This window comes from Solanum lycopersicum, chromosome 12, assembly GCF_036512215.1.
Source record: "Solanum lycopersicum chromosome 12, SLM_r2.1".
NCBI classification, from domain to species: domain Eukaryota; kingdom Viridiplantae; phylum Streptophyta; class Magnoliopsida; order Solanales; family Solanaceae; genus Solanum; species Solanum lycopersicum.
The window spans coordinates 3036553-3177283 of record NC_090811.1 but is presented as its reverse complement, the minus strand read 5'-3'; the positions used below and the strand labels follow the sequence as shown (position 1 = coordinate 3177283).

General features: G+C 33.6%; 15 protein-coding genes and 3 pseudogenes across 16 annotated transcripts; 6 read left to right on the top strand and 12 right to left on the bottom strand.

The window, feature by feature from the left end:
* Nucleotides 1-4181: 4181 nt before the first annotated feature.
* Nucleotides 4182-6815, top strand: LOC101258133 (ethylene-responsive transcription factor WIN1-like). The gene is made up of 3 exons (XM_004251671.5): nucleotides 4182-4390; nucleotides 4927-5206; nucleotides 6137-6815. Exons 1-3 carry the CDS (start codon nucleotides 4311-4313, stop codon nucleotides 6437-6439), a joined length of 663 nt encoding a protein of 220 aa, XP_004251719.1. The 5' UTR covers nucleotides 4182-4310; the 3' UTR covers nucleotides 6440-6815.
* Nucleotides 6816-18421: 11606 nt separating this feature from the next.
* On the top strand, nucleotides 18422-21605 carry LOC101257836 (SPX domain-containing protein 1). Its single transcript, XM_004251670.5, has 3 exons — nucleotides 18422-18837; nucleotides 20407-20533; nucleotides 20964-21605. The coding sequence occupies exons 1-3, from the start codon at nucleotides 18523-18525 to the stop codon at nucleotides 21398-21400; spliced, it is 879 nt and encodes a 292-aa protein (XP_004251718.1). The 5' UTR covers nucleotides 18422-18522; the 3' UTR covers nucleotides 21401-21605.
* A 4862-nt stretch (nucleotides 21606-26467) lies between these two features.
* HO1 (heme oxygenase 1) lies at nucleotides 26468-29986 on the top strand. Its single transcript, NM_001321088.1, has 4 exons — nucleotides 26468-27191; nucleotides 28318-28541; nucleotides 29410-29517; nucleotides 29646-29986. The coding sequence occupies exons 1-4, from the start codon at nucleotides 26780-26782 to the stop codon at nucleotides 29736-29738; spliced, it is 837 nt and encodes a 278-aa protein (NP_001308017.1). The 5' UTR covers nucleotides 26468-26779; the 3' UTR covers nucleotides 29739-29986.
* Nucleotides 29987-30427: 441 nt separating this feature from the next.
* Nucleotides 30428-33151, bottom strand: LOC101244461 (putative late blight resistance protein homolog R1A-3). Its single transcript, XM_069292615.1, has 2 exons — nucleotides 32028-33151; nucleotides 30428-31910 (listed from the first exon to the last, which is right to left on the bottom strand). The coding sequence occupies exons 1-2, from the start codon at nucleotides 33149-33151 to the stop codon at nucleotides 30428-30430; spliced, it is 2607 nt and encodes an 868-aa protein (XP_069148716.1).
* A 2918-nt stretch (nucleotides 33152-36069) lies between these two features.
* On the bottom strand, nucleotides 36070-40061 carry LOC101244161 (putative late blight resistance protein homolog R1B-16). Of its 2 annotated transcripts, XM_019211305.3 has the most exons (3): nucleotides 39892-40061; nucleotides 36607-39331; nucleotides 36070-36229 (listed from the first exon to the last, which is right to left on the bottom strand). In XM_019211305.3, the coding sequence occupies exons 2-3, from the start codon at nucleotides 39317-39319 to the stop codon at nucleotides 36189-36191; spliced, it is 2754 nt and encodes a 917-aa protein (XP_019066850.1). In that variant the 5' UTR covers nucleotides 39320-39331; nucleotides 39892-40061; the 3' UTR covers nucleotides 36070-36188. The 2 variants fall into 2 exon arrangements, with proteins under 2 accessions (XP_019066850.1, XP_019066849.1); XM_019211304.3 differs by lacking the exon at nucleotides 39892-40061 and having other exon boundaries at nucleotides 36607-39462.
* Nucleotides 40062-41166: 1105 nt separating this feature from the next.
* Nucleotides 41167-44338, bottom strand: LOC101257241 (protein BUNDLE SHEATH DEFECTIVE 2, chloroplastic). Its single transcript, XM_004251668.5, has 5 exons — nucleotides 44121-44338; nucleotides 42841-42941; nucleotides 42340-42403; nucleotides 41524-41620; nucleotides 41167-41410 (listed from the first exon to the last, which is right to left on the bottom strand). Exons 1-5 carry the CDS (start codon nucleotides 44176-44178, stop codon nucleotides 41332-41334), a joined length of 399 nt encoding a protein of 132 aa, XP_004251716.1. The 5' UTR covers nucleotides 44179-44338; the 3' UTR covers nucleotides 41167-41331.
* Nucleotides 44339-48676: 4338 nt separating this feature from the next.
* LOC101256947 (uncharacterized) lies at nucleotides 48677-51124 on the bottom strand. The gene is made up of 2 exons (XM_004251667.4): nucleotides 50283-51124; nucleotides 48677-49470 (listed from the first exon to the last, which is right to left on the bottom strand). Exons 1-2 carry the CDS (start codon nucleotides 50880-50882, stop codon nucleotides 49108-49110), a joined length of 963 nt encoding a protein of 320 aa, XP_004251715.1. The 5' UTR covers nucleotides 50883-51124; the 3' UTR covers nucleotides 48677-49107.
* Nucleotides 51125-52906: 1782 nt separating this feature from the next.
* On the top strand, nucleotides 52907-57961 carry LOC101243865 (polygalacturonase QRT2). Its single transcript, XM_004252024.5, has 11 exons — nucleotides 52907-52934; nucleotides 53203-53249; nucleotides 53549-53686; nucleotides 54792-54929; nucleotides 55125-55295; nucleotides 55436-55462; nucleotides 55900-56107; nucleotides 56201-56282; nucleotides 56726-56834; nucleotides 57023-57139; nucleotides 57475-57961. The coding sequence occupies exons 2-11, from the start codon at nucleotides 53220-53222 to the stop codon at nucleotides 57703-57705; spliced, it is 1251 nt and encodes a 416-aa protein (XP_004252072.1). The 5' UTR covers nucleotides 52907-52934; nucleotides 53203-53219; the 3' UTR covers nucleotides 57706-57961.
* Nucleotides 57962-58711: 750 nt separating this feature from the next.
* On the bottom strand, nucleotides 58712-61760 carry LOC101268844 (putative late blight resistance protein homolog R1A-10; annotated as a pseudogene).
* A 2615-nt stretch (nucleotides 61761-64375) lies between these two features.
* Nucleotides 64376-68474, bottom strand: LOC101256654 (pyruvate dehydrogenase E1 component subunit alpha-3, chloroplastic). Its single transcript, XM_004251666.5, has 3 exons — nucleotides 67515-68474; nucleotides 65632-66412; nucleotides 64376-64895 (listed from the first exon to the last, which is right to left on the bottom strand). Exons 1-3 carry the CDS (start codon nucleotides 67776-67778, stop codon nucleotides 64618-64620), a joined length of 1323 nt encoding a protein of 440 aa, XP_004251714.1. The 5' UTR covers nucleotides 67779-68474; the 3' UTR covers nucleotides 64376-64617.
* Nucleotides 68475-69285: 811 nt separating this feature from the next.
* On the bottom strand, nucleotides 69286-73504 carry LOC101256355 (pyruvate dehydrogenase E1 component subunit alpha-3, chloroplastic). Its single transcript, XM_004251665.5, has 3 exons — nucleotides 72973-73504; nucleotides 70557-71337; nucleotides 69286-69806 (listed from the first exon to the last, which is right to left on the bottom strand). Exons 1-3 carry the CDS (start codon nucleotides 73234-73236, stop codon nucleotides 69529-69531), a joined length of 1323 nt encoding a protein of 440 aa, XP_004251713.1. The 5' UTR covers nucleotides 73237-73504; the 3' UTR covers nucleotides 69286-69528.
* A 988-nt stretch (nucleotides 73505-74492) lies between these two features.
* On the top strand, nucleotides 74493-81563 carry LOC101255767 (zinc finger CCCH domain-containing protein 16). The gene is made up of 10 exons (XM_004251663.5): nucleotides 74493-74625; nucleotides 75872-76076; nucleotides 77678-77766; nucleotides 77856-77951; nucleotides 78957-79050; nucleotides 79365-79693; nucleotides 80141-80256; nucleotides 80333-80537; nucleotides 80704-80776; nucleotides 81188-81563. Exons 1-10 carry the CDS (start codon nucleotides 74582-74584, stop codon nucleotides 81224-81226), a joined length of 1290 nt encoding a protein of 429 aa, XP_004251711.1. The 5' UTR covers nucleotides 74493-74581; the 3' UTR covers nucleotides 81227-81563.
* On the bottom strand, nucleotides 81534-83709 carry LOC101256066 (uncharacterized). Its single transcript, XM_004251664.5, has 2 exons — nucleotides 83458-83709; nucleotides 81534-81879 (listed from the first exon to the last, which is right to left on the bottom strand). Exons 1-2 carry the CDS (start codon nucleotides 83617-83619, stop codon nucleotides 81739-81741), a joined length of 303 nt encoding a protein of 100 aa, XP_004251712.1. The 5' UTR covers nucleotides 83620-83709; the 3' UTR covers nucleotides 81534-81738.
* Nucleotides 83710-95706: 11997 nt separating this feature from the next.
* LOC138340687 (uncharacterized) lies at nucleotides 95707-97296 on the bottom strand. The gene has a single exon (XM_069292613.1). The coding sequence runs from the start codon at nucleotides 97294-97296 to the stop codon at nucleotides 95707-95709; it is 1590 nt and encodes a 529-aa protein (XP_069148714.1).
* A 12798-nt stretch (nucleotides 97297-110094) lies between these two features.
* LOC101268260 (serine/threonine-protein kinase STY13-like) lies at nucleotides 110095-121222 on the bottom strand (annotated as a pseudogene).
* Nucleotides 110894-111289, bottom strand: LOC101268554 (serine/threonine-protein kinase STY13-like). Its single transcript, XM_019211357.1, has one exon. It carries the CDS (start codon nucleotides 111287-111289, stop codon nucleotides 110894-110896), a length of 396 nt encoding a protein of 131 aa, XP_019066902.1.
* A 136-nt stretch (nucleotides 121223-121358) lies between the features above and the next one.
* On the top strand, nucleotides 121359-132160 carry LOC112940420 (uncharacterized; annotated as a pseudogene).
* A 90-nt stretch (nucleotides 132161-132250) lies between these two features.
* LOC101255467 (serine/threonine-protein kinase STY13-like) lies at nucleotides 132251-137706 on the bottom strand. The gene is made up of 3 exons (XM_004251662.5): nucleotides 137541-137706; nucleotides 135504-136466; nucleotides 132251-132877 (listed from the first exon to the last, which is right to left on the bottom strand). Exons 2-3 carry the CDS (start codon nucleotides 136370-136372, stop codon nucleotides 132541-132543), a joined length of 1206 nt encoding a protein of 401 aa, XP_004251710.1. The 5' UTR covers nucleotides 136373-136466; nucleotides 137541-137706; the 3' UTR covers nucleotides 132251-132540.
* Between the last annotated feature and the right edge of the window lie 3025 nt (nucleotides 137707-140731).

Genomic DNA, 140731 nt, shown 5'->3' with positions numbered 1-140731 from the left:
GAAAAAAAAAATCGAACCGAAATATCGAATGTCCATCCTTAATAACTAAGAAGCTAAAAGTACTAATATCGCTTTATTCTTATATAATTTAATGAGACGATTTTGATCCTCGTAATTTTAGTTTAAAGATGTTACACCTTCATTATGCATTCTAAATTCTTCTATGTATGAATTTTCACTAAGTTAATGAATTCTTAAGCGTTAATCATTCAATTATCAATATAATTACCTTTAAAAATTACTTTGTATTATTACATATTTGAGGATAATATAATTCTAAAAATAATTTAAATATCGTATACTTCTTACCTATAGCCAGGGGAGCCAAAAATCATACATTTTAGTAAATTAAAGGTTAAATATGCTTAATAATATATCATGAAGATCAAATTAGAATTTATCCATAATTGAGGGACTAGAAGTGTAATTATCCCTTCCATTAATATGTGAAGTGACAAAGGACCCGTTTGGATGGGCTTAATAAAAACAGCTTTAAAAAAACATTTTTGAAAGTGCTGAAACTTATTTTTAAAATAAGCTATTATGCGTTTGGATAAAAGTGCTGAAGTTAAAAAAAGTTGTTGATGTGTTTGGCAAATAAGTGCTGATAAACAGCTTTTTAAATCAATATGTCTGAAATACCCAGTTGTTAACATAATAATAGTTAATTAATTTATATTTTACAACCATAAATAATTATATTTTGCTATCATTCACATATTTCTTTCTCATCACAAATTATTTATAAGAGGAATATAAACTTATTATAGCTTTTAAAGATATATAATTTGAATAGATTAAAGAACGATTTAAGATTTTATTTTAGTTTCATCTATAGGTAATAATAATTGTCTATCATTCACATATTTCTTTATTATCACAAATTATTTATAAGAGGAATATAAATTTTATTTAAGTTATATGTGCAACTTATTTTACATTTTAATAATATATAATTTGAATAGATCACTTGAAAGATTTAAGATTTATTTTATTTTCATTCATTAATAATAGTAATTGTCTATCATCCACACGTGAAAAGGGAAAAATAGAAAAAAGAGATGTTAGGGTTATGTGGGTAATTTGGAGATTATATAAAAATATTAAGGGCAAAAAGGTAAAAATGTGGTTAACTTAAAACAACTTATAAGCTGGGAAAAAAAAAGCACCCTACCCCAACTTTTAATTTTTGGCTTAAAATAAGTTTTTTTTAACTTAAAATAAGTTGTTTTGAGTATTGCCAAACAGCTAAATAAGTCAAAAACCAGCTTTTAAGTTAGTTTGACCAGCTTTTAAGTTGAGCCAAACAGGCTCAAAGCCTAATGAATTTTTCTAAAGATGCATTTTAACTTGATTGAAATGTTTCAACTAATTTACTACCTAAAACAAAAAAACTTGCTATTATATATAGAGAGAGAGTTAGACTTTGTATATTACCAAATTTCATTGCACTATAAGACTTACTGAAATGTATATATATTTTGAGGTTCGATAATTTTAAAATAACATTGAAAAGTTTTATTTTGAAATAAAATAATTTCTACTAAAAACAATATTATACTTTAAATTTGAATTTAAAATATTATATATTTGAGCTCAAGATATAATATCGTTACTTTCCGTTTAAAAATGATATTACTTACTGTTCTATCACAACTTGTAATATTTAATTAATGTAATATCACTTTTTTTTTTTATTTATCACATGAATGTACTCCTCTAAATGAAGTTAAAAATATAGTCTATGTTATGAGTACGAAGCTTTATAGTTGATAATAAATGTTGTACCAAAAGTCTTAAATTTTTGATAAATCAATATTGTCTTTTTCTTTTGGTACAAATTCTAAGATTATTAATTATTATCTGAACTATTATACTCATTTTATTTACCTTTTTATAGATAGTTAATAATATTCAAATGTACTTATTTCCAAATCAACTTTTTTTATTTTTTGTACTTTTTATTTTCTTTTTTATCGATTGTGCTTTATTTTATGTGATATATTTTCTCTTTTTTAATTTGTTGCAAAAAGACAGAAACGTTTTATATTTATAAATAATTTAATTTTAATTTTTCGCTTTGATTCTATACATTCATAAAGTCTTGGTCATATAGATTGCATCATATATTTAAAATTTTATGTTAACAAAAGTTTTTTTTAATGTGTGACTTATTAAAAAGATTCACGTATTACTGAAACGAATCGAGTACTCTTCCCGTCCCAAAATAAATATACTTTTTTTCTTTTTAAGAGTTAATTTTGATCAATAATCAAAGCTTAAAATTAATAGGTTTAAAAATCAAAATTTAGTCATTCAAAAATTATATGAGATATATTATATAAGTTGTAATTCTACTCACGATCGACAATATAATTTAACAAGTACATTTAAAACTATCGATAATCGATAATCTTTCATATAATTTAAATTTCATCAAAATAAAGACGATAGATAATTTGAAACAAAAGAATCTAATTATAAAGCATAAATTATTAATAAACAAACGCATAAAAGTCATGGGTAGTTGGATTATTTGTTATCTTGAGCCTCATTTTCTAACCATTAATTGCTAGTCAAAAAGCAAAAGCTATTAAACTAGAAATATTGTAATTATTTTGAGAGTATGTCAAAACCTAGTCAAAAGGCTATTACCAAGAGAGTGTTATCTTTTGTTACTTTTATTATTGTAAATCATAAAAAATAATTACTTTAATTAAGTGATTATCCATCATTGTTAGCATTTATTTTCATAGTCACCAAATTTTCAAAATTGAACTGTATTTTTGAACTAATATATAAGTACATTTACTTTTACTAAAAAAAGAAAATAAAGACTTGTTTGTTCTTGGCTAAAAGTATGAAACTTATTTGCCTTTCGAAGTTAAGAAGTCATTTTCGATAGAAAATATCGTTATGAAATCGAAGAGAGAATAAATAATAACGTACTCACCGCTATAAACAGGAATTGATGATGCATAAATTATGTAACTAAATAAAAATATTCGTTGTTAATTTTATTTAGTAATGAATTATCATGACATTTTGCAAGTATCAATAGATTTTGTCAAAATTTTATATATTCATAAAATATCTGTATACGAATTTTTTGATAATAAACTCAATCAGTATTGTATTCCGTTTGATTTAAATTTATTATAAGAATTCATAAACTTCAAAATGTTAAGTTAAATTGTCTCTTATTATACATCAATAGTTTTTGAAACTAGTAATTGCTAGTCAAAGAAAAAAAATAACTTTTAGCGCTATTAAATATTGATATTAATATAGAGTAATAAAGTCTTTATCGGTATTAGTTAAGTGCCATCAAAACCAATATCGCTAAAGACTTTAGAAACATACAAAGAGTGACAATTGCCGCTAAAAATACATTTTTGATGTAGTGTAGTCAAAGAACAAAACATTGTACTAGAAGTATATGCAACTTAACCCTAAAAATATGTGTTTTTGGTTACTTTTAATTTGTAAAAATTAACTATATAATTGATGATGATCATATTATTACTTACTAAAAGTATATGCAATTTAATTCCCTAAAAATATTTGTTCTTTATACAAATTTTTATTGTTACTTCATGTTTGACGATAGTTATATGACTCTAAAACAATGCAAAGCTAGTATACATGGGCGGATCTACCTAGCTTTCGATCGACCCTACGTTACGTAAATTTAACAGCTTTTATTAAAATTCTATATTTTATTATTAAAAATAGACTAACATTTTTAAAAATTTCTTTGTTATTAATCTATCGCTAAATCTACTCATATTCAGCATAACCTTTTGATCAATCATAAAAGAATTAAAATTTTCAAAAGTTTTGTTATTATTTATCAGTCGCTAAATTATTCGTATTCAGCATAACCTTTTGATCAATCCTAAAAAGAACTAAAATTTTCATAAGTTTTGTTATCATTTATCAGTCGCTAAATTACTCGTATTAGTTCCGCTAACACATAAATGTATTTAAATATAAATTTATCTATTATTATATATTAACTTAATATAAAAAACAATAAATTTCATCTTTATATTTGTTACAATATTTTTTAGGTGATGTTGTTAATTGCTCTAGCTAGTACAAAATTAGTTCACCGACATATAAGTGTATGGTTTAAAAACAATTGGCTATATATAATTTATGTGGACATTTGTAGTTTTGCACAAAGTCATATCATATCATATTAATTCATTTAGCAACTTTTTTTTAATTATTATTTATTTATATCTCTTCTTCTTCTTTACTTCACCAAAAATTCTTCAATTATAATTATCTTTTTATTAAAAAAAATGGTACATTCAAAGAAGTTTAGAGGTGTGAGGCAACGCCATTGGGGTTCTTGGGTTTCTGAAATTAGACACCCTTTGTTGTAAGTTATTTCTTTCGCAAATAATTTTTTTTTTTAATTAACGAATCAGAATGATAAAAGAATCGTATCTAAATATATCGTGATAGAATAAAGATTGCTTTGCCACTTATATGAATATACATTTTTCATATAAATATATAACATTTCTCTTTCTCAATTTCATTGCTTTTATCTTAACTTTAACTTATCAATGTTACATTGTTGCTATCAGAAATCAATCAATTTTCGTTAGAAATAACTTCGTTGATTGCTTTATTTTTTCGATAGATGATTGATCATTTCTATAATATATTCACTCATAACAGTTACTTGAATATACAAAAGTCATTTTCTGACGTAAAAGTTTAGTTTTGTAGAATCGTAATAACTTTGTCAGAAATTTGACCTTTCAATCATTTGTGTTTTTTTTTATCTAGTTACTTTAACATTATAAAAAATAAATTTCCTTACTTTATTGTTATTATAGTGAATAAATATCAATTTTTATTTTATTTTTTTCCTTTTCTAATTATAATATAAATATATATGTGTTATAGGAAAAGAAGGGTATGGTTAGGGACATTTGATACAGCAGAAGAAGCAGCAAGAGCATATGATGAAGCAGCAATATTAATGAGTGGAAGAAATGCAAAAACTAATTTTCCAATAACACAAGATTTGGATAATAATAATAATAATAATAATAATAATAATAATAATAATAATAATAATAAAAATGTAAAGGGTAAAGATCAAGAATCATCATCATCATCATCATTTTCATCACCAAAAGCTTTATCTGAAATACTTCATGCCAAGTTGAGGAAATGTAGCAAGGTGAGCACCCTTACACCTCCATCTCCGCGTCCTCATTTTGTATTTCCTTTTTTTCATGTTTTAAAAATACGCTTTTCTGATAGGTTTTCATTAAAAATAGACTTGTCAGATTTGAAAATATACTTTAGTTACGTTGGAAATCTTAGCTTTTGAGAGGGATTCTAATAAAAAAGTATATCTTCGAAATGTGCTTGTCGAAAGTTATTCCAACGTCCATTTTCTATCTGAAATTTCAAATTTTAGAGGTATTTTCGTAGAAATCACGTCTATCGAAAAAAACATGAGTTACTAATAGTAATTAGTCTATTTTCTATTATGCTATTTTTCTTTTGGATAATGCACAAGTATCCCCTCAACCTATGTTTAAAATCTCAGAAACACACTTATACTATTTTTCTTTCGGATAATGACATTACCCAACGCTGATTGACTTTTTTTTTCAAATTAGTATCACGTAGGTCGAAAAGGAGTAGAAAATTACTTATAAAATAAGTTCAGGAGGGTAATAAGACCTTAACATAGTATAACTGTGTCTCTAAGATTTCAAGCATAGGTTGAGGAGATATTTGTGCATTTTTTCTTTTTTTTTAGCATATTCTAAAAAATAATAACCTTTCTATTTTTGGAAATAATTTAATTTTTTTTATTCTAGCTTTAATAACATGACTTTGTAATTAACATAACAAGTTAAAAAATCTTTACTAAATATCATATATTATCCCTTTATTTTAAATGATGTGTCACTTTATGTACTTAATATTGTCACTATTAAAAAATCACTAAACGAATTTAACTTGTCGATAACATTTTCAATAAAATTTTATATGGAAAATCACTGACTAATCCATATACTTCAAACATATTATATATTATTTTTCATATAAAATATATTTCTAGTGCAATTAATTTATTTATTTTTTATATATGTAGGTACCATCACCATCTCTCACTTGTTTAAGATTGGATATTGAAAATTCACACATAGGAGTTTGGCAAAAACGTGCTGGCCCTTCTTCTGATTCAAAATGGGTAATGACAGTTGAACTTCAAAAGAAAAATAATCCCAAAAATATTAATGTTCATGAAGGAGAATTAAATAATAATAATAATAATAATAATAATGATAATAATAATAATTCCAAGAATAGTTGTGGTGAAATAACTATTAGAAGTGAAATGGATGAAGAAGAAAGAATTGCATTGCAAATGATTGAAGAATTGCTTCAAAGATGAGATAAAAATAACAAAATTTGTGATGGTAATTTCTATTGCTAAATAACAAAAATCTGTCGATGCTGATCCAATTTAACGATGACTTATCTAACGGTGGATTAATTTCGCAGCTCATTTCGATTTTTATAATAGATAATTTACATTGTATAATGTTTGCTTAATTTATCATGTAATGTGTGATTAATTTTATGTTATTAGTTTGATTTCTAATAATAATTTGGGCTAGAAAAGTGCCTATGTAAGTAGTATTTTTATTTATAGAAAAAAAAAGTTACTAAAGACAAAGTAAATTAACAATATTGTCATCTTTTTTTCTTTTCTTTTTTTTTTTTAAAAAAAGAAGTTTGATAAATAAAAATATATTGATTGTATATGATTTACCTTGTATTATTTTTTGTATTTTATATGATATACAAATATATTGATTGTATATGATTTACCTTGTATTGTTTTTTGTATTTTATATGATTGTATTGCTCTTCATTTCAATCAAATATTTTCCCTCTTGATTTTAAAAAAATAATTCAACATAAAAAATACTACATGTTAATTTTTGTTATAAAAAGTTATTTACAATTTGTAAAGGTTACTATATTAGAATTAATATATATTTACGTATCATTAATTGGGAATGCAAAAAATTCTATTGAAAAATAAAGAATTTTTAATAATGTGCCTGTCAGAATGACAAAATGAACCTCTAGGAACAAAATGAAACAGAATAGAACATAGATTTTTTTTTCAATCTTTTTATTTAATACTTTTTCCGTCCATAATTATTTAACAAATATACTAAAAATAGATATTCGAGATTAATTATCAATTTAAACAATTAAGAAATAATTACTCATGTTTTTTCAATTCTGCCCTTAATAATTACTCTGTTTTGTTCAATTGAAAAGTTATGTAGACTTTCGATATTTTTGCTATAATAGAGTTATGTTAGTCAACTTATATTTCGAATTAAATTTTCCTTGCAGAGTGCATGACCTTACCTGATAAATAATTGTGGACGGAGGGAGTATTTGATGGATAAAGATCCGGTCAAATATAATTAGATCAAGCAATGTGATTCATGTCATGTGTACTATATAGTAATTTATGGTTGAAATCTATTTAAAATATATACTCATCTTAATAATAAAAATAACAAAGTCGTCAATTATTTTTTCCCTCCGGTGCCTTTCACTATTGCTACGGTATTTTTAATTTAAAATTATCAAATAAAACAATTATGTGTATCCTACCTAATATTTTCAAGAAAAAAATAAGACTGACGGGAATATGCAAACTTTTCGACTTTTTTACCTGCCAAGCCTCGTACTTGTATTGGATTTATTAAATTACACTAATTTTAACGAGCCCGACATTTTTAAAGAATCTTATTTAATATATTTTTATAGTTATTTGAAAACCTTCAAATAAGTTTTTTTTTTTTAAAAAAAATGTATTATTATGTTTTTAGTTGAATTTTTATTTAGAACTCAATAGTGTTTTTAAGTTTGATCTATTTTTGGAGAATGCTTCATTGTTTGGAGAAAACATGTGTAAAATTACTCTCGAAGAAGTTTGGCGAATAACAAGTCAGGAAGTTCGCTTATTTTCGTTAATCTTAAATTTTTTTCTTGAAAAAATATTAGCTTGGGTAATTGCTTTATTTGATAGTTTAAAAAAATAAAAATGTTGATAACTTTGTTGTTTTTATTATTATAATGAGTATATAATTTAAATGAATCTCAGTCATCAATTATTTTATACTACACGTGATATGAACCTATAAGACTATTGAATATTACTTGACTTAATTATATTTGATCGAATCTTTACGGATAGTTATAATAATGTTTCAACAAATTTGAATTTATTTAATTACTTAAGGTTTATTTAAAAGGAAAGATTGGTAGGCTAATCTCATTAATGTATATGTGACATTTATATAATTACTATTAAATCAATAATTAAATATTGATGGTACCTTCATGGGTTGTCAAAATCTGTCAAAACAATTTGTGTAATTAATTATCAATTAATTTGTATTTAGGTATGTCATCCTATCTTTCCCCCCACGATTTTATTTAAGAATTATAAAATTCGATCATGCCCTAAATTTTAAATAAATTTACATCAGAAAGTCGATCCTATGTATAGATTAAATCATTTTCTAATCAATGTAACCCCGTACTCGTAAAGCTCAAACTCGATCCTGTTGATTAGATGTTAATAAGTACTTCTCATTGCTCGACTATCATTATTAGTGAAGTGACTTAGGGTTGCTAGCTAGAACAAGAAATTTTGAAAAATTAAAAAGATGAACTAACGCGCTAGGTATGTTTATCTAATTATATTTTTTCAGGTAACTAACTTGTTTTTATTAATCACCTATTACTATTTATTTAATTCAATCTACAATAAAACAAAAGTCTAAATCAATTCTATAAACATAATTAATATAATTGTCTATGTTTATGTGCAATATAATTACTAAATTCTAACTACTATAGTTGAAAATGAACTAGGTAGGTCTAATATTTTATTTTTATGTTTTGCATTTGCTCTTAATTATCAAAGACCAAATGATGCATTAATTTTTATCTTTTTAACAAAAAGAAAAAGACCTTAGTTTATGTTGTGAAATATCACCTATCATTATTCATTACTAATTCATGCATGAGCATTTATATATGTAGCATATGCTAGGAATTGTGAAAAGGGTCTGATATATTCTTAATTTTGTCATTTAGAGTTAATATATTCTTTGTTATGAAAGTGAGTTATATATACCCTTACTTATAAACAAATGGCTCACATATAACCCTTTTCCTCTAACGGAAATGGAAAAAAAATTAACTTTAATCTAATTTTTTTTCTCTAAAAGATATAATCTCATATGAGTAAATTTAATCCTCGTCAAAATTTTTATTTTTATTTCAATGACTAATTTAGAATTATTATTTTGATTATCAAATTTATTTATGTTTCACTAATATTCTTGTAAAACTTATTGTAGATGACAAAACTTTTTCCTTCGAATACCAAAATCAAATTACAATATAGACAAAAAAATATTTTAATTTTTTTTTAAACTAAGGAATGAAAGGAAAAAAATAAGAAAAAGAAACTCAAATATAACAAAAGAAGTCAAAAAAATAATTTATGTATGAAAAATATTTAAATATACCTTGAACTTTGATAGAATAATCATATATACCCCTATATAATTTTTTAAAAAAAATTAAAAGTAAAAAAATATAAATTTAAAAGTAATTCTTTAACTTTCGTTAAACGAATGATATATGTGAGCTCATTTTGTAACGGCAGAGGCATATGTGAGCCGTTTGTATAACGGTAAGGGCATATATTGACCACTTTCATAACGAGGAATATATCAGCTCGAAATGATAAATTTGAGGGGTATATCAGACATTTTTCCCTTTTTTGTTTGAGTTAAGATTCTGTCTGAGATAATTCTATATCTTCATATGATAAAGGTAAAGTTGCGTACATTTCATCATCTTCAAATGAAATTACACGGGATATATAATATTGTTATTTTTGTTAAAAATAATATGCACATATACATACAACAAATAGAAAGACAAATATGAAAAGTGTGTATCCATTTGGACCACGAATTAAATAAAGCTTCACTAAAGTCGCTATAATAATTTTAGATTAAATCTACGACTTACGAAAACGAATTGTGACAATAGATCGATACTATTTAAATTTTAATAAAGTCATGAATCTGACATGTATGGTACATAACATTATATTTTGGTTTAAATATTCAGGACCATTTACAGGGAGAATAGGACCAATTTATTTTATGAGTAATTAAGATATAATTAAAGAATTAATTTTGTGGACACCAATATTAGTTTTTCCATTTACAATATGGTTCCTCTATTTATTTCTGCACTAATTAGGTAAACCTAGCTAGCTCCTTTCAATGTAATAACAACAAAAGTAATGCGGAAGACTTAAACTCATTAATAAAAATCAATAATCAACTTCTATAACTCAAAAACTTATCATTATCCCCAGAATCTGGAAGTCATCACCACAAGAACATCTAAAATCAAATGACTAAACTAAGAGTATTCTAAAAGCTAAGAATACATAAGAAGCTAGTCCGTGCCGGAGGTTCAAGGCATCAAGACGTGACGGAGGAGATCCAGTCCAAGCTAGAAGTGTTAGCTCACCCTGAAGATCCGGTGTGACGAAGACTGGCTTGAATTACTCTTGAGTCGAAGATGACGGCACATTTGCTGCATTCCACAATTAAACAAGAAGAAAACAATAAAAGTAGGGGTCAGTACAAACACGGGTACTGAGTAGATATCATCGGCCAACTCAAAATAGGGAACAATATATATCAAGTATTATCATAAATCAACTATAAAACTCAACATGTAACAACAACAAGTACTATAATCATCAATAAGTACCATCAAATCCACACATGAGGACTCAGGCCCCAATACCATACTCATTTGGGAATCATGTTCGTTAGATTGAGTATATTAACATCTTTCAAGATTCATTATCTTTCCTCCTCTTGTGTCGGTTCGTGACACTCCGATCCCCTAATTCTATGTGTCGGAACGTGACACTCCGATCCCCTACATGTATCGGAACGTGACACTCCGATCCCCTACATGTGTCGGAACGTGACACTCTGATCCCCTACATGTGTCGGAACGTGACACTCCGATCCACTAAATCTATGTGTCGGAACGTGACACTCCGATCCACTAAATCTATGTGTCGGAACGTGACACTCCGATCCACTAATATCATTCTGTAAATCATCAAGCCTTCTCTATACCAAGGTATCCTCAATCCCATTACTTTAATTCATCAAGCCTTCTTCTATACCAAGGCATCATCATTAATAATGTATATTAAAGTTTCTTTTCAAGATTTGGGATTCAATATTTTTGATCATGCTTATCTTATCACAATCACATAATCATATTCATGCAAACATACAATTAAGCATATAGTAGGGTTTACAATACTACCAATACATATCATTCTCTATTAAGAGTTTACTATGAAAGCATGAAAACCATAACCTACCTCCACCGAAGATTAGAAATCAAGCAAGCAAGTTCCCAAAGCTTTGTTCTTCTTCTCGTTTCTCCTCTTTCCCGTTCGTTTCTCCCTCTCCTTCTGTTCTTTTCTTCTTTTTCTTATTCAACCCTCTTTCTTTTACCCTAATTAGTATATAATTAAGAATAAAAGGTGGCAATAATACCCCGCTAATTAACTTAGGGTTACCTCTTTTAACCCTCAAGAATTTGAGTTATTAATGTAAACCCACGAAGTCTATAATTAAGGAAAGAATAGTCCAAAAACGTCCCTTAAAACTTCACCAGAAATCCGACTCTGCCTGGGATTTGCGCAACCAGTGACGGGTCGTCGTGCCTGCGACGGTCCGTCCTGCAGGTCGTCGCAGAGTTCAGAGACCCAAATTTCCACCAAGGGTCTGTGACGGTCCGTCACACCTGTGACGGTCCGTTCTGCCATTCCGTCACAAAGTTCAGAGAGTTGATTTTCAGTACCCAATTTCAGATTTTCTAAGTATTTTGGGACGAGACCCCCTCGACGGTCCGTCGTGCCCATGACGTTCCGTCGTGCCCATGACGTTCCGTCGTGGGGTCCGTCGCTTCTGCCAGTTTTTCCAGAATTGAAGTCTGTTGCTCAAAACGACTAAACGGATCGTTACAGTGTTCTAGCCATGTTTCGTATACATATTGGAGTATGATTAAATTTAAATTTATGTTGAAAAAATTTCACAATAAATGTAAATCATTCACTATGAAAAGGAAAGTACAAGGATTTTATTAATAATATATATTTTAGGTTCATATATTTAATCCATATCAACCCTTACATTTTGAGTACTCATATGGTTCGTTTGACTTTACTTATAAATAGTTTATAGTACGCGAAACACTATATGTAAAAGTTTTCAGAGACAGTTTCAAAATTTTAATTTGATGATTATTTTCATCTTAAAAGCTTTTTACATTAACGCTTTTGAAATTTTGCACTTGCATATGTATATTAGGTTCGATTGAACCCACAACTAAAGAGTCGCATCCAACATTTGAAGTTCCTATAAGCCACACTACACTCGACTCGTACATATTTATAGAGCTAACACATGTAAGTTCGTCGAACATCACCTAATGGAGCGTAAAATAGATCGGGCGTGATCATGAGTGAATGGGCCGATATTAGCCCAAAAATGGAATTTGATAGTACAAGCCCATTATTTTTCATAATATGCAAAAAAGGCCCAATTTACAAAAATCCAGCCCAATACATGTTGAAACTGGGGGCCCAAATATTGTTGGAGACCCAATTGAAGTTTGAGGGTTTGCCTATTAAATTTTAACATTTTTTTTGTTTCTAGACCATTATTAGTTACAAATAAATGAAAATGTTTAATTTTTATTATCAGTAAGAACATGAAAATTTTAATGATCATGTATAACTATAATTAAAATTCAATTTATATATGTTGAATAGAATGTAATTTAATTGGTTATAGTGAGTTATGATTTATCCCCAAAGTTATCGTATCAAATTTGATATAGTTATCATTGTGTAACATATAATTTACGGGTTCACGTCATAGAAGAAATCACTAATGCTTGTATTACGATAGCTAGGTTGTCTATATCACACTTCTTAAAATGTAGAAGTCATTCTTCGATATTTAAAGGGCTAAAAGTGTTAATATTCCTTCGTTATTATATACTTTAATCAGGTGAATTTGGCCCTTGTGATTTTTTATCAAACATGTTACACGTTTATTATGCATTTTCATGGTCCCTTTCTTACTACTGAACGACAATCAATTTTATTAGAAACTCACAACTTAAGCACATATATATTAATTTAATTTTCTAGTACAAATACAAGATCTATGGAAAAGCTATTAAATTCGTTCGAACCTACGAACCCTCACCTAATTCTTCCTCCCAAAGTTATCGTTTCAAATTTGATATAATTGTACATATAATTTACAGTTCAAGTCATAGAAGAAATCACTAATGCTTGTGTTGCGGTAGCTAGGTTATCTATATCACACTTCTTAAGACGTTGAGGTCATTCTTCGATACTTAAAGGGCTAAAAGTGTTAATATTCCGTCATTCTTATATACTTTAATCAGGTGATCGATTTTGGTCCTTGTGATTTTTTATTAAATATATTACACCTTTATTATGCATTTTCATGGTCCCTTACTACTGAATTGTCAATCAATTTTGTTAGAAACTCACAAGTTAAACACACACATATATATATATTTATTTAACTTTTAGTACAAATACAAAATCTACGAAAAAACTACTGAATTCATCCGAACCCATGAACCCTCATTTCTTCCTCTAGTCTACGTCATACTCCTTATATATCCTCGTTAGAAGGATCACACCCTAAGAAATGTGATATAGATTGTAGATGATGTAATAAATATTATTAACTATTTCTACGACTCGAACTTGTAATCTGTATATTAAATATAATATGAAATTTGTTGTCTTTTTCAATAAACTCTTGACTTTTTTCTTGAGAAAAGACTGGATAAACTGTTGGAAAATCATCAGTTAGTAGTTGATAGGTCGTTATTGCAATTTGCAACCAAAAAGATAAGTGAAAGAAAAAAAAACACATAAATGTTAGACTATAAGTTGATAACATAGAATAATAATAAAACAATATGGTCCATTCTTCCTTTTTCTTATGGCCTAGTATCCAAAAATAGGGATAATTACATATTTTGATCCCTAAAATTATAACTTTAACATTTAATATTAGTCCTTGAGATATTTCAATAAATATATAATCTTATACTATTAAATAAAATGTACATTTTAGTCCCTTAATTATATATTAACTACGGTCATCTAAAATTATTTTGCACTTTTTACTGTGTTTCGTTTCTATGACAGTTAAAAGCTTACCCTCATTTGGATATTGAGTTGATTAACCTGAGAAGAGATATTCTTTTAAAAAAAAATTTAATAATTTATGAGTTCAATTCATCATATATTTACTAGAAAATGAACATTTCTTGTCAAATGAACAAATATCATGAGAATCAAAATTTAAATTTATATATATTATAAGGACTAAAATTGCAAAATTTTCCTCCAATAATAATAAATAAAACCAAAGGACACTATCTCAAAGAATATGTAAAATTTTAAAGTGGCTTATTTCTTCTTCTTTTTTTCTCTAGTGGGGATAAAGCTCTTTTTTTTTTTAATTAAACAAAAAAGAAATATAAACAAAGGAATTAATTAAGATTATATCAAAGAATATGCTTTGTGGCTTTTTTATTTTTCATCACTATTTAATTCTCATCCTATTAAATTTATGCACGTTATATTTTAAAGAAAGTTCCTTGAGGATCTTTAGAGAACATGCCATATGGATAAAGCATAAATTTCATTAATCTAATTCTAACTTGTTCTTTTATCAATAGATATGGTGTTACAAGAGTCAGTCGTATAATCATATAAATATTATGATGTGATTGAAAAACTTCAAAAACATTTAATTTATTTTTTAATTTTTTGTTAATTCGATTTACAATCACATAAATTAAAAAAGAAAAAGTATTATATTTTTGAAAGTCATGATAATTTATTTTTTGAGAAGATTTTAAGTTAGTCTGAGCATAATCATTTAACTAATTAAATATCATTACTAAAATTTACAAGATCATTGCCCTTTTAACACATCAATATGTTTGTCTATACCTAATTACCCCCCCCCCCCCCCCCGCGTAAACCCACCCCCCCAAACACCTTTTTTCTTTTTTTAATTTTTAATTTTTTGTTGTCTTAACATCATACTCCATTAATACAACAATCCAAGTTTTTGTATATTTAGTTCTATGAAATGTATCTCTCTAGAGACAGCTCAATATATATTTTTATTTATGATCTAGTGATATCTTTAATTCATATTCATAATCGCTTTTTTTTTTTCATGGGGTGTTTCATGTCTGATTTTAATTTTTGAGCTCGATTAATTCAATTTCATATTAAAAAATCTCACTTTAAAAGTAAAAATTTCATACATAGAACTCGATCACTAATGTGACCATGGATCATAATCACATCCATAAGAGTCAAACAAAGGATCTTTTGCCTTTTGAAATTTTTAGTATCTCAACCATGAGTCAATATATACTAAAAAACTATATATCATTTGATAATTGAATTTGAATATAGATATATCTCTAACATACAACAATAAAATATTTAATTGACAATACAAAGAAAAATCATACATAATAATCCATTCAATATTAAGAAAATAAGCCATCAATCTCTATGAAGAGAAAATTCTCTAATTATTCGATTAGAATATCAATAATTTTTTTCTATTGATAATTAATTATTCTAACAAGATAAAATTATTGATTATTATGAATGACATACCTTGAACTCCACTAAAAATATATTCGTAATAATAATTTATTTTCATATTATTATATCATAAATATTTTTAGTACAACTAGAATTAAACCAAAAAAAGAATATAGCCTTTGAAAAAAGGGAAGAATATTATAATAGTACCAAAACAATAGCTTATGCTTCTTTTTATTAAACATATACTCTAATTAGATACGAATCCTATCTTTTCTTGGGAATTGCCAAAATGTCAAAGGCAATAACTAATTAAAAAACTAATCACGATTATTATTTTAATCGTAAAAGCTAAGTTTAAATATTAAATATAAATAAATATTTGTTAGAGAGTGTTTTTTTAATATATTATATTTATTATTGATGTTTGAATTTAAATTTGTCAGAGCAATAATATACTGATATCGAATGGATGGAGGAAGAAAAATACTTGAAAAAAAATATTATTACGTAGAATTCTAATTTTACCATTTATAAAATAGAAAAGTTAGTCTATTGTTGAATTTTTTATTTGTCCTTTTTGTGGAATTTTTTTAATTTTATTTTTTAATAAAAGCTATACGCATATTCCTCAAGCTTTGGAATTATACCATTCTTCTTAATTACAACATAAATTTGTGGAGGATATTTAATCGGCTCGGCTTCAGCAGCTGCTTTTAATTTGAGCCATGTTTTTTTTTTTGAGTAATTATTTAAATAAAAAATTTATAAATTAAAAAGGGAAAACGACCTTAGTAGTAGTCGATAACAACTCAGAGATAATCACACTTCAAACATTAGTTTTTATACGAAAAAGTTTAAAATTATATAAACCTCATGTGAGTGCTTTATTAAATTGATATGAGATTTATAATATCTTACAGTAATACTTAAATAAATCATCACATTCTGTATTTATCATCCTTAACACCTTTGTGCTAGATTATATATCTCTAGTTTCGAGCCGTCATTTAAAACACGGCAAATATGACATTTTGAACAAATGAAACATTACTTGTCTGGGACTTTTTATCAAGAATTATTTTATGTAAAGGCGTAATACGTAAACATGATTTTTAATTTGATAGCAGCTGACAACTATGATATTTAAATTGGAGTTTGTACAAATAGATAATTAATTAAACTTGTATAAAATCAAACATATAGACATATTCGTTCTACATATACTACAAGAAAATTCTACTTGACGTCCTACATATATTACACCATGTAGAATACATGTGTTTACTTATTCAATTTTATACTACTTTACATATCTATTTGGCATACTCAAAATTGAAGATATAATTATCGATCTGCTAAAATCAAGTTAAAGATCATATTTATATATTATATCTTACTTAAAAACAATAATATATATATTTTATTATTATCTTTTAATATCTTTGTTAAATTGAAATAGATAGGACTATATATATATATATAACAAAATATGATAAGCTATATAGCTCACCAGCTTCAGTTACTATTTTGCCACGTCACGGTTACTCAAATCAAAAGGGCCCCACCAGCCTACTTGTTGAAACATAAAGGAATAAAGCATAAACCCTAAGATATCCTCTTATAGATATTTATTAAAAAAAAAAGGCACAATAAAAAGAATATTCCCAACTATACCCCCCCCACCCACCTCACCACTTTTTTTTAAAAAAAATTTATTCGATATTTACTTATATTAAAATTTAATTAATTTGAATTTATATATTTCAAGATTTGTTCTTCAAAGAATACGCTTTTATACTAAAGATTAGAATTCACTATTTTTAGCTAAGAATAAAAGAATTCAACTGTTCTATCACGATCCATATTAATCTTACTCTTATCGACCACTTTCACACATAATATTCTCTCTCCAATTTCCTTACTCCACAAATTTCACCTTTATATTTAAAAGGCAAAAAATATTCTATTTTTATAATAATAGATATATCAAGAGCTATATTTGATTCTTTTTATTGCTCAATGATATATTTATAAATAAAATATAACATTGGCCTTAGAAGTTACCAAAAAATATATATTAAAAAATGCTAATAGCAAACGGCTTATTTAGATAATTATTACGTATCATTTGTAATAAATATAATTAGATAATCTTGCGTCATAAAATAAGATTTTTCCAAATAAAAAAAATATAATTCGATGATATCGAATCGATTATATATATAATAATAAAAAATAAAAAATGTACCTAAAACATCAAGTTTCAAACATTCTATCCATATTATCACTAACTATTTATCAAAAATATATTTTAATTTATCAATCATTTTATTTTCTGATCACAAATAATGAGTAATAGTTTAAGTATGAAAATTGAGATATATAAATATGTTTTTGACTATCAATTTGATATGAAAGAAATTTTTTGTTTTAATAATAATAAATTTAGTATATGAAAGACTTATTCGCATCGAGTATTTATAATAAAATTAAAATAAATAGTAAAAAAAGAGCACAAGAAGAGAATATTCCCAATTATACCCCCACAGCTCACTCTTCATATTCTCTCACTTTTTCTTCACTCCACACACTTAATTTGTTTCCATTATATCAACCATTCAATTCCTTCATTTTTTTCTCTCATTTCTTAACATTTTCTGTGTGTGAATTTCTTCGTCGGAGTTATGAAGTTCGGAAAAAGTTTGAGCAATCAAATCGAAGAAACGTTACCGGAATGGAGAGACAAGTTTTTGTCATACAAGGATTTGAAGAAAAAGTTGAAGTTGATTGAACCGAAGAGATCGGTGAGTTCCGGTGATGGAGACGATGTTAGGGCTTCTAAGAGGATGAAAATGGCTGACGGAGGTTTTGATAAGGCGCCGGAGAAGGAACCGATGACTGATGCGGAAGTTGAGTTTGTGAATTTGTTGGAAGATGAGCTTGAGAAATTCAATTCGTTCTTCGTTGAGAAAGAAGAAGAGTATATCATTCGATTAAAGGTAAAAAAAATTACATTCTGATGCTTTTTTTTGGTAGGATTTTAGAAAAATATTAGGAAAATAGAGTCTCGTCGTGAACCTTGTTTAAATTCGAATTTTTTTGGTGATAATTGCATGAACATTCCTAAAAATATCTTTTTTTTTTGGTAATTTTGCTTGAAGTAGAGGATGATATTTGAAAAAATAAATTAAATGATGTATTTGCCTTTAAATTCTGGACTTGTCTCTGTCTGGAAGCTTCTGGAAGCTGATTTTGCTCTGATTAATGCATTGTTGTTTTGATTTTGGTGATATACAGATCATTTGTGAAACTTGTGGATATGTATTTACTTATGTTTAGTTGTTTAACCAACTTTATGCTCGCTTTTGATCATAGATTTTGATGTTATGAATTTTGAAACTTGAAGTTGTGTTTGGGCATTCTTTTTAGGTGCGAGTTAGCTTCCAGTTTTTGGAACTGAAATGTTTCAACGACTAAATCTAGCTAAGAGATAACTATAATATTGATTTCTAGTGTATCACCCTCCAGGAAGAGAATAAAGTAATGGAATAATTTGCTTTATTAGAACCAAACACAGTGATGTAGTAAAGCATATGATGCTAATTGTGTAATTAAAGAACAAACATATAGAAAAAGAATACCACAAATTAATTCAACTTGTGGATAGAGGCAGAGCAGTTGAAAGATGCTGGCGCTGTTGGATTGATGTAGAAGTATGCTTAGTGCTTACAAAGTAGGATCCAAAATCTGATCACGAGTTTCTAGGATGGCCTTAAGTTACAACAACAACATACCCAGTAGATCCCACTAGGATGACATCAAGTTGATGTGCAATAATAAATGGGTTCACAGTCAAGTGTAATAATCTTTGTAGATATGTACGGGAACCTCTAGATTATGCTTTAGACCTGCCATGGCATGCTTATCTGTTTGTATCGATGACTTTTAGACTTTTTTATACTCACATTAATGAAAATATAACTATTCTCTCAGGGATGAGAACTGGGGCAGGACAGGGCGGGCCGGGGCAAAGAAAGCTCTTAACCGGGGTGGGTTGAGTTTGTTGTAGGGCAAGACTTCACCCGCCCCACCCTATTGCCAATCCTGTATTCTCTTGGTGAAGAGGTCCCCTGTTCTTGCCGAATTGAATTATGTGTGTATGCTTTATACAAGCTTCAACTGTTCTGTTAGGTATTTGCTAGTTATTTGTAGGTTTGGCTTTCAAGTATGAATTTTTAACAAGAGGGCTAAATAGAAGTTTTTATCTGCATCCATGATTTGAATGTGGAGATGTCATAGTGCATAATAAGTACAATCTTATTCTATGGTTTCATTTTGTGACCCAAAGATCCTATAATTTGGTTAGAAGCAAAAGCTTGATGCCATAGTTGTGGTGGGATACACAGAAATCATTGGTACAAGATGTAGTTCACACCAATTATTGGTTATGCATCTAGTTGTTTCCAAGAAGAAGAAAACAATTGCTACTTCTCGATAAATAAAAAATGATTATGCTGTCTTGTTAAATTTTGATACTGTATTTGACATGTTTCGATAATTGGTAACAGGAGTTGCAAGACAGAGTGGCAAAGGCGAAAGATCGTAATGATGAGATTATAAAGATTCGCAGGGAGATAGTAGACTTCCACGGGGAGATGGTTTTGCTGGAAAATTACAGTGCCCTCAACTATACTGGTAAATCCAATGTCTTTCTTTGGGTATATGAAATTAATTGTGCCTCAGAATTTTAAGGATACCTTTGAGAAGTCTTTGTAAATGTGCAAGAGTTGATACTCAGGCTTGTGCTATACATTTGCGTCGACACTCATTGTCTGCTTGGTGAGCACTGAGATTTCGGTGTCTGTAGAGCTAGAAATGGTGCAGGAACAACTTGAGATAGAAGATAAGTCACCTGTATTATCTCATGAGCAGCTGCGGATGTAGCTCGTAGGCAATGGGTTCATCCGAAGTATATATGTGAAAACCAATTAAACTCTCAACAAATATTAGATCTGCACCCATAATTTTAGAAGTACCACGACTTCAGTGCTAACCCATCAAGTTTAAATCCCGGATCCGCTTCCGGTGATGAGCCATTCTGATCTATTACTGTTTTTGCTTATAGGGCTCGTGAAGATACTCAAGAAATATGACAAAAGGACTGGTGCTCTTCTGCGCTTGCCCTTCATTCAGAGGGTCTTGCAGCAGCCTTTCTTCACCACTGATTTGCTATACAAGCTTGTAAAGGAATGTGAGAGTTTGATCGACCGTCTATTCCCCATCATTGACACCTCGTGTATTGCCTCGGAAGCTGACGGAAATGAAACTTCAACTAGCTGCACCAACAAAAACGAGGGTCTACTTAGAGCCCCAAAGGAGCTGACAGAGATAGAGTATATCGAAAGCTTATACATGAAGAGCACCATATCTGCTTTACGTGCTTTAAAAGAGATTCGGAGCAAGAGCTCAACGGTTAGTGCTTTCTCATTGCCTCCATTGCAAATCAGTGGACCAGAAGATACTTGGAATAAAATTCCAATCTTAGAACAAGCAGCCAAGTAGTCTTAACTATATCGGCACAGTTGTTTGATGCCCCCTTGAATGTGTTCTCTTTTTATACACCAACTAGTATTTTTTTTTTCATTTTTCAGGGTCTGATAATTCACATGTTTTGCATGTATTAGATACTAACACACATGTAAAATACACAAATTTTAATCTCAAAAGTGTGTGATGAACTCCCGTCGTTCATCTCTTTAACTGGTTATTCTGCTAGTATGTGTCTTGAGAAGGTAAAGAGATTTGTCTTCGATCGAGCTCAACTTCTATATACTGACAATTTTCAGTTGTAAGATTACCTAAAGCTCTATATCCTATATAGGTAATCGACTGTAAAGTCGATTCATAACCTGAAAAATAGCAACTGTCTGGAAAGATGAAGATTTATGAAGACTATAGTGAAAAATGCAGAAAAAAAACTGCTATAAAGGGACCAAATTAGACTAGAGACTGGAATTCCATTAATACTAACATTTAAGATCAACACTTTGCTACCGTTGGAGGAAGGCAACAACATAATACCTAACATAGTTCTCTCACAAGTCGAGTTTGGGAGGGTGCAATGTGTACAAGCCTTATCCTACTTACGTGGGGTGGGGTAGAGATATTTCTGATGGATTTTTATTTTTAAAAAATCGTTTTTCGAAACGAATTTGAAAAAAATGGTAGAATGAAAAGTTGTGATGAATATTGAACAAAGAAAGTATTGACAATAATAATCTTTTCTTTCGTTGCGTCTAAATTTTATATTACCGACATGGTAACGAACTAGTTACAAGTAAGTTACAAGAGCAAGAATCACATTGTTGTTTAGAGCTAATTTAATCATATGAATAAATAAACTCCTTCATTATCTTCTTGAATTTGTCAATAAAATAGAGGATTTGATATTTATGGGTTTTGACAACAATCTCAAGTCTATATACAATAACTGGATTTACAATCAAATATTACATGAATTTTTTTCGTTAAATGTATAGATTTGAGCAAAGGATAGATAACTCTCGTATCTATCATTGAATATAATAATCTTTCAGACGCTCTTCAACGTATGTTTTCTTCACTAGATAAAATTAGGGGTGAGTTCTATCCACGTCTCACTAAAATACCATCGAATGGTGTTGACTCTCTTATCCACTATTGAATATAATAATCTTTTAGATGATTCTCAACGTATGTTTTCTTCACTTGATAAAATTCGGGTGAGTTCTACTATGTCTCAGTAATACATCGATTCGACTCGATTATTTCAGTGAGATTAACTAGTATCTACTGCATTTTCATTTTCTAAACGGAAAAGAGTCTAAAATACCCTTAAAGTATTGGAAATGGTATAAAATTACCCTTCATCCACCTATTGAATCCAAAATACCCTTCCCACCCACCTATTGGGTCCAAAATACCCTTGTCATCCACCTTTTGATTCAAAATTGACCACTTATTTAACGGTTTTTTATTTAAACTATTTAAATATTTTTTAAATACATGGCGTTCAACTATTTGCTATAATTTAACTTATTAGTATAATTTATAAATTAATCTACTACTCATTCATTACTAATTATTAAACCCTCCAAATTAATAAATCACTCACATTATTAATGCAACAATAGAAAAGCTTCTGGCAATTGAGTTTTTAAAAAATTTGAGACGAAAATATCTATAGAAGTAAATTATCATACATTCAAGTGTCTAAATAAAAATTACCGATAAACTTAAAAGTCTGACTATGTTCATCTTAATTATTCTTACGTGCAATTATGTGATGTTACTTCATAGGTAACTTTTTTTCAAAATAATATATTAAAAGGTTTAAAACAAATCATAAATATTTATAAAATTATATTTTAAAAAAGTGCATGAATTAATTCGGAATGTATTACTTCTTTACCTTTAATCATAAATTTCTAATTCAATCTTGAAAGAGAATCAAATTGAATGTTTCCTCCTAAATAAGCGGCTCAACATAAATTTAATTGGGGCTTCGATTCAGACTCAAATAATTTTGGATGTAATTTTCATTAATCTATAATTTCATCGTGTTTTAGTAATTTTTATGACGATTTTTATATTATAGTTAGATAATTAATTGGGTGGGGTTTAGTTAGTAATGGGTGGGTAGCGGGTTGGTTTATAAATAATACAAATAAATTAAATTATAACACATTAGTTGAACATCAAGTATTTTAAAAATATTTGAATAGTATAAATTTAAAATCGTTAAATAAGTGGTCAATTTTGAACTCAAAGGTGGATGACAAGGGTATTTTGGAGCCAATAGGTGGATGAAAAAGACATTTTAGAGCCAATAGGTGGATGAAGGGTAATTTTGTACCATTTTCAATACTTTAAGGGTATTTTAGACCCTTTTCCGTTTTCTAAAACATATTTATTTTTTCTAGTGCTACATCCAATTTCTTCTACATATTGCTTTGATCTTTTTAGTTTTTCGACGTCCTCCAAATACTATTATTGGATTTAAATTAAGAAGATAAATAAAGATTATAAGTTCCAAAAAAATTATTACTAATATATGAAGGCACTTAATATGACCTTTTTTTTAAAAAAAGTATTAACATAAATATCCATGGACAAAGGATATTAGTTACCTTTATTTATTTATTTATTAAATTAAATTATTTATGTCGATTTTTTTTTTAAATATATAGACCAAATGAAATTAATGTTCAATTGACATTGATTTTATTTATTTCGACTTTTCTCGATTTGATTTTCTTAATTGTATTGATCTTTTTTGCTAAATAGTATTTTATAATATTAATATATTCGCACTATATTAATACGATAAATTAATTTAATAAAGTATTTTAAATATCGAATCATTAAATCGAAAAAAAAGTGTCACGCTAAAATAATTATTTTTTAATTCTTCCCATGCATGTACCTTGTTCTTATCCTCGTCATTATTGGTGCTATACATTATTATTCTTCTTTATAGAATTTCTTTATAAAAAAAATCGATCATTAATTCTACTTGTAATATTATATTCATCGATTTATTCGAGATTTAATAAATAGAAATTATTGATCACATGCACAAATTTATTGAAGTTATACTAACCACCACTGGAACCTTTAAAATATATAGTTACATGGCAATAAGCAATATAAAATATATATTAAAAATCGAATCAGATTAGAATTTTTTGTATTAAAAAAATTGATTATCATATCAAAATTAAAAATTTAAAATTGAATATTAAACACTTCTTCAATCATAATGAATTAATTATCATAGATATAATATATAATCACGATTTTAACTTGGCGTTAACTAATATTTATGACCTTTAATTTTGGGTGTGCATATGTAGACACTTAAACTTGTATAAAATTGAGCAAATGAACACATTCGTCTTACCTGACAATTTTATATCCTACATGACATTCTACGTGTAGTATGTCATGTAGGACACCTGTGTCTACTTATTCAGTTTTATAATAATTTAAGTGATTATTTGTACACATCTAAAGTTGAAAGGCATAATTATTCGTTAATACTAAGTCAAGAGTCATATTTATTTATTATGTCTTTATTATATATATGAGTAGGATTAATAAATAACTTGAATGTCTCCGTTAACTATATATGTCAATAAATTCATAAGTCAGAGTTTAAAAGTGAACGTTATTTTAACTTCTTTTATCTGATTTGTCTAAAAACTAACATGTAATATTTGACAAATTATGAACCTATTAACCCTTTTTTTTCTTTGATACTTAATTACTAAATCGAAGTTTGATTAAACTTACTCGAGTTTCATTTACTAAACCAATTAATATTATGCAAGTTTGTGTTAAACATTTAATTACGTATATCGAATATCAAATACTCAAAATACTCCTACAAGCAAGCATTTATAAGAAAATATTGAAGTATTTATTTCATGAAATAATAAAACTTGAATATGAGATATTATAAATTTTTTTCGAAAAGATGAACAGAGTGACAAATTCTATATTCATCAAACAATATATATATATATATATATATCAACTTGGAATATTAAAGGTTGGATTAACGTTAAGTATAAGAAGAAAAAAAAAATACATATAAAATTTCAGTTGACTTTTTGTAAAAATTACTCATAGATTTACTTTATATTCCTTATTTTTATGTTAATAATAATAAAACAATTACATATTATCGTAGTATTTGAGTTTGTCCAAGTGTTAAAAATAATAATAATAACAAAAAAAAATATTTGTTTTTTCGTAAAATTTGATCACAAACTCTCTAAACTTCACTTTTTTCCCCATTCAAAAGAATAAACACTTCCCCTTCATCGGACGGTGTTTATGCAGACATTGTGTCATTTGAAATATCGAAATTTTTTAAAAAATTATAAAATATATTATCAATTACTTTTTAACAAATATAATAACAATGGTATATCAATGTAATTTTATAAACAAAACTTAAAAAAAAAAGATATATGTTTATATATAATTTTCGATATATACTTTTTCTTTAACAAATAACCAAAATATCTTTTATTCTTTTTTGGTTCCTAAGAAAACTTATTCATGGCACTAGGAATTCCATGTCAACCATTTTGCACATCACAATAATTATATATATTATATATATATATATTTTTTTTATATATATATAAAAAAATTATTAATAGCGCCACACAAAATACAATTAAGAAAACGTAAAGGACTTAAACGACGTCGTACTCATTCAATTCCTTTACTGTTACGAAATCATTTCTCGATTAACAAATAAATAATTACTTCGTTCATCTTTACTTATTCATATTTGATTTAATATAATTTTTTAAACATAAATTAATAATATCATTTCTATGGTAAAAATATAAATTATAATTGATATATTATAGTTTTTAATATAATGAATGAGTAAAAATAGACGCTTATTCATATTTGATTTAATATAATTTTTTAAACATAAATTAATAATATCATTTCTATGGAGTGTAAAAATATAAATTATAATTGATATATTATAGTTTTTAATATAATGAACGAGTAAAAATAGACGGTAGCGAATAATTATAAAAACTTATCCATGGAGGAAGGACTCCAAGAACTTTTAGCCATTGCACTGTAAACGCCATTGAAATTTGAAAAACTTCCCATAAATTCCATTAAAAAACAATCATTTTTATATTCATTTTTCTACATATTTCATCATATAGATACACTGATTGTTGTATCTATTAGCTTTTGCTTGTAAGAAACCCTTATACACATTAAAGAATACTATAAAGATTCAATTTTGTATAGCAATCATCACTTCTTTCTTGTTCTAATCCATTCAAGAAGAAGGTTAATCTGTCCTTTTCACTTCTCTTTTTTTTTCAAATACCCTTTGTTCAAGACTCTTCCTTTAAGATGGCTTCTATATCACCCTTATCTCAATCTCAACCCCTTTTGGAGAAACCTCAGTTTACAGTTTTGAACAAGTCTCAAAATCAGTTTTTTTCAATACCCTTTTCAAGATTCACTCAAAGTTGTAATCTTTCTTTGAAAAAATCAAGGATGGTGGTTGTTTCAGCAACAACTGCTGCTGAGAAATCAAATAAGAGGTATCCTGGTGAGGCTAAGGGGTTTGTGGAGGAAATGAGGTTTGTGGCTATGAAGTTGCATACTAAGGACCAGGCTAAGGAAGGGGAAAAAGAGCCTGTAGATCAGCCTTTGGCCAAGTGGGAGCCTAGTGTTGAAGGGTACTTGAAGTTCTTGGTGGATAGCAAATTGGTTTATGATACTTTGGAAAGAATTGTGGAAAAGGCTCCTTTTCCTGAGTGTGAGTTTTTCTTAATTTATGTGCATCTGTTAGTGTTGTAATATGTTGTTTTGTTTGGTTCATGGTATTGACAATTGAATAACTTGACTGATTGGTTCTGCTTTGGGGTGTTTTGTTTGGTTCATGGGTATTGACAATTGAACCATTTGACTGATTGGTTCAGCTGTGTGTGTGTGTGTGGGGGGGGGGGGGGGGGATTAGTATGTTATACTCTTTTAACTGTGGAATTTTGAGATGAGTTTTTCAATTCTGTTGGTACCTATGCTGCTTTTTTGTCATTGATTCTTTGATATCCATTAAGGTTCTAATATATTGTTTTGTTTGGTTCATGCTATTGATAATTGAAAACGCTTGATGGATTCCTCCTTTTGTGGGAATATATTATACTCTTTAATCAGTTGAGGAGTAGTCTCTGATCCTCATTTTCTTTTGTGTAAACAGAAAGTTCCCAGTTGTATAGAAAATCATGCTTAGTAGATTCTTTACTTTTTGGTATATTACATGTATATGGCCAGTTTGACCATGTTTATGAATGAATATACTATACTTGCACTTGATCAAAAAAATAATTTACTCTTTAAACTTTGGAGATCATTGTGGAAAAGGTTTGTTGGTTTCTATTGGTATTTCTGAGCAACATGGTAGTTGATAATTGATGATTTTATTATCATCGAGTTGTGATCTTCGGTTCCCAAACAAGTAGATGTTGAAATTCATTCCATAAGCTGTAACTCAATAGTGAGCTAACAAAGACATGTAAAGGGATATGGTAGAATTTGTCTTCTGGATGATAGAGAAGCTCAGTTGTGAGAGAAGAACTGATTTGCTGATGTTGTTTTGAACCAATCAGTTGAATTTCAGCTCTAACTAATGACCCCAGGGCTGATCTGCTACGCTTCCTTTTTCTTTCCCTTTGGTTGTTTCAGCTTTATGTTTAGTAATGCTTTTTCACCAACGGAGTTCACAACATGAATAAGTTAACTTGCTTTACATACAAAGTACTTTGCTTTTCTTTTACGGCAAAGGCATGTGATCTGTGCCTTTCCAAGCACACTCTCCACATAGATGCATAAATAAATGAGTTGGTAGTAAAACAGAATCTTAGAACTCTTACATTTGACTGCAGATGCTGAGTTCAGGAATACAGGATTAGAAAGGTCTGAGGTTCTAGCAAAGGATTTGGAATGGTTTAGGCAGCAGGGTCATGCCATCCCGGAACCATCAACTCCTGGTGTCACCTATGCTAGTTACTTAGAGGAGCTATCAGAAAAGGATCCTCAAGCATTTATTTGCCATTTTTACAACACCTACTTTGCTCATTCAGCTGGAGGCCGCATGATAGGGAAAAAGGTCAGTGATCTCTTCTTTTAAGTTTTTAGTATTATTTCACATTGTTAGTCTGATACTGTGGTGTATAAAGGTAGAATTTTATCATAGAAATATGGAATGAACAAAAGCTTAGATGGTTCTAAGTCACAATTCGAAGGGTACCCTCTGATGACACCCAAAGATGTGACTTTGACACTTAGTTGGTCAATGAGGTGGGAGGAGAACCATCCATTTAAGCCTTAGTGAGCAGAGTTACCTAGTACGGTGCTAGTGAGAGGTAGCAGGTACTCAGTGTAATAGCGAGGTGCATCCGAGGCAACTCATGTGGAGATGACATTATTTTTGGTTCTCAATAAACTCAAGTCATTACACCCTTTTATTGATTCATATCTCTTCCCCTCTTTGTATTCTGTTTTCTGTTTGCCACTTGAGGTGCGTTACATAGGCCTTAAAATTTTCGTAATACCATTTTTCTCTGTTTACCATACTTCCATTCATCCACTCATTAGTACTTCAAATTTGATGGATAGTTGAAATGTTATAAGTTCCTATCTTTATCATCGCTTAGTCTCAAAATGACAAAATCAACTCAAGTCTATGATTACTGTAACAAATAAACTAAACAACGTTGTAAAGATGAAAATTTGAGCTTTCATCAGTGTTAAAAATGCTCGTCAGATGATAAATTCAGATTAGAAGAAATGTAAAAAAGGAGGCAATCCTATACTGTGGTTACGAATTCCTCTGTTAGACTAGTACTGTGGTAGAGGTTGTTGTCTCCCTATTGCATAGTTTTTGTTCCTTTCCTTCTTCCCTTCTTAGAGCTATGAATGTTTACAAGGAAAAAGGCAGTTACTTGTCGACAATCATGCTGCTTCTTCCTTTATAGGTAGCTGAAAAGGTACTTGACAAGAAAGAGCTGGAATTCTACAAATGGGACGGCGATCTTTCTCAGCTGCTGCAGAATGTTAGGGATAAGCTGAACAAAGTTGCAGAAGTAAAATCATTAGCTTTCCCTTTACAAGTTTTCAACTTTTTAAAACTATAATCATTTCTTTCACCTTACTCGTTTCCATTGATGGGGTTAACGACTTAACATGATCCATTTTCGATTCTTTTGCTCAGAACTGGACTAGAGAGGAGAAGAATCATTGTCTGGAAGAGACAGAGAAGTCATTCAAGTTCTCCGGGGCCATTCTCCGTTTGATATTTTCTTGATGCACAACTTTGCGCTTTGTTTCCTCGTTTTAACTTGTACATTGGATGGTTGAAAGGTCAAATTTCTTTGAATATTTGTGTTCCTTTTCACTTTCTTTCTGTCTATGTTGTGTAAGAACTTGATTATAAATAAGTGCTACATCATTATTCAACACTCAAAAGTTGCTGCTGCTCAACTACCAAGATGTTTAAGGCCCAATTTGTTCTAATGCCAAATCATGTTATAGATCAAAAGGCTTGTTGAAAAACTTATACATCCTTTTAATTTTGTTTTTTGTTTCTCTGGTTTTGACTTGATATGAAATCTAAGAATTAAAGAAGACTTTTGAATTGCGTAGCCAAAAAAAAATGCAAATGAGTACATATTCAAAAGAACAACAATTAAAGATAATTATGATGTTCGGATCAGCTTATGTATATCTTGACTACTTCTCCTGGATCTCATATCTCACTGATAATGCCTTAGCAACAGTTAATATTGGTCTGCAATAGCACAATGTTCATTCAGATAAAACTCCAATAATGAAATAAGATAAGCAAATGATAAAAAAAAAATCAAAATTCTGAAGTCTTCAATCCTCAGCTAACATCAGTCTGAATCAGAATCACTGTAAGTCTGATATAAGCAAAGTTGAGTCCATTTCGTTCATGTTCTGAATTGTTGTATAGTTTCAAATACAATTATTGTACTAACCTGGATCGTTGTCAGAACGAACCTCCACAGGTTTGTTTCCTATGTATTCGTGCTCTTCTTGAATTCGGCCAGCAGAAGCCATGAGTTTTGCACTACAGTTCTGTAACTCGATTAGTTGTAGCGAGTAAATATCAGCAAACTCAGCAGGGATCTCCTCCAAATGAAAGCAATGTCTGATCACGAGATGCTCAAGGACAGGGAAATGATCATCAGTGGCTTTCCAGTACTTGAGATTTGTACCTTCGATAAGCAAAAGCTTCAATTGAGGAAATCCCCCTTCAATGGGATACCATTCTGTGCCATGACAAGCATCTGGTTTCAGCTTCAGCACCTCCAGGTTAGGACACTTACCTATAATGTTCAAGTCCTCCCATGCTAGACGAGTTCCGACTAGTTTTAACTTCTTGAGCTTAGTTGGAAAATGTTCAGCACTAGGTACATAGACAGGAGATCTCTGGAATCTCAAATCCGAGCGTCTTACCTGAAACCAATCAACTTTGATACTCAATGTTTCTAGCTGATGTAGATCAGCAAGACTATGAAAGTTCATATCTTCTTCACGCATGCTATAGTCATAGACGTGCCCTCGGATACATAGTTTCTTAATGTTTTGAATCCTTGAAATGACCTTCTTAGTGCAACAATAAGGAATCAAGCCAGAAACAGTCTCTATATTTGACCAAACCAAGTGTCTGTCAGCATCAGTGGATGAACTTAGAGGATCAGACAAGTAAAATTTTCTCAGTTTCAAGCACCTTAATTGTGTCGTTTCCCAAATTAGTCCCGGGAACTTTATGAACGAGCTTGCTGACCCTCGAGCTATAAAAGTTTGTAGATTCCATAAATTGCGAATTCCCCGAGGTATACCAAAAGATGTATGAGTAGACAAGGATAGGAACCTCAACCAAATGAGGCTTAGTATTTGGAGAGGAAAACTTGAGAAGAAGATTGAAGTCAAGTCCAAGACTCTGATTAAATTCAAATGACCAAGCTCCAAGTTGGAATTATTACTGAGATAAGGTGAAGCAAACAGGAAAATTGAACGAGTTCTTCTCAAGGGACTCGTCTCATCATTAGCGGACATCCTTATCAACTGATGATTTTGAAGTGAAAGGGACTTAAAACCTTGAACATCAACATCAGTTTGTTGCCTTTCTTGTATGCTAATCCATCGACAGCCTGCAGGAGGAACGAGTTTCGTTTCCTCATCATCATCACCATCTGCATCAGATAAGTAGTCATTTCTGATGAACAAAATGTTTTGGTTTTGTGCTTCTCTCAAACATATCTCATGGACCAGATCATGAATCTTACATGTCTTGATTTTTGTTCCATCTGCATTTCTTTGGCTAACTAAAACTAGACACCTATCCACGAGATCCTGCAAACGGTTTTCAGCCTCTACTTCAAGGTCACCCTCCAACTTCAAGAACCCCTCAACGATCCATAATCTCACCAATTTCTTCACTGAAATTTCACTGTCTTCCGGAAATATTCCCAAATACAGAAGGCATGCTTTTAATTCAATAGGCAAGTAGTTGTAACTCAATGCGAGCACGCGCAGACATTATTCATCAGGATCTTTCGTTACCAACGACTTGATATTCTCAGCAACATTCTCCCATTCTTCTTTTGTTCTCTTAGATTTGGAGAGAATCCCAGCAACAACAATTGTTAGTGATAGCCCTTGACATTTGTTTGCAATTTGCTCCCCTATAGGCACTAGTTCAGGCGGGAAGCTTTCATTTGCAAACGCCTTGCTCTTAAAAAGGTCCCAACTCTCATCTGAATTCATGAGACTCATCTTTAAAGAAAGATTGCTTGAGCTAGCATAAATAGCTACCTCAGTATGACGGGAAGTCAACAATATTCGACTCCTATTATCATCAACTGGAAAACATTGTCTCATGTCATCCCATGCTTTATAGCTCCACATGTCATCCATGACAATAAGATACCTCTTACGTTTCAATTTTTTCTGTAGTATGTCTGCTAGCTCTGATTCATCTCTGCTGTAGACGTTATGATCGATTTTGATGATAGATTGAAGAAGACTCACCAGGATTTCCTTCACATTGTATTCTTTAGATATAGTAGCCCAAGCACGAACGTCAAAATGGGACTGAATTGAAGGATGGTTGAAAACTTGTTTTGCTAAAGTTGTTTTACCAATGCCTCCCATCCCAACAATCGGGATGACTTTTAGTTCATCAGTAGAGCCTCTTGTGAGTTCTTCAAGCATCCTTTTCTCTTCCTTGTCACGTCCCATCATATTGTTCGAAACTTGCAGATTTTCTGAGCTACTTGTCTCACGTGCCAAGGACCACATCGATGCTTGCCTACCTTTATGATGTTGAATCTTTTTCGACTCTTCTAGGACACAGTCTATGTCCTTTGCTACTCGTAGCAAGCTCTCACGAAGTTCCTCATGTGCTTTTCCTCTCTGCATTTCATCTTCTGCTATCATAGCTTCTCTTAGTCCAAATTCAATCCTGTCTTCCGCGACATTTGCAAAACCTTTTATCCGCGCTTCCAAATCTGTCATTTCTCCATAATCACTGATTTGTTTCTCCTTGAGAAATGCTTCTAGAAAACTGACTTTCTTATGAAGATCAACGATTTCTTCTTCGTGGTAACAGATAAGGGATCGCATTGGCGAATCAGACATCAGTAACAGTTCCATTGTTCTTATAAGAGATGCTATGCTTGCATAGGCCATATCTATTTCCCCTGCTTCCAAATACAAGTAATTAGGACCTGAAACAAGTCATAGGATGGCAATAACACAATTCGCGAAGTTATCAAAAGAGAGAGGTACGTAAATTCTACGATAAATCACGCTATTTTCAGTCTTGATCACTCTTCACTATTCCGATTTCTCAACCATATCGCTGCACGGATATTAGTTAGAAACAATTGAAGCTATATATAAATTGGTAACTGTCAATTTCACTGGTTGCCTAATTCCTTGTAGCTCTAGGAATGGCAATGGGGCGGGGCAGATGGGGGCCAGGGTGGGTTCAAGGCTATGCGTTGGGCGGGGCGGATGGGGGGCAGGGTGGGTTCAAGGCTATGCACGGGGCGGGGTGGGGCAGATGCAGGTTTAAGGCTATGCCGGGCGGGGCGGGTTTAAGGTTGTGTGGGGCAATGAGGATGCGGGTTTAAGGCTATGCTAGGCGGGGCGGGTTTAAGGTTGTGTAGGGCTGGGCTGGACGGGTTGCGGGTATATGTGATGTGGATTTAAACTTAATTTTAACTTTGTACGTCTTACAACTCATAAGAGTCAATAGAATATTATTTATTAAGATAATTTGTTTAAAGCTACTAAAATAATACAATTTCTTACATGTTTGATAGTTGATCTCTAAAAAAACAAAATTTTAAGTCATTATGTATCAAATTAATACACTTAATGAAAAAATGAATTTATTTTTATGAATTTTAGTTTTAGTATCAAACTTGACTAGAAAAAGAAAATATCAAAAAAAATCATGAAGCGCAGGTTCATGCGTGGCGGATTAAAAATTTCGTGGGTTAAGCTCAACCCGCCCCGCCCCATTGCCATCCCTACGCCCAACCCAACCTATCCCAGGCAACTAAACGAGATAAAGAAAGCAACTGACAATGTGTAAAACCTTGCTGCGGGAGAGTCTTTCTAATGAGAATAAAAAAAGTTTTTGGGCAAGACAAGAACGGAAACTCGCCCTTTGACACCAAGGGAATAAGAGCTGTTTGTTGGTGATGACTTGGCGAAAGGAATCTATTGGAGAAGGTTCTCAAACCTGGTTACAACCAACGCAGAATCAACAAGTTCAGTCGAACAAGATAATAAATATGGTTTGATAAAGTCATAATAATCTTCAAAATTTTAATGAGCTACAATTCCTACAGCCTTTTGAGTCTCTTAACAATAGTCCTATTTATCATATCCTACATCTTCTCTAACTTACATTGTTCTTTATCCTCCAAAAATACTATCGCACTTATATCGAATTCTTCCAACACACAACCGATAACATTTTTAAATGATCCGAGCAAAATAGGTAAGAAAAGAAGTGTATAAATATGAGATTAACAATATAAGAATCAAGATTAGAGATCATACAAAAAATGCAAAGAAAATGACATACCTCCAATAGCTGAAAAGTGAAAGTGTTAATTAGTTACCAAATATAAGCTATATATATATATATATATATATATATATATATATATATATATATATATATATATATATATATATATATATATAAATAAAATTATAATTATGTAATACTAGTACTAATAATAATAATAATGTCAAAGAAATGGGCTAACTGACAAGTCCAACAAGTTACAGATAGGCCAGTGTGATGAAGAAAAATGGAAATAGTAAATTAGTTGTATTTTAAAGCTTTAAAAATAATGTTTTTGGGTCCAGCCCCCAGCCCCCCACATTGCGCCATATTGTTTTATAAATGTCCCATTATTTTCAATAAAAAAAGATGTGAAGTAATTATCGAAGTTGTTCCGGATTTTCATAAAGATATTTTAACTTTGTGTCTGTCCTATTATTCCAATAAACAATTTTGAATAGATATATACTGTTCAAAATTGTTAAGTGGGGTAACAGGACAGTTGCAAAGTTAAAGTGTATTTTTGAAAATTCGAGACAGCTTCAATGGTGACTTTATGTCTTTTTTCTTTTCAATAACCATAGTTTATATATGCTGGACATTCATATAACTATACAACGTAATAAATAAATATGCCTGTTAACTTGGTCTCATTTTATAAATGTCCTCTAATTTAGGATATGTACAAGTAGACACTTAAACTTGTATAAATTTGAATAAGTAGACTACAAGAAAGCTATGAATTACATGGGGAATTTCCAGGGGATTAGTATGAAAATAAGTATCCTACTGATTTCCATACTGATCCTGAGGAAAATTCTCATGTAATTCACACCTTTCTTGTCCTATGTGACATAATACACGTAGGACACAAATGGTCATGTAGGACGTGTATGTCTATTTGTTCAACTTTGGGGAAAATGCATAAGTATCCCCCAACCTATGCCCAAAATTTCAGAAACACACTTATACTATACTAGGTCCTATTACCCCGAACTTATTTTATTAATAATTTTCTATCTCTTTTCAACATACGTGACACTATCAACCGGATAACTTGAAAAAATTGTCAGCACGCGTTGAGCTAGAAGATAGTGCCACGTAGGTCGAGAATGAGTAGAAAATTATTTATACAATAAGTTCAGGGTAAAAAAAACCTTAGTATAGTATACGTGTGTCTCTGAAATTTCGAGCATAGATTTAGGGGTACTTATGCATTTTCCCTTCAACTTTGTATAAGTTTAAATGTCTGTTTGTACACACCCAAAATTGGACGGCATAAATGTAAAATGAAACCAAGTCAAAGGACATATTTATATATTATGCCTAACCATGTATACGTAACTCGACATGAAGGAGTGTTTTTGGCAATATATTTTGCATAGCTTTAAATAGATGTTTAGGGCATTTTCTTCTTATATCATGATTTATTGTATGAGTAACTAACCCTAATCTTTGTTGAATTTATAATTGCTATTTCATTTTGAGGTGTATAATTGAACCAGATCCTTGAGGCTAGAGATTACTAAAACTTTAGTAATATAAATGATAAACTCCAATAATAACAGAGTAAGATAAACAAATTAAAAGTCTAAGAGTCTTCAATCCTTAGCTAACTCAGTCTTCATTCCTTAGCTAACATCAGTCTGAATCAGAATCACTTCCATTTAGTTCACATTCAGCTGTAGCAAAAAGAACATAAAGGGTCAACTATATGTTTGATACACGCAAAGTTGAATCGATTTTTTGATCATGTTTAGTATAGACGGAAGGGTCAAAAACACACTTTAAGTATCCGGTTTTTCAAAAATCATATCTGAACCATGAGGGGTGTGAGTTTCCTACCTGAACTATCATCAACTATCGATTGCTCCCGTTTCCTACTTGAATGATGGGGATGTTTCAGATAGGAAAAGGGAACAACAGATAGTTAAGATGTGTGTTCAGGTATGAAACTTGAAAAATGGGGATATATTTTAGGTGTGCTTTTGACCATCGAACTTTTTAATATATAAACTTCAAGATTATTTAAAGTTTCAAAGGCAATTATTGTACTAACCTAGATCGTTGTAAGAACGAACATCCACAGGTTTGCTTCCTAGGTATTCTTGCTCTTCTTGAATACGCACAGTAGAAGCCATGAGTTTTGCTTTACAGTTCTGTAACTCGATTAGCTGTAGTGAGTAAATATCTGCGAATTCAATGGGGATCTTCACCAAATGAAAGCAATGTTTGATCACTAGATGCTCAAGAGCAGGGAAATGATCATTTGTGGCTTTCCAACGTGTCAGATTTGTACCTTCAATTAGCAAAAACTTCAATCGCGGAAATCCTCCTTCAATTGGATGCCATTTTAGGCCACGACAAGCATTTGGTTTCAGCTTCAACACCTCAAGATTAGGCCATTGGCCTACGATGTTCAACTCCTCCCATGATAGACGAGTTCCAACCAGTTTTAACTTCTTCAACTTTGTTGGAAAATGTATTGCACTTGGTACGTAAACAGGCAACTTATGGAATCTTGAACTCCAGTGACTTACCTGATAACGATCAACTTTAATACTCAATGTTTCTAGATGATGCAGATCAACAAGATGACGGAGGTCCATATCTTCTTCGTGCACTCTATAGTCATAAACGTGCCCCCGAATGCATAATTTCTTAATGTTTTGAAACCTTGAAAGGATATTCTTAGTGCAGCAATAAGGGATCAAGCCCGAAACGGACTGTATGTTCGACCAAAACAAGTTCCTCTCTCCATCAATGGATGAACTTGGAGGATCTGGCAAATAAAAGTTCCTGAGTTTCAGGTGCCTTAGTTCTGTTGTTTCCCAGATTAGTTCCGGGAACTTTATAAATGAGCTAACTGGCCCTCGAACGATGAATGTTTGTAGATTCAACAATTTGCGAAGTCCTCGAGGTATGCCAAAAGAGTTACGAGTCGAAAAGGATAGATACCTCAACAAAAAGAGACCAAGTATCTGCAGGGGAAAACTTGAGAAGTTCATTGAATTCAAGTCCAAGACTCTGATTAAATTCAAATGACCAAGCTCTAAATTTGAGTTATTAATGAGAGAAGGTGCAGCAAACAGGAAAATCGATCGAATTCTTCTCAAGGGACTATTATCATCATCGGTAGGCGTCCTAATCAACCAGAAGCAATGTTTATGTGCAAGGGACCTATAACCATGCTCATTCTGAACAACACCAGTTTGTTGCCTTTCTTGTATGCTAATCCATCGATATCCCACTTGAGGAACGTATTCTGTTTTATCATTTCTGATAAACAAAAAGTTTTGGCTTTGTGCTTCTCTCAAGCATAACTCATGGACCAGATCATGAATCCTACATGTCTTGACATTTCTTCCATCTGCACTTCTTTGGCTAACTAAAACTAGACATCTATCCACGAGATCCTGCAAACGGTTTTTAGCCTCTTCTTCAAAGTCACCCTCCAGCTTCAAGAACCCCTCCGCAATCCATAATCTCACCAATCTCTTCACTGAAATTTCACTGTCTTCCGGAAATATTCCAAAATACAGAAGGCATGCTTTTAATTCATTAGGCAAGTAGTTGTAACTCAATCCGAGCACGCGTAGACATTGTTCATTAGGATCTTTCGTTACAAATGACTTAATATTCTCAGCAACATTCTCCCATTCTTCTTTTGTTCTCTTTGATTTGGAGAGAAGACCAGCAACCACGACAATCGTTAGTGGTAACCCTTGACATTTGCTTGCAATTTTCTCCCCTATGGTCTCTAGTTCAGGTGTGAAGCTTTCATTTGCAAACGCCTTGCTCTTTAAAAGGTTCCAACTCTCATCTGCGTTCATGAGATTCATCTTCAAATGAAGATTACTTGAGCTAGCATAAATAGCTACCTCAGTATGACGGGTAGTCAACAATATTCGACTTCCATTATTATCAATTGGAAAACATTGTCTTGTGTCATCCCATGCTTTATAGCACCATATGTCGTCTATGACAATAAGATACCTCCTACATTTCAATTTTTTCTGTAGTAGGTCTGCTAGCTCTGCCTCATCTCTGCTGTAGACTTTGTCATCGATATTGATAATCGATTGAAGAAGACTTAGAAGAATTTCTTTCACATTGTATTCTTTACATATAGTAGCCCAAGCACGAACATCAAAACGAGACTGAATCGAAGGATGGTTGAAGACTTGTTTTGCTAAAGTTGTCTTACCAATGCCACCCATCCCAACAATTGGGATGACTTTTAGTTCATCTTTAGAGCCTCCTCTGAGTTCTTCAAGCATCCTTTCCTTTTCCTTATCACGTCCCACCATATTGTTCGAAACATCCAGATTAGGTAACATTTCCGAGCTACTTGTATCTCGTAACAAGGACAACGTCGATGCTTGGTTACCTTTATGATGTTGAATCTTTTTCGACTCTTTTTGAACACAGTCAATGTCCTTTGCTACTCGTTGCAAGCTCTCACGAAGTTCCTCATGTGCTTTTCCTCTCTGCATTTCATCTTCTGTTATCATTGCTTCTCTTAGTCCAAATTCAATTTTGTCTTCCGCGACATTAGCAAATCCTTTTATCCGCGCTTCCAGCTCTGTCATTGCCATATGATTATGGATTTGTTTCTCAGAGTTCTTGAGAAATGCTTCTATAGAACTGACTTTTTTATGCAGCTCTATGATTTCTTCTCTGAGGTCAAAAGTAAGGGATAACATTGGCGAATCGGACGTCAACAGCAGTTCCATTGTTCTTATAAGAGATGCTATACTTGCATAGGCCATTGGACTTAAAAGCTGCAAGTTTATAGGAGGACAATAGTGTTAACATAACACGATTTGTGAAGTTGTGAAAAGAACAACAACAATAATATACACGGTGTAATCCTACAAAGTGAGGTCTAAGGAGAATAAAGGGTACGTAGATCCTAAAAAAAATTAGTGCTGCACCAACTATATTTTTGAAAGATCCGAGCAACATAGGTTAGTAACAAAGTGGATTGGTATCACTACCTCAGAAGAGGATTATACACAGCTACAAAAGTTCATTTTTTTCTTCTATTTTTTCAAGTTCAATCAAATAGCAAGAGCGGATCTAGAGTACAACCTACAAGTTCACGAAACAACATATGCAGTGTAGTCCCACAGGAGTGAAATCTGAGTAAGGTAGAGTGTATACAGATCTTACCTTTATCTCAGAAGTGAAATAGAGAGGTTGTTTCCAATAGACTCGCGACTCAATAACAAAAAATTTACCAATCAACCAAGTTAAACATTGTTGTATATTAACTTAAGATTATGTACGATAAACTTCAAATTCTGAATTTGCGAGAAAATAGATTGGAGATATGGCATACCTGTAATGACGAAAAGTTGAAATGTTGTCTGCAATAAAAATTACCTACTAAGTTTATATAAAGATGTAAAAACAAAACAGTTGACTTTATAGAGATATGGGATAACAAGAGTTGACTTTATAGAGAGAGGTGATAACTCCAATAATTCCACCTAGGGAAGTGTGTCAATCAAGAAATTAGAAACCAAATATAGAATATTACAAAAATTTATATATTATGTTTTGACAAAAACGTGTAACGCACGTTCCCAAAAACTAGTAGTATATGTAAAATTACTTTAAAATTTTCACTGAACGTTTAACAAAGGAATACATGTATTTACTCCATAGTACATGGCTCATTTAGCAAGAACAAAATGTAATATTTTAACTGAAACAACATAAACCAGTATAGCCCCATGTAGAGCGTACACAGACTTTACCCTTAACTCAAAGTTACAGAGATTGTTTCGATAGAATCTCGACTAAAAAAAAAACAGTTAGAGAAAATTACATCTCCTTGAAAGCCACATAATAATGCTAAAACATAGTAATGTAATGGAAAATTTAAAGTTTAAACAGTATCAACTATGATGAAATAAGCCTTCGACTTCAATCCTTCTGCTATTGAATTCCTTAGCTAATGTCGAAAGAAACACAAAAGGTACAATAACATACCCAGTGTTACCTCACAAGTGATGGACGCAAGGATAACAAGTTCAGTCAAACAACGTAACGTGTATAAGGTTACATAAGATAATACACATTGAAGAATAAGAAACTACGTGAACTCAGAGTAAACATGGTGTATCCAGTTGACATATAATACCCTTTCTAAAAACCTTTCACTTCTTCCAAAAGTTTCATTACTAATGGTTTCTATTGCTTTCAAAAGTTGTTCGCCGGTGGTGGAGAATGAGCACCGGAGAGAGATACAGCCGGATATCGGAGTTGCTCTCCGGCAGGACATCCTACGCCGGTGGAAGTGTACAGGTGTCACTCTCTCCATTGTTGAGTGTACATTTCTTCTTAAAAAAGTGACAATATACTCTACTCGTGAAATTACATCGAGTATGTTGTTGACAAATTAGAACGTTGGGAGGATGTTTCTTGCTTTAACTCTCATCCATGGCTGATATGACATTTTTAGGTGCATATTTGGTTATACAAATAGTCTTTACATGTGCTTGTTCTCAAAATGAAGCCCTTGTGCTTTTCTCGGCGTCAATGGCTACAGGTTCAACTGAACTCAGTACTTTTTACACGAATCATGAATAAATATATGTGACAGGGAAGGTAAAGTTTGAACAAATATCAAATTATGAAATCATAATTTCACAAGTACAATGACTTCAATACGGAGAATTATAGAAACTGAACTCATCAAGTTTAAATTCCGGATCTGCCTCTGAACCTGCCTCTACCTGCCTCCGAGTCTACTCGAGACCAGTGCATCTGAAGTCTACTCATCGAACGTACTCATAAATCCACCAAGAAATCCAGCACCATTGCAATCACCACACAATATATCTTTCTTACCTCTGCATTAAAACAAGTGCAAACATGAAAACATGGCATTGCAGCAATTTTGTTAACTTACTTAGGAACTGAATACCAATATGAAACCAAAAGGCACAAGTGATAGTACAAGTACCTGCACAGCCAACATAGTCCACCGGCTTTAAACCGTCCGTTGAAATGATCGACGGAGTTAACCCCAGCGCCTTTACATTGTGAGCACGCCACTGCACCTGAGAGCGATACAGTGTATAAGAAACAGAACATTGTGAACTAAATCCAAGTTGAAATTGGATTATTTCAGGTCTATGTAAGCATTATGAATGGATATCTACTTCTGATGAGTCGGAAATTTGGTATTATAACGAGTATAAGCAAGAAAAAGAACTGTAATAGCAAATATAAGCATGTAACACCATGGTGAAGAACCAGTAAGACTGCAGCATTAGCAGAAGTATTGGAACTAGACACTTTTCACTCAGACACACCGTAATTTTCACATAACTTTGATGAATAATTTTTGAGATAAGTTTGTAAAAGATGTGTACTCCGATTAAGCGGTCTACATCAAAAGGAAAACTACTACTACTTGATGCATATAATCATTTTAAGTAAAGAAATCCAAGCAAAAGAAACACTATGTTGATTAACATGTAACAGTTGTCTCACTAAGATCTAGTCAAAAATTAATCTCCGGAATATACCGCTCCCCTCATGAGAATTCATTGAACCTGTTTGCAACAGTTACATGCTAACTGATCATTGAATATCATTTCCATTGCTACAATGCAATGAGCATGAACAAAGCCACAATTACAATATGAAGAAATACTTTATTAGTCACTTGGTTTTCACAAATATATGAGCGTGTCTGTCGAGAGAAGTCCATTGAACCTTGTCATAAAAGACGAGTGAGAATTCAAAATCCACCAAATATGCATCAATCACTTACCATTTCCATCACACTTTTGACAGACTATGCTCTTTACTTTTGTTTCTTTATCACTGTCAGCGGCCTAAAAAAAAGAGTATAGTGTCAATCTCTGGAAAAATACAGCCAACTCAACGAAATAGAAGAAAATATGGTACAGTCAGATCATAAAAGAGGTGAAATGAAATTTCTGGAGCAAACTGAAGTTTCTATAGAACTCAAGTAAGCCCTTGTGATAACAGGTAGTATTAAGCTTAGGATTTTCATCTTTACGAACTTCCCTATTTGATTTATAACAAATTAGAAACGGCATAGAGATCCTTGTTGCGAATGAAATTATGCTGCTTGATCCCGTTTTACATAAAATAGAGTGATGAATTGAATATGATGATTGATGCAGATGCTACCACATATTATGTCAGATTTCCGTAAATCTTTACTTGGATGTAGCCATTGCTTATTGATTGAGCACATTTAATTGTTATTTTGCACTAATATCTATGCATGGAAGTCCAATATTACCTTCACTTCTACGACTCTTAAGTTACTCTTGGAGTTGAAGGTTACATCTTTGATCAATTGAATCTTTCTTCCAGCGCAATTCCCATTTCGATTAATTAAACCTGACAAGTATATAAAATCACAACTACATAAAAGGTTCTGAAAAGGATTGGATCTTTAATACCAAACACGTTTACATTTTACACAGAGTTGCAGACTCACAAACAAAAAATGACCCAAGAAAGCATGAAAAAGGCCTATGCAACAAGTAATTGACAAAATATATAACGACCCGTTAAGCAAAAATGCGGAAAAGAGTACAAGAATAAATAGAAACTGGAATTATAGCTGGTTTATTGACAGCATTAAAGGAAGCTAGAGGTGTGAAACATAAGAGAGTTTTCCGTTAAGAAATGAATTTCGTTGTTTCTAAAAAAGTTTTCAAATTAAAAATATCGAATCTTTTTTTGTTCCCATCCCCCACTTTGTGGAACAACACCGAGTATATTGTTGTTCACATCCGGTGTCATGTACCACTGTTTGGCCCGACTAAATCCTAATTCGCATCGGGAAGTCCCACTTTGAAAATAAAATGCTCCCTAACAAAGATGACTCCACACCTCGCGCTCGAACCCGAGAGGCCTCAAAACCTCTAAGTATGAAAGAACTCTTACCACTCCATGGCACCCCTTGTTGGTAAAAAAATTGAATTTTTAATACCAAACACATTATGTTCAAAATATAGTTGCAGACCCACAAACAAAACTCAACCAAGAAAACATGAAAAGCCATAGACATCAAGAATTGACAATAAAACATAGTTTCCACTAAGCAAAAGTACAGAAAAAATAGAACTTGGAAAATATATAAATGAAGCTAATTAGTTGTTTCTGAAAAGGTTCTCAATTCTCAAATTTGTTTTAAAAATTGAATCTTTTTTATTGGTTCTCACTAAGTCTTTCGGTATTCACATTGAAGCACGACTACTGGATTCATACTGCAAAGTCCCAAATTGGGTATAAAAGAGTTCCCTAACAAGAGTTACTTCATACCCCAAGCTCGAACCAAAACCTTCAATTAAGTACAACAGGGTGCTTATCCATGTTAGTAGAAAAAAAAATTGAATCTTTAATATCAAACATATAATGTTTGCAGACCCACAAACAAAATTGAACCAAGAAACCATAAAAAAGGCCTAAACATCAAGTAATTGACTAAAAACACAAACCCCCATAAACCAAAAAAGGCATAAAAATAAGCTCAAGAACAAAAAGAAATACACTATACATACATATATGTACCTGGTTTATTGAAAGAGTTCAATGAAGCTATAGGGGTGAAACACAGAGAATTTGCCATTAAAACAGTTGAATTTCACTTATTTTTTTTTGAATTTAATCAGAGAAAATTTGCCAAAATTGTGTTGGTTTTAACAAAAACATGTAACCTCAGGTTACTAGATAAGGCTCATTCATTTTTTTGGTTTCACCTTGTTCTAAATATCTAAATGGAAATGACTGATATAACCTTTATCCTAGTTGTATAAAATATCTAGCTCCGTCGTTCATTTTAGTTATCATGCTTACGACTTAGTGAAAATAGTTATTTCAAAATATTTCATATCGAACATATATTTGATAAATCGTCCGTCCTTCATTTTAGTTATCATGCTTACGACTTAATGAAAATAGTTATTTCAAAATATTTCATATCGAACATGTACCTGATAAATCGTCCTCTGAGTATAATTGAGTACAATTTTTTTTATATTTTGCTCTTGATAATAATTATTCTTAAAAAGCATTGTGATTACTAGAACATCTGTTATTTATTGAAGAGAGATTAAAATGAGAAATGTTTATTTAAAAGAGATTAACTTTTTAAATGTTTAAAGATAATAAATTAATAAAATGTGTGATAGCCAAAATAAATGCTTTTTTTTTCAAGGAGAGAGGGCAAATTAAAAAAATGTGACAAGTGGTTTAAAGGAAATAGGTTGTCATTTTAGAAGATTAAGATATATTAATAATTTTTTTCGTGGCTTAAATTATTTATCGTAATTTTTAAAAATTATTATTATAAATTGTTTAGCTATTTTGAAAAAATATACTATTATGGCTATGTATATTTTTCTTTTTATCTTAAGATTGTCAAAATCTTTCTTAATAAGAATAATATTTTAAAAAAAAAATATATATATGTAAAATAAACCGTCATTAATTTAAGATGAAAAGAGTATTTATTTTCACCAGGACAGTTGTATCTAAAGACACAAGTAAGGCTAAGATAGTCAAAACTCTTCTTAATTAATATTTTTAAAAACCGCGAAAATACGATAAATAATTTGAAATAAGAAAATATTTATTTTACGTTCATCTTTATTTAATATTTATGAAAAGAGATTAATATAATGAAAAGAAATAATAAAATAAATAAATATGATAAATTAATATAATAAAAAGAAATATTATATTATAAGTAATAAATAAGGATGCAACCTCTTCAATGGGAAAGGTCAGCCAAGAGGCAGATGCAACATTTTTTGGGTTCAACTGAGTTATATAATTTTCACAAGAAACATAAATATATATGTTTTTTTCAGATTAAGTATAATACTCTATTAAATACTAAAAATTAAGAAAAAGATCAACTTAATTTATAAGATTATAATTTCCTTCGTGCTAAACATACAGAGTCTGTTTGGTGAGCGAGATAAAAATAAATAGTCTTGAGATAAAATTTTGGTGTCTTGTTTGATTGTCGTGTTTAGAATAATTTATCCAGCCATTTATACCAAAAGCGCATTCAGGAGGGGGTTACGGGTCCAGGTGAAATCATGTATAGTAGTGTTATATTTTTAAAAAATATTTAAATATAAATATGTGAACCAATAGTTGAAGTATCATAACGTGCAATTATGATTGGGAACACCTCACGAGGTTAGAAATTTGAATATTTTATTTATCTCGTTTTATTTTCCTTCTACTCTTTATGTAGTTTGGATAGGTAAAAATAATTCTGAACCTATAATTTAAATCTTCAATTATTTTTAGTGATAAAAACTTAAACATGAAATCGATCAAATTTCTATCTTCGACCCTCCTTTTAGTAGTAACGAACCTATCATCTCAAAATATTAGATACACATCTAAATTTTATACTGTAGTAATGAGATAAGTTATCCCAAAATAATTAATTTTGAAATAACTTGTTCATGATCAAACGATTCGAACCCTTTATTGATTCATCTATTTTAACTAGTCTTAAGATAACACAAGTAAAACAGGTCTTACAGTTTTTTAGTGTTAGTCAAGTATAATCTCTTCAGGTATACTTGACTTTTTTAAAAAAAATTTCAACTTATAAAATTATACTGAATTGAATTTGTTATTGTACGAAACGATGAGCGTTTGTCATCAATAAAAGTGCACTTTTTCCCACTAACTTTTGCATGCATCTAAAAGTACTTCTTGGAACTTGAAGGTTGTCTTATTTGAGTCACAAGTGAGAACTCAAAAAGACAGTTTCTAGTGAATCTCATTAATGTATTTTGACTGATATTTACAAATAAAACATGAAGAAAAAAAAAAGTAATTGTATTCAGCTATGGTGAAGCAATGAAATTTTGGAACAAGTAATTTTCATGGTCAAAATCACAAGGCAAACATTTTTCCAAGACATTGTAAAAAAAAAAAGGTAATTCACTTAGATGTAATTTATCAATGTACATTCTCTTTCATGTTCTGTTTGTTTATTTATCTACCCTCGATAATCGAGAAATCTCATAAAGTCAGTTAACACACGATTTGAAACTCGATGGATGATTATTATATCCACCATTCAATCATTTTCAATATTAGACCCTTTTTTTTTAGTTCATGGCAGAGTTCTGTTGACGTACGTCTAACCTACATATCACGTGTCGCAAGTTAGCTACTTCTGGAGATGAACTGAAATATGAGATTCTAAGGTCTCATTGGAGTTGCATATAGAGTTAATATCCTCTTGATCAACTAAGTTTACATCTCTTTTGACATGCTAATCTGCCTATTGAGTGGATAATTACTCGGTATCTGTGCTGATGGGAGTTAGAAGGTACCTGGTGAATAAGTTGGAGTGTGCAAGCTAATCTAGACACCGCGTTAAAGGTTTTAGCTGTAAGTGGAAATGGCTAGGAGAAAGTAGCAAGAGTTCAATGTTGAGACATTATTGTAGACAAATTGAAGATTCTGCAGGTTACACACACAGGGCTGAACTAAACAGCTTCAAGATTCTGCTAACAGATTACTTCCTTTTTCATACATATGAGATGTATTAGTCCTTTATAAGCAAAAAGTGATCCAACATCTGTTGTAGTTTTCGTGACATATCAAAGTCAAGAGGACGAGGCTACTACCACTGAGGGGAAAGGGGAATGTCGATGACAATGAAGCCTTGACCTGAGATCATGAGGTTTCAAATTCAGCACCCAAAGATGTACAGACTTATGATACAGAGGCCATGATCGACTTTTTTGAGCACATTACCTCTCTAACGACTAAAAAATCTATCCCTGATAGTACGTGCTTACGGTGTTAACTTACACCAGTGGTTCAGGCACTTAATAGCACTTGAACAACTGCATTGCAAGATTCTGGGAAACGATCAACTGTTAGTATTGAGTTTTATAGCTTACCTCAAATTGTTTCAACCACGAGTTTTACCTTGAAACTTGTCAATTTTGTTCGTGGCTTCAGATAACCAAGTGCTGCACGAATCCATTCCCTGGACAAACATGTCTGTTCTTAATAATGAGGACAGAATCTTTGTTCTTACCTTCTAACACGCATCCTTGAGTTCCTTACAATGCTGTATTTTCTGTCTGTGCTCTATCCAACTAATGAGCTAGTAACTTACGAAAATGTAAAGACTCTTTAGCTTGGTAGATAGAGTTACCTGGTATTTGTGTTGGTGGGAGCCTGCGGAATTCATCGAAATTCGAGCAAGTAGGCTTGGACATCATGGTTCTCAAAAAATAATAATGTACAGGCTCCGTGTAGAAGTCTCAATCACACTGTCTTTCTTCCTCTTTTACAGACTGAACGTAGCCTATGTTGCTCAGACTCTTCAAAAATGTCATTGGGTGCACGTTGGATCCTTTAAAAACAATACATTTGCAGAGAATCCAACACGGGTACGGCAAGATTGGAGAATACAAGCAACATCAAATGTAACTGATAGTTCCACGTGACACAGTAGCCACTCATAATAGAGAAGTAAAGGTGAATTAATGTCACAAAGCAGATGGAGAAAAGCAATTAAGAGTTTAAGAGGCTTCACCTAACAACAAATTTGACCTCATTAAACAAACAAGTAAAAGTAGAAAAGATGCTATTAATGAAAGTTTATCTTGAAACACCAACTAATCAACTTTTTCTCAGGATCATTAATGTAATTTGACCTGCATACTTATGGAGCATCATTCACACAGTTTCAAAGAAGTCTGAAAACAGAAAAGGAGATAGTTGTTAGGAGGAAAGCTCCATGAAACCATGACATCATCCATACACGAAATTGAAGTCATTAACGGAATTACTCCATCCGTTTCATATTATTTGACCCCCATAAGAAAGCTTTAATTAGAGATTTACTATACTAAACTAACCTCGTTAATGATGCTTTCAAACTCTATATTTGACTACTAGTACTACTTTATGTAATTATTTAATACTAAAGGTAGTACGAGAATAAAAAGTAATGAAACTCTGGTAAAATGGACAAGTAAAATGGAACGGAGGGAGTATATTACGTGTACTTAATGATCAACAAGTTCACCAATGGAAACCAAGAGAACAACACAGATCAAAGCAACAACCTCTACAAAAAAAAATTATTATAAATAGCCTGTGCACACATTACATATGGGGTAACCAGAAAGCAAGAAGTGGGAGAAAACATCCTGCCACTGTCTAAAAAGTTATCAAACAGACAAATCAAATTTTCCTACCTTCTCTTTTCATCTCTGAATCACCCAACCACAAACCTATCAACAAAGTTAGCATTGTCATAATCCCCTCAACATGGTATCAGTCAGCCTTCCAATTCATACGAACTGAAAAAAGTAGAGCTCGACTTTGAACAACTGTCGCATCAGGTTTTGTTCTATACCAATCATTCTAAGCTTATAGCACCCAAAAAAACATGATAGTTGATTGTTTAAATCGGTGTATAGCAAATATTTTAAAATTTTTAAGAATTGATGCTCCTTCCAGAGTTGTAGCAGAAGATTATTTGTAGATGATAACCTTCTCAATCTGTTTTTGTGCAGTGTGCATCTGTACCATGTTGAGTGCAATGGTTGTAACCCACACTCTGTAGAAACTCCCGGATTTCCTTAGCACTGCTATTGCTGGCTTGCAACAATCGCTCATCTTCCTCGTAGATCAGGTAAGGTGCTTCACCTTTCTTCCTTGACAATAACTTTGATGCTCCCTTAAGTACATGATACTCCCAACCTTGAACATCTATCTTTATCAGTAGTACACGCTCCGTTTCTTGGATAACCTCATCAAGAGGAATAGTTTTTACTTGAACTTCAATCTCTTCATTTGACTTAAAAGCCAACTTGGCACCGGTGGCAGATACTGCACTATTGTCAAGTCTACCAACCAACTAGAAACAATACATGTACAGAAGAAATTTAGCGGGTAGCCAACAAAATAACAAATAACATAATAAATAAATCTGAACACAAGCCGTTATCTCTTGATTTTTTTGAACTTCCCTTTTCAAAGTCATTGAATGAGAGTGTCATTTATTTATCTCATTCAAAATCGTGTCATTTGAATTTTCATCTCTCACATAACTCCAAAATAGAAAGGAAAATACAAGTGCGGACAAGTAAATTGAGGAATGTTAATGGTAAAGGTCAAAACCTAGCTACATTATATCCAAGTTACAGGATTGCTATTTAGCAAATTAGTAATATTATCAAATATTTCGCATAAATAACCAAGCTAGAAACATAACTGCTAAACAAAAACCAAGAAAAACAGCATCATTCAAAATTTAATTTCGCATAGCTCTAAAATGATAAAGAACAATACAAACAACGAAAAAACTACTCATGATTTCATATAACTTAATCAATTCAGTCCAGTTAATCGATGATTGTTATCGCATAAAGGTCAGTTCTTTAACTATGATATGTCTGATATACACAAATTCTATTTAGCAAACTAGTTATACTATCAAAAAAAAACCAAAGACAAGCAAAAAACAGTCCAAGAAAAAAAGTAACGGAAGTACAAGAAACAACATATAATAACAAAAATAGCAATAGTAACAGAACGAAAACTAAAACAAAACGACACAATACAATACAAGAAACAACAGATAGTAATAGAAAACGAAGGACAAGTAACTACAAGATCAATAATATGAACTCGAAATACTTATATACACCAAATTGAATTGAAAACTACCTTGTGAAAGGTAATATTCCCATTATGATCAGAGACAGCTGCTTCATAAACCTCAACCAACTCTCCAACTCTATTAAAGTAAATACCTTCACAAATTTTCTGCAAATTCTCAAAAACAGGTTCAAAGGCCAAAACTTTAAACCCCATTACAGCAGCAGCAAAAGTAGCCATTCCTACATTAGCTCCAACATCCAAAAAAATCCCATTTTTACCCTTCATCTTTTCCAACAATTCTTGCAGAGTCACAGATATATCAGGCTTTCTAAAGGGTTTTCCTTTAAGTACCCTCTGAATATTCTTATGAGGTTTTTCAGGCAAATTCCCAAAATCTGAAAGTGAAAAAAGAAAAGGGTATTTCACACCTTCAACTACACTAGCTATAACAGGGTAAGCTTGAGGTGAATTGTAACAATCAAATGGCTTTATGGGGAGATTAAAGATTGGATTTTTAATAGATTTGAGGGGTTTTGGATTGTGGGGTTGGGTTTGTGATGTGAGATAGAGGAAAATAAGGAGGAGAAGAGAAGTGAAGAAAAAGAGAAGGAGATTCTTGGGGGTGAAGATCTTGATTTGTTGGTTTCTTCTCCATGAATTTGCCATGGAAAACTCACTTTTTTTTTGAAGAAATTTGAGAAAAAAGATTGGATCTTGAATTGAAGTGAAACTTTTAGAAGTGTGATTTGAACTTTGAACACTGTTGAAGAAGAAGAGGATTTAATGTGACAGTAAAATATTTCACTAAATATAATAGATTTTAATAATTTATATTTTATTAATGTTGCTAAATTGCTATAATAATAATGTATGATATATATAATTAATTATTTACATTTTATCACTTTAAAAATATTTAAATTACAGAATTTGCTATTATAATAATAATATCTTCCAATCTAAAAAGAAAATCATGTGGATACATTTGGCTCTTTTTGCAATGTGTATTGAGTTTGAAAATAAGTAAAATAAAACATCTATATATAAAAAATTAATAACTAAAATACATTCATTTTTACTGTTTTATAATTAGTTTTTAAAAAATAATTTACTGATTTGTTTTTTCTTATTCCTAGTTAATGTACAATAGAGTCGAAATTATTATAAGTTAATTGAAGTATAATGTTTGAATTAGAATTTATCAAAAAATGATATAAGATTTGATGGAGTAAATTATAACATCATCCAAACTTATAAATCAAAATTGATGTGTTTGTTGCACGTTAAAGAAAGTCGACTTTGAATTTCAACTATGAAAATTGAATTTTAAATTAGTAAATGATACTAGAGAAGCTTGGTAAAATTGACAGAAATAAAGATAGAGAGTTTAAAATTCAGAAAAATTAATTTCAATTTCTAATATATATATACATATATAATTTATTCAAAGTTCGATTTAGACAAGCCATATTTCTGAAAATTTCCTTCTACAAACAATATATCAAACTTTAGATAAAATTACAATTTTTATACGTGATTTTTTAATTTATTTTTTTTAATTGAAGTAGTCAAATTTAATTTATAAACTTATTAGTTTGCAACTTTAGTAAGGTCCAAAAGTTGTTAATTATGCACTTGGGCCAAACTTATATGGCCCAAGATCCAACAAATATAAAAAACTCGGCCCACATTGGTGTTAGCCCATAATCCAATAATGCAAAGCCCATGAATCCACATTATACCTTAATGGGCCCAGCCCAAAATAAATATCAATTTAAAGACCAGCCACGTGGAGACAAATCCATAAAGAAAAGTGACTATATGAGTATTAATATTAATAATATTAAAATTTGACAGTTTTTTTTTAATGAATCGTAGTGTTCTAACTAACTTATTTATAAGTATATCGATTAATTTTATAAAATACTTTTCATTTCTGATTACACAAACGATATTAAGTAACTTTATTTATCAGTACTAAAAAAGATGAGAATCATTTAATTTTTTTTGTTTGTGCTAGATTTAAATCAATCAATTTCATTGATGAAAAGATTGATTAAAAATGACAAAACTTAAAAGGGGATTAAAGGAGTTTAATAAAATAATATTAGTAGGAAAACATTTTTAAACCTTTGAAGGAACAATTGCTCACCATACAAGTCTAAGCCATTTAAAAATTAAACAAAAATTTTTATTTACCTCCTCAATGTCCAATCACAACCCTCCATAGTATATAATAATGCATTAATAAAAATAAATACATTTTTAAAAAAATAAAATGAAATGATTGTGCTTTTTTGCACCTCTTTCTAATTTAATTACTTTGAAATTACTAGTTAAGTTTAATAGATAGTCAACATTACATTATAAACTATTTTAGATCGTTTTAACTTATGACAAAATTTATAATTTAGACGTATGAAATTTGTACATTTTTTGGATGAGTATTATAATCCTCATTAAATTTTCCATTTTTTTTCTTCAACTTATAAATAAAGTGTTGGCTTTGCATTCTTAGAATGGCAAATTTTAACTAAAAATCAAACTTAATTTGTACTCCATTTCTGACATATATTCTTATCTTAAATTGTTATAAAAATTGTCAACTTGTTATGTTGCTTTGTTTTCAATCTTTTCCCACAATGGCAAAATTCCCATTTATAAAATTTTTTTAAAAAAATATTCATTCTAAGATCATATCTTAGCACATTTGCCATTGTAAGTTGTGTATATGTATCTTCAAAACACTAATAAAAATTTTCGATAATCTGACAGATATTGTTATTTAGCTGTAAAAAGATCATTACTAATTCCATTTTTATTATTATTAGTGTTTATTTTCACATAATACGTCTAAAGAATCAATACCTTTTTCCAAGATTATACTCATTACTACAATTTTTATTTTTATTTTGAGAAATGCAACTTCTTTTTTTTTTCTTTTTTTCAAGAACTAATGTTATAATTATTTTTGGATATGGCACAGATAATTAACAATTTCCAATGTGTTCCTCTATCTCTTCATATACTATGGTAAGAATTCTTGAAGCTCATTTATCATCCTATTTATTCGATTTTATGTTCAGCATTACTGGTAAAATTATTGTCACGTGACTAAGAGGTCACTGGGTTAAGCTGTGAAAACAATATAAACGCCTCTTGCAGAAATGCAGGATAAGGTTGTGTTCAATAAGTCTTTGCGTTCTGGCCCTTCTTTGGACCTGACACATGGTGGAAGCTTAGTGCACTGAACTGTCTTACCCTCTCGTTTATTAAATAACCATTTAGAATCAAAATAACAATAATAATCTTTTTTTTTTGTTTGTTTGTAGAAAAATTTGGTTTTCTTGTTCATTTTAATTGGCTTGTCAAATTCAAGAATATATAGTGCAAGTATATATGGATATCCAGGAAGTTTTAATGTCCTGGATTATGGAGCTGCTGCTGATGGCATAACTGATGATTCTCAAGTAAGTTAACTGTTATATATTTGTTCCTTCCTTTATTTGTCCCGATTGATCCAGATTCACATCGCATAAGGCTTATTAAAAGAGGAAGTGTTCCTGGTTGGTGTCCCACCAGTGGCGTACACAGAATATTTAGTGAGCGGTATCGATGTTTGAAAATTAATAAATAGTAAATAATTGATATAATATCATTATATAAATAAAAATGATTTAAAACGTAAGTCAAGTAAACTACTAAATTTTCCTCAATGAGTTTTCATATTTTGAAGTGTATTCATAATAGTCTCAATGGATATAATCCTAAGTACTAAATATTCTAGTGTAATTAGTTTATTTTACCTAATTTGACGATAAATAAGAGGTTGAAGGTTCGAATCCCTATAATATTAATTTTTTTTCCTGAAAATGTCTCAAAAATAATAAAAAAAAATTCGGCCTTACTGGGACTCAAACTTGAGCATCGCCTGAGGAAGAAATTCAACCAAGTAGGTCGGTCGACACCCCATGATGTAGGGTGGGTCCGCCCCTGTGTTGCACCAAGTGTCTGGTACCTATATTGTGGCCCCCACTAATCTAGATTCACACCGGATATATAAGACTTATTGAAAGAGAAAGTGCTCATGATACCTATATTGTGGCCCCCACTAATCTAAATTCGTGTTGCATAAGGTCTACAAAATGGAAAACACTCTCGGTTGTGGGCCCCGACTAGTCCGAGCTATTGCCATAACCCATGGAATGGAAAAGGCAAATAAAATATTTGCATATTTTCGTTAATTCATGAACATGATCTATAATGTCTATTAAAGGGGAAATTATAACACTCTTGGTTGTTCCCCAGTTAGTATGCAATAGCTCCATTGGATCCTGACTAATCTGGATTTGCATGAATCACCCCTAGTTCTAATGTTCACTAACGGCATTGAGGCCCCGGCCTATCTAAGGGCGAAACTTCTCCCTACAATGATTATCTTTTTTCATACACAGACCTTGAATCCAAGACCTTCGATCAATTCTTCTTGTTTGTATTCCTTCATTTTCCACTAAATATCAAATATATTTTATTTTTTTTGCTCTAGAAATTAAGGAATTAATTTTTTTTTTCCAGGCATTACTTAATACATGGAATGATGCATGTTCATCCTCAGCTGGATATCCTCAAGTGATTATTCCTCCAAATATGATATTTTTACTTAGCCCTATGACACTCATAGGCCCCTGCAATTCACAGAACATCTATTTTGTGGTATGAAAAAAAAACAAACATAAACCACTCTTTAATATTCCTAACAGTTTAATTTCTATACACTGACGGTTAAAAATAACCAGATTACTTAAAATAGACAACTCACTACAACAAACTAGTCAGTGTATATAAGTTAAATCGTATTTGAAAAATGTTTGCCCAAGTGAACTATGTGAATTTTCGTGGCTCTTGTAGGTGTCCGGTAGTCTTGTTTCACCGAGCTCACCAAGTGTATGGACCGGGCAAGACTCGAGTCAATGGCTAGCTTTCAGAAATGTTAGCGGTCTAGTTGTTGGTGGCTCAGGAACCATTGATGGTCAAGGCAAAAAATGGTGGGATCAATCATGTAGATACCACCCTGAACTGGTATGTCATAGATGCACTAACTTTCTTTCTCGATAATTGTAGTGTCTGGATCAGCTTGTGTGCACCAGTACATAAACGAATATTAGTTCTATTATATGGTCTTTGACATGGATTGATTATTTTTTTTTCCAACTTTTCAGGATGGATGCACAAAATTAGCTCCAACTGTAAGTACTTCTTGACAATAAGTCGATTTTACATGAAAAATGTTTTTCGGTGTTTGGTTGCTGAGTGAAAAATATTTTCCGATATAAAGATAAATAATGATATATATTAGCACATCAAAGAATGTTTTGCGTTCTAAATGACTTCTGTCATACCAAAAACCTATGTTGCTCAGACGTTTCAAAAATGTTACCAAGTGCATGTCTGATCTTCCAAAATCTTCCAAAATAATGTAAAGATCTGACAAGATCGCGACAACATTGTTTGTTAGAGTCCGAGTAACATGGCTATGAAAGAATTTAAAGAGAAGGTAAAGAAAATTGTTAACGAGTAACAAGTTAACTTAAATTTTTTCACTTCTTATTGCAACAACTACGTTTCAGTCCCAAACAAGTTGGAGTCTGCTATATGAATCCTTGTTTCTACGCTTGTTCCACAGGCGTTGAAGTTCATTTTTTGCAGTCAGAGTTCGATCAGTAACATGTACTTTGCAAACAGCGCGCAAACTCATATACTTATAGAGAGATGCAATGGTTTCAATGTCAACAATGTAATGATTCAATCTCCAGGAAATAGTCCAAATACTGATGGAATTCACATTCAAGCTTCTCAAAATGTGGCCATTACAAATTCTAAAATTAGTAGTGGTAATCTTCACTTATCAATTTTTTTTTTATTTTTCTTGTGTTATACTTTAATTTTGTCATGTTTTTGACTTGATTTAGCTTTGTGATTTACAGGAGATGATTGCATTTCAATTGGAGATTATTCTTCTAATGTCCAAATATACAACATTCAATGTGGACCAGGTCATGGTATAAGGTTGTCTTTACTTTATCCTGTATCCGCAATCCACTGGCCAGACTAATTTAGATTCGTGCTGGTAGGTTAACTTTGTGTGTGTGTGTGGTGGTGGGGGGGGGGGGGTGTTGAGAACTCTTTACCCGTTAGTTCTATATTCTGGGCTCGAACTAGAGACCTTTGGCTAAGGACGGACAGATGAGTGATCTTAGTAAGTTAAAATAGGAGTAGAATCCATTATTGCGCTACGTTGCTCAGACTCTCCAAATTGTTGCCACACCTGTGTTGAATCCTCCAAAATGCACTATTCGTGGAGGATCTAATACACATCCATCAGCATTTTTGAAGAGTCTTAGCAACATAACTCTCGAAATATGCACTGTGCCACATAAACTGGGACAGAGGGAGTAGTATGTTTTAACTTCTTAACACTAATGAAATATTTTTACTCTGCTTGTATTCAGTATTGGAAGCTTAGGAAAAGGAGGTCATTCTGCTCAAGTATCGAACATTCATGTGAACAATGTTTTCTTCTATGGAACTACTAACGGAGCTCGTATCAAGACATGGCAGGTATATAAATCAGACTTAGCGTATGAAATAATTGAACTCAACAGCAGAACAATACTTTTGAAACATCAAACATGATCATTTCACTATGTATCTATATTACCTGTCGATAATGCTGGATTCAGTTGACTGTATATATGCTCCATCCGCCTCTGGCTATTAACTTCTTACTAATGTCATGATGTGAATAGGTTGGCAGAGGCTTTGTCCGAGATGTCACGTTTGAGAATCTTCAATTCAACTCTGTGAAGAACCCCATCATAATTGACCAGCATTACTGTGATGTTCGAGGGGCTTGCAAGGAAACGGTAAACACAGCTTGAATTCCGTATTCAACTCTTCAGAAATGCTGACGGAAATACATTATCAATACTGTTTCAGACACAACTAGTACATTTTCCAAAATCACAGTTACTCAGACATCTTTTCCCTTAGGCAAAATCCGTGTCGGATCCTCCAAATATAGTGCAGTTTTAGAGGATCCGATACGGATGCAACAACATTTTGAAGAGTCTGAGTAACATAGATAAAAACTTACTTATGTTTACACCAAATCAATAAATGTATGACACGTATCATGTAGCAGTAAGTATCTTTCTGTTCTGTTGATGAATCAACTGTATCATTAACATTTTCATGATAGGGAACTGGAGTGCAAATCAGCAATGTTGTTTACCAGAACATATACGGAACGTCGATCACGGATGTCGCGATAAATTTAAACTGCAGCATGTCTGTGCCATGTACAGATATAACAATGCAGCTTATACAACTAACACCAGCAACACCAGGAAAACAAGTTAAAGCTTATTGTAAGAATGCTAGTGGACAAGAATATGGAATCGAACCCGGTCCTTGTCTCTCTGGAATTTGAGATTTTACTTCTCTCAGAATTCATTGTTGTGTGCATAACCTGAAAAGGAGAAGAAAAGTGAAACAAAATGAAGAAACTTGTTAGTGTTATAGTATAGTATATATGGTCAAGATCCATTCAAACATACTAACTATTGTATATCGCAATTTTTTGTTTGGTCTTGATTATAAGCTTGGACATGTGATTGGTAATTGTCGTCTCTATTGTAACATTTGGATATTCGATGGAAAAAGATAGACTTGCAAGTGGTTATCGATATGATTGTGCACAGTTTTTAACATAATTTATCTGAATGGTAGTGATTTCTGCAAAATCATGAGGGATTGAGCCTAAACACCAGCAATGTACAAGAAATAGTTGTTCAAGGCAAGGGAAGTAGTCACTCGTGGCTCTCCAATACCGTCTTCATGTTCAGCTGCAACAACTTCAAGTGAGGAAATCCTTCTTCGACTACTTCCTACTCATCTCCTTCGTAGACATTCTATGATAGTTTAAGGGACTCGAGTTTAGGCAATTTACCAAACACTCTAACTGAAACCTTGACTTGATCTCAACTGACAACTAAACACTCCAACTCATCCCTATTGTGTCTCATGGACACCTCATGTTGACGTGACACATAAATATTACTTCTTGCCTTCTGCAATAGCACTCAAAACTCTAACAGTTCATATCTAGACACCTTAACTTAGTCTACAAATAGACGCTCCAACTCGTCCCTATTTGCATCTCAAGGACATGATCAAATGCTGACATGACACATAAGTATTGGTGTGTAGATGATTATTCTGTAAAATGGAGTGTTCAACTGACATAGTAGAAACAAGTTGAGGTTTCTAGACGTGCATACTCAAATTAAAGATCAAATGTTTACTTGCCAACTGACCAAGTTTAAGTGTCTATTTATATATTATGACAATGTAAAATCAACAATCTGGAGTATTTACAAAACTCTGACAAACGGCTATACTGAAGATCATATACAATCAACTTACAGGCCATTTGCACTCACACATTTGGCTTCACTAACTTCTATTTGTCTGTTTGCTTACAAACTCCAACAACCAGACCTAACAGTGGGAGTTTTTGAAACAGCAAATTTGTAATCTTAACTCGCGATAATCGACTCTTTTTATGTTGTGAACGTATAAAATCTCCTGAAAAAAAAGAAGATATATTAGATTTCTCATAATTAAGGAAACAAGAGAACATAATTATCCTACTATCTAAGTTGCTATAATATGTATGTACAGCAAACAAGCATTAGCCTTAGATCTTAAGGATTAAGATGTCTAACCAAGTCCCGCGAGTATAGACCTTAATAGAATCTCCATAGTTGTCTTCATTGTCCTGTTGAATTTGCCTGGCTGAATACTCGAGAGATTGAAAACCACAGGTTATATCAATTAGAGCAAGTGTTGTTATATCTGCAAATTCTTGAGGGATTGAGTCTAACTCAGAGCAATCATCAAGAAATAGTTGTTCAAGGCACGGAAACTGATCACTACTGGCTCTCCAGTACTCAATATTTGTACTACACAGTAGCAAAAACTTCAAATGAGGAAAACCTTCATCAGCTACTTCCCACTCCTTGCCGCTGAAGGAATGATCTATTACTTGAAGGTACTCGAGTTTGGGCAATTTACCAACAACGCTCAAATCCTTCCATGGCATGATTAAATGTCCTTTAAGAGTTAAACTCTTAATGTTTTGTGGAAAAGCATCCGGAGGAGGTAGAAGAAAAGGAGGAACATCAGCTGCCGCTGTATTGCTGTTCAGAGACCAATATTCATTACTATTTATAGGAGTAAGAATGAAAATGAAAACCAATTCCTCGGGCTGATCTAAGTAGCGAAAATCATACAGCTCCCTGCAAGTATGAAAGTCTTCTCAGACGCCACCTAAGTGCAACTTCATTAAGTTGGGAAATAGACTAAAGAAAGATGGAGTACAATACCGAGGATTCCATCCAGAGAGAAATTTCAAATTTTTCAAAGCCGGACCATTCTGTCTAGGTTAGGGATTTTGCAAGTAATTCCAGGGACAATAGAAAGATCTCAGCTGCGGAAGCATTAAAATAGACGATGGTAATTTGAAAGGATAGAATTGGTCCGACAATGAGGTGGAAGGTGTAGTATAAAAGTTTGCAGATAACATAGGCTAGATATCGATGGAGGTATGTCTAGTTGTGATAAATCGAACTCTACTTCGGGATATAAAGAGCATTCTATTATGGGATTAAGACACAAAGCTAGGTATCTCAAGTGAATTAAACAAAGTATTTCACTGGGAAAATATGCACATCGAAATGAAGCAAGATTTAGTACTCTTACTAGCTTGAAAGTTAACTCTGGCACGAAGCATCTGAATGTACCAAACATAACAGAATGAGCCTCACTATTACTACAGCTAAACAATTCTTCCTCATTTTTGATAATGATCCCACCTCGACTCTTGCAGGAATACTGCATGGACTGCGGACATAGATTTTGATCAATCTTTCCTCCGGTAACATTTATTTTTTGAGCTTTCCTCAAGCAGAGTTCATGAATCATATCGTGCATTATACAACTCATGATTCTTCCATCAACACGTATATAAAACCGTGGAGATTAAACATCTATCAGCAAGTTCTTTTAGACATTTTTCCGCCACCTCTTCTGTGCTTTTCATCTCTTCTACCTTCAAAAAGCCCTCTACAACGCATAACTCCACAAGTTTATCTGCATAAATCAGGTTATCCTTCGAGAAAATTGCAAAATATAGAAAGCATGGTTTAGGTGACAAGGCAAATGATGGAAACTCAATGCCAACACCTCCATGCATTGGGATTCAACATCTGTGCTTACCAATGAACTTACATTCTCAGAAACACTTTGTCATTCATCCAATGTTTTACCGATTTTGGAGAGAAGTCCAGCGATCACAACAATTGCTAGAGGCAAACCTCCTCATTTTGAAGCAATTTCTTTCCCAATTTTTTCAAATTCAGGACGAAAACAATCTATCACAAAAACCTTTTCATACAATAAACTCCAACTTTCGTCAAGATTCATGAGGCGCATGTGATTAGGAGGCTTACCTGAGCTAGCATATTCAGCCACTTTCACATTCCGAGTAGTCAAGAGTATTCGACTTCCATTATCACAGTCTGGAAAACATAGTTGTATATCATCCCAAGCTCCAGTAGTCCATATGTCATCAATGACTACCAAGTATCTCTTGGTTTTAAGATTTTTTGCAGTTAATCTGCTAGTTGGTCATCAGGTTCATCACTTTTCCTAGAAAGAAGGCTTAAGAGTACATTTCTCACACAATACTCTTGCGAAACAATAGCTTTTGCACGAATGTCAAAACGAGACATAATGCGTTGATCGCTGTAAAGTTTTGTAGACAAAGTTGTCTTCCCAATGCCTCCCATACTGACAATCGAGACTACTTCTAGTTCCCTCTCTCTGCTATCAAGTTGATCCAGCATCATCCTGCAATGCATTTTCATGGCCAACCATTACATTCTTAAACTCTTAAGTCATATTGAGATGTACTAGCAAAAGTCAATTTTTTTGCTTTTAGACTTCTTCTTTCTGTGTACATGTTCTGCATCTCCATCCACTTGTTCATCATTGAATCGATACGTCCCACTGCTCGTTTCAAGGAAAAATAAAGTATCCAAGGAGCTATTTTTCGTGAAATCAGGTTTCTGTCATTTCTTGATTCTGAGTCAACCATATCTTCTGCACTGTATGCTAGTTCCGCGATTTCAGCTTCTAAGCTTGTTAGTGCATCAAGATCACCTGTTATATAGCAGGATTTCTCCAGAATCCCTCTTAAAGATTCGAGCTTTTCATAGAACGGATGCAAATCGCGTCCAGTAAGTTGCATTGATTGATGTATGGTTCTCATTAGACATGTAATAGCAGCATAAGACATACCTCTTAATTTCTGCACAAAGAAGAAGGCACAATATCTCTCAGTATGAATTGTCACTATTTGTGTAATTTCTCAATTCACAAAAAGCAAAAAATTCAAACTTCCATCACATTTCCAACTAGGTCCACAAGAAGTTAGTTTCACACTTAATAATTTCAATAGTCAAAATAAAATTTACAAATGAAATCCCATGTGAAGCATGATAATTCTTCTTTCTTGTATTCCCTCCGTCTCATTTTATGTGAAAACAACTAAAGTGGTGATGCTAGTTTCACGCGTCTTTTTTTTTTCTTTATCGAGACAACTACAAGTACAACAAACAAAAAGAATCAAAGAGAATGGCTTTAACTTTTTCCATTTTCAACATCTTCTATTTAGTTTGTCTCCAACATTGATTTTCTTTAATAGTAAGCAGAGCAAAATTAGGGGGAAGTTAGAAGAATGTAGACTTTCATTCATTTGTTGTTTTATTTTCTGCATTGTCCATCAAATCAGCACAATAGTTGTCTGGTTATTCACACAACAAAGCACTATTGCTGCGGAAAAAAGCCGTTACCTACCCCATCATTTTTACACATAAGAGATCTGAAAAACGTATATTATTCTATTCAAATTGTAAGTGAGCAAGAGATCTCATTTCCTTAAAAAAAAAAATAAGTAATATAATAGACATTTTGAACAATTAATATGGAAAAATTAATACAAGAACAGTAAAAGTAAACTATATAGTCACACAAAAAATATGTTTTAGTAATTAACCCTTAACATTGTCCTGTTCATCATCATCATCCTCATCTTCTTCTTCATCGTCATCGTCATCATCATCATCAAAAAAGCTAGCAACAGAAGAGGAGAAATGAAAATGTTACACTTGCCAAAATTAAGGATGGCCCTTTAACTTGGCCTCAATTAGCACCAATGTATGTCTTACGTGGCTTAATACACGTAGGACGCAAATTGCCACGTAGGACACTACATAGGATGCGTATGTCTACTTGTTCAACTTTATACAAGTTCAAGTAGCTACTTGTGCACATCGAGACTGTTGGATATATTAATTCTTTCCAAACCAAATAAAAAGAATCTAATACAAGGCATAGCACTAACAATATATAGTTTGGAAGCACAAATACAAGAAACAATTATAAGAAGTAAATCAAGGAAGATGTCTTACGAACCATCACGGATATAGACTTCAATAGAACCTCCATAGCTGTCTTCAATGTCTTGTTGAATTTGCTTGGCAGATTTCACAACAGCTTGTGCACAGATGTTTATATCAATTAGAGCAAGTGTGGTTATATCAGCAAATTCTTGGGGGATTGTGTCCAACTTCCAGCAACCTTGAAGAATCAGTCGTTCAAGGCAGGGAAAGTGATCGCTACTGGCTCTCCTCCAGCAACTTGTTTGAGCATCATCTCGAGTTCATTTTCATGGCCAAACATTATATTCTCGGGCTTCTCTACAGCATGTTCAGGTATACTAGCTGCTAGAGAAAACTTTCGTGCTTTCAAATATTTGAGTTTACTGTACCAGTTCCATATTTCCAATCACTGCATCATGAGGGAATCAACGCGTTCTACCTCTTGTTCGGAGGAACAACAAAGTTCCTAGAAAGCTCTTGCTTATTCCTTTGCCTTTTGTGCAAAAAGAACATTTCTTGATTTCGAGTCATAATTAAGTTATTTTCTAAAGACGACTACAAAGTTTGAACCAAAATTATATGGTTTTGCTGAACCTGATCCTATACTCTAGCTCCACCCCTAATTGTTGGTGTTCGCCGTAGTCAAGTAGGAACTGCTGAGTGAAATTCACATCTAAATCTTGAGAGAGACAAGGATCAGGTTCAATGCCATTGGCGTCCCTACAATAACCAGTGTCACAAAGGCGGAGCTAGCGAATAATATACGAGTTTGATTGTGAACTCAGTTACTATTGTGTAGTTAACTTGAGATCGTTTTAAGAACCCATAAATTTCAAATCCTGACACATTGACAGAACAAAATATTTCTCAAGTTACGACGAGCGTCATTTCGTCTACATCTAATCATTGGAAGAAGACATCAATGCATGAGGAGCTGTGAGTACACAATAAGAAACATGATATTTTCATGTTTTTTCTTAATCGTGGTGTGAAGTTTAGTATCAGATGGCATTTCTGATATAGTATCATCTGCTAGTTCATGTAAACAATATTTATCAAGCCACACAGCAGTGGTATCAAACTGCATAATCGTCATTTAAAAGATTTTTTTTTTATATCCGTGGTGACCAGGCCAAGTTTGTACGCATCTCGATTAATTCCACGGGATATATGTTACCTTCCATCAGCAATAGATATCGTGGATATATGTTACCTTCCATCAGCAGGATATATGTTACCTTCCATCAGCAATAGATATCATGGATATATGTTACCTTCCATCAGCAATAGATATTAGGTAAGTCTATCCACCAAAGGTTAGGACAAACCCAATGGCTTTTTTTATTTGGTCTCTGCTAGGATTTGAACCTGTCGTGGTTCTCAACCCACTTCATTGACCACTAAGCTACACCCTTGGATACGAAAAGACTATTATAACCATAAAACTTGGTTTTTTGAAATAAGAGATTGTGTGCTAAAAATGGATGAACTTCATTTCGAACAAAGTTTCGGACCAGCAAAGAAGCTGAAAGAAACTAAACAAATGGTCCAGATAGAATGCCAGGAAACTAACTAGATCTTCAGAAGCAATACAAGTGCAAGAAAAAGGAAAGCAAGGTCTTTTAGATTTAGTTGTTCATGATATAGTACAACTTGAAAACAATATGAAACTAAAAAAGACGACAAAATTCTGACCTAAAATTGAAATAATAAAGTACCTTTGTACCAAACTTCCTAATACGAAGGACTTCCAGACCTTTATATAGAAGTATAATTGGCAATCACTAATTCAGTAACTTAAAACCTGATATCATTGATTACTGAATGTGCCTTGAGACCTAGACATGAGCAGTGCCTTCGGTGAACTTGGGATCTTCACATCTGTACCTTCCATCAGGCCCAATGCCAAAGCCCTTTGGATCAGCAAACACGTTCTCGAGCAGCTGGCTACGAACAGGATGAGGGCTTTCATCGGCAAACTCAACAGCTTCTTCAACCAGTTCATCAATCTTCTTATCAATGGCCTTCAACTCTGCTTCACTTGCCAGGTTGTTCTCAAACATGTACTTCTTCAAGGCACTGATAGGATCTCGTGCAGCATAATGGTTCTTTTCAGCTGCCAAGATGAACAGATTAAGGTCAAATAAGATAAATCATTGGCTAATAATATGTAACAGTAAAAATGATAGATTTCAGAGGCTAATTCTATTATAAGCTGTCATAAAATTTATAGCATTTCAAAACTGGAGTTCTGTCCACGAGAGCAATTTTGTTGTGCGTAGTTTTCTTATGTTGTCTATAATCTATACACTTCATCCGCCGTATACAAATATGGGGTGACACTCATACTTAAAGTTTTGGTCTTAAATGGAAGCAATAGAGATCAAAGGGCGAAAACATTCATTGCACACACTTTACCAGTGCAATAATAGATTTTCTCACATTACTTAAGCATAGCAATTTCCATAGTCTTCAACCAATTTTTGACTGTCCGATAGATCAAAATGCAGATATCATGGTATTCACTAGTTCTAACTACAAACAGCACAACAACTAAAAAGCAAAGACTCAACTCCAAACTAGTTGTTTTTTTTTCTCAAAAAGGGTCAAAAGTGTAATGAAATCACATTTAACAAAGACTACAGAAAAGCTACACGAGTTTTATGAGATAGACTAATAGAATATAAAGAGAATGTAATGGTTGGTACATTCAACAAGTTCAAAATATATGCTAAAGCCAGAGTCTGGTACTACTAATACCAGTCGCAGTATACTATAAAGAAATAAAGCTGAAAGGATTAGGAAAATATAAACTAAGTACACTAGAGACAAAAGGGAATTGGAATTCTCACCAGGGTCACGAAGCTCATCTGGATCGGCCAAAGAGTGTCCTCTAAACCGGTAAGTCTCACACTCAACCAGAGTGGGACCATCGCCCCTCCTAGCTCTGGCAACAGCTTCCTTTGCTACCTCCCTCACCTTCAACACATCCATGCCATCAACATGAACCCCAGGCATCCCGAAGGCGGGACCTTTCTTCCAAATTTCAGGATCTGAAGTAGATCTCAAGTGAGACATTCCAATTGCCCACAAATTGTTCTCAACAACAAATATAATGGGCAATTTCCAAAGAGCAGCCATGTTCAAACACTCAAAGAACTGGCCATTGTTGCAAGTTCCATCACCAAAGAAGGCCATAGTTACATGATCACAATCTGCCTCTTTCATGACCTCCCTTCTATACTTGCTAGTGAAGGCGGCACCTGTTGCCACAGGGATACCCTCACCAATGAAAGCGAAACCACCAAGAACGTTGTGCTCTTTAGAGAACATGTGCATGGAGCCACCCTGGCCTCTGCAACAGCCAGTGGTCTTCCCAAAGAGCTCGCTCATCACTTGACGTGCTGGAACCCCTTTGCTCAATGCATGGACGTGATCACGATAAGTGCTAACCACAGAATCCTCCTTCTTCAGTAGCTTAATGAACCCAGTAGAGACTGCCTCTTGGCCGTTGTACAAATGCACAAAACCAAACATTTTTCCCCTGTAATACATTTGGGCACACATGTCCTCAAACGCTCTTCCAAGAACCATATCTTCATACAACTCCAACCCTTCATCCTTGGTAATTAACTAGATTGACAACACAAACAAAAAATTGAATTAAAACTAGATTTGCTTACAGTAAGTGAATTAACACAAGCAAATACAAAAATAACTACGCTGGTCCAATTTTATATAATACTTTTACTAGCGTTAGAGCTTATTACCATTTTTCTTTGACTACAACTTTTGGAACATTTATAGATATTTTTCATTGCGGTAAAGATGTGGCACTAGACCCTAACTCAACCCCATGAACTAGCTCTTAAGGGAAGGATTGTGCAAGTCCATATTAGCAAATCATCCGTCTATTCCCAACCAATGTGAAACTCTAACACACTCTAACACCACCACCCCCTAACATCTACGCCCAACTAGAACGTGGACGCGAATCCCAAATATGATACCTAGCTGCGGAGTCCGCCTTCCCTTGAAAACACCTCCCAGAGGGGAGGTTTATAGTACAGATGTACGCTAAGGAATATTATTAGTAAGACAAACGTATAAAGTGCATATGTACTATAGCTTCAAAAGAAAATAGATCCTTATTCGGGTGTTCTAGTGGTGCCCCCGTCTGGTCTACTATCGTCTTTTCACCGCCGGTAGACTACTTTGGCCCACCAAATAGCACAGAGTCTAACTCAACCCAAAAGCTAGATCTCGAGGGGAGGATTAATTCCATATCAACACACGTTCCGTCCATACCCCAACCAATGTGAGATTCTTACCCGTTCTAACAATCACAAAACGTTGTGCATTAGTTTACTTAGTTGTGAAATATGTAAATCGTGTTTTCAAAACAACACTTAATCAATATCCAAATTCACACAATGCTACTAATCTTACAGATTCTAAGTATGTAAATTTTATACTCCAAATCGGAATTCACACCAAAATTGTAATGCTAAATCATCATACTTTTGGTAAAACAAAATATAAGCACTTAATTAACAGAAATCCAGTTCAAAACACCATTGATCTAAACAATCATAACCCAATTGTAAAAAACAACTCATAAGACCAAAAACAAACATCAATTGTGATTTCTTCCCATCTGCACACAAGCTGGCCTGAACAACACAATTATCAAAAAGAAACATTTTTTAAGAAGAAACTAAAAACATGCAAGTACCAGATTGGAGAGTGAGGAGTCTGTATTGGGCTTCTTGTTCTTAACAACCTCAGAAACAGCGAAAACACCATTAGATCGGCTTTTCGAGTTCTGAGACGAAAAGGGTTTCTTCATATAGAGTTTCTTAGCTGATCCAAGAAAAAAGGAGCTGTCTTTAAGCTGATTTCCCAAAAGGGTCTTCTTGTTGTTGTTGTCAATGGATCTGGTGGAGTTGATAGGCTGCAAAAAATTGTTAGCAGCAAAAGAAGAGGCTGATGCAGCCATGATTACAGAGAAAAACTTGATGTATTTTATGGGATTGTTCAGAAGATGAAGCGTGATATATAAAGGAAGAAGTGAGCGGAGAAAACAAGAAGGGAAAATGTAAGCAAATTGTTGGATTTAACGTCAAAGAACTCAAAATGGGGATGTTGGACTAATAATTTGATAGAACTATTAAGGCCTCACCCTCTCGATTTCGTTCGATGTCTAATATTTATATTGTCGTATGATTTATTAAAACTTATAAATAATTACGATAAGATTCATTAGAATAAAATGTTATCTAAAAATATTTTCATACCTAAGGTTTGAAATTGAAAACTTTGATTAACTAGGGTTTAGATATGTTTTATTTTTTAAAAAAAATTTATTTTTACTTATTGAATAATTTGCATTTTATCAATTCGTATTAAATAGCGAATTAATTGAATTCTCTTTATATTGTCATTGAATCTGTCAATTAACTTTGTTGTAAAATTCATAATAATTAATTTCACGAAGATTCTCTCTTATGCTTTTGCACATGCGGGTCACTTTTTGTTTAAGTTGAGTAAATCTTTATACGTCTCTATTATCTTTTTGAGATGTTTATACTTCATGAAAACACATTTTCGATTTAAGATTGTCTCTTTGTCGATGTTACTCGCTTTTTTCTAAAAATTAGTGTCTAATCAAAATAAAAATATTTAAGATAAATCAAATAGACCATAATTTATAATAACCAATAATTTAAAATATTTTAATCTTTAAATATCACCAAATTTCAATTTTTATTATTGTGTATCTAAGCAAATTTAATCTTCAATTTTATTCTTGTGCTATCTCTGATATATCTAAACAAATTTAACCTTTAACTAATTGATATATGCATAGTTTTAATCTCTCTAGTTATAAATCTTTACAATTTTAACAAATTATATATCACTACAATTATTTGACTATTTTATCTTATGTTAAGTGTACATTATTTTCTTCATATGACTGTAATTTAGGCATAATATATATAAATAGACAAAAAAAAAAAACTAATATACTAATTATTTAATAAATTAAATAATTCCACAAGGAACTAAACAAAATACTCATTAGCCTCCAAAAAATTAAAAAAGAATTAGAAATAGAATAATCATCTAGATCCTTCATTCTTCATCAGATTTCGAGTTTGAATCAGTTATAAAAATTTTAATTTTTTTTAATATGAGACATTTCACTAAAGATTGAAATTTAATCGAACTTCGATACAGAGCAACAGATGGGTGAGAATTTAAAAACTTTTAGGTGATGTTTTCCAAGTTTGTACACATCTCGATTAATTCCACGTCACCTCCCACCAGCAACAGGTACTAGGTAAATCTATCCACCAAAGGTTAGGACAGATGGGAACACATCACCTAATGGCTTTTTTTTGGTCTTTGCTAGAATTTGAACCTGTCGTGGCTCTCAACCCACTTCATTGACCACTAAACCACACCCTTGGATACGAGACGATTATTATAACCATACAACTTGGTTTTTCCAAATAAGAGATTGTGTGTTTGAAATAGATTTTGTTGTTCATAATATAGTACAACTTGAAAACAATGTGAAACTAATAACAACAAAATTTTGAACTAAAATTGAAATAATAAAGTACCTTTGTACCAAACTTCCTAATAAGGAGGACTTCCAGACCTTTATATAGAAGTATAATTGGCAATCACTAATTCAGTAACTTAGAACCTGATATTATTGATTACTGAATGTGCCTTGAGACCTAGACATGAGCAGTGCCTTCGGTGAACTTGGGATCTTCACATCTGTACCTTCCGTCAGGCCCAATGCCAAAGCCCTTTGGATCAGCAAACACGTTCTCGAGCAGCTGGCTACGAACAGGATGAGGGCTTTCATCCGCAAATTCGACAGCTTCTTCAACCAGTTCATCAATCTTCTTATCAATGGCCTTCAACTCTGCTTCACTTGCCAGATTGTTCTCAAACATATACTTCTTCAAGGCACTGATAGGATCTCGTGCAGCATAATGGTTCTTTTCAGCTGCCAAGATGAACAGGTTAAGGTCAAATACGAGAAATCATTGGCTTATAATATACAACAATAAAAATGATGGATTTCAGAGGCTGATCATCTTATAAGCTGTCATAAAATTTATAGCATTTCAAAACTGGAGTTCTGTCCATGAGAGCAATTTTGTTGTGCATAGTATTCTTATGTTGTCTATAATCTATATACTTCATCTGCAGTATACAAATATGCGGCGACCCTCAGACACTAATACTTAACGTTTTAGTCTTAAATGGAAGCAATATAGATCAAAGGGCGAAAAATGTTCATTGCACACACTTTACCAGCGCAATACTAGATTTTCTCACATTTCTTAAGCATTACAATTTCCATAGTCTTCAACCAATTTGTCACACTCCGATAGATCAAAATGCAGATATCATGTTATTCACTAGTTCTAACTACAAACAGAACAACAACAACAATAAAAAGCAAAGCTTCAACTCCAAACTATTTGTTTTTTTCACGAAAGAGTCAACAGTGTAATGAGATCACATTTAATGAAGACTACAGAAAAGCTACCTGAGTTTTATGAGATAGACTAACAATAGCGTATAAAGAGAACGTAATGATTGGTACATTCAGCAAGTTTAAAACATATGCTAAAGCCAGAGTATGGTACTACTAATACCAGTAGCAGCAGTACTAAAAGAAATAAAGCTGAATGGATTAGGGGAATATAAAATAAGTACAATAGACACAGAAGGGGATTGGAATTCTCACCAGGGTCACGAAGCTCATCTGGATCAGCCAAAGAGTGTCCTCTAAACCGGTAAGTCTCACACTCAACCAGAGTGGGACCATCGCCCCTCCTAGCTCTGGCAACAGCTTCCTTTGCTACCTCCCTCACCTTCAACACATCCATGCCATCAACATGAACCCCAGGCATCCCGAAGGCGGGACCTTTCTTCCAAATTTCAGGATCTGAAGTAGATCTCAAGTGAGACATCCCAATTGCCCACAGATTGTTCTCAACAACAAATATAATGGGCAATTTCCAAAGAGCAGCCATGTTCAAACACTCAAAGAACTGGCCATTGTTGCAAGTTCCATCACCAAAGAAGGCCATAGTTACATGATCACAATCTGCCTCTTTCATGACCTCCCTTCTATACTTGCTAGTGAAGGCGGCACCTGTTGCCACAGGGATACCCTCACCAATGAAAGCGAAACCACCAAGAACGTTGTGCTCTTTAGAGAACATGTGCATGGAGCCACCCTGGCCTCTGCAACAGCCAGTGGTCTTCCCAAAGAGCTCGCTCATCACTTGACGTGCTGGAACCCCTTTGCTCAATGCATGGACGTGATCACGATAAGTGCTAACCACAGAATCCTCCTTCTTCAGTAGCTTAATGAACCCAGTAGAGACTGCCTCTTGGCCGTTGTACAAATGCACAAAACCAAACATTTTCCCCCTGTAATACATTTGGGCACACATGTCCTCGAACGCTCTTCCAAGAACCATATCTTCATACAACTCCAACCCTTCATCCTTGGTAATTAACTAGATTGACAACACAAACAAAAAATTGAATTAGAACTAGATTTGCTTACAGTAGAGTGAATAACACAAGCAAATACAAAAATAACTACTCTGTGTTCAATTTTATATAATACTTTTACTAGTGTTAGAGCTTATACAACTTTTGGTACATTTTTAGATACTAGTTCTTGACACGTGCATTACACGTGTATATTACACGTTTAAATGAAAACAAAATTTGACTCAATCTTTGTTGGCTAAATACATATATGAAAATGTTATAGGAAAAAACAATTGTTACTTACCCAAGGGATATATATATATATTAGTATCCTAGGACCATCCGGGGGGGGGGGGGGGGGGAGAGATTATCTCCATACAGGTGATCATCATGGTGGATGTTCAGCCATATGCTAGATTTGTAATAATATAACCATGAATAAATAGCAACTCTAGTGATTCATCTTCTGGAGTTTGTTCTTAATATATCGATCCTGATATCCCAAACCATTATTCTCCTATCAAGACCAAGCATATTGTCCAAGAAGCTAAAATTGTTTCATGCTTTGAACTCCATCCAGCCTGGAAAACTCTCTTTGTAACAATCCAAATGATGAATATGAGTATATGTCAGTCATGGTACTCATGTAGCCATTTGAATTCCATGCAATGAAGGATATAAGCCTATTTATAGTGATGTAACCCTTTAAATTCCGTACATAACTGATTATACTTTTCATTTTCATGCATCCTTTCAAATTTCATAATAAAGTGATCAAGTCTTTTCAACTTTCAAATTAATTGTCAGAAAATATTGTTCAATAATATTATTTAATTAATTAAAAATTTAATTACTTTTTAATTTGTTGTACGAGCTAAATAGTAATTCAACTTTTTTAAGTTGAGAGCTTTCCACTTATAATAATATATGATTTTACTGCAATAAAGATGTGTCACTTGGCCTAACTCAACCCCATAACATAGTTCTTAAGGGAAGAATTGCCCAAGTCCTTATAAGCAAATCATCCGTCTATTCCCAACCATTGTGAAACTCTAACCCACTCTAACACCCCCCTCCCCCCTCACATCTAGGCTCAACTAGAACGTGGACCGAAATCCCAAACAGGCATTGACGTGGTACTAATACAATGTGAAGATATCACCTGAGCCTAACTCAACCCAAAAGCTAGATCTTGACGAGAGGTTTGCCCAATTCCATATCAACAAACCGCCCGTCCATACCCCAACCAATGTGAGATTCTTACCCGTTCTAACAATCAAAAAACACTGAACATTAGTTTACTTACTTGTGAAATATGGAAATCGTGTTTTCAAAACAACAATTAACCAATATTCAAATTCACACAATGCTGCTAATCTTACAGATTCTAAGTATGTAAATTTTACACTCCATATCGGAATTCACACCAAAATTGTAATGCTAAATCGTCATACTTTTGGTACAACGAAATATAAGCACTTAATCAACAGAAATCCAGTTCAAAACACCAATGATTTAAACAAGCATAACCCAATTGCAAAAGACCAAAACAAACATCAATTGTGATTTCTTCCCATCTGCACACAAGCTGGCCTGAACAACACAATTATCAAAAATAAACATTTTTTAAGAAGAAAGTAAAAAAATGCAAGTACCAGATTGGAGAGTGGTGAGTCTGTTTTGAGCTTCTTGTTCTTAGCAACCTCAGAAACAGCATAAACACCAATAGATCTGCTTTTCGAGTTCTGAGACGAAAAGGGTTTCTTCATATAGAGTTTCTTAGCTGATCCAAGAAAAAAGGAGCTATCTTTAAGCTGATTTCCCAAAAGGGTCTTCTTGTTGTTGTTGTCAATGGATCTGGTGGAGTTGATGGGCTGCGAAAAACTGTTAGCAGTAAAAGAAGAGGCTGATGCAGCCATGATTACAGAGAAAAATTTGATGGATTTTATGGGATTGTTAAAGAAGATAAAGTTCGATATATAAAGGAAGCAGTGAACGGAGAAAACAAGAATGGGGAAATGTAAGCAAATTGTTGGATTAACCGTCAAAAGAACTCAAAAGGGGGAACTATTAAGGGCCACCCTCTCGATATCGTTTCGTGTTTGATATTTATATTAAAATTTAATTTATTAAAACTTACGAATAATTACGTAAAATTCATTAGGAGAAAATGTTTTTAAAATTGAGATTTTCGATTAATTAGGGTTTTAAATATAAAAAAATGACAGTTTTTATATAATTTGCATTTTATCGATTCATATTTAATAACTAACTGATTGAATTCTCTTTTTATTCTCATTGAACGTGTCAATTAAATTTATTGTAAGATTCATAATGATTAATTTTACAAAGATTTTCTCTTATGCTTTTGCACTCGAGGGTTAATTTTTGTTTGATTTGAGTAAATCTTTGTAGGTCTCTATTATCTTTTTGAGATGTTTATAATTCATAAAATACTTTGATCTGAAATTGTCTCTTGATCGATGCTATTAATTTTTTTTCTAAAATTTAGCGTCTAATCAAAATAAAAACATTTAAAACAAATTAAATTGAGTATAAGCTATAATATTTAAAATATTACCAAATTTTAAATTTTGTTCTTGTAACATCTCTAATCTATCTAAGCAAATTTAACCTTTAATTTTATTCTTGTACTGTCTCTCATGTATCTAAGCAAATTTTAACCTTTAATTAATTGATGATATGCATAGATTTTAGCCCTCTGTTTATAAATCTCTACAATTTTTAACAAATTATATATCACTACAATTATTTGACTATTTTATCTTATGTCAAGTGTGCATTGTTTTCTGCATATGAGGGTAATTTAGGTATAATATATATAATAGACAAAAAAGAAACTCATATATTAGTTGTAACTATAAATTGAATATCATTCTACATGGAACTAAAAACAATACTCATTAGCCTCTAAAAAATTACAATTAAAAATAGAAAAACCATCGAGATTTTTTAATTTTTTTCAAATTTTGAGTTTGAGTTTTGTAAAAAACTTTAATTTTTAATATGAAACTTTTTTTTGCATAGATTGAGATTTAATCGGACTTCAATACAGAGTAAGAGGCGAGAATTTTATTTTTTTTTTAAAAAAAAAAGACTCGCCCCCGTCTCACCCCCCAACCCCCCCCCCTCACACCCACACCCACCTCCTTCTTTTTTAAGTATTTTTTTTTATAAATAGACCCAAGATTTTGAAGCTACAAGTCAAGAAAAAAAGAAGCAGCAAAAAAAGGACTTAACGCTATGCCTCCAAGGAAAGAACCCTGCAGAAATTTTATGCGTGGCAGGTAAAAATAACTAAAAAATTGGTTTTAATTTCAATCTATATACTTTATTATGCATATATTCATAGGATTCTTGATTAACCCTTGAAACTTTCATGTCAAAGATTCAATTTTTATTTAGTATTATTCTTTTGCTAATCGATATAAAGGTGTAGAGTTGAGTAAAAATAGTTTCTTTGAGCATTTTATTGGGTGGGGATGGGGGTGAAGTTGTTTAGGATTGATGGGAAGTTGGTTGATTGATTGTTGTACTTAATATTTATTATAATGGTTGAAATATCCCAGCTAAGTAAAGTTATGAGCTTTAGCATCAAAGGGTGTTGTAGATGGTTAATGAAGTGGGTTGTAAATCATGATGTCGCTAGTTTAAATCCCAATGTAGGTAGAAACACTTGGTGATTTCTTAAAATTTGTCCAGGTCTGGTGGATAGAGTTATCTGGTATGGCCGGGGTGGGGGATGAATTTAGAAAATTCATATTGCCTTAGTGGTTTAGGATTGATGGGAAGTTGGTTGCTTGATTGTTGTATTCAATCTTTATGGTAATGGTTGAAAGATCTTAGCTAAGTAAAGTCATGAGCTTTAGGGTCAAAGGGTGTGGCCGGTGGATAATAAAGAGGGTTGAGAATCATGATGTCTCATGTTCAAATCCTAGCAAAGGAATAAATATTACTCCCTCCGTTTCAATTTGTTTTTCTTATGATGTCTCATGTTCAAGTCCTAGCAAAGGAATAAATATTACTCCCTCCGTTTCAATTTGTTTTTCTTACTTTTCTTGTTATTTTGTTTCAAAAAGAATGTCTCTTTCCTTTTTCTGGGAACTCATCAAGAATGAATGTTAAGCATGCCTCTTATTTACATTAGTGTGGGATAACAGGGACCTACCAAAAGGTTAAATGAAGGGGGGACAGATCCCCGGTTGAACCTTTTTTATTTTTTCATATATCTGGATATATAAAGCTAGGTTGGGAAGTGAACTCGCGGGAGGTAGGGGGTTGTGTTTCCTTTTCAAATTACATAATATTGACCTAAGATCGAATAATAATTGGTATGATATTCCATCTAGAACTTAGAAAGGTGGTGTTTTTGCTGTGATGTCTTAGAAAGTAAAAATGATGTCTTTAACTTGAAACATAAAAATTCTTAATTTAATTAGTAGTTCTTTATGAGAGTTGAGTAATCCTTGTTATGAATAGGTTCCTTTGTTTGAGTATGAAAAATAGGATCTGATTGTTGTCTTATTCATCCAGCTGTCAATATGGTGAACGTTGTAAATTTCTTCATGCTGCCCAACAACAACCGAAGCCAAATCCATTTGGATTTGGCAGTCAATCCACTAATTTTCAGAGTACAAATATGCAGCAGACAAAGTCCAACCCTTTTGGTTTTGGTGTTCAGAGCAACTCCCAGCCAAGAGGTTCTAGTGATTTGGGGCTCAAACAGAATCAATACAAGGTACTTTAGCTGTTACTCTCTAATTATAGCTGTTTGCTGCAGATTATTTAGCATTTATTATATTTATTATAAATAATATGCTTCCTCAGTACCATTTTTGAGGAGTCCTCTCTCCATATTTTCAATTTTACCTGCTAATACATGCCAAGCGATAATGGCTCTCTAGATATTTTAATCCTAGACACTAGAATTCATATCATTCTTTATCTTCATGTCTCAACAAGTGTTAACATGTTGTAAGTGCTCAATGGTATTATCTTAAGAGTTGAAGAAACGGTGGTGAGTCATAAAGATAAAGAATTGGAAGTAAGAAATTTAGAAATGTCCCATGGGTATGGCCTAGTCCCCAATGAAGTGGGTTGAGAACCATGAGGTCTCATGTTCAAAGCCCAACGAAGCCATCCTACTCCAAAAAATTGAAACGTCACCTGTAGATCTTGACGTCACCCACTCTAGTCCCAAAATACTGAAGAACATCTGCCAAACTTAAAATCAGACTGAACAGTGTAATAATAGAGGATTCATTTGTTCCAGAATTCTCTCAACTCATGTAGCATCTATTACTTAGATAAAAGCCACTTCTTTGCAAGTTGTTTTCGCTAAGGCAAGCTTCTTCCTCCGTTTCTTTTTTTGAAATGGTAACACAAACTTCTTTGTTCAACAACCATACAAAACACGTAACCAAGTGGGGGCTTTTGATTTCCAAACTTATTTCCTATGAACCTTCAGAATTACAAGGGTTTGTCCTGTTAGAACATTGTAACAAGACTTCAAAGTGAACTTCCCATTCATATTTCCTTTCCGTTCCAATCTGCCATTGCTGCTATTTAAGCCTTGAAAGTTATATGAACCATTGAAAATTCAGTCATGTCAGGCCTTACATTTTCTTAAATATGTGTTAATAAGAATGTAGCTGTTGTGGGGTTTACATATAGAGAAGGAACAGGATTTTGGTTGACAACATACGAGTCCTTCTCGTTAATTGAAAAAGAAGTTTCAATAGCAAGACTGCTACGAAATTTTATATGCTATCTGAAGTTTCATCTTTACAAGGCCATCTTTTAATTTCAGCGAACAAAATAATGGCACTGATGCTTTCTTCATACTAAAAAGTCACATGAATCTTAAGGAAAGGTTGATAAAGGGAAACATATGGAGTTAAATATTTTATAATAAGTTTGTGGAGTCCAATACTTACTGTTTTGTATTTGTGGTTATTAAAATTTTCCAATGTACATACTGTTGTCACCAACAGCAGTTTACTGGTGAGTCAATATTTACGTATGGTCCTTGTAACTTTCAGTATTATTTCTTTATCAGATCAGTGACATATTCATGTAATACAACTATGATTGTGGACTTTTGCATGAGTATGTGTAGGTTCGATTCTATCCTGTTTTCTAGATGTTATGAAGAACTAAAATGAATTGATAGGTTTTTATCAAAAAAAAAAAAAAAAAATGAATTGATAGGTTTTATGACAATGTAAAAGTCTAGGTGACCTAGAAGTAAACTCTCCCAGGATTGAGTCATCTGGTTTATCCTGAATAAACTCTTATCAGGTCTTCATATGCATACTAACTTCTTTTTTTCATTTTTAGCCTTTTGAAAACAAGTGGACTCGTTCTGCAACTACCAACAGTTCTTCATCGCGGCAAACCGACAATCAGCCTGTAGCACCTAATCACACGTGAGTGCTCTGTGGCACAAACCTTTCTGTTTTGCTTTTAGCATTATGATTTAAGTGGAATTAATGGTTTGTTTCTGCTACATGTGAAGCTGCACAGATGCTGAGTCATGCAGACGCCAGATTGTGGAAGATTTTAATAATGAGAAGCCATTGTGGCTGCTTACCTGCTATGGTCATCGTAAAAAGTATGTTTTAGATCTTAACTTTACTTCACTCACTTTTCTAAATCAGCTTGCGTCATACTTTGAGTTTCTCTCATGAAGAAGACCCATTGTAGATCATTCTGTTTTGTTTGGCAAGTCATCTAGTTTCTTTAATTAGTATTAATTGGAATATGAAGATCCCCAGCCCTCTCTTTTATTTGCCAATTTAAGTACTCATCAAGCTTCTTTAATTATTATTGAGAGTTAATGAGTTGGATCATTTGCCAGATAGAGTTTGGAGACAATTCAACAGAGCCCACAGAGTTCTCTCTTCCCTAAATGATCTACTACTCAAAGAACGAATCATGCATTAACACAAATACTAGTATCTTTTTAGTTTGTGCCTTTTATCAGCTATTGGCCCCCCCCCCCTCCCCCCCCCCATATTTTGTTCTTTCCTAGTCTCAGGCCCAGCCTTCGCTTTCTTCAATGGCCAAGTTGAAGAGTTCAACATCCGCCTACCACTTCTATTTCAAGGTTGAGCTTGTTCAGTTGAAGCCTGTCTTGGGAGATGACAATTTTCAAATCTTAGTCTGAGGAATTTTGGTTGGAGACAGTGTTCAGGGAAGCGTGAAGCGGTAAAAAGTAATAGGGCCCCGCTTCACGCTTTAGGCGATGAAGTGCTCACATACTCATTCTAGTCTGTGAAGCGTAGAAGGCTCGCATTGCTTCGCTTCATCGCTTGCTCGCTTGCTCGCTTTCTTGAACACTGGTTGGAGAAGTGATTGCACCTTTTCTCTTTCTTTTCAAACTAAAATATCATAGGGTGCACTTGTTGCAACTCCTCTAGAGAGCATCCTCTTAGTTTCTACTCTTTCTCTATTCTAAAACTGAAAGTAGAAAAAAGAAAAAGATTCATATTTCTATTCTATGGAACCCTGCATATATCTGGTGGGCCCATATTCAAATTCTATGTACACGTGCCTGTTTCATGAAATTGGTAGATCAAAGAGATTGATCAGCAGTTGCAATTTGTTTTGTATGCAGTGGTCCTTGTGATATTACTGGTGATGTTAGCTATGAAGAGCTGCGAGCAGTAGCATACGATGATGCGAAACGTGGACAGAGCTTGATGTCTATTGTAAGACACCGCCGTCGCTACCTTCTTGATCTGTCTTCTTGGCTGATACTGATTGGTGCAATTGCAAATTGTTTTCATTATTTGAATATATGCATAAATGCAATTTACTCTCAAAAATCAATCAAAGAATTCTATCTTATCGAAAAGGAAGACTTTGAGGTGCAGCAGAGGGCTTTAGATTAGTTAAGAGAGATAACTAACTTAACATGATTCACAACTTATTAGTAAACTCTTATCATTTCATCAGCTAATATCATCTTGTGATTTTGCTTCTAAGTTCTAACAAACCTTTTTCTGTCCTCGTGTTAATGCAGGTTGAGAGAGAGAGGAGCCAGGTTAATTCTAAAGTAGCTGAATTCGAAAATCTATTGCAAAATCCTTATGCATCTTCATCAACTTCTGCTCTTAATGCTCAAAGTCCTTTTCCTGGTGCCACACCAAGTGCCTCATTGAGTGCTCAAAGTCCTTTTCCTGGTGCCACTCCAAGTGCCTCAAGTCCTTTTCCTGGCGCCGCACCAAATGCCTCATTGAGTGCTCAAAGTCCTTTTCCTGGTGCTGCACCAAATGCATTGTCAAGTGCTCAAAGCAGTTTTCCTCCTTCAGCCTCAAGTTTTAGTCAGTTGGGAACCATACTGAATACAGGGTTAGACTGATGCATAAGAACCTGCATTAGTGCATTTATACTAGAATTTGGCTTTTTTGATAAGTTAATTTTACTGTTAGCTAAACCAAAATCAATTAGTAATGAGCTAATAAAATCTATCGTAGCAACATCTTCATAACATGATTTAATTTACATCCAACAAGCCAGTAAGCTAAGAGATTTACATTTCATCATGTAGATAGCTGCAGCTTTTCCTTCAAACCACAGCTGGTCTCTTTGCTTGCAGACCGTCCATAATATGAAGATTGGAATTTTCTTCCAAATCTTTCTCAGTTCCTTTTTTATATAACATCCAGCACTGAAGTTCTTTAATCGTCTTTGGTAGAAATATTATTTTTCTCACACATGTAGTTTCTACCATAAATCTGCATATGCTAGAATTTTGGCTATTACCAGCTTCTGACTTCATTTTTTTCAAATTAACAGGACATCAACTCCACCAACTAGTACATTTGGGCAACCCAGTCTCCCTGGGAACTCTTTTAAGACATCAAATTCATCTGGGGTGAATGCTTTTTCATTTGGGAATACATCAACATCAGGTAATTTGACAGGGTTTTCGAGTATTATCAGTTCTTGAGTATGCGTTTTTATTTAGTAGCTTGACTTTGCTTGCAGGTTCCTTTGGCTTCGGAACCCAAGTCCCTACCCAGTCATATCAAAATCCTTCCACTCCCAGCAGTATTTTCGCAAGCTCTGGAAGGAACTTATTTTCCACCTCTACGACCTCACCACATTTTGCTAATCCCTCTGGTGGCCAACTTCCTACTACTTCTCAGGGGCTTTTTCCTGTTGCGACGTCCCCTGTCAGTATCAACTTGACGTAAGTTGCAGCTGTAGTTACTTAACTTGCCATGATTATTATTTAGACTATGGAGAAGAATTAATCCACCAATATTTTGGCCTTTTCATTCTTCTATTGAAGTTTGAAACCGTAACCTTATGATGACGTCCTTTTAGTTGTTCTTTCTGATGCCCTCATTTTGCAGGAATATTGCATCAACAGAGGACTTCAGCGGGGATAACAGCATTTGGACTAAGAAGGAATGGAAAATTGGGGAGGTATGCTCTTAATATTTTCCTTGCTTTTCACCATTATGTATGACGTGACTTCAACAGAGTCCTGGGAGGCTGTTTCCGAAGGAGCCTCAGCTCATTTGAATCAAGAGACCTTATAGAAAAAGCTAAATATATCATTTTTCTTGAAAACTGCTCGATAGGATTATGGTCATATGCAGTTTTGTAATAGTCGAAAAGTATCAAATGTGGTTTGAAATATGATACTGGAACATCAGAGCGCCCCTCAAGAGTGTATACATTTTAGCATTCAGTTATGTGTTTAACCAAAGTTGATATATGGTGCATATGCAAGCATGTCTACCTATGTATTTTATTCGTTGTAATACGTTTAAAGTACCAATTTTCATAACATATTGAAGTCAGTTTTTACATCCTTGTTGCTTCTTTTTTCAGATTCCAGAAGAAGCACCCCCAGACAGATATGTTTTCTAGGAATGCTTCTGGGACTTGTCTATTGAAGGTTTTCAGTTCATATTAGATACAGAAGAAACTCTTTTTTCGCGTCAACGTAGAAGCAGAAAATTTTGGGCATTTAATTAAAGTTCCTACATAGTTATGCTTGTGAAGAGGGTGTTTACCATATCATCTGAAGAGGGCTAAAATACTGTCTCCTTCAGCTGTTTAAAGAGTTGTAATATCATCATGTTGTTAGCTTCTGTATGTTCGACACTATTTATATGAAAACAATATCAAATTCAATGGTAGTAATTGAATGTAACCTTTCCAGGAATAACTGATATTTAACTAAAGGATAAATTTTTTTTATTGAGTGCAGGAATAAAATGGTAATCTAATTGCACTGATCGAGGAGGTTGAGTAGAAACTCTACGTTTCTGAGCAGTGAGCAGTACTTGTTTCAAAAAAGTTAACAGTTAATAGGCAATTTGTTCTGGATACACAAGACAAAGATTGAGATAGTAATTCTCTTTCAGCTCTAACTAGCATTAGGGGGCAGACACTTGAGTCTTGTTGACCCTCTCAGTGGTAACTCGTGGCGGAGGCACATAAATTCTTGCTCTTTTCAAAATTTCAGCTACAACCCAGTGCTTGCGCTTGCTCAGTGGTCTTGAATGATCCAACTTAACCTGAAATCGGAATTTCATCCCCAACTCAATATCTTGTTCCCCAATTATAATCTTAAATCATCACTAATAAGCTTCAACAACATTCACAACTGTACAAAAATTCAGTAGTATTGATCTTAAATAAGAGGCAGGAAGTTACAAGAACGACTGTCAGATACAACGGAATACTATTGAAAGTTCCATTGCTATGACACTAAAGGATTAAAGTAAACCATCTTAACATATCAGTTCAGTTGCATATACCGCAGCTATAGTAGTAAATTTTATTATGATTTGACCGGGAAAAAGCAAAAGAACCTTTAATGACATGAAGCAAATATATACATCATCTATACTCGGAATTTACCAAATCTGAACTAAAATTATGCACATGGCTTCCATCTCACCACTCTCCTTCTTCCTCATACTCGAGATAAGAAATGTAATTCACACGTGCTAGTATTCAGAGGGAAAGTTTACCTTTTTCTCTTGTCTTGTATAACTTAAGGTGTAATATAATCAGAAATTCCATTAGAAGAACACATCAGTCAACCACAATACAATTCCAAATTAATTGTGGTCTTCAAAGGCTATAAGACTATACACTAACCATGAAACCCCCTTCTATATACAAAGTTGCAACCAGGAAATAGCATTATTAATAACATCATTTCTTTTTTTATAATCATGGTGTATGTGTTTGACCACGCATCATCTAGTTCCACATAGTACCTTCTACCACCCATCAACACAAGTACTCTGTCCAGCACGGCTAGGACACACTGGAAGAAATCACTTGGTGATTTTGCCTTTGCTTGTGACTGATCCGGAGACCTCATGGTACCCAACCCACTTTACTGAACATAAACTAACCCCCATGGGTGCGGGAAATAACATCATTGACAAAATTTTGAACTGAACAATGACGATGACTCACCCACTTCACGTACTAAAAAACAGATTACAAGCATAGAAGATAAGAGAACACATCGTCAACTACGAATTTGGAAAAGAAGCTCCACAATGAGTTTAGATATGCTATTTTAGGTGCTTCTTTGTTCTTCATTAAAACAAACAATTACTTCGGAGTCTCATAGCTAATCTACAAGCTCAAAACCTAATACACTTGAATAACCATTAGCAACATCACTAAAAAAAGACCAATCTTTACCCAACTAATGGTACCTACATCCAGATTACCAGAAAGGGAGAGGCAAACGAAGAATTAGGAAAATGAAATGTATCTCTATAATGTGTATCTGTATGAGTAATTTTAGGTGTTTCATTAGTTTACACAGGAACAAACATGTATTTTGACGCCATTTGCAAGTTAACGAAATCATAATTAAAAAATACAGATCAATATAACATTTTTCACCTAATTCTACAACACAAACAGATCACAACTAAACACAAATGAATCTCTATATCTATAACTAGGCTAGGTAATGGGTAAATTTGGGTGCTTTTTTGTTTCATCAATTATACAAACAATTATTTTGAAGCCAATTAATTGCTTATAATCAAAAACAAAATCATCAGCAAACTTGAAAAAGGACCATTTTTTCCCAAATCACAATAGAGAGAGAGAGTATTTACGCGGTCACCGATGTTGCATTCGTCTTTGTCATCATGAGCCATGAATTTGGAGGTCCGTTTGACATATCGATTGTAAACCTTGTTGTGGAAGAGTCTATCCACTGCCACCACTACTGATTTCTGCATCTTGTTAGACACTACTGTTCCTACTACCGGCTTCATCTTCTTCCGTCGTCCTCTCCGGCCTAAACCCTAGGAATCGCAGTACTGAATTTGAACTTCCGTTTACACTGATGAGTGGGCACCATTTTTCTTTTTAATAATTAAGTAATATGTGGTTTTTGCACCCACCTAACTTATTTTTATACATTTTAACCCCTTCAATTTTATAATTGTAATAGAATAGATTATATATAAAATTTTCGGCTAATGCACAAATACCTCCAACCTATGGCCGAAATCTCAGAGACAGACCTATACTATATTAAAGTCATATCACTCCCTGAATATTTATGAATATTTTTTTATTCCTTTTCGGCTTGCGTGACACTATCTTGTGGGCCCAGCGCGTGTTGACATTTTTTTCCAAGATAGTATCACGTAGGCCGAAAAGGGTAGAAAATTATTCATAAAATAAGTTTAGGGGTAATAAGACCTTAGTATAGTATAAGTGTATCTCTGAAAATTCGGACATAGATTAGGGGTATTTATGCATTTTCCTTAAATTTTATGAGTAAATATCTCAAAACGTCACTCAACCTTAAAAAATTATGTTGTAAAGTCATTTAACTTTGATTTGTATCAATAAAATCACTCAACTTTGAGTATTTCTTTTATAAAATCACTTGGTCAAATTTACCATAGGAACATTTTAATATGATAAAGTAAATTAATTGTTCTCCCACAAAATCTCTACTTTTTATATGTTTTTCTTCTTTGCAATAATTAAAAAAAATACTTCCCATTTTTAAAAAAATTACAATCATGGATCAACGAATCAAGTTAAGATACGAATTTTAAAAAAATTTATTTGTGAAATTATTCTTTAATATAATTTATCGACAGTTTTCATAAATTCCTTCGATGAGTTTGATAGATGATTAGCAATGAGATTTGATTGATATATTAGTTTAATTAATTGAATGATTCATCTGCCTCTTATAATAATCTTCAACGAAAAGTACATTAAAAATAGATTTGATTTGCTCCATAAATTTACTAAAAAGTTCAAAATTCATGTCAATTGTTTTTAACTTTTTCATGACTTACAAAATATTTGAGAATTTTCTTGTAAATATATATACTTTAAAAATAATGATTTTATCTTCTAAAAATTTTTTTATGATAATTTTGATCGAGTGATTTTATATAAAAAAAATTATTCAGAGTTGAGTGATTTTGATATAAAACAAAGTTGAATGACCTTCTGAGATATTTACTTAAATTTTATTCTACCGATTGAAGATAAAAAATTCATTCTAAAAAAAAACTTAGAAAAATAAATATGATATAATAAATAACTCTAAGAAAACATAGTATCCAATATATATATATATATATATATATATATATATATATATATATATATATATATATATATTGTTTTTCTTTTCTGTCTTTTAATTATTATATAACATTTTTTACGATGAAGTCATGTCCCGTGACACCCCTTGAGCCTTCCTAGATCCGCCCCTGCTGACCTATTTATCTTAGCTCATGTCCTCATTAAGTTAAACATGTATCATTACATGTGTGAGGACCTTCGTAATGAGTTGGAAAATTTTTACGTACACTCACACTATTTTTTAATGTTCATTATTACATTTTCAAGTCATTTTTTTAAGAATCGCCAATTTTTCTGATTTTTTTTATGTATATTAGCACATGAATCTGGCGCCCAAATTATCTGAATTTTTTTCTCAAAAAACATTATAAGGACCTCCGTAATGAGTTGAGGAACCTTTACGTATACTCACACAATTTTTTGAACACCCATTTTCGTATTTACAAGTCCTTTTTTAAGAGTCATTCAAATTCCTCAATTTTTCGTGTGTATTAACTCATGATCTAAGCATACGGAGAATTAAAAATTTATTTCCCAAAAAACTTTATAAGGACCTCCTTAATGAGTAGAGAAACCTTCACATATACTCGCACTATTTTTAAGGCTCATTTCCGCATTTAAAGGCTCTTTTTAAAGGATCACCCAATTCCCCGATTTTTCATGTGTATTAGCCCATGGATCTGACACACAGAGTACCCAAAATTATTTTATCAAAAAACTTTAAGAGGGCCTCTGTAATGAGTTATGTAACATTTACGTACACTCCCACAAACTTTTGACACCAATTACGACATTTACATGCCCTTTTTAATAGTCGCTCGAATTTTTTGATGTGCACTAGCCCATGATCTGACACCCGGAGAATTCAAAATTTCTTTCTCAAAAAACTTTATAAGACCTCCTTAATGAGTAGTGGAACTTTCACGTATACTCACATCATTTTTTAGTTTCAATAACTGCATCATTTTGTTTAGAAAATTTTGGATTAAAAAAATTAATGAGTTATAGCACACGAAAATTGATAAAATTTGTCTTTGCCATTTTTGGGACTCGTTTGAACTTGAAAATGCACCATTTTTTTCCCGCGGAAAAAAAACTGGTTCCGTTTCTAAAGTCTTAACCGATGTCCATGAAAAATTTCAACAATATTCTTCTAGGATTTCCATATAAAAAAGATTCATGAGATATATCACAAAAAATCGGTAAAGTTTGACTTTGTCTACTTTTGAACTCGTTTGAACTTAAAAATGCATCATTTTTTCCGCGAGATGAACTGGTTCCATTGCTAAGGTCTTAACAGACATCTATGAAAAATTTCGGCCATTTTGTTTCGAGATTTTCGAATTAAAAAAATCCATGGGCTATAGCACACAAAAATCTGTAAAATCTACCTTTGCCTGCTATGGGGCTCGTTTGAACTTGAAAATGCACCATTTTTTCCTGCGGAAGAAACTTGTTCATTTCAAAGGTCTTAACGGGCGTCCATAAAAAATTTCGTCCATTTTATTTAGGGATTTCCGTATAAAAAAAATTCATGGGGTTAGCACGAAAATTGGTTAAATCAGTCTTTCCCTGCTTTGGGGCTCGTTTGAACTTTAAAATGCACCATTTATCCTTGGGGGACGAACTTTTTTCATTTCTAAGGTCTTAACGGACGTCCATGAAAAATTTTGACCATTCTTTTTCAGGATTTCTGGATTAAAAAAATCATGGGTTATAGCATACGAAAATCAGTAAAATATGTCTTTGCCTATTGTAGGGCTCGTTTGAACTTGAAAATACACCAATTTTCCCCGTGGGACAAACTAGTTCCATTTCTTAGGTCTTAACGAACGTCCATGAAAAATATCGTCCATGTTATTTTGGAATTTCATGATAAAAAAAATACGTGGCTATAACATATGAAAATCGACAAAATATATTTTTGCCTATTTTGAGGCTCGTTTGAACATGGAATTGCACCATTTTTCCCCGCTGGACGAACTGGTTCAATTGCTAATGTCTTAACGGACGTTCATGAAAATTTTTGACGATTTTATTTTTGGGAATTTCCAGATAAAAAAATTCATCACGAAAATCGCTAAAATCTACCTTTGCATGTTTTAGGGCTCGTTTAAACTTGAAAATGCATCATTTTTCCTGCGGGATGAACTAGTTCCATTTTTAAGTCTTAAAAAACGTCCATGTTCGAGATTTTCGAATCAAAATAATCGATGGACTAAAATCGGCCTTTGCCTGCTTTGGAGCTCGATTGAACTTGAAAATGCATCATTTTCCCTGCAGGACGAACTAGTTCTATCTTTAAAGTCTTAACGGACGCCCATGAAAAATTTTTGTCATTTTGTTTAGGGATTTTCGAATAAAAAAATTCATTGGCTTAAACACACGAAAATCGGCAAAATATGCCTTTGTCTGCTTTGGGACTCGCTTCAACTTAAAAATGCACCATTTTCCCCACAAGATGAACTGATTTCATTTCTAAGGTCTTAACGGACAATCATGAAAAACTTCGGCCATTTTCTTTGGAATTTTCGAATTAAAAATATCCATGGGCTATAACACACAAAAGATGATAAAATTTGCCTTTTTCTATTATGGGATTTGTTTGCGGAAGAAAATGCACCATTTTCCCCAACAGGACAAAATGGTTCCATTACTAAGTTCTTAATGGACGTCTATGAAAATTTTTGGTCATTTTATTTTGGAATTTCTGGATTAAAAAAATCCATGAGCTATACTACACAAAAATTGATAAAATTTGGTTTCGTCTGCTTTGGGACTCCTTTGAACTTTAAATATTCACCAATTTCCCCAGGGGACGAACTGGTTCCATTTCTAAGGTGATGACGGCCGTTCATGAAAAATTTTTGGCCTCTTTATTTCAGAATTTCTAGATAAAAAAATTCATGGGCTACACATGAAAATTCGTAAAATCTGTCTTTACCATATTTGGAGATCATTTGAACTTGAAAATGCACTAATTTTCTCTGCGGGATGAATTGGTTCCATTTTTATGGTCTTAGTGGACGTCCGTGAACAAATTTCGGCCATTTTGTTTTAATATTTTTGGATATAAAAATATTCATGGGCTATAGCACACAAATATCGGTAAGATCTGCCTTTGCCTAATTTGTGGCTCATTTGAACTTGAAAATACATCATTTTTCATAGTGAGTGTTTTATTTAAAAATTACTATTAACTATTTTTTGGTTTTAAAAATGAAAAAAAATTGACTAGGTTTCGAAAAATCAATTAATCTTATTATTTAAGAAAAATCGACTTTTCGAATTACGGAGTCGCCACTTGATTTTGATAAAATCAAGAAAATTTCAAAAGATTTAAAACAGATTAAAATCAATTGAAAAACAAAGGTTCGAAGTTCAATGTACATCCCGAGAAGGTATTAGGCCCTCGGGATGTCCGCTAACTTGCGGTTGACCGGCGATTTGACTAAATGACTTTTTAAAGTAAAAAGAAAATTTATTTTAATATTTATTATTTTATTTTTTTATTATTATTATTACTATTTTTTATTTCTAAAGGAGCTATTTAAAGGGATTTAATTTAAGAAAAAACTAATTTGTGATAAAAGTAAATGAAATGAAATAAGTAAATAAAATAGTAAAATTTAAAATAATAAAACATGGCTACCCTTTAGGAGATTATTTAAATCATACCAAAATACTAATCAATTCAAACAAATATTAAACAAAGAGAAAAAATATTTGAACTTGGGCTTAATTGCCCAAATTCATTCAATTGGGCTTTGGCCCACCTGTCCTAATCTATTTACTTAGATTTGAGCCCTTTTAAAAAACCTGCAGAGACAAACGGCCTTTGGGCCTGTTAATAAAAAAGGGGCTGAAGGGCCCTGGCCCAATCCTGAAAAAAGAATCACAAAGTACACAAGTGTATACATGCTGTATACAGCATATATTTGACCCATTTGGACCTCTCAAGCCCTGAACCTATTTGAATATATATTTTCCGTTACTTTTCCCTGTATTGCCCTGCGTATTTATACCTGTACAATTTTTAAAACTTACTTAACAAGTGTATATCGTCACCCGATAATGTATACTAATGTATACGGGCTGCACCCTACGTCCGCATTGTTTGCCTAATTCCGAATTTTAATTAGAATAGGCGTTCCTCTACGTTCCCCTGCCAATCACATTTTTTACACATATTCATATTATATCGTGTCTGTATATCAGTGTATACAGACTGTATATCAGCCTGTTTTTCAACTTTCTGAAGTTGAAAAATCCTTCCCAGGAGCGTAATTTCCCTGCTATCAAACCAGATCTCGTGTTCGGATTTCCTGTGCATTTTCGACATGTATACCAGTGTATCCCAGATGTATATAGCTGGTTTACAGCTTCAAAAAAAACATGCAGTCGACTTCTGCAAACTGCTACTTCCAGCAGCTCTTCAATGTCGGATTTCGACCTGTAAATGGGTCTTAAGACCTCCTAGACTTGAGATAGGCCGACTCAAAGATCTTTTAACTCGGAGGAATGCGGGAGTGGAGTCCGAAACGGACTCGAATCGATGTCACATGTAATGAAAAAAAAAAAGAAAAAGAAAAAGGATTAACAACAGCCTTAACAAGATCCTTAACAAAGCAAGCATTAGGCAAGAACGAGTTCTTTAGACTTTCAGACACACATAAGTATGAAACCTTCGGCAAATTCGAAGATAGCAATAGACAACAACACATAAACTATTGTAACTAAAGTATGCTTTGAAACAAAGGGAAGTCATGCTTTCATTAAGATGTAGAAGTCAAAAGAAGAAGAGTTGTATGAACAAACAAAACAGACGATCAAACTCCGGCAAACATACACGTTATGATCATAGTTTTAAACATTTAGCAAACATAGAACGAACCCAAACGAGGCAATCAACGAAAACCCATGAATCTTCAACAGTTTCTTCACTACACAGATTAACAATAACCCAAAACGATCCTGAACACTAATGCATAAACAACCCACGCCATGATGAACTAGTGATAAACAGATGAACAGCACAAACGAGCGAGCGTAACAAAACTAAACTAAAAAAAAAACAGAACCATTATGCGAGACGTCTTGCAGAATCAGACCAACAAACAAGATGTAACGTTCCATATTCACAGCAACATCGACCCTATACTGAACATTCGAATGTCAACAGATTTGATCCCAGAACGAGACAAAAGGACAGCACTATGAACAACAACACATATAAGGATTCAAAATGTCACCAGTAAACATCAACCATCACAGCTAAGAGCCAGCGCATCGACGCATGTAGACGAAAGAGGTTGGAAAGAGATAGACGATACCTTTTCCGGGGCAGCGACTGGGGCGGGAACGAGCAGCCACAGCAGCGACTTCCACGCCGAATGGAGAGACGAGAACACAATATCACCGGAACGAGACTACGATGTCATTATCGAGACGGAGGCGAAACTCTGTTTCGAACACCCTACGTTCAAAATTCTTAAAGTCCTGTCGACTTCCCTCTTCGACAAAGAAGAAAGAGAACTTTCGACCCCCAAAATTTCGGAATTCCAACAACAGACGGAAACGGAGTTCTCTTTTTTTTTCTCAAGATTTTTCAACTAAAATCGCCCCCCCTCATGACTGAAAAAATGGAGGGTATTTAGAGAGGGACGCTAGGCTTCCTATTTGAATTCGAAATTCGAAATTCCCTTCGGTCAAACTTCACATGGCACAGGCGTGTTGGGGAGGATGAAATTGACACCTCGCAGACCTACTTGACAGCGTATGGGTCTCTGCGCTTCCGTCTGGTTCACGCGAAGAGGAAGATGGAAGGAGAAGAGTGTGGAGTTGTTGGCGTTTGCAGGAGTCGGTCTGTTTTTCTGGGTTTCTGTCGAGAGGGAAAGGAGAGAGCGAGCGTGGGGGAGACGCGGGGTTGAGGGAGAGAGCACGGGGAGAGACGCGAGAGAGCGTGGGGAGGGGGTCGCGGGAGAGAGGGAAGGAGAGGAGAGAGGACGAGAGTGCGAGAGCGTGGGGAGAGACGCGAGGGGGTCGCGTGAGGGAGGATGGAGCGTGGGGGGTCGGGTCTTTTCTCCTTTTCTTTTCTGGGTTTCTGGGGTCGTGTAGGGGTGTTGGGGGAAGAAGAAGGGAAAGGGAAATGGGTCGGGTCGGGTAGGAATTGGGTTGGGTTTAATGTGTTGGGCTGGCATAGTTGAAAAGGGGGATTTGAGTTGAAGTGGGCTGGGATATTTAAGTTAGTGTTGGGTTGAGAGGTAATTGGGCCTGGGGAGAGTGAACGAAGTGGGCCTGGGGATGTTGGGATTAAAGGAATTGGGTTTGGGAATAAGAGTGGGCTGATGGTGGAGTGGGTTTAAGATATACATATATACATATACATATATGTATATATGTACATATATTTTATTTTCGCAAGGTTTATAAAACTAACTAACTCATACCGACGCGGGTCAAAATTGGGTGTCAACAACTGTCCCTCATTTTACTTGGGTGGATGCAAGCCACTCGAGGAAAATGAAGTTGACCGAACCAATTTTGACCAACTCCACTCGCCTTTAGGAAGGAGGATTTGACAAAGAGTTTAGGAATTATGGCCGAACCCTTGCAAACGGGTCTCCTACATATCTCAGGCTATATGAGAATTCAGGCCACTTGTAGTTCGATAAGCTTGATTTACCGCACGATTTCAAAGAATCAAAAGCCACCTCGACACCGAATTATGAAGGTGTCGAAATGCTCGAGAATAGAATTCGAGAGCGAATGTTGGAATACAGCCGAGTTTTCAACATTGAATCTGCCTACATACCCTTAAACCTTCGGAATCAGGCTGTGTGTAGTTCGACTCGATCGTTGGAAAAGGAAAACTATTATGCTAGCTAACCTTCGGTTTTGGACGAGTGACACATTAAACGAGTATGAAAAAGAGGCTTGTAACCTCTTAGCCATGAATGTGGAGCTCTTCACATCCATAGGTAAGAACTTACACGGACATAATTTCCAAAGCTCCTGGCGCATTGTCACTCAGATTGGAAACTCGCCCCCAATAAAACAAAACTTCCGGACGCAAGACAGAAACTGACAGAACTAGAGAAAACCCGTAAGCCTCGAGAGGATGGTTCGATTGTGGTGGAAGTCGCTCCTCTGCTCGCGTCCTAAGAGTTTGACATTCCTCTTTGGACTATGTCCCAGTTCGCTGCTAAGAAAAAGTTCCACGTTGTGCTGCATCCTTTTTGATGTCGTCTGCACCTGTGATTTTTGGAGAATTCATCCTTTTGGATGCTCTCGACAAAGACTGAGATAAAACTCGTCAGCTTAAAAATGCAATTAGGATGGGAGACAGTGTCCTTTACCATGTCAACACTTCATTGTTCTCTTCCATGTTCGACGTCGACTTGATCGGTCTGACGTCCAGCAAATAAAGCTTATGCCTTGTGTTTTGCAATATCATCTTCAATGTATTCCATACTTGATGTTGAAATAAATAAATAAATGCTGATGCGACATTGATGCTTCTTTTGTTGTCATCTTCGATGCTCTCCATGATGTTTATTTTTATAAGAAATAACATAATGCAGTCGAGGCCAATGGATAAGTATTGCTCTTTCTTTATCCAAGTACGTCTTCTTGCGGGTCATGAATATCTTCCCGCGATACGTAAATTCCTGCGAGATATGAATCTTCTCGCGATGCATACCTTTCAGCGAAGAATAAAATCTTCTTGCGATGTGCAAATTTTGACGAGGCATGAATTCTTCTCGTCGTGCATAAATTTTGACGAGGCATGAAATCGTCTCGTCGTGCATAATTATTGACTCGCGATGCATGATTTCCGCGATGCATGATTCCGCGATGCATGAATTCCAGCGAGGCACAAATTCTTCTCGCGATGTATAAATTTTGACGAGGCATGAAATCTTCTCGTCATGCATGATTATTGACTCGCGATGCATGATTTCCGCGATGCATGAATTCCAGCGAGGCATGAATTCTTCTCGTCGTGCATAAATTTTGACGAGGCATGAAATCGTCTCGTCGTGCATAATTATTGACTCGCGATGCATGATTTCCGCGATGCATGATTCCGCGATGCATGAATTCCAGCGAGGCATAAATTCTTCTCGCGATGTATAAATTTTGACGAGGCATGAAATCTTCTCGTCATGCATGATTATTGACTCGCGATGCATGAATTCCAGCAATGCATGATTACGCGATGCATGAATTCCAGCGAGGCATAAATTCTTCTCGCGATGTATAAATTTCGACGAGGCATGAAATCTTCTCGTCATGCATGATTATTGACTTGCGATGCATGATTTCCTGCATGAATTTCAGCGAGGCATAAATTCTTCTCGCGATGTATAAATTTCGACGAGGCATGAAATCTTCTCGTCATGCATGATTATTGACTCGCGATGCATGATTTCCGCGATGCATGATTCCGCGATGCATGAATTCCAGCGAGGCATAAATTCTTCTCGCGATGTATAAATTTCGACGAGGCATGAAATCTTCTCGTCATGCATTGATTATTGACTCGCGATGCATGATTTCCGCGATGCATGAATTCCAGCGAGGCATAAATTCTTCTCGCGATGTATAAATTTCGACGAGGCATGGAATCTTCTCGTCATGCATTGATTATTGACTCGCGATGCATGATTTCCGCGATGCATGATTCCGCGATGCATGAATTCCAGCGAGGCATAAATTCTTCTCGCGATGTATAAATTTCGACGAGGCATGAAATCTTCTCGTCATGCATTGATTATTGACTCGCGATGCATGATTTCCGCGATGCATGATTCCGCGATGCATGAATTCCAGCGAGGCATAAATTCTTCTCGCGATGTATAAATTTCGACGAGGCATGAAATCTTCTCGTCATGCATTGATTATTGACTCGCGATGCATGATTTCCGCGATGCATGATTCCGCGATGCATGAATTCCAGCGAGGCATAAATTCTTCTCGCGATGTATAAATTTCGACGAGGCATGAAATCTTCTCGTCATGCATGATTATTGACTCGCGATGCATGATTTCCGCGATGCATGATTCCGCGATGCATGAATTCCAGCGAGGCATAAATTCTTCTCGCGATGTATAAATTTCGACGAGACATGAAATCTTCTCGTCATGCATGATTATTTATATTGCCCCCGTGAATAGTAACGGCAAGACGACCTCCAAATAATATATTGACTTGATCGATAATGATAAAAATAATAATTGCATAGCTGTCTCTTCTGAGGTAATGCATTGTCTTGATCGACAATAATCATCTTGCTTTGATAACGCAATGCAAATAGCGTCTTCTATAGAAATCGTGAAATCTTCGCTAAGATTCCTTTTTGATCCACCTTTGAATCTGGTCAGGCACTTTGTAAATTTCATGTATTGGGGAATGGCTTGAAATAAACAAACACATTCACAAGCATCTTGGCATAAAGATATGAAATGCTTCTTGCTTTCAATAAAATCACCGGCTTTGGAGATAGTATTCTCCTTCTCCGTATTCATCAGTCGGAAGAATTCGGCCGATTTCGAAGTGAAGCTATAAACCTGCATCCACAGAAAAATTGTCAGTTTTAAACATACTGATCTGTGTCGATCCCTTCGATTGTTTGCTCCTTGTCTTGACGTCCTCGGTTGATTTCCCGATTTCCCGACTCTTGGTAGATAAGAAAATATCTTATGCCCAAACAGATGAAATATAAAAGGGAAAATTTTAAGAGAAGCAAGAAATTTTTTAAGAAACAGTATCTCGAAAAAGTCAATGCCAAGTCATGTCATGTCAGGCTTAACGAGCTTCTTTGAGTCCGACGCTTGTCGAATGAATTTCAGAGGCATTCCGGACTTGTGGGGAAGTCCCATGACGAAATTTTGAGGCCATCCACAAAATTTCTGTCCCAGTTTAGCATCTTGCTCATCTTTCCATTGTAACCGAACAAATCTCGGAATTTTTGAGATCTTCTCAAAAATTCTGTCCCAGTCGCAAACTCGAAATGTCTTTAGTTTGATCCGCTGAGGAGAAGGTTCCTTTTGGGAAATTTTTGAGTCCCTCTCAAAAATTCTATCCCAGTTTCTATTGTAGAAAGGGGGAAATAGAAATCTTACGAGAGATATGACCGAGCCCTTGTGGCGCCTACGTATCCCGTTGAGGCAGGAATCAGGTCAAACGTAGTTCCCCTTAAAGGTTAACAAGAATAAAATTTACAAAGAAACCGACCGAAGCCGACAAAGGCCGCCTACGTATCTCATTCTGGAGAATTCAGGTCGAACGTAGTTCAGGTCGTAGAATTTGGTCTTCTGTTTTGACTTGTTAAAGAAGTCCAACTTCAAATGAATTTTTGAGATCCTCTCAAAAATTCTGTCCCAGTTTCCATTATGGAGAGAAATGGAAATCTTCTGGGTATATGACCGAGCCGTTGTGGCGCCTACGTATCCCGTTGAGGCAGGAATCAGGTCAAACGTAGTTCCAACACAAGGAATAATCAAGGGGAATAAATGGGGTGACCAAAGCCGACATAGGCCGCCTACGTATCTCATTCTCGAGAATTCAGGTCAGACGTAGTTCGTTAGAAATGTGCGATACATTTTCAAAGGAAAGGTAACAAAACTTCATACGCAAAATTGGCCAATGTTGAGCATTCTTCTTCTCGAATGAATATCTCCAAATGATTCAGTTCAGAAATGTCTTGTACTCACTCTTGAGCATTTAACCTGTCCTCCATTCAGGTGGTTTCCTCAATATTGATCAAGTTGTTGTTGATCATGTTTTGTATCTTGTGCTTCAGAGTTGAACAATTCTTTGTGTCATGCCCAACGGCTCCTGAATGATAAGAGCATCTGTGGTCAGCTCTGTAAAATTTTCCCAAAGGATTGGCTGGTCTTCCTTCTATAGGATAGAGCTTACCCATTGCTTTCAACCTTTCATAAAGTTGAGTTTGAGATTCCCTCAATGGTGTAAATACTTTAGGAGCTTTCCTAAATTTTGGGCGAGGAAATTTTTCCTGATTGACATTATGGTTTTGGTATTCCCTTTTAGAATCTGACCTCCTATGAGTAGCCGTGATCGTACTTACCTCCTCCAATTTTCCTTTTGATTTATCCATATCACTGATTCTGGCAGATTTTCCATTAGATCGCAATGCGGTGAGTTTGGTGAGCTTTCCAGTCTTGAAACCATCTTCCAAAGCTTCTCCCACTTTGACAATCTCGACAAACTTTTGTCCCATCATACACAACATTCTTTCGTAGTACTCAGGCTCTTGAGTACGAATAAACATTTCGGTGATCTCACGTTCGGACATTGGAGGTTGAACTTTTGCGGCCTCTTTTCTCCAACGAAGAGCGTACTCTCGATAATTTTCTGTAGACTTCTGTCTGATCTTCTCCAAGTAGTAGCGATCTGTGGCATCTTCTATGTTACGTCCAAATCTTTCTGTGAAGTCCTTTGCAAGTGCATTCCAACTTTTCCATTGTTTCAACTCCTGTGACGTAAGCCATTCCCGAGCTTCTCCACTTAGACTTCGACTGAAGAGACGCATTAATAATGCTTCATTTTTGTCGACTCCCCCGAGTTGATCACAATAAGCTTTCAGATGTGTTAGAGGATTTCTTGTCCCGTTAAAAGTGACAAACTTTGGCACCTTGAACCCTTCTGGGAGGTCGAGATTCGGATGGATGTATACATCCTCATAGCTTAATTCATCGACTTCGGAAAAATAGTGTAACTCCTTCATGACTTTCCTGATCTCTTCTTTCGCCTTGAGTACCTCTTCTTTTGACCTCCACTCTCTCTCCTGTTCTTCACAGTGATCAAGCTCGGAACAATCGGCATGAGGTTCATTTGAAGTTGGGATTTGGAAAGTAGTCTTTTGAGGTATGAGTGGGATAATGGAGGGATTCTGGGTATTTTGATTGGCTTGATAATCTTGGGGGAAACTTTGAGGATCAGTATTCTGGTTCTGAAGATGAAGGATTTGATTGGTATTGTGAGAACGATGTGGTGCTTGACACGATGGGGTGGCGTGATGGGGATAGAGGGTAGTTAAGTCAATGGTTGGAGGATTCTGAATGGGGTTAGAGAGAAGGTTCTGAACTTGTTCCGTGCTTGAGGGAGGATAGTGGAGTGGAGGTCTTCCATCTTTTGGAGGGTTGAAGGATGACACTCGATTAGACAAATCTTGCATTCTTTGCATTTCGACCCTCATTTCGGCAATCTGTTGCATCAGCTGCATAATTAACTCATTTTGATCTGCCGCGGTGGGTTGAGCCACCACAAAATCTGTAAGGCTGACTTCCTCATCGTTGTCTCCCATGGCTGTATTTGCGTTTGGTCCGGGGCAGGAATCTGCGGGACCCTTTGATCTGGTGAAGTAGTGGTGATCTGCTAGCTTTATCGACACAGATCAGTAAGATGTACCTGAAAGGCAAAATAACTCAAACGCAGATTTGTTAGTGCATATCCGGAGTACAAAATGCATAATATCGCACATAAAACAGATAAACACACAAGTCGCTTTGTTTGAGGATATCTTAACCCACGAATGAGGACGGAAATATATTCTGAACAAACAGGAATTTGTTTGTTTTGACGTCATCTCGGGAAAGCTGAATCACGTTGAGCTATGTTCTTCTTGCAGCTGCCTTTCGACGTCCGTTGATCTTATCTTCATATCTTCAAAACATGGAGAAGAATGAAAATTTTCTGTGATAGGGGCCGGGCCGAGAAGGCTGCCTACGTATCTCACGGGGAGAATTCAGGCCCATCGTAGTTCGGATTTTAGGATGAAAATTTTCCATTCATTCTTTCGTTGTGATTACAAGGGAATTGAAAAACAACATTGAGATTTCTAGAAGACCACATTTTGAGATTTCTTGTCTTGTGGCTGCATCATTCCTTTCCTTTCAGACAGTCGGAAATGGAGGCTTGTAGACGATTTCTTCTTCATCATCCTCCTCAGTCACTTCACGGCCGGGGCCACTGTGATTTGCTCCTTGATCATGGGCGAGGTATTTTCTGCCCTTTAAGTTGCTATGGATCGCCAATTCCTCGTCGAGTGCCGCACTTCTGGCCAACGCTACGGCAGTTTCAATATCTATCTTCGCCTCTCTCGCCTTTCCTTCGTGTATCTCCAAACGAAGCAAATTCAACCTTTCCTTAGGCTTTCGGCTTTCGTCTCAACCTCCTTCTTTCTTCTTATCTGCGACGCCAGATCTTCATCCAAAGTCGTGACCGCAACTTTGTAGATTGTCGTGGTCATGTCTACCTTAAGCCCTTTCTCTTTAATCTTCTGAATTTCTCGAGTGACTCGCTCGATTTTTCTTCGCACTTCCTCCTCAGTGAGCTCCATCTGGACGTTCTTGCCTTTGTCCATAGCGGTGATTCAACTTTCCTGAGATGATAGAGCGGTACTTAGGATTTATGGTATGGATTTTGTGTGAGAAACTTGAGACTCGGGATTTTTGGTCGGACAATTGTAATGTTGGCTTCTGTATACTCTTTAGAATTTTGGCTAGGAGTGGGTTTACGATATCCTCAATCAAAGCAACATAACACATAAACATTTAAACAAATATATCGTGTCCTAAACATGCATGTGACCCTTTTGTGCCAAGGGTAGGCCTAACGAATTGAAGGATGTATATGCTTTTTTTTAAACCCGATTATTATCCCCCATAAAATTTCATTAATAGCATCCAAAATGTCTGATAAACATAAAATAGAAAATAGTCCTGAAAAATAAATTACAAAACAAAGTACAAATAAAACTGTCCCACGCAGGGGATGGTAAAAATCATGCCTCCTCTGATCCTTCGCCAAGTCTGGTCCTCTTGGCGATGTTGACCTCTTCCCACATGGCATATCTATTCGCCCAGAGATGATCTCTTGCCAATCGAGCTCCTTCTTGATGACTGAACCCCTCTATCGAATGAATCTGTCGCTCCATGCTATCATCTAACTCTGTCATGCATTGTCTGGCCCTTCGCAGTTCTTGTTTCAATCGAGCTATGACTTTGGCATCTTCGGAATGACGACGTTGATGCTCTAATTCACTCTTATCAAACTTCTCTTGAAGGCGGTGAAGTCGGACTTGATGTTTGGCTCCAACATCGGCAATAATGTGAGGAACGTTTGGACCAGGCTCAATTGTTCCAGCGAGACTCTTTTTCAACCATTCTTTGTACTCGCTCGAGCATTCTGGACGAAACCTATCTGGTACAGGCTCACCCAACACTCTTCGAGATCTCCACATCCTACGCATGTCTTCGGAAAATGCCACTCGCCTATTCTCGTGGTCAGTTACGAATTTCCTCATATCAGCAATCTGGGGCAACTCTTGCTTCCCTCCTAGTTGCCTCAGCACTCGACCGGGGGCGTATGGCCTAGTTCCTCTTAACCCAGCAAATACCAAATAAGTGACCTTTTCAGCTCGAACCACCATATTCTTAGTTACCACCAAACTATCTATCGACCATTGTACGTCTTCTTCTCTCAACCCTCGAAGCCTCGGATACCAAAAACTCTCTCCTCCAGTCTTGTTGCAACGATTATGATACAACCACCAGTCATGACTATGTAGCTCGTCGGATCGTCTAAAGGGATCTGGTTCTTTGGGGTTATGAGTCTTGATTAAATGACGCATCATCCACCACTGTAGTATCAAATTACACCCTTGAAAGAAGCGTTCTCCGTTCTGACACTTGTCTAAAGCCCTGTAGATGTCGGCCAGAATCATGGGCGCTAAAGTGTAATACTTCGTCGATGTTTTGTAATCCACTCCATAAAAAATGGCATGAGTGACCATAAATACACTAGGATGAATAGTGTATTTTGGCCCTTGGGGAAAAACCATCGTGCCGAGCAAACATATCGCAAATGCAAGGGGACGCGCCTCTTTTCATTTTTCTTTTGAGACGAACTCATCTTCATGTTTCTCATAAGCCCTTGCACGCCCAAATCGATAATATAACTTTCTGAAAGGTATATTCGGACCAGGGAGTTTGTCCATGCACTCGGCTTTAACCAATGACAATATCTCTTTAATTTTGGCGAAATCCCATGTTATAGGATTTAGGAGATCTGTATCTGGATGTCGTTTCCTTTTGTTGCACATGGCGATACTTTCATAACTGATGAGAATTTCTTCTATAGTTGGCGTCAACTCTACTTCCCCGAATCGAAAAACCATATTCTCGCTATCCCAGAATTTCACCATCGTTCCAATTAAGCCAGGCCACGCATTCATCTCTAACAACGACGGAAGATGACCTATGTGTTTCTGAACAATTCCTTTATCTTCGTTGTTCATGAACTTCCACCATACTTTGAGGAAAGGGTCAGGGACAGTAACCATTCTTGTTTTCAGAGGTTTGTGTGCCGGGTTCATCCTACAAAAATAGCGAACAAAATTTAGTCAACTCCCCACCCCGTGGACAATAAAGCGTTTTTAAAATGCATATACATCCTTCAATAAACACATAAACATGATTGTCCGTTTTTGGCAATTTAGGCCAAATAGACACAAGGTGGGCTTCTAATGGGCCCAACACGCCTTGGGCGTTGGGTCGTCTTAGTTCAAATGCTCTTACGTTCGGGATTTTGGCTCGGCTTTACGCTAGTTGACTAAGAGTGGCTTTTGAAAGGACCGGGAACCCAAACGGACAATTTGGGCTGAAACTCGCGACAACCATTGGACGCCTAACGAACCAATAAATTTCCGCTAATTTCGAAAAAGGGTGAGTATAAAAAAGTCCGACTGCGGTTCCGCAAACCGTCCTTTAATATACTATACATATATATTGGAAATATGCCATGAATGCAACGACAATTTATGACAAATTTAAACATATTCAGTACAAACAATATTTTAACAAAAACAGTTAGTCAAACAGTCAAATCTTATGGTTAGAACTTAATTAATCCCCAGCGGAGTCGCCATTTCTGTTTTATTTAAAAATTACTATTAACTATTTTTTGGTTTTAAAAATGAAAAAAAATTGACTAGGTTTCGAAAAATCAATTAATCTTATTATTTAAGAAAAATCGACTTTTCGAATTACGGAGTCGCCACTTGATTTTGATAAAATCAAGAAAATTTCAAAAGATTTAAAACAGATTAAAATCAATTGAAAAACAAAGGTTCGAAGTTCAATGTACATCCCGAGAAGGTATTAGGCCCTCGGGATGTCCGCTAACTTGCGGTTGACCGGCGATTTGACTAAATGACTTTTTAAAGTAAAAAGAAAATTTATTTTAATATTTATTATTTTATTTTATTTTTATTATTATTACTATTTTTTATTTCTAAAGGAGCTATTTAAAGGGATTTAATTTAAGAAAAAACTAATTTGTGATAAAAGTAAATGAAATGAAATAAGTAAATAAAATAGTAAAATTTAAAATAATAAAACATGGCTACCCTTTAGGAGATTATTTAAATCATACCAAAATACTAATCAATTCAAACAAATATTAAACAAAGAGAAAAAATATTTGAACTTGGGCTTAATTGCCCAAATTCATTCAATTGGGCTTTGGCCCACCTGTCCTAATCTATTTACTTAGATTTGGGCCCTTTTAAAAAACCTGCAGAGACAAACGGCCTTTGGGCCTGTTAATAAAAAAGGGGCTGAAGGGCCCTGGCCCAATCCTGAAAAAAGAATCACAAAGTACACAAGTGTATACATGCTGTATACAGCATATATTTGACCCATTTGGACCTCTCAAGCCCTGCACCTATTTGAATATATATTTTCCGTTACTTTTCCCTGTATTGCCCTGCGTATTTGTACCTGTACAATTTTTAAAACTTACTTAACAAGTGTATATCGTCACCCGATAATGTATACTAATGTATACGGGCTGCACCCTACGTCCGCATTGTTTGCCTAATTCCGAATTTTAATTAGAATAGGCGTTCCTCTACGTTCCCCTGCCAATCACATTTTTTACACATATTCATATTATATCGTGTCTGTATATCAGTGTATACAGACTGTATATCAGCCTGTTTTTCAACTTTCTGAAGTTGAAAAATCCTTCCCAGGAGCGTAATTTCCCTGCTATCAAACCAGATCTCGAGTTCGGATTTCCTGTGCATTTTCGACATGTATACCAGTGTATCCCAGATGTATATAGCTGGTTTACAGCTTCAAAAAAAACATGCAGTCGACTTCTGCAAACTGCTACTTCCAGCAGCTCTCCAATGTCGGATTTTGACCTGTAAATGGGTCTTAAGACCTCCTAGACTTGAGATAGGCCGACTCAAAGATCTTTTAACTCGGAGGAATGCGGGAGTGGAGTCCGAAACGGACTCGAATCGATGTCACATGTAATGAAAAAAAAAAGAAAAAGAAAAAGGATTAACAACAGCCTTAACAAGATCCTTAACAAAGCAAGCATTAGGCAAGAACGAGTTCTTTAGACTTTCAGACACACATAAGTATGAAACCTTCGGCAAATTCGAAGATAGCAATAGACAACAACACATAAACTATTGTAACTAAAGTATGCTTTGAAACAAAGGGAAGTCATGCTTTCATTAAGATGTAGAAGTCAAAAGAAGAAGAGTTGTATGAACAAACAAAACAGACGATCAAACTCCGGCAAACATACACGTTATGATCATAGTTTTAAACATTTAGCAAACATAGAACGAACCCAAACGAGGCAAACAACGAAAACCCATGAATCTTCAACAGTTTCTTCACTACACAGATTAACAATAACCCAAAACGATCCTGAACACTAATGCATAAACAACCCACGCCATGATGAACTAGTGATAAACAGATGAACAACACAAACGAGCGAGCGTAACAAAACTAAACTAAAAAAAAAAAACAGAACCATTATGCGAGACGTCTTGCAGAATCAGACCAACAAACAAGATGTAACGTTCCATATTCACAGCAACATCGACCCTATACTGAACATTCGAATGTCAACAGATTTGATCCCAGAACGAGACAAAAGGACAGCACTATGAACAACAACACATATAAGGATTCAAAATGTCACCAGTAAACATCAACCATCACAGCTAAGAGCCAGCGCATCGACGCATGTAGACGAAAGAGGTTGGAAAGAGATAGACGATACCTTTTCCGGGGCAGCGACTGGGGCGGGAACGAGCAGCCACAGCAGCGACTTCCACGCCGAATGGAGAGACGAGAACACAATATCACCGGAACGAGACTACGATGTCATTATCGAGACGGAGGCGAAACTCTGTTTCGAACACCCTACGTTCAAAATTCTTAAAGTCCTGTCGACTTCCCTCTTCGACAAAGAAGAAAGAGAACTTTCGACCCCCAAAATTTCGGAATTCCAACAACAGACGGAAACGGAGTTCTCTTTTTTTTTCTCAAGATTTTTCAACTAAAATCGCCCCCCCTCATGACTGAAAAAATGGAGGGTATTTAGAGAGGGACGCTAGGCTTCCTATTTGAATTCGAAATTCGAAATTCCCTTCGGTCAAACTTCACATGGCACAGGCGTGTTGGGGAGGATGAAATTGACACCTCGCAGACCTACTTGACAGCGTATGGGTCTCTGCGCTTCCGTCTGGTTCACGCGAAGAGGAAGATGGAAGGAGAAGAGTGTGGAGTTGTTGGCGTTTGCAGGAGTCGGTCTGTTTTTCTGGGTTTCTGTCGAGAGGGAAAGGAGAGAGCGAGCGTGGGGGAGACGCGGGGTTGAGGGAGAGAGCACGGGGAGAGACGCGAGAGAGCGTGGGGAGGGGGTCGCGGGAGAGAGGGAAGGAGAGGAGAGAGGACGAGAGTGCGAGAGCGTGGGGAGAGACGCGAGGGGGTCGCGTGAGGGAGGATGGAGCGTGGGGGGTCGGGTCTTTTCTCCTTTTCTTTTCTGGGTTTCTGGGGTCGTGTAGGGGTGTTGGGGGAAGAAGAAGGGAAAGGGAAATGGGTCGGGTCGGGTAGGAATTGGGTTGGGTTTAATGTGTTGGGCTGGCATAGTTGAAAAGGGGGATTTGAGTTGAAGTGGGCTGGGATATTTAAGTTAGTGTTGGGTTGAGAGGTAATTGGGCCTGGGGAGAGTGAACGAAGTGGGCCTGGGGATGTTGGGATTAAAGGAATTGGGTTTGGGAATAAGAGTGGGCTGATGGTGGAGTGGGTTTAAGATATACATATATACATATACATATATGTATATATGTACATATATTTTATTTTCGCAAGGTTTATAAAACTAACTAACTCATACCGACGCGGGTCAAAATTGGGTGTCAACAGTGAGACGAACTGGTTTCATTTCTAAGGTCTTAATGGAAGACCATGAAAAATTTTGGCCATTTTTATTTGGGATTTTTCGGTTCAGAAAAAATTAATGGGCTATAGTACATGAAAATCAGTAAAATCTACCTTTGTCTGCTTAGGTCTCGTTTTTGAACTTTAAAATGCATCATTTTTTCCATGGAACTGACTAGTTCCATTCCTAAGGTATTATAGACGTAGTTGAAACATTTCGGCCATTTTGTTTTGAGATTTCCAAATTAAAAAAAATCGACAGGCTATAACACATGAAAATCGATAAAATTTGTATTTGCCTGATTTAGGGCTTGTTTGAACTTTAAAATGTACCATTTTCTCCCGTAGGATGAACTTGTTCCATTTCTAAAGTCTTAATGGATGTCCATAAAATATTTTGGCCATTTTATTTCGTAATTTCTTGACTGAAAAAATTCATGGGCTATAGCACACGAAAATGAGTAAAATTTGTCTTTCCCTGCATTGGGACACGTTTGAACTCTAAAATGCACAATTTTTTCATGTGGGACGAACTTGTTTATTTTTTAAGGTCTTAATGGACATCCATAAAAATTTTAGGTTATATTTTGAGATTTTCGGATTAAAAAAATCAATGAGGTATAATACAAGAAAATCGATAAAATATGTCTTTGCCTGCTATTGAATCGTTTGAGCTTGAAAATGAACCACTTTATCCTGCGTAACGAATAGGTTCTATTTCTAAGGTCTTAATGGACGTCGATGAAAAATTTTGGCTGTTTTATTTTGAAATTTTTGGATAAAAAAACCCACGAGGTATAGTAGACGAAAATTGGTAGAATTTTTCTTTGCTTGCTTTGGACTCGTTTGAACTTGAAAATGCATTATTTTTCCTTGCGAGACGAACTGGTTCCATTTTTGAGGTCTTAACGGATGTCCAAGAAAATTTTTGGCAATTTTGTTTTGGGATTCTTGAATAAAAAAGAATCATTGGGATATAACGCGCAAAAATCGATAAAAATATTTCTTTTCCTTCTTTAGAGCTCATTTGAACTTTAAAATGCAACTTTTCCCTTGGGACGAAGTGATTCAATTTCTTAGGTCTTAAGGGACGTCCATGAAAAATTTTGACAGTTTTTTTTGGGATTTCCACATAAAAAAATTCATGAGCTCTAGCAAACGAAAATGGATAAAATCTACATTTGCTCGCTTTGTGGCTCTTTTGAAGTTGAAAATGCACTATTTTTCCCTGCGCAATGAACTGATTTAATTTCTAAGGTATTAACGAACATATATGAAAAATTACGGTCATTTTGAGTCAGAATTTCCGAATAAAAAATACACGTGCTTTGCCTACTTTGGAGCTCGTTTGAACTTGAAAATGCACTATTTTTTCACTAAGGGACGAACTGGTTCTATTTCTGAGGTCTTAACGGACGTCCTTTAAAAATTATGATCATTTTGTTTGAGATTTCTGGATTAAACAAATCTATGGGCTATAGCACATGAAAATCGATAAAATCTCCCTTTACCTGCTTTAGGGCTCGTTTGAACTATAAAATATACCATTTTCCTCGTGGAACGAACTGGTTCTATTTCTTAGGTTTTAACGGATGTCCACGAAAAAATTTTGGTCATTTTTTTTCCAGAATTTTTTGATAAAAAAATTCATGGGCTATAACACACGAAAATCGATTAAATCAGCCCTTGCCTGCTTTGGGGCTAGTTTGAACTTGAAAATGCACAATTTTCCCTGGATGAACTTGTTAAATTTCTAAGATTTTAATGAAAGTCCATGTAAATTTTTGGCCATTTTGTTTCAGAATTTAAGGATAAAAAAATCTATGGACTTTTAGCATATGAAAATCGATAAAATTTGGTTTTATTTTCTTTCGGGCTAATTTGAACTTTAAAATGAACCATTTTCCCCGTAGTACGAACTGGTTCCATTTTTGAGGTCTTCACTAATGCACATGAAAGTTTTCAGTCATTTTATTTCGAAATTCCCAGATAAATAAAATTTATGGGTTGTAGAACACGAAAATCGATAAAATATGTTTTTGTCTGCTATGGAGCTTGTTTTATTTTTAAAATGCATCATTTTCCTCGTGGGACAAACTAGATCAATTTCTAGAGCCTTAATGGACGTCCATAAAAAATTTCAGCCGTTTCGGGATATTCAGATCATAAAATTCATGGGTTAGAGTGCACGAAAATCAGTAAAATCTGCCTTTGCTTGTATTGGGGCTCGCTTGAAGATGAAAATGCACTATTTTTCTCGGCGGGACGAATATGTTCCATTTCGAAGGTCTTAACGGACGTCCATGAAAAATTTCGATCGTTCTCTTCTTGAATTTTCGGATAACAAAAATTCATGGGTTATAGCACACAAAAATTGATAGTTTCTTTTCCGCGAAGGATGAACTATTTCCATTTCTGAGGTCTTAACGGACATTAATAAAAAATTACGGTCATTTGTATAGAATTTTCTGAATAAAAAAAATTTCAAGTGCTATAGCACACGAAAATTGGTAAAATCTGCCATTGACTACTTTCGAGCTCGTTTGAACTTGAAAATGCGTTTTTTTCTCTGGTGGACAAACTTGTTCCATTTCTAAAGTCTTAACGGACGTCCATGAAAAATTATGATAATTTTGTATAGGAATTTCTTGATAAAAAAAATTCATTGTCTATAGCGCATGAAAATCGATAAAATCTACCTTCGCCTGCTTTTGGACTCCTTTGAACCTGAAAATGCACCATTATTTTCCCTCAGAATGAACTGGTTCAATTTTAAGATCTTAACGGATTTCCATAAAAAATATAGGCTATTTTATTTTGGGATTTCCCGATAAATTTTTTTATAGGATATAACACACGAAAATTGATAAAAATGTGTCTTTGCCTGCTTTGAGCTCGTTTGAACTTGAAAAATGCACCATTTTTCCCATCGGGTGATTTGGTTCCATTTCTAGGGTCTTAATGGACATCCATGAAAAATTTTGACAATTTCATTTTGTGATTTCCAAATTAAAAAAATTCATGGGCATAACACACGAAAATTGGTAAAATCTGTCTTTGCCTGCTTTCTGGCTCATTTGAACTTGAAAATGCATCATTTTTTCCTCGCAAGACGAATTACTTCTATTTCTAAGGTCTTAACAGACGTCCATGAAAAATTTCGGCCATGTTATTTCGGAATTTCTGGATAAAAATAAATTCATGGGCTATTGTCCACGAAAATCAATAAATTCTATCTTTGTTTGCTTTGTGCTCGTTTGAACTTGAAAATGCACCACTGATTTTATTTCTGAGGTCTTAACTGACATCCATGAAAATTTTCGGCCATTTTTTTTCAAGATTTTCGCATAAAAAAAATATATGTGCTATAGCACACGAAAATGGATAAAATTTGTCTTTGTGTGCTGTGACGCTCGTTTGAACTTAAAAATACACCATTTTTTCCTGTGGGACGAATTGATTCAATTTCTAAGGTCTTAATGGACGTCCATGAAAAACTTTTGTCATTTTATTTTGGAATTGTTGGATTAAAAAAAACAATGGGCATAGCACACGAAAATTGGTAAGATTTATCGTTGCCTTCTTTGAGGCTCGTTTGTACTTGAAAATGCACCAGTTTTTCTCACGGGACGAACTGGTTTCATAAGGTCTTAATGGACATCTATGAAAAATTTCGGCCATTTTATTTTAGAATTTTCGGATCAAAATAAGTCAAAGGGCTACAACATACAAAAATCGATAAAATTTTCTTTTGCCTTCTTTGGGGCTCGTTTGAATTTGAAGCGAGACAAACTAGTTCCATTTCTAAGATCTTAACAAACATCCATGAAATTTTTTGGCTATTTTGTTTCATTTTTCGGGATAAAATATCAATGAGTTATAGCACACGAAAATCGATAATATCTGTCTTTGCCTGCTCTGGGGCTCTTTTGAACTTTAAAAGGCACCATTTATCCCGCAGGACGAACTGGTTTCATTGATAAGGTCTTAACGGAGGTATACTAAAATATTTGGCCATTTTTTTATGGGATTTCGGGATATAGAAAATTTATGACTATAGTACATGAAAATCGGTAAAATATATCTTTGTCTATTTTTGGGCTCGTTTGAATTTGAAAAGACACCATTTTTACCGCGGGATGAATTGGCTTCATTTCTATGCTCTTAACGGATTAGCATGAAACATTTTGATTATTTTGTTTCGATATAAGAAGAATATATTCATGGACTATATATAGCACACGGAAATTGGTAAAATCTACCTATGCCCTCTTTGGGACTCGTTTGAACTTGAAAATGCACCATTTTCCCCCGTGGGACGAATTGGTTCCACTTCTAAGGTCTTAACAGACATCCATGAAAATTTTTGGCCATTTTGTTACGGAATTTTCGGATTAAAAAAATTTCATGGGCTATATATAGCATATGGAAATCAATAAAATCTTTCTTTGCCTGCTTTGTGACTCGTTTGAACTTGAAAATGCACTTTTTTCATTGCGGGATGAACTGGTTCCATTTCTAAAGTCAAACGAACCTCGTAGAAGGCAAACCCCTCATTTTACCAATTTTCTTGTGCTATAGTCAATGATTTTTTCGGTGATCCAAAATTCCGACGTCTTTTTTGCCCTTTTTTGTGTGGTCTATCAAGACGTTAGATAAGGAGTCAGTTGTGTGTGACAGTCAAAATGGTCTATTTTGAAAGTCAAACAAGTCCCCAAGCACGTAAACCCCCGATTTTATCGATTTTTTTGTGGTATAGTCCATGGATTTTTTGTGATTCGGATTTTTGATGTCTTTTTTGCCCAAATTTTTCTTGGACGTTTGTTAAGATATTAGCTATGAAACTAGTTGTCCCTGACACAAAAACAATCTATTTTCTAGGTCAAACGAGCCGCGAAGTAGGTATACCCAATTTTGCCCATTTTCGTGTACTATAGAATTTTGATCTCTCTTTTGCCCAAATTTTTTGTGCACGTCCATTAAGATGTTATCTAGGGAGTCAGTTGGCCTTGACGCCAAAGACAGACTATTTTGAAGGTCAATTGAGCCCCGGAGCAGGTAAACCCCTTATTTTATCAATTTTCTTGTGCTATAGTCCACGATCTTTTTTGATGATCCAAAATTTCGATGTCTTTTTTTGCCCAAAGTTTTTGTTGACGCCCGTTAAGATGTTAGCTGCGGAGAAAGTTGGCCCTAAACGTCAAAAACGGTCTATTTTGAAGGTCAAATGAGCCCCAAAGCAGGTAATCCCCTCCCCCCCTTGATCGATTTTCGTGTGTTATAGTCCATGAAATTTTTGTGATCCAAAATTCCGTCGTCTTTTTTGTCTAAATTTTTCGTGGATGTTCGTTAAGATGTTAACTATGGAGCCAATTGAACTTGATAGCCAAAACGACCCATGTTCAAGATCAAACGAGCCCTGAAGCAGGTATATCCCATTTTGCCGATTTTCATGCATCATAGTTCATGGATTTTGTGACAGGAGCACCCAAATTTTTTTCTCTCTAAAAACTTTATGAGGATCTATGTTATGAGTTGAGAACCTTTACATATACTCACACTATTATTTAACGCCCATTTCCATATTTACAGGCCTTTTTAGAATTTCTTAAATTTTTCAATTTTTTGTGTGTTTTAGCCCATTGATTTGGCATTCTGAGCATCTGAAGTTTTTTTCTTAAAAAAATTATGAGGACCTCCGTAATTATTTAGGAAACCTTAAAGTACACTCACACCATTGTTTTAATAATTATTACCGCATTACAAGCTCTTTTTGAAGAATCGTTCAAATTTCACAATTTTTTGTGTGTATTAACCCATGGATCTGGCGCACGAATCACACAAAACTTTTATTTATGAGGACCTCCTTAATGAGTTAGGAAACCTTCACGTATACTCACCCCATTTTTTTAACGCTCATTTCCGTATTTATGAGCCCTTTTTAAGAATAGACCTTTTTCTCAGAATTTCTTTGGCCTATATCTCTCCTTAAACTCATTATAGCCAACTTATCACACTTTTTCATTGGGGCATGCATCTGTGCATATTTTCTTCATATATCTGAATTATTTCAATCTCACTTTTCTCATCTTATTCTTTACGAAGGTCCGTCTCACTTTATTATGAATATCTTTATTCTTAATTATTTTATCTCTTCTACTATACTAAAACATCCACTTCAATATTCCTAGCTATTGGGAATAACTTGCTAGTAAATAATTAATCTAATACGAATTTTAGAATCATGTCTAATGTAAATAAATCCTGATTTATAATCACTAATCTATGACATTTATGTAAAATATAGTGTTGATTAAGCAAATATGTACACACCTCAACTATTTCATTAGCTATTTGCCATTTTTGTGTAACTTTCTCCATCAAAGCTTCGATAAATGAAAAAGGGATTACATAATCTCTTATACTCATTTCACAATATAATCTCTTACGCTCATTCACAATATAAATAGAAGAAAACGACTCTATCAAGATCTTACATGTTTTACTTCACATATTTTTTGTATGTATGTATTACTAATCTCCTATGAAAAAAAGATTTTGCCAATTCAACATCTTTTGCCTCCAGTTTTCCTCTTCCTGTGTAGCCGTAGGACGAGGGCAGCACCTGAAACGCGCCTTTCTGAATATCAGTCATGATTTCTGTCTCCCTGCTGCCTCGAGCGTCTTGTCCACTTGAATTCGAGCAACACCAAAGTCTGCAATCTTGATTGACTTGTCAGCAGCAATCAGTAGATTGTCGGATTCTAGATCTCGATGAATAAGATTCAGACCATGCACATGCTCCACATCCAAGACCAGCTTAACAGCTAACTTCAATGGCACAACTTGGTTTTGCAGGAACTGACACACTGATCCCCCTCTTGTATATTCAGTTACAATACACGACTCATTGGCTTTACGACATGCACCAATAAATCGAATAATATTTGGATGCTTTGCCAACATCGCGACCTCATGCTGAAATTGCTGCTCCATAAAGTGAGCCTTCGCAAGATCAATCGCAGTGCAGGACGAGATAGCTGGCATGCACCTCGACTGATTTCGGGGGATACCTATCACTTTCCTCCACCAACATGTACCAAACAACTCTTTACCAAGGCTAGGACAGATGGGAAGAAGCCACCTAGTATTAAACTTTAATTAAAACACAAAATATTCATAAAAATGAACGATCAAAGGCAAAATCAAGGAAGAAAAAAAGTAAATTAATTTACCTCGATTGTGATTATGACTCTACTTGTTTTCCGACGCCGATCAATTTTCAGACTACTGGAGCTTTGAAGAAAGATCGAAGTAAAAACTAAGAGAAGTAACACGAGAAAAAAAGAACACATAGAGAGAGTAATGTATGAGTACGATTTACATGTGTGAGTACTAGTTTATATAGGGACTACTTGTATTAGAATTGTTCGATAAATTTCATTTTGACCCTTGAATTATGATTTATTTCAATTGAACATCCAAACACATGAAATTGTGTTTTTATTATATACTTTTGGTTCAAATTTTAAAAGAAAAAAAATTACTACAAATGAGATTTATGAGTTCACACTACAAATGAGATTTATGAGTGTAGATAAAAGTCATACTACAAATGTGAATGTATTTGGTTAGATTTAATGATTTTTCCACTTTTGATTTAAGGAATATAATCATAATTACCACAATAAAGCTAGTTTTAATAATTTTTTCCACTTTGAATAAAAGATAGTAGTAACAAATAAGAAGAGGCATGAGATGAATTTGGTGGTTGGACAACTCAAATATTGCAAGCTAGAATTAATGAATTTTTCCACTTGAATTTAAGGAAAATACTAATAAATACGAAAGAAAAAAAAAGGCAAATTTTGTGGTTGGACGAATCAAATATCGTATGTGATATTTGATGAATTTTTCACTTTCAATTTAAGGGAAAACACTAATAAATAAGAACAACAAGGCAAATTTAGAGGATGGACGAATCAAATATCTTAAGCTATATTTTAATGGATTTTTCCACTTTTTGAGTTTTAGAAATTACTAATACATAAGAAGAGGAAAATAAAATAAAATTAGTGATTGGACGAATCACTGTTTTATTTGAATTGACACACTTCCCCCTTCACTAAAAACTTATATCACACCACCCGCCTTCTTTCTCAAACTCATGATAAGAAGTGTATTTCATATATCATACTTCTAAATACTCACAAGGAAAGTCTACCCTTTTCTCTAGTCATGTATAGCTCAAGGTGTAGTATAATTCGAAATGCCATTAAAGAATCAACCACGCACTAAATGCCATTAAAGAATCCCAAAGTAACTACCGTCTAAATGGAAAACCTCTTAACCATGGCAACTCTAACTTAGTCTTCACAGGCTTAGCATAATCAGACTATAACCTACCATAGACCCTTTGTTATCCGTAGTTGGAATTGGTAATAACATCATTAATAAAATTTCAACTGAAATTAGGGAGAATTCACCAATATCAAGTACTCATAAACAGATTACAAGCACAGAAGATAGAAACACATCGCTAACTAAGAATTTAGATAAAAAATGGAACTCTAAAACAAGCCTAGGGATGCATAAATTTAGCTGCTTAATTACTCTTCATTGAAACAAACAATCATTTTGTAGTCTTGTTGTGAGTTAACAAGCTCATAATTTAGAACCGTTGAATTCAGAAACCAAAATAACATCAGCAACAACATTCCCACGAAAAAAACAACTAATTTTTAACTAACTTCATATACCAACAAACAGACAAGAATTACAAAATGAAATGAATCTCTACAATGAGTCTATATGTTTAATTTTAGGTGCTTTTTTAATTTGCATTGAAACAAACAACTATGTTGAAGCCAACTGCAAGTTAGCAAGCTCATAATTAAAATTGCTAAGAGAATCAAAGATCAAAATAACATAGTCAGCAAACTGACGAGAAAAACGATTTAATAACAACTATATGTATATATATATATATATATATAAAGAGAAAGAGAATATTACGCGGTTATCGATGTTGCATTCATCCTTCTCATCATGAGCCATGAATATATAGGTCCGTTTGACATATCGATTGTAAGCCTTGTTCAACACTGTTGTTCTTATACCGGCTTCATCTTACTCCGTCGTTTTCTCCAGCCAAAACCCTACCAATCACAGTTGAGTTTGAAGAGGGTGTTGTGTACAGAGTCTTATCCCCCCCCCCCCAACCATGTAAAAGTAGAGAGGTTGTTTCCGATAGGTCCTAAAACATATCACAATGTGTGCTGCACTGATAAAACTATCAGAGTGTAACAAAGGAAACAAGGCTGCAAGCATAGATGAGTATTTCATATAATTCAGAACCTGATACAACTTTGAACAAATTCAGCAAGCCAACTAGTCGCTGTCTTAAATCCACAGCATAGAAATGTTTAGTTTTTTCGCATAACTATAACCCTTTTTCTATCTGAAAAGAGATTGTGCCGGATAGATATTATTAACTCAAAATCAGTTTTTCAATTCAATGTCTTTTGCCTCCAGTTTAATCTTTCCCAGTAGCCGTAGGACGAGGACAGGACCTGAAACGTGCCCTTCTGACATTAGTCATTATTTCTATCTCAGCCGCCTCAAGCATCTTGACCACCTGAGAGAAAGTTGGTCGCTTATCGGGGTCAAAATCCCAGCAGCAGGTCATGATATTAGATAAGACAGGCAAGCAATCATTGGGGATTATTGGACGGGCGCCTTTGTTGACAACAGCAAAAGCGGCCTGCACAGCAGTCATGCTCGGGTAAGGAAGCAACCCTGTTATGAGCTCCCACAGAACAATGCCAAAACTATAAACATCAACTTTCTGGGTGTATGATCGGTGCTGGAGCATCTCCCTACAAAACAAAGTCAAACGCTTAGACATCCACAACAAAACACAGATGTTATTGCTAACAACTTTGCGCATCATTTTCCTTTTTCTGAATCAGATTGTGCCAACCAAGGAGATCATCCAATAGATATCAATAAATTTTCAACAGTATGACAATCAGGTACTAACGCATGAATTAATAAAATAGTCAGCCTATACAAGCACCGTAACACATAACACAAACTGTAAAATATATTCTTACATACCATATACCTGCTTCTAAATTAGTTTGGCGTATCATAATACATATGAACAGATGGCGTTTCATAATACATATGAACAGACTTGGCAAATCAAGCCCATGTGGACACCCCTGCCCACTAAATAGATTTAATGCTTTTGTTTTTCCTATCATTCTTGGAGGTGATGAGTTCTAGTGGAGAAATCCGAACGGTTTCAAATATTCTTATTCTTCAGCAACTAAAGGTAACATGTGATCCATATTATATGGAGTATGGACAGGTAGGTTCTATAGAGTGGTGGTTAGACCGACCCTGTAGTATGGGCAGGGGCGGATTTAAGAGTAGTCTGCTTGCTTACTTGGAAAAATTGTGATTAAAAGGGAAAACAGATAAAAAAAGATATATAGTACAAAGTGATACTCTACATATTTGTGTAGCTTAGTTGGTAAGTCTTAGCTTTTCCAAAGATGAGGTCGCGGGTGCGAACCTGCTTAACCTCATTTTTTATACAAATTTTCTATTTTCTTTCCTTCTTTCTCACTTTAGTATAAATTACCATTTTATATTATTTTCTCCTTTCTCACTTTTATATATATATATATATATATATATATATATATATATATATATATATATATATATATATATATATATATATATATATATATAAATAAATAAAACAAAAAAAACTAAAAGGTGACACAACTTACGAAAAATCCTGCGTACGCCACCGAGTATGGGGCAAAGTGTTGGCTTATTAAGAAATCTTATGTTCATAAGAAGAAAATCATTGTGATGAGAATATTGAGGTAGATATTGTGGGCATACTAAGAGAGACAAGATTAAGAATGGAGATATCCTGGACAAGGTAGGAGTGGCCTCCATGTTGAACAAGATGAGGGATGTGAGACTAAGATGATTTGGACATGTGAGGAGTATAGACGCCTCACTCCTCATAGGAGGTGTGAGATGTTGGTAGTGGAGGACGTCATGAAAGGTAAAGTCGGGCCACAGAAGTACTGGGAGGGAGTGATTAGATGAAGTGCATCTAGATCTTACTGAAAAAATGGCCTTTGATAAGAGAGTATAAAGGTCGCGTATTAAGGTAAATTGTTAGTTGGAAATTGAGCATTCTCTTGCTTCCTGATTAGCAAGTTTATTTAAAGTTTAGGGCCTTTTCAGAAGAAAGCTCTATCACAACAAGGTAAGGGCAACATTGCATACACTCTACTCTCTCAAACCCCACAAGTGGGATTGCACTAAGTATGTTGTTGCTACTATTAAATAGGGTGGACCTAGAGTATTGGGTATAGGTTCACTGGAATCCAGTCAATAAATAAATAGAAACTATTTGTTGTGATCTACAAAGTAAGTTATTGGTCCAACAAGATAAATGGGAACTTGCTTAAGCTTTATTGCCCTCCTCATTGAAGGCTCAATTCCCCGTATCATTGGGACTGATAATTTTTAAATCCTAAATCCGCTTCTCATATGGACTTGTTTGTGACTATGAATTTAATTAGATCTAAGTATCATTATAGGTATGCACATTTTTTTGTAAAGTATTTGTGTATTTTGAAGAGTACATACAACAACGACACACCTATTGCAATAAGTATGTAATGCGAAGGACCGATATAACATAGCATGTGAGGCACGAAAAGTTAGATGTCAGAATACTGAGTCATAATCGGCCTCATTTACGATCTCAGTAACTCAACAAGTTATACTAATTGATTGATCATTATGGGGTTTTAATGCTCCTTTGGTTTCAAAAGATCTAGTTCAACATATATAAGGCATTTGTCAAATCGGGTGTAGCAACATGTGTTGTAAGACTTAATACCAAATAAGTCATTCTTCTTATCGGGCATTGATTTCCTCGTGTGTCACATAGCTTCCGCATTTTTGTTCAAAGCCATCTCTTAAAGAAATTTGAAGTATGGGATTACTGCTTGAAGCAATGCACTTCGGATAAGTTGTGCTTTAAAAAATGACGCGCAAAATGATTTTAGCGAGAAAGGAACTAATAGCCATTCTGCTTCACTTACTTCTTATAGCCATTCTGCTTCACTTTTTGCTTCAAATTACTCCATGGACTTTGTCGGTTTTGGTGTTTACATGAAAGCGGATGGCCTACTTGGAATTGAATCGGCCATTAGAGCTAGAACTTTGAGGTCACGAGGTGAGAATTTCATCTTTTAATTGTATTTAAAGCTTCAACATTTAAGTTATTAATCTTTTAAAATTACTCTTCTATAGTTGAATGGTGGATGCAATTTGGTCATAATGTCCCAAACTTGCAACAGTTTGCTATTAGAATGCAAAGTTTAACTTGTAGCGCATCCGATTGTGAGAGAAATTGGAGCGTGTATGAACATGTGATAAACTATATTACATTAATACATTATTACTAATTTAATTGATACCTTAATCATCCCAAGTCAACCTGTTAAGTACTTTCTACTATGTGCAGATTCATAGTAAAAAGAGAAATAGGCTTGAGTTGACACGCCTCAATGATCTAGTGTTCATCAAATATAATAGAACATTGGCGCGTCGTGACAATGCTCGTAATACCATTGATCCAATTTTGTTGGATAGTATTGATGAGGCAAATGAATGGTTAACTGGAGCACCACAAGATCACCAAGATGAAGAAGTGTACGAAGGAGAAAGTCTCACTTGTGGTGACATTTCTATGGCAAGTGGTATTGAGGAGAATATTTATAATTTTTGGGAGAGTACTTTAAGGGGCAAGGAAAGAGGAGTTGGAGGTTCTAGTTCGAGTCGAAACCTCGTTGATGAGCCTTCTGATGATGAAGAAGATGATGACCAAGTAGAACCCTTGGTTATGGCACTTGAAGAGTTTGAGGATCTTGTTGAAGAATGGGAGTTTGAGTCTTTGTGATCTAATTATGTTTTTGATTTTTTGTTTTATATGTTATGACTTATGAGTATTATTGATTATCTATCTATAGAGTTATTTAATATTTTTTTATTTTTATACTAAATGTCGCTTTTTTTAAAAGTGTGTGCTTCACTTCACGCTTCTCTTCCGTGAAGCGAATCCTCATCGCTTTTTTCCGCTTCTCGCTTCCCAAAAACAGTGTTTCTCGCTTCATATAAGACTACTCTTAATAATTGGAGGTTTCAACAAATGATTCGACTTCATGAAAAGACTACTAAATTTGTATATGATTGTCTAATGATGAAAAAAGTCTATGTAGTAACTCAACGGAGAATCATATCATTGTTGTAGCGTCTAGTTTTTGCAAGGCCCTTCTAGAATTCCATCTAGAAACATCCGAAGAAGAATGAACTTCTTTCCACCTCAGAGAAACTAAAAGTGGCATACTTCATTTTTTAAAAATTAAAGTTGGGTCTAAAAAAAGCAAACCAAACCATAACCTGATCTAGCCCAAAACACCTACAGCCTGTCCAAATATGAAAGAAATTAAAGAAATGAACCAAAAGGAAAAAACAAAAAGAGAGATGGTTGTCTTCCAGCTTGAGCTTCCATCTGCCATGGAGGACGAAGACGAAGCGATTGCCTTGGAGTGAAATTGACTCATCAACAACTGCAACCAGCTGAGTTCGGTTGTTTCCACATAAGGCACTCTAAATCTCATGGAAACAAATTTCATTGTATACTTTTCAATACAGCTCGAACAACTCATATAAGAATCGATCTACTCCCTAACTTACTTTAATCTTGTAACGCCATCCTTGAGCTCCATTTTTAAGTTTTACCCTTTCCAGCAGATTCAGTCAGAAACCCTAACTAAGAAACCACTGCATAGGCCAGGGACCCATTCTTACCCATACATTATTCTAAAATAGCTTCACTGCTTTGAAGAAAGAGGTAATGCTAAAGACGGTGCAGGAAGATCGATACTCACGAAGGAGAGAAAGAGATAATATACTTCCCATAGAATTTCCATTTACATATTCGACAAGAATAGAATTGTGGTTCATATCTCTCAGACACATCCAGTAAGTGAACTCACTGAGGTAATTAATGTCTTAGACCCCTTTTCAGATAAACGCAACTTTACTCTATTTGAAAATGGAATCCAATCCAACTTGCAGATATCTCGACTTCATGTAACTATACCCACCAAGGTTTCAGGTTTAGGCATATGGGAAGAGTACACTTGGTGTTTTCTGTCACTGGGATGATTGAACCCTAATCTTCATTGACAACTAAGCGAAACCCTTAAATGTGTCTAACTTGAATCAAGTTACAAGTCTTGGACAAGAAGGAAGAGGAAAAGGATGGAAATGAATTGAAAGAGAGTAAGGTCAATCAACTCTTTAACCTCGATGCTTTTCACTTCAGTTTTTAGAAAAATTATTCAATAAAGAGAATCCAACATGCTACAACAACATACCCTATGAAATCCCACTCAATGGGGTTTGGGTTGGGTAGAGAGAAAGCAGACCTTACCCTTGCCTCCTAGAAGAAGAGAGGTTGTGTCCGGAAGATGTTTGGCTAAAGAAACATGTAACAAAGTAATTTAAAATAAAATAAAATACATAAAGTAATGCAGACAGAGAAAACAATAGCCTAAAAGAATAGGATAAAAGGCTTAAGAGCTCTAATATAGGATTTGGCAATAAGCTCAAACAGGATCAAGACAACAGATTTGACAAGGCTGCTATAGAGTCTAGATGCTTACGGAGCCATCCAGCGGTAAGTGCCAGTTTCTGGTGTCATTCCTTCAGTTAGCACCTCAATCCGAGCAATACCGAAGTCTGCAATCTTGATTGACTTGTCAGCAGCAATCAATAGATTGTCAGATTTTAGGTCTCGATGAATGAGATTCAGACCATGCACATACTCCATCCCCTTTGCCACATCCAAAGCCTGCTTAACTGCTAACTTCAATGGCGCAGCTCGGTTTTGTCGCTTCGCGAGGAACTGACGCACTGATCCTCCGCTTGCATATTCAGTCACAATGCATAACACCATGGTTTTACGACATGCACCAACAAATCGTATGATATTTGGATGCTTTAAATTTGCTAGCATCCTGACCTCATGTTGAAATTGCTGCTCTATAAAGTGAGACTTCTCAAGAGCATGTTCTGGCCTCTCTAGAAGCTTAATGGCAACATCTTCACCATTATAAGTTCCGTTATAGAGCTTCCCAAAAGAGCCTTGAGCAAATGCTTGTCCAATGGTAAGCCTACTCAAGTCAATTGTCCACTCATCACAAATCACAAGCCCAGTGGTGGGGAATTGAGGATCAACCAAGGCTTGAGCAAGGGCATCATCGCTCAACCTAGAAACTCTCCCCCCGACTACGCTAGCAGCGACAGAATAGTTACTGTGGATATGATTACCCTGCTGGTTTAGAATATCAGTGTGAGAACCATTTGAACCAACACTGCTGTTATCCACTGCCATTGCACCAGAACCACTAGCATTGTTCATCCCATAACCTTGAATAGACATGTTTGCCCTTTGCCAATCTTATGATAAAAAACTTGCGACAGTTTTGATTCAAATCTACAAGTCCAACAAATGTCGGAGCCCCGGTAGTTTTTCTGATAAAGCAGGTACAGTAGAAGAGCTTCAATCCGGCTTATTTGTTTTGCATAAAGATTTCTAAAATCAAGCCGTACCTCAACAACCCTGAAAAACATAAAAATTGAAAAAGGTTAGGTTCATCAAAATCAATTCTTCTATGTAGACCTAGAAGGTCAAACGCTTGTGAAACTGAGTAATCATGTTTCCTCTTTGATGAAAAACATACTAGAGGTAGGAAGCAATTATCTCCAACTTCAACTTTCACCACTACAATTTTCTTCCGATTATAGGGGGTTTTGCAAGAGGAAAAAAATGTCGGAAATTTTATCTCCATATCAAACTTCCGAAGGCAAAAAAAATCCAAAATTTAAACATAGTACAACTTTCAGCAGAACTCCACATCATAGAAATTAAAAAAAGGCTAAACTTGTCACAAAAAAAATAGATCTAAAAGGACGAACGAGAAAACATTACTCCAATTTCAAATCTTTTTTTTAGTAAGAGTGGTGTTCGGGCTTAGTTTGCGTACATTTCGACTAATTCAAGGGGATACCTATCACTTCCCACCCGCAACAAGTACCAAGCAACTCTATTTACCAGGGCTAGGACGGATGGAAAGGAAGCACCGAATGTTAAACTTTAATCAAACCATAGAATATTCATAGAAATGAACGATCAAGGGCAAAATCAAAGAGAAAAGTAAATTTACCTCGATTTGAATTGAGATAGAAAGAAAATGAACCACTTCTATTCTTGGAAATGAGGTATATGAAGAATGTGATGACTCTACTTGTTTTCTGATGCCGATCAATTATCAGACCACTGGATCTTTGAAGAAAAATCGAAGTAAAAACTGAGAGAAGTGAACACGATAAAAAAGAAGAACACAAAGAGAGACTGATGTATGAAAAGAATTTTCTTTAGCTAAGATAAAAGAAAATCTCTATAATGTTTTTTTTTGCATATGGTGTATTCAATCGCAAGATACATGTGTGAGTAAGAATTTATGTGGGACCTACTTGTATTAGAATTATTTTAGTGTTTAATAAATTTCATTTTGACTCTAATAAATATGAGGATAAATTTTAAAATGTTCTCCAATTATTAATTATAAATGTCCTTAATTATTTAAAAGCTTAGTAAACATCAAACAAAATACATGTGCTTGAGATTTTTTCTTTATTTTAACTATAGTTAATCAGCCAGTAAGTTCACATCAAAAAAGTGATTTTGGAGTGTGGATTACAAATGCGATTTTGAAAGTGAATGTATTTGGTTGTACATACAAGTTAGATTTAATGAAATTTTTCCACTTTTCATTCAAGGAATATACTCATAATTACTACAATAAAGCAAGATTTAATAATTTTTTCCACTCCCAATTAAAGATAGTAGAAATAAATAAGAAGAGACACAAGAGAAATTTGGTGGTCGGATGAATCAAATATTGTAAGCTAGATTTAATGAATTTTTCCACTTTGAATCTAAGAAAAAAGTAATAAATAAGAAGAAACATAAGACAATTTTGGTGGTTGGATAAATCAAATATTGTAAAATAGATTTAATGAATTTTTCCACTTCTAATTTAAGAAAAATACTAATAAATAAGAATAAGAAAAAAGGCAAATTTGGTGGTTAGACGAATCAAAATACCATAATTATATTTAATGATTTTTTTCCACTTATAAATAAGAACAACAAGGAAAATTTGGTAGATGGATGAATCAAATATCTTAAGCTAGATTTAATGCATTTTTCCACTTTGAATTTTAGACATTACTAATAAATAATTAAAAAAAATAGTATTTGGACGAATCACCATTATATTTGAATCGGCACATCTTCACCTTCCATGAAAACTTATATCCCACCACTCTCCTTCTTTCTCAAATTCATGATAAGAAGTGTATTTCATATATTATACTTCCAAATATTCACAGGGACTTTCTACCCTTTTCTCTCGTGTTGTATGGCTCAAAGTGTAATATAATTTGAAATGCATTAAACAATCAACCACAACACGATCCCAGAGTAATTACAGTCCATAATGGAAATCCTCTTAAGCAGTGTCGCTCTAATTTAGTCTTCATAGGATTAGAATAATTAGATCATAACCTATCATAAACCCCTTTTATATCCATACTCCATAGTTGAGACTGAGTAATAACATCATTAACAAAATTTCAACTGAAAATGTAAAAAAAAAAGGGAGAGATAGATATCTGTGTATAAAGTAAAGTATTTTGTTTTTAGTGTTTATCATTTTGTGTCGGTTGAATATCAGCCATATGTAAAAAAGTATTGTAAAAGTATGTCGGTCAATAATAAAAAATAGGCCATTAGTAACAGTAAGTTTTTTGTTTTTTGTGTCGGCCAAATGTAAAAAGGCCAAGTGTGAAGTAAGTGTCGGTCATTTTGGCCAAAGGTGTAAAGTTTTTGTGTATAAATAGAGGGTTTTCCCTCATAATAAAATCATCCCCCTTTCAAATACATCTCTCTCTCACTCTGAATCCTTTTAATTCCGCTTCCACCCCACATTGGTATCAGAGCTAGCTAATAAAATTAATAATTATGGAACAATCTGGAGTTACAGATCTACAAAAACAGGTATACACTCTTAATTTATGAGTAGCTAAATAGATTTATTTCTGAAAATCTCTTGTTGATTATAATTGTTTATCATGTCTTAATAATGTTATAATAACCATCTTTAGAAGGTTTGCTACAGAAATATTCTTCGAATAAGTATGCCCAGACTATGCTATCCTAAAGTTGAAACCGAGTTGAAACCGGTAGGCAAGAAGGCCGTTTGGGGGAGTAAACAAAGTTGAGGCGCTGTTAGGGTAACTAATCAAAGAAAAAAGCTATAGTAGTGACTAGATGAGATGATTATTAAATCATTATTATTTCATAATAGGTAAGTATAATCCATTAAGAGGTCGGAAGGAATAAAACTTTTAATCAAAATGAATAAGATGAATAATTATTTAATAGATGATGATGATGATTATAAGATATTACTACTCTATATACTAAAAAATCTTAGTACTGATATAAAAAGAGAAATTTATGACAAATTGGTAACATATGAAATAATAGAAATAACAACCCAAGGTTGGACTGAGTTAACCATACAGAGTATACAAGATGAACTTTACTATGATATGTATGATTTATATGATGATCTAGATATATTTACAGATTAATGATAAATTACGAATACTTAAAATATTGGGTAAAAACCATAGAAAACATATATCTACTTGAAAAATTACTAATTGAAAATTTATTCGATTATTTAAGAACTCGAGAAGTTGAACATCTAGAATATATTATAAACAATGCTAATGAAATGCAAGGATTAGATCTACTTAAAAGAGAATATTATAGAAAGACATTTTATGAAGAATAATATAACACCAAGCAAAGAAACTAAAACAACAAGAACCAAGATAGATAAAAAGGTACGAAAGATATGGAAAAAATTAAAATCCTTGTACATAGAATATGAACTATCACAACTTACCAAAACAAACAATGATAAGAAAAACCATTTAATAAAGATAATTTCAAAAACAGAGTATAAATATGTATGTTATTTAAAAAAATAACATGGACAAAGAAATATATAAGCAACAATTGATAGAAAAGATAGATGAAAAAAGCAAAAAAATACAACATAGAAAAGAAAGATTAATAGAAAATATATTAGCAGGAGTATGTAATAAATCAATACTAGCACAAAGAAAAGTTATATTTATGTTAGAACTAGAATTAGATTGTCTTGAATATAAGTTACAACATAATATAATACATAAATTATAATGAACAAAGAAGAATTTGCAGTAGACGAAAAGACATATGAAAATCAAGACGGAATGATAATAAAAATAATATTTTCAAATTAAGGAAGAAGATATAAAAAAATAGGAAATAATCTATACTTGATGTTAGAAAAAGAAACAGCAAGATTAGAAGATAGTTTAACAACCATGATAAGAATAACAAAAGAAAATGAAGAAATAGACAAATCAAGAGAAATAAAAAAAATAAAAGTAGAAGCAAAACAAGAAGTACAACATTAAGAAGAAATAAAAAATACAAGAATAAACGAACTAGAAAAAGAATTAGCAAGGTTAAAATTGTTATATGAAAATAAACAAAAAGAAAAACAGATAGAAAAAGAAAAAGAATTAACAAATAAAATAAACGAGATGGAACAAAAATTAAATGAAGATCTTGAGGTAAATGAAGTAAATGAAATAGATGAAAATGAAAATGACCAAAAATCATAAATAAGTGACATAAGTGAGACATATACAGAAATTTTAGAACAGGTAAATAAACTAAAAAAATTAGAAATAAACACAGGAGATATGAATAGACCTAGTACGTCAAGAGTTAAAACTCCAGATAATAGTCCCAAAAATAGTCCTAGAGCTAGTCCTAGATGGACACCACCAACTTATTATACAGAAAGTTATCAGCAATCAGATAGAACTAACGCAATATGGAACAATAGATTAAATAAGAATTGGACACCAAAATCAATAAATGAACAATATAATTTTTTAGATCTAGATTGTGTTACAGACATAAATAAAGCAATATTAATGTGGATAGGAAATATATCTAAGCAACGAATAGATAACAAAATAGAAACAACAAAAACACCGAGATACATAGAAAGAACATTCGTAGGAACAACAAGATTATGGATAGAAAATCTACCCTCAGAAAGTTTAGAAGTACTTAGAAGTGACAAGAAAATAGATGGATCTCCATCAGCAACAAATATAGATATACTAGATAAATATGAGTCAGCAATAAGAAATGAATTTGGAGGTATGACTACAGATATAAGAGAACAAAACAGAGAAAAAATAATAAATAGACAACTTATGACAAAATTAGCTATATGTAAAATGTGTTATATAGAAGAATACACTTGTGCATTTAAAGAATATTATTACAAAGCAAAATACAATTTTGATGAAGCAAAAGAAATAAGAAAACAATATTTTACGAAATTACCAGAGTCATTTAGTACAAAAGTAATAAAAGATTGGAATGATGAAGGATTAGTAGATACCTTAGGAGCTAGAATAAAATTCCTATCTCAATGGTTTACACAATTATGTGAAAGCCAAAAAGAAAAATTAAAAATGGAAAAAGTACTAAATAAAAATTTAGCATGTTGAAAAAATAGAATGGCACCACAATTTGGATGTACAAATAAAAAACAAAAATCCAAAAGATATAAAAATTATAGAAAAAATAAAACTAAGTATAAAGATAAACAACCAAGACGAAGGTATTATATAAAAAATTATAAAATAAAAAGACCATATAAACCAAAGAGGAAAATATCCCAATGTACTTGTTACAATTGCGGAAAGATAGGACACATAGCTAAGGATTGTAAATTACCAAAAGATCCAAAAAGAAAACAAATAGCAGAATTAATCATAGACAATGAAAAATATATGCAAATAGAATACATAGACTATGAATTAAGTGATAACGACAGCATATATGAAGTATCAGATATAGAAACTGAAAATGAAGAAGAAAACTTAGATAATAAAATAGAAGAAGAAATATAATGTCTGAAAACGAAATAATATCTAAAGAAAATTATGAAAATGAAGAATTATCACACCAAAAGATTATATTTGATAATACAGTTTTTGAACAAATAAAAGGAAAAAAATTAGATTTAAGTGTTGAAAAGATACTTGAAATACCTACATTAAAAAAACTGGTTTAAAAGACAAAAAGAAGAATACTATGTAGTTAGCCAAAAAGAACACGTCATAGACTGTAAATATACAAGCGGAAAAGCATATATACCTATAATAAGCAAACGAATAATAAATAAAGAAATACAAGACATAAAAAATAAAGCAGCTATAAAATATGTACATTTAGGAGGAACAGAAACACTAATAAAAGCTTGTTTCAGAGAAGGAATAGATACACCCATTGAAATATATTTAACAGATGACAGAATAATACACCCTATAGAAAAAACTGTAATAAGTGCAGTTAAAGGAAATTTAATATACCAAAAATTTAAATTTATAATAAGTGCTAATTATACAGTAGCATTAACAGATACAAATATAGATAAATCATTGGTATTATATTGGAAAATGTCAGGAATAGAGTTAACACCAAGAAGTAAGGTATTCACAGCAAGATATAAAAATCTATATATATTAACAACAAAACATAAAATAACAGCAAAAAATAAAATTGATAAGATAAAAATAGAAAATCCTTTTGAAAAAATAATTACTGTAATAGATAATAATGACTATAGCTATAAAGAAATTGATACAGAAGGAGATTTGAAAATAGTAAAAGAAAGATTAAGCACCTCAAGTACACCAAATACAAGCACATTAAATATGTTGACTAGAGCTACCTCATCAAGGATGAGTACATCTAAAAGAAAATATGAAATACCACAAAATTTATTAGAAGAAACGACGCCATATCATTATTTTATAACGGGAATAATGGACCAAAGAAAATATAAAATCTTGATAAACACAGGACAAGAAGAAAATCATATAACAAGAGAGTTAGTATTAGAAGAAGAAATTATAAAAACAGGACACATATGCCCTGGATTACCTAGTGAAATAGTAAATACAAATGAAGAAACAACAGAAAAAGAAATAATTATAGGAGGAATTCCATCAAAAATACAATTTAAGATATACGAAGGAAACCATAATATCGCGTTAGGAATAAAATGGCTAGAGAAAGTTAAACCATATAATATAGAAAACGAACAATTAACAATAACATGTCAAAATAAGAAGATAATCATAAAAAGAACAAAATGAATAATGAAAATATATATACTCGCAAAAATTATCATAGAAGGATACCACAACAGATATTATACCCCTATGATAGATACAGGAGCAGAAGCAAATATATATAAATATAATTGTTTACCAGAAGATAAATGGGAAAAATTAAAAACACCAATGATAGTAACAGGATTTAATAATGAAGGAAGTATGATTAAATATAAAGCAAAAAATATAAAAATACAAATATGGGATAAAATATTAACAATAGAAGAAATCTATAATTTTGAATTCACAACAAAAGATATGTTGCTAGGGATGCCATTTCTAGACAAATTTTACCCACATATAATAACAAAAATACACTGGTGGCTTACTACGCATGTGGCTATAAAATAGGAGCAAAAAGAGTAAAAAATAAACAACGAAAATCTATGGAATGGATAAAAGGTAGTGAAAAAATAAATCAGGAAATGGAAAATATAAATGAAAAACAAATAACACAATTAGAAACCATTATATTTACAATAGACAGAGTCAGAATAATTAATGAACAACTAGAACAATTATATAATGAAGATCCACTACAAGGATGGGAAAAACATAAGACAAAAGTAAAAATTGAATTAATAGACGAAAATAGTATAATAACACAAAAACCATTAAAATATAACTTTGATGATTTACAAGAATTTAAAATACATATAAATGAACTATTAAAAAACAATTACATACAAGAGAGTAATAGCAAACACACAAGCCCAGCATTTATAGTTATAAAACACAGTGAACAAAAAAGAGGTAAAAGTAGAATGGTTATAGATTACAGAAATTTAAATGCCAAAACTAAAACATATAACTACCCAATACCAAATAAAATATTAAAGATAAGACAAATACAAGGATACAACTATTTTAGTAAATTTGATTGCAAATCAGGATTTTACCACCTAAAATTAGAAGAAGAATCTAAACAATTAACAGCATTCACAGTACCACAAGGATTCTATGAATGGAATGTATTACCATTTGGATATAAAAATGCACCAGGTAGATATCAACATTTCATGGATAACTACTTTAACCAATTAGAAAATTGCATTGTATACATAGATGACATATTATTATATTCTAAAACACAAGAAGAACATATAAGATTATTAGAAAAATTTATACATATAATTAAACATTCAGGTATAAGCTTAAGTAAAAGTAAAGCAGAAATAATGAAACCACATGTAGAATTTCTAGGAATACAAATAGATAAAAATGGGATAAAAATGCAAACCCATATAATATAGAAAATAATTACCCTTAGCGAAAATATAGATACAAAAAAGAAATTGCAATCATTTTTAGGATTAGTAAACCAAGTAAGAGAATATATACCAAAATTAGCAGAACATTTAAAACCACTACATAAAAAACTTAAAAAGGATGTTGAATACTATTTTGACGAAAAAAGATAAAGAACATATAAAAAAATATTAGAAAATTATGTAAAAAATTACCAAAACTATACTTTCCTGATGAAAGTAAAGCATTTACATATATAGTTGAAACAGATTCAAGTGATCACAGTTACGGAGGAGTACTAAAATATAAATATAACAAAGAAAAGATAGAACATCATTGCAGGTATTACTCAGGAACATATACTGAAGCACAAACGAAATGGGAGATAAATAGAAAAGAATTATTTGCATTATATAGATGTTTATTAGCATTCGAACCATTTATTGTTTACAATAAATTTATCGTAAGGACAGATAACACACAAGTAAAATGGTGGATAACTAAAAAGGTAGATGATTCAGTTACAACAAAACAAATAAGAAGATTAGTATTAAATATATTGAATTTTACATTTACAATTGAGATAATTAAAACTGACGAGAATCTCATTGCAGACTACCTCTCAAGAGAAAGATACAATGAAAGACCTATTGACTATAATGACAAATCTATGCCAAAAAATAGAAAAGATAGGAGCAGATGTACAAGATCTGAAAGGAAAAACTAACAGTCAGCAGCATGACTATAAACATGCGGAGCTACGTCGTTCGGCGGACGGTAAACAGCCAGAACTAGAAGGAGACGTTGGAAAACTCCAAAAAATCCATAACAAAGTTTGTTTAAATACAGCTGCAGGTACGAGCAAAAAAGATAGTGAGAAATCAAAAAATACAAATTTAAACCAACTATTCATAAAACCATTTATCCAAAAACCACAAGTACAGATACCCGTGGAACCACAAACATCCACATATGCAGTTAGTCTACAGAATGACAAAAAGAGATACAACTACATTACGCAGTCCTACATCAAAAACATATACAAAATCAAGACATATTTAAACTTGAACCCAAGATCTACGCAAACAAAAAACCCCGAAGAAGACTATATAACCCAGAAGTTATAGGGATATAACAAACTTATAGCACAACCTAAAACCAGTCCAAATTTAGTTAAAACATGTTATAGCTATGGACTACTAAATACAGTATATACATATACCGAAGAAGAAATAATTGGAATACCGGAATTACATAGAGCATTTGTGACATATAAGAGAATTACTAAAGGAAACCTATTTTATATAAAATTCTATACAGCACCAGCTGAGATATTATACGAGGAGATAAAGTCGCCAATACAAGTTGTAAAGATAGGCCTGACCAGAGATATGATTATACCGGAAGAGATAGAGAAACAAATCAAGATATCAAAGATAGAAATACCAAACTTTTATGCGAATAAAAGAATAATTGGAATAGCAACAATTATACAAGAGTTATCCAATAATTATTTAAATGGCAATGCTATTTGGAGTTATTATGCACGAGATCAAGTAATGATTTATTCGAACTCCAAAGAGCTAAGGAAATCAGATATGGATGAAGTCCAGCGATGGATTTTGTCATTACTAAAGCCAGAGGAGCAACCAACTACAAGAGCCTTGAAGAAGGAATTTATTTCAGAAGAGTTATTAGTAAGATATTGTAAACTTATCAGCAACAAATACCCAGATCATAGATGCTCCAAGTGTAACGGAGAAGATAACGTAATACCAGCAGTTGATTTGGGATAATGACAAAAGAAATAAAGCAAGCTAAATCAAAAAAGATTCATACAAGATAAAAAAAAAGGGAGAGATAGATATCTGTGTATAAAGTAAAGTATTTTATTTTTAGTGTTTATCGTTTTGTGTCGGCTGAATATCAGCATATGTAAAAAAGTATTGTAAAAGTATGTCGGCCAATAATAAAAAATAGGCCATTAGTAACAGTAAGTTTTTTGTTTTTTGTGTCGGCCAAATGTAAAAAGGCCAACTGTAAAGTAAGTGTCAGCCATTTTGGCCAAAGGTGTAAAGTTTTTGTGTATAAATAGAGGGCTTTCCCTCATAATAAAATCATCCCCCTTTCAAACACATCTCTCTCTCACTCTGAATCCTTTTAATTCCGCTTCCACCCCACATTGATATCAAGGAGAATTCACCAATTTCATGTAATAAACAGATTACAAGCACAGAAGATAGGAACACATTGCCAACTAAGAATTTAGATAAAAATGGAACTCAGAACGAGTCTAGGGATGCATAATTTTAGCTGCTTCTTTATTCTTCATTGACATAAACAACCATTTTGGAGTCATATTATTAGTTTACACGCCCATATTTTAAAACAATTGAATTCAGAAACCAAAATAACATCAGCAACAACATTCCCATGAAAAAAAATCTAATTTTAACTAACTTCATGTACCAACAAACAGACAAAATGAAATGAATATCTACAATGATTTTAGGTGCTTTTTTTAATTTGCATTGAAACAAAGATCGAAGATCAACTATTTTTAAAAATTGCTCAAAATAACACAATCGACAAGTTTTCATAGAGAGAGAATATTTATGCGGTCGCCGATGTTGCATTCATCCTTCTCATCCTGAGCCATGAAATCAGAGGTCCATTCGACATTGTTGTTCTCACTACCGGCTTCATCTTACTCCGTCGTCTTCTACGGCCTAAACCCTAGGAATCGCCGTGCTAAAATCACCGTTTACAGCCAAAAGCATTTCACTTCGAACGACGTCGTTTGCTTTTAAACCTCTTTGCATTCTAATGTATAATATATGAGTTATATGATGGCTTTTGCACCCACCTAAGTTATTTTCTTATACATTTTGACCCCTTAAATTTTATGACGATAACATCAACAACATATTCGATGTAATTTTATGAATGGGATCCGAAAAAGGTAAAACGTACATATACTAAGTAGAAAGTTATTTCCGAAAGACCTTTGGCTCAATTAACGCATACTATCGTAATTTAGGGGTTTGGAAAGGGTAAACTATACGCACACCAGTTAGACAGGTCATTTTTGAAAGACCCTCGACTCAAACAACACATGTTAAAGCAATTTGATTAAAAAACATACGAAAGTAAAGAGGACATAATAATTAAAAAAAAGCATCGCATTGTATTTGAGAAACAAGGAATACAGTACTAACAGTCAAATAATGTGATAATTGAAGCACATGAGATAAGGAGAATTAACAAAAATAAAGATATTGCCAATGAACGAGGAAATATATATGGTGCACCAAATTACCACCAAGCTTATTCCGTAAGAAAGTGAGATAACGCTGAACTATATACTAACCTTTTATTGTCGTAATATTTATGACCTTCATAACTTCGTTTCTAAGATCATGTCCTCTATAAGCTAAAAATGCATTTTATCCTATCTATAATCACTTCTCCCCTAATCAATGGCGTGTGTATTTGCACATCTCCCCTTCATATGTTTGAAATATCTTAAACTCACTTCCTTCGTTTCGTCTATTATAAAAAAAATCACTTAATACATTTTTTCAAATATATTCATTCATAATTTTATCTTTCCGATTTTACAGTCTAATCATATCCGCATTACACTAAAATAATGGATCCTTGCCATGATGTATGGAACTAGAAAATCCCAAAACATAGATAACCAATCTATGTCTTCGATCAAATTTGTACGTACCTCAAATATTTATTAGTTATCTACAATCTTCGATGAGTATAATACCAAGTAAAAATAACTATTTTCCAAGCCTTCAACATACGCTGTGAAATTTCAGAAGTAGAGTCAGAAAGAGGGTGGTGTGTATAAAGTCGTACCCCTACCTTGTGAAAGTATTCTGATTTTTTTTAATAGACCCTCGGCTAAACCATATCACAAAAGATATGAAAAGAAAATACACTAATAGGATAATGAAGAAAAGTAATAAGATAATTGAAGATTTAGAAGAGTGTCTATTTTTCAATAACAAGGCAAAAGAGTGACATTCATCCTTCAAAAAGAGTTCTGAGGAAGTTATGGTCTCCAAAATCAAAACTATACAATCTGAAAAGCTACCATACTTCAATACAGCAAGTTTGCACACTTGCCATACTGCTCTGGAGGCAATTTGTATTTTCTCCTGTACCTATATATCTCCTGTACTGATACAACTATCAGAGTGTAACACAAAAAAAGGAGGCTGCGTGCATAGATGAGCATTTCATGTAATTCAGAACCTGCTATATATTTGAACAAATTCAGCAAACAAAGCCAAAATCTGACATGCATAGATGCACATCAGATATCCTGTATTAACAACGAGTCGCTGTCTTAAATCCACGGTTTTAAGGAAAAGATACAAAATACAGGAGAAATGTTTAGTTTTTTCTCATAATTATAACCCTTTTTCTATCTGAAAAGAAATTGTGCCGAATAGATACACATGGCAGACTCAAAATCAGTTTTACCATTCAACATTTTTTTTGCCTCCAGTTTCCTCTTTCCCGAATCAACCTGTAGCGGTAGGATGAATGCAGCACCTGAAACGTGCCTTTCTGATATTGGTCATGATTTCTGTCTCAGCTGCCTCAAGCATCTTGACAACCTGAGAGAAAGTTGGCCTATTATTGGGGTCAGAATCCCAGCAGCAGGTCATGATATCAGATAAGACAGGCAAACAATCAATGGGGATTGTTGGACGGACGCCTTTGTTGACAACAGCAAAAGCAGCCTGCACAGCAGTCATGTTCTGGAAAGGAAGCAACCCAGTTATGAGCTCCCACAGAACAATGCCAAAACTATAAACATCAACTTTCTGGGTGTATGACCGGTGCTGGATCATCTCCCTACAAAACAAAGTCAAACATTGGTGGTCCACAACGAAACACGGATGCTATTGTTAACAACTTTGAACATCGTTTTTTTTTTCTGAAAAGAGAAGAAACCAGACACACTTGCCAGAAAATTCACATTGTTAAACAGGATAGGATCTGCAGAATGTGAATGACTAATTTCTCTCGAGTAAACTTGAAAAGTAACTTCATTTCTCAGTTAATCAGAATCAAAATTTGAGTATACTAGAATTGCATGTAGTGTCAGAGACTGGCTGTAGTCTCTGCACGTATACGAGTTTTACCAGATATTTAGATCTGGTCCCCACCTGCTTTGGCAAAGATCATTCAATATCATATTCTTTTTTGGCAAGATCATTCATTATCACGTCAAATTAACAAATGCAAACAGATTCGTCTGTCTATTTCGCCAAGGAAAGTCTAACATGCATACTAGCCTATTATCACACAGAGAAGAACTATATTACACTGCCACATCATCCACCATCCCAGGGATGTGGTGTTTCATGACTGCACTAGGTCACCAAAATTATCACCACTCACAAGGTCAACCTCCTAAATCCTTTCTGATCGCAAGCATTTCAACAACATTTCATTGCATCTTTATAGTAGTAAATCCTTCTATGTCTGGCATTACTTACTTCCTATAGCTAGTGCGCTTCACTTCTCTCTTTTTGCTTCAAAATCATGGACCTTGTCACATTTTGCATTTCTCGATTCTAAAAACACTACTCTCGGTAATTGGAGGTTTCAAAAAATGATTCAGTTTCATGAGAAGACAACTAAATTTGTATGTGTTTGGTACTTCTTATTACTTACCCATAACTTGTATGCTTCACTCCTAGCTTTACACTTCAAACTCCACGAATCGCCTTTTGCTTTTAAAAACACTTCTTTCCAGGAAGAATGCTCGGAGGTTACAACAAATGATTTAGGGTCATGAGAGTCAGTACTCCACTTCTGCGTTTCCGTAGAAATTGAGATAATCTTATGGATGGAACAAGTTTATGTAGCAACTCAATGGAGAATCCACATAATCATTGTAGATTCTACAGAACATCACCTAGACGCTTTTTATGCTTTTAAAATGAGGTCTCTTCGTAAAGAATGACCGAAGGTTCCAACAAATGATTAAGATTCATGAAAGATTGAGCGAAATATTCCACTTCTACCTTTCCGTAGAGATTGAGATGGTCTTATGATGTAGTAACTCAGTGGAGAATCACATGATCGTTGTAGACTCTAGTTTTTGTAAGGCCTCTCCTGGAATTCCTTTTGGAATCAGCCAAAAAAGAACAAACTTCTTTCCAACTCAGAGCTAGCAATTGAGTTATGGTGTAACCAGTTTTGTTTTTGAATTCATTAATAAGTCACTTAAATATAACAACTGCATAAATAAGTTTGGAGGGATAGAAGTGTTGAAACTTAATTATGTCTAAGAATAGAACTTATTTAGATTTTCCTTTTTGATAATCGAGAAATCCTCGAAGAGCACTAGTGCATGTCGATGATGATTTTGTGAAGTACTTGCAATATCCCCACTAACACAAGTATCAGGTGAAATCACCTAGTGTTTTTGTGCCTGTTCTAAGATTTGAACTAAAGTCTCCCATGCTTCTCTAAGATGCCTGCTAAAAGACCAAAATTTCCACCGCAATGAAGAACTTATCATCTTCATCGGGAGAATGCATCCAAATAAATAAGTGTCTTAGTTGACAACTCCCAGCACCAGCCACGTCATATTCCATGAACCTTATCAGCCCAAAGTGATTATTAACAGAAAAAGAACTTTTTTTTAAAAGATTAGTTCTTTTCCTGTTAATTATCACTTTGGGCTGATAAGTTCATGGAATATGATGTGGCTGGTGCTGAGAGTTATCAACTAAGGCACTTTACCATTTATTTGGATCAATAAACAGATATGAATAGATACCCACCAAGGTGTAAGGTTTAGGCATATGGGAATAAAGCACTACTTGTGTGATTTAACCCAAATCTCTGTGATTTGCACCTACTTCATTGAAAGCTAAGCCACATCCTTGGTTGTGAATAACTTGAATCAAGGTACAAATCACGGACAAGAAGGAAGATCAAAAGGATTGAAATAAATTGAAAGAGAAAATAAAATCGATCAACTCTTTAACCTTCACTAACAGGCACATAACTATGTTAAAAAGCTAACTGGAACAAATAATTTCTCCTCTTAGCAACAACAGCAGGTATACAATAGAAAATATAATCACAATCAATGAGGTGCCATCAAAAGGACATTCAGGACTTGAACCCATCAACCTCCATACTTTTCACTTTAGTTCTAAAAAATTTTGTTCCATAAAGGGAATACAGCATGCTACAACAACAACAACATACCCAGTGAACTCCCACTCAGTGGTGTCTTGGGTGGGTAGAGAGAGAGCAGGCGTTACCCTTCCCTCGTGGAGGTAGATGGGTTCTTTTAGAAAGATGTTTGGCTCAAGTAACACATATCAAAGGAGTTTTAAAAAAGAAATAAAACTCCGAAAGTAATGAAGACAGAGAGAGTGCTAATATAAGGTTCACCGATAAGCCCAAACTGGATCAAAGCGGATTAACAAGGCTGCTAAAGGGTCTAGATGCTTACGGAGCCATCCAGCGGTAAGTGCCAGTTTCTGGTGTCATTCCTTCGGTCAGCACCTCAATTCGAGCAACACCGAAATCTGCAATTTTGATTGACTTGTCAGCAGCAATCAGTAGATTGTCCGATTTCAGATCCCGGTGAATCAGATTCAGGCCATGCACATACTCCATCCCCCTTGCCACATGTAAGGCCTGCTTAATTGCTAACTTCAATGGCACAGCTCGGTTTTGCCGCCTTGTGAGGAACTGACGCACTGATCCCCCTCTTGCATATTCAGTCACAATACACCACACCATGGGTTTACGGCATGCACCAATAAATCGTACTATGTTTTGATGCTTCAAATTTGCCAACATCATGACCTCCTGCTGAAATTGTTGCTCCATAAGATTAGCCCTCTCAAGATCATTTTCTGGCCTCTCCAGAAGCTTGATGGCAACATCTTCACCATTATAAGTTCCCTTATACAGTTTCCCAAAAGATCCTTGAGCAAAAGCTTGTCCAATGGTAAGCCTCCTCAAGTCAATTGTCCACTCATCATAAATCTCAAGCCCAATGGTGGGGAACTGAGGATCAACCAAGGCTTGAGCGAGGGCATCATCGCTCAATCTAGAAACTCTCCCCCTGACTACGCTAGCAGCAACAGAATAGTTATTGTGGATGTGGTTGTACTGGTGGTTTAAAATATGAGTGTGAGAATCATTTGATCCAACACTGCTGTTATCAACCGACATTGTAACAGAACCTCCAGCATTGCTCATCCCATAACTTTCCGTAGACATGTTTGACCCCTCGCCAAGCTTATAGTAAAAGTTCTGCGACAGGTTTTGATTCAAGTCTGTAAGTCCAACAGATTTTGGAGCCTCCATCATTTTTTCTGATGAGGCAGCTACAGCAGAAAAGTTTCAATCCGACTTATTTCTTTTGCACGGGGATTTCTAGAATCAAACCACACCTCCACAGACCCTGCAAAATATGAAAAATGTAAAAGGTTAGGTACATCAAAAATCAATTCTTCTACATAGACTGACAGGGTCAGCTACTTTCAACTCTTCTTTTTTATATCAACTTGGTGTCCGCAGCTTGCATGCACCTCGACTAATTCCACGAGATAATGTACCTTTCCACTCGCAACAAGTACCAAGCAACTCTATCTAACAAGGCTAGGACAGATAGAAAGAAATCGCCTAATGTTTTTTGTCTTTGGGGTATTCAACCTGAGACCTCATGGATGTCACCCCTACATTTTTCTTCCAATTACAGGGGGTAAATTTCATGTAAACAAATATAGGGTTTTTCATTTCCAAAAAAAACAAAACATCACCATAAGCCAAAAGAATCCAAACTATAAGCATAAACCAATATGATAAACTTCCCAAAACCATAGAAAATGAAAGAGATAAACAACTCCAAATTGAACTTTCACCCCCTACATCTACATATTTCTTCCAATAATGATAGAACAAAAGGTCATCATTCTAATCAGGGGCGAAGCCACCTTGGTATCGAACCCCCTTCGGCTACTCCGTGTGTCTATTTTTACAATTTTGAACCCCTTATTGAAAATCCTGGCTCCGCCACTGATTATAATATCTTTCATTTTTTATTAGTTTCAGACTTTACCAAAAATCAAACAACCAAGACGAATTTTTCTGTTTCAATTCCAAATTAAACAAAACATGTTTTCATCTCCAGCTCAAACTACTTCCCTAAGCAAAAAAGCTCCAAACCTAAAACATAAAACCCATAAATATACACATCAAACCAACTCCAAAATCACAAAAAACTCCAAATTCAACTTTCCCACCTACATTTTTCTTCCAATTATAGGGTTGGGGGGGGGGGGGGTCAATTCCTAGTAAAACAAAAGTTCACCATTTTCATCTCTAACTCAAACTACTTCCTTAAGCAAAAAAAAAGCTTCAAACTTTAACTCCAACATCACACACAAAAAAAACTAAAAACTTTAATTAAATCACGGAAAATTCAGAAAAAATGAATGATCAACGGGCAAAATTAAGGAGCAAAAAGCAAATTTACCTCGATTGTGATTATAAGTTTATAATTCTACTTGTTTTCCGACGCCGATCAACTTTCCGACCACCGGAGCTCCGGAGAAAAATCAAAGTAAAAAACTAAAGAGAAGTGAACACAAGAAAAATAAACACACGGAGAGGAGTATTGTATGAAATGGAAGTTTATGTGGAGCCTACTTTTTTTTTTAAGTTCCATTTATCAAAGTCCGTTTTATTTCGATTGAGCATCTAAACACAACACGTAAAAATATTTTTATCGTACACTAATTTAAATTTTGAGATGAAAAAAGAAAAATGTGTAAACTCAAGTTCGATAATGTAAATAAGTTAATTATAAATTGAACTTTGATAGAAATTGTTGTAAAAATCTCAAATTTTGTGCAAGACTAATTTCTCATGCATTGTTTAATGACGTATTCTAAAGATATATAGGTGCCTAAGTGGACATCATAAATATTACATCATTATAATAAGGGAAAAGGCTCAAATATATCATTGAACTTTCAGAAAAAGGTTAATTTATTATTCGTTTAAAGTTTGGCTCATCTATGCGTTCAAGAAAAAGTCTCATTCATGACATTATTTTTTACAGTGGTTTTGTAAAATCATTTTTGACACGTGGCCAATTGTAATTTGGTCACGTCATCAATTTTTTAAATAAATTCAAAACAAATAAATTAATGGCATGAATGAGCTTTTTCTTTAACGGCAATGACATAAATGAGCTAAACTTTTAATGAATAACAAATGAGCCTTTTTCGAAAATTTAATGGCATATTTGAGCCTTTTCCCTTATAATAATAACTTGTCCAACTTAACAGTTATATATCTTTAAAATGCATTATTAAATAGGAATTAATAAATTTTACCCAAAGTAATTTGATCAAAGTTTAAATATATTTCGTGCTTTTTTTTTCTTTTGAAATAGGTTGTGCTTATATTTAGTTATACATATAAAGAATAGAGAAAATTTCATATATGGCAAACTTATTTGATTAAATAACATTATATGGGTATAGTTTACCTAATTACATTCTATGGGTATGGTTTAGTTATTTTAGGTATCTTTAATTTTGTATATAAGGTTTCTTTTGTTTTTTATTTATATAATTTTATTTTAAAAAGTGGTTTGTAACTGAAGCGTTAAATATGTTAACAATAAATATAGATAATGCCATAATTTAAGGTAAACGTCCCTTTTTTTAAGGTAAACATTCAAATTCATATTTTTTTTCAAAAAAAATAAGAATTATATAGCAATTGAAACAAAAGATAAACTTTTTTTTTGCTGTTTATGAAACAACATTCATCAAATTTTTTTTGTAATCGAATTCAGGTAAGTGTTCATTGGATGAAAATTCATGTTTATTATTGCAATAATTATACAACGTTCTATTGGATTTACAAATTTTGATTTATGTGCGTTCGTTATTGTGGTGTCGTATTTTATTTTTTTTGAAAACTGGTTTCAAAATATGATTATTTTAAGCAGAAGTTTCGTACTATATAATTATTTACTTTTTGTTGATGTAGTATTTGTATATTATAAAGAAGATCAGTGTAAGCGAACACAAGTAATCGTTGGTGATAATTGTATATAGCCATAAAGTAAGTGTTTTGCTTTTGATACAATTATATACTTTTTTGATGTAGTTTTTGTATATTTAAAAGAATATCAGTGTAAAATCAATTCAGTAATTTGATTATATAATAGTGTTGTATTAATTGTATATATGATCTCTTTGAATGATTTGAAATATATTTTTTTTATAATTGTACAGATAATGGCTTCATTGGCTATTTTTGTTATGCATTCTAGTTAATATGTGTACATGAATATAGTAGTTAAACATAGCAATATATACAACTGTCTAAATGACTTTGTATATACTCCAATAATATATAAACTTAATATATACTAACTTCAATAATTTATATATAACTACTAAAATATATAAATTACAATCATATATGAAATTTTTCCATCTGTATAACTAAATCCAATTACTTTGTGTATATATGTATACAAAAACAAAAATAATAATGAGCCTTGAATATACAATCCGCTACAACCACTATTAAAACTTAGTATATATGTATACAAAAACAGTCAATTTTGAAAACAGTCATGGACATATCAATTTTTGTATATGTATATAAACTTAATATATACTAACTTCAATAATTTGTATATAACTAATAAAATATATAAATTATAATCATATATGAAATTTTTCCATATGTATAACTAAGTTCAATTACTTTTTGTATATATATACAAAAAATAAAAATAATAATAAGCCTTTAATATACAATCTGCTACTACCACTATTAAGACTTAGTATATTATTCATTATACATAACTTAAAGTATGTATAAAGTAATCAAATCCACAGACACATATACAAATATATAACTAAAACATGTCTGTACTAAACATGCAATATACTATATACAATTACGTGATTACAAAATTTACTTAAGCAATAATTTTTTGTATATTGACATCTAAGTAACAAAAAAATTGTATCTAAATTTGTGTTTTAAGCCACTACCTCATAATTATGATGTTTTTCAGATCCGTCAACTTCACATGCATTTTCATCTGAATCAATGTTTACTGCTTTCCTCTTTCTTCCTCCTTGTACAATTTTAATGCCTCTAGCTTTAGCATTGTTAATAACTTCTTGAACTGCCCTAGGGTCATATTTTTTCTTTGATCTCAATTCTTCCATTGTTTGTTCATGTTGAACTTGTTTTGATTTTACCATAGACCCTACATCAACCCCAAAATCTTGAGTTAAACCCATTGAAAACGATGGTAAATTGTCAACAAAATTGACATGCAATGGAATACCTCTGATAATCCTCATAGATGAAGATGATTCATTCATTATGTGACTAATTTGAGATCTAATAAGAACAAACAATCGATTATTTCATCAAATAAATATAAAAAAAACGTAAGAAACACAATACATATAGAATTGTTGAATAAGAAAAAAAAAGAAAGGAAAACGACTAAAATTTAGGAGTACCTACGAAAATTGAATTCAACTTCGGGAGGGAGTAATTGAATTTTGGGCAACTTGAAATTCAAATCGGATAGAAGTATTAATTGTAGGAGAAAAAGGTGGAATATGAATAAGAGAGATAATATTATAGTGTAAAATTATATACAAAATTTTTTAAAAA

Excerpts from the sequence above, each read along its gene's own strand:
- LOC101258133 (XM_004251671.5), top strand. The coding sequence starts at position 4,311 with ATGGTACATTCAAAGAAGTTTAGAGGTGTGAGGCAACGCCATTGGGGT. Across the intron at positions 4,391-4,926 it reads GAAATTAGACACCCTTTGTT|GAAAAGAAGGGTATGGTTAG; the intron begins GTAAGTTATTTC and ends TATGTGTTATAG. Across the intron at positions 5,207-6,136 it reads AGTTGAGGAAATGTAGCAAG|GTACCATCACCATCTCTCAC; the intron begins GTGAGCACCCTT and ends TTATATATGTAG.
- LOC101257836 (XM_004251670.5), top strand. The coding sequence starts at position 18,523 with ATGAAGTTCGGAAAAAGTTTGAGCAATCAAATCGAAGAAACGTTACCG. Across the intron at positions 18,838-20,406 it reads AGTATATCATTCGATTAAAG|GAGTTGCAAGACAGAGTGGC; the intron begins GTAAAAAAAATT and ends AATTGGTAACAG. Across the intron at positions 20,534-20,963 it reads CAGTGCCCTCAACTATACTG|GGCTCGTGAAGATACTCAAG; the intron begins GTAAATCCAATG and ends TTTTGCTTATAG.
- HO1 (NM_001321088.1), top strand. The coding sequence starts at position 26,780 with ATGGCTTCTATATCACCCTTATCTCAATCTCAACCCCTTTTGGAGAAA. Across the intron at positions 27,192-28,317 it reads AAAGGCTCCTTTTCCTGAGT|ATGCTGAGTTCAGGAATACA; the intron begins GTGAGTTTTTCT and ends ATTTGACTGCAG. Across the intron at positions 28,542-29,409 it reads GCCGCATGATAGGGAAAAAG|GTAGCTGAAAAGGTACTTGA; the intron begins GTCAGTGATCTC and ends CTTCCTTTATAG.
- LOC101244461 (XM_069292615.1), bottom strand. The coding sequence starts at position 33,151 with ATGGCCTATGCAAGCATAGCATCTCTTATAAGAACAATGGAACTGTTA. Across the intron at positions 31,911-32,027 it reads GTTGCTGAGAATATCAAGTC|TGAAATTTCAGTGAAGAAAT; the intron begins GTTGGTAACGAA and ends TCCGGAAGACAG.
- LOC101244161 (XM_019211305.3), bottom strand. The coding sequence starts at position 39,319 with ATGGCCTATGCAAGTATAGCATCTCTTATAAGAACAATGGAACTGCTG. Across the intron at positions 36,230-36,606 it reads TCGTTCTTACAACGATCTAG|CTGAATGTGAACTAAATGGA; the intron begins GTTAGTACAATA and ends TTTTTGCTACAG.
- LOC101257241 (XM_004251668.5), bottom strand. The coding sequence starts at position 44,178 with ATGGCAAATTCTCTGTGTTTCACCCCTATAGCTTCATTGAACTCTTTC. Across the intron at positions 42,404-42,840 it reads TAAGAGTCGTAGAAGTGAAG|GCCGCTGACAGTGATAAAGA; the intron begins GTAATATTGGAC and ends TCTTTTTTTTAG. Across the intron at positions 41,411-41,523 it reads GGACTATGTTGGCTGTGCAG|AGGTAAGAAAGATATATTGT; the intron begins GTACTTGTACTA and ends GTTTTAATGCAG.
- LOC101256947 (XM_004251667.4), bottom strand. The coding sequence starts at position 50,882 with ATGGCAAATTCATGGAGAAGAAACCAACAAATCAAGATCTTCACCCCC. Across the intron at positions 49,471-50,282 it reads GGAATATTACCTTTCACAAG|TTGGTTGGTAGACTTGACAA; the intron begins GTAGTTTTCAAT and ends TATTGTTTCTAG.
- LOC101243865 (XM_004252024.5), top strand. The coding sequence starts at position 53,220 with ATGTGTTCCTCTATCTCTTCATATACTATG. Across the intron at positions 53,250-53,548 it reads CTATCTCTTCATATACTATG|AAAAATTTGGTTTTCTTGTT; the intron begins GTAAGAATTCTT and ends GTTTGTTTGTAG. Across the intron at positions 55,296-55,435 it reads GTAGATACCACCCTGAACTG|GATGGATGCACAAAATTAGC; the intron begins GTATGTCATAGA and ends CCAACTTTTCAG.
- LOC101256654 (XM_004251666.5), bottom strand. The coding sequence starts at position 67,778 with ATGGCTGCATCAGCCTCTTCTTTTGCTGCTAACAATTTTTTGCAGCCT. Across the intron at positions 66,413-67,514 it reads ACTCCTCACTCTCCAATCTG|TTAATTACCAAGGATGAAGG; the intron begins GTACTTGCATGT and ends TTGTCAATCTAG. Across the intron at positions 64,896-65,631 it reads AGATGAGCTTCGTGACCCTG|CTGAAAAGAACCATTATGCT; the intron begins GTGAGAATTCCA and ends TCATCTTGGCAG.
- LOC101256355 (XM_004251665.5), bottom strand. The coding sequence starts at position 73,236 with ATGGCTGCATCAGCCTCTTCTTTTACTGCTAACAGTTTTTCGCAGCCC. Across the intron at positions 71,338-72,972 it reads ACTCACCACTCTCCAATCTG|TTAATTACCAAGGATGAAGG; the intron begins GTACTTGCATTT and ends TTGTCAATCTAG. Across the intron at positions 69,807-70,556 it reads AGATGAGCTTCGTGACCCTG|CTGAAAAGAACCATTATGCT; the intron begins GTGAGAATTCCA and ends TCATCTTGGCAG.
- LOC101255767 (XM_004251663.5), top strand. The coding sequence starts at position 74,582 with ATGCCTCCAAGGAAAGAACCCTGCAGAAATTTTATGCGTGGCAG. Across the intron at positions 74,626-75,871 it reads AGAAATTTTATGCGTGGCAG|CTGTCAATATGGTGAACGTT; the intron begins GTAAAAATAACT and ends TTATTCATCCAG. Across the intron at positions 80,777-81,187 it reads AGGAATGGAAAATTGGGGAG|ATTCCAGAAGAAGCACCCCC; the intron begins GTATGCTCTTAA and ends TTCTTTTTTCAG.
- LOC101256066 (XM_004251664.5), bottom strand. The coding sequence starts at position 83,619 with ATGAAGCCGGTAGTAGGAACAGTAGTGTCTAACAAGATGCAGAAATCA. Across the intron at positions 81,880-83,457 it reads AATGCAACATCGGTGACCGC|GTTAAGTTGGATCATTCAAG; the intron begins GTAAATACTCTC and ends TTCCGATTTCAG.
- LOC138340687 (XM_069292613.1), bottom strand. The coding sequence starts at position 97,296 with ATGGGAGACAACGATGAGGAAGTCAGCCTTACAGATTTTGTGGTGGCT.
- LOC101268554 (XM_019211357.1), bottom strand. The coding sequence starts at position 111,289 with ATGCCAGCTATCTCGTCCTGCACTGCGATTGATCTTGCGAAGGCTCAC.
- LOC101255467 (XM_004251662.5), bottom strand. The coding sequence starts at position 136,372 with ATGATGGAGGCTCCAAAATCTGTTGGACTTACAGACTTGAATCAAAAC. Across the intron at positions 132,878-135,503 it reads ACTTACCGCTGGATGGCTCC|GGAGATGATCCAGCACCGGT; the intron begins GTAAGCATCTAG and ends TTTGTTTTGTAG.